General features: G+C 48.0%; 5 protein-coding genes across 10 annotated transcripts in view; 2 read left to right on the top strand and 3 right to left on the bottom strand.

Annotated features, from left to right (window-relative positions):
• The window catches only part of WIPI2 (WD repeat domain, phosphoinositide interacting 2), a 26,870-nt gene extending 13,629 nt beyond the window's left edge, over positions 1-13,241 (bottom strand). For 2 of the 5 annotated variants that reach the window (XM_033517835.1, XM_019008270.1), the window contains exons 1-3: positions 8,349-8,495; positions 4,334-4,416; positions 165-266 (exon numbers count right to left, since the gene is read on the bottom strand). In XM_033517835.1, the coding sequence (XP_033373726.1) occupies positions 165-266; positions 4,334-4,342 (111 nt within the window). In that variant the 5' untranslated portion in view covers positions 4,343-4,416; positions 8,349-8,495. Of the gene's footprint in view, positions 1-164; positions 267-4,333; positions 4,417-8,348; positions 8,496-13,011 lie in introns of those variants that run through there. The other 3 variants (XM_015643024.3, XM_015643025.3, XM_033517836.1) reach the window with 2 other exon arrangements.
• Positions 13,242-17,430: 4,189 nt separating this feature from the next.
• MMD2 (monocyte to macrophage differentiation associated 2) lies at positions 17,431-31,820 on the top strand. Its single transcript, XM_015643370.3, has 7 exons — positions 17,431-17,833; positions 29,225-29,306; positions 29,927-30,087; positions 30,173-30,247; positions 30,515-30,616; positions 30,905-30,974; positions 31,436-31,820. The coding sequence occupies exons 1-7, from the start codon at positions 17,787-17,789 to the stop codon at positions 31,637-31,639; spliced, it is 741 nt and encodes a 246-aa protein (XP_015498856.1). The 5' UTR covers positions 17,431-17,786; the 3' UTR covers positions 31,640-31,820.
• Positions 31,821-36,059: 4,239 nt separating this feature from the next.
• RADIL (Rap associating with DIL domain) lies at positions 36,060-60,726 on the top strand. 2 transcript variants are annotated; one of them, XM_015643244.1, is made up of 15 exons: positions 36,060-36,129; positions 42,965-43,523; positions 48,946-49,241; positions 50,269-50,922; positions 51,091-51,128; positions 52,126-52,286; positions 52,940-53,052; positions 53,876-54,113; positions 54,531-54,703; positions 54,984-55,134; positions 55,401-55,591; positions 56,415-56,802; positions 56,886-57,025; positions 57,753-57,892; positions 58,455-60,726. In XM_015643244.1, exons 2-15 carry the CDS (start codon positions 42,974-42,976, stop codon positions 58,558-58,560), a joined length of 3,339 nt encoding a protein of 1,112 aa, XP_015498730.1. In that variant the 5' UTR covers positions 36,060-36,129; positions 42,965-42,973; the 3' UTR covers positions 58,561-60,726. The 2 variants fall into 2 exon arrangements, with proteins under 2 accessions (XP_015498730.1, XP_033373682.1); XM_033517791.1 differs by lacking the exon at positions 36,060-36,129 and adding an exon at positions 39,800-39,979.
• Positions 60,727-60,947: 221 nt separating this feature from the next.
• AP5Z1 (adaptor related protein complex 5 subunit zeta 1) lies at positions 60,948-70,344 on the bottom strand. Its single transcript, XM_015643245.3, has 17 exons — positions 70,237-70,344; positions 69,891-70,028; positions 69,323-69,509; positions 68,219-68,360; positions 67,209-67,321; positions 66,564-66,732; positions 65,752-65,892; positions 65,352-65,389; positions 65,110-65,272; positions 64,696-64,874; positions 64,054-64,196; positions 63,162-63,311; positions 62,845-62,956; positions 62,351-62,448; positions 61,957-62,089; positions 61,613-61,827; positions 60,948-61,450 (listed from the first exon to the last, which is right to left on the bottom strand). Exons 1-17 carry the CDS (start codon positions 70,275-70,277, stop codon positions 61,186-61,188), a joined length of 2,427 nt encoding a protein of 808 aa, XP_015498731.1. The 5' UTR covers positions 70,278-70,344; the 3' UTR covers positions 60,948-61,185.
• Positions 70,345-71,934: 1,590 nt separating this feature from the next.
• On the bottom strand, positions 71,935-128,468 carry FOXK1 (forkhead box K1). The gene is made up of 9 exons (XM_015643197.3): positions 128,086-128,468; positions 101,310-101,507; positions 90,833-90,989; positions 89,427-89,573; positions 87,506-87,699; positions 86,201-86,367; positions 85,258-85,539; positions 82,897-83,121; positions 71,935-80,678 (listed from the first exon to the last, which is right to left on the bottom strand). Exons 1-9 carry the CDS (start codon positions 128,466-128,468, stop codon positions 80,458-80,460), a joined length of 1,974 nt encoding a protein of 657 aa, XP_015498683.1. The 3' UTR covers positions 71,935-80,457.
• Between the last annotated feature and the right edge of the window lie 13,438 nt (positions 128,469-141,906).

Below are 141,906 nucleotides of genomic sequence, written 5' to 3'. Positions count from 1 at the left end.
TGGGCTTTTTTTGTGCATGTGTTTGAGTTTTGTTTTTAAAGTTGTATTATGCTTGAAGTGGTTTCTGATGACCCAAACCCTTGGCATTTCCATTTACCTCTCCATGTTACAGTACAAGACTACTGCAGCCACCAATTAGCATTTCCACACATATCATCTTTTACCTGACAGGTCCTAAGTGCAATTTGTGCAGGAACCACTGATGCCCAGCATTCATGCAGAGCCATAAAACACCAGATTTGCCAAGTGTTTCTACTATGGGAGCACTGAAAGCAAAGGAGGAACACAAATCCCTGTGTGAGGAGACAGCAGGAGGGAGCAAAGTCCAGGATCCCTGGCAGAGAAGCACTTTCAGAGCATTTGATCACAGCATTGGACCATGCTGGCAGGAGGCCAAGTCCCACCACCAGTTATCCTGACATCTGTGCCTCCCTCTCCATCCCATAAAGCTCCTCTCCAAAACCCCAGGAACACAGTGGACACAGTTTTCAGGGCTGTGAGGAGCTAGAGAGAGTTTTACCATCCTCTGCAGCTCTTTCACAGCCACTGGCTACACCTGCCCTTCCATTACAGAACCCAATCAAGACAAGTGACTTGAGCACTTGGCCTTGATCCATCAGAACAAATTTTTCAGAAGTCAGCTTCTGGATTAGCTCAGTGCTTAACACATTCCAAACCATAAAACTGCCAGTAAAAAAAAAACCACCAACAAAAAAAACAACCCAAAAGAGCCTGTTTCTGAAGGCTTCTGTTTTGGCCAAGAGAAACATTAAGTAATTAATTTGCACTGTTCCCATCAGCAGTGACAGAAATTCCATGAAAAAATGTTCTGTTCAATATTCTCAGTATATGACACTGCCATCAGTGTGGGACACGTCTGCTTTCAAAGTACTTTTTCTGGGCAGTTATTTAAAGAAAATGAACAGAAAATATTTCATGTTCTACGTTTTTTTTGAGAGAAACAGCCTGCTTATGAAAAAGGAGCAGGTTTACACTCTGCATTTTCAGTACTCCATGCTACATAATTGACTTTTATCTACATCTTGTATTTAATATGGTACTTTTCCAGAGAAGACATAACAGCTCACAGAGGCTTTGAAAATTCAATTTTCTCATGCAACAGGGATAATGCATTTTAGTAATTACTTTGTTTTCAAGGAATTGTTCTCCATTTCTCCGATACTAAACAAAACACATGAAAAAGAAATACAAAAATCTGCTTCAATAAATGTATGCAGAGACTCTGAAACACAGAGGTCCGTGTTCCTTGAATCACAGCAGTTACATAAAAGACTCTCAAATATTTTACAGGATGGGTTATCAGCTTTCCATCTAAGCCTGGAGTCCTTCAAAATGATGACAACCTTTTACAAGAGTCAGAATAGCAGCACACAGAGACCCAAACCCCACAGTCTGCTCTGAGCTCCAGGGTGAGCACAGCTTCTTTCCCCATCCAGGGACAAATGTTCAGACACAGCTTTGGGATTTATCACCCTCCCAAGCTGGCAGGAGAACTGGTATTTCAGAAGAAGAACAGCAGCAGAGATTCATATGGAAAAAGTGCTGTCCTATGCTGCACTGATGGGAAGGGTGGGCAGCAGGGAAGGCACACAGGGAAGAGCACTATCAACAACTAAGCCACCAGACAGAAGAAAAAAATTTCAATAAGCAAAATGCCTCAAAGGTATTGATAATCCTTCAGTCTCACCATAAAAAGATTATAATACAGACAGTTACCTTTAGAAAAAGGCTTTGTGATGGGCATTTAATTAAATCCACTTTAAAAATACAGGATGCACCTCTGCTCCTTTGTCTTCCTTTAACAGGAAGAAGAGATAAAATCTCTTCACAGCTGCCAAGTAATTTATGCTTCCCAACAGCAACTATTCAAGAGGGTACCAAGCTATACTGCCCATCCTGCTGACCTGAATTAATATGTTTAGCAGCACTAAAGCCCCATAGCAATGCTGTTACTCAGGTTTTTGGTTTTTTTTCTATTAGTATTATCTCCTTTACACCACACAATTGAGCATTGCCAGAAACTCAGATTCAAAACAGAGTAAGAACAAAAAGAACTGCAAAACAAATTAAGTATCAGCAGCGAGGGGAGAACAAGCAAACACATAACAAGATTAGTTTCATAAACACAAGCATGTAGCATCACAGACAAGAGCTGGTTAGAACCAGCTAGATTATGATCAGCTGTGCCTTTATTCCATTTTTAATCCAAGAACATGAAGCATGTTAGAAGCATTTATTAAGCCTTAAAGCACCCTTGAATCTAATGCCTGTTTTTACAGTGGGATCAACTGCACAGGGAGTCAGGAGATTTGCAGTCAGAGGAGAAATCAGTGATTGGAGCAGCCAAATCTCCCATCTCTTTTTGTATTCCTCTCAAACACAAGACAGCTGAGGCATATTCTGCAGTTTAGTTTAAACACCTACACAAGAGTTGGCAGATCAATCTTCCAGAAGAGAAGGAGGGGTCCTTAGCAGGGCTCACTCAACACAAGAAGTCTTTAGACCCACTTAAATTAAATTGGGAAGTGGGAGGCACCGTATTTGAGAGGCCTCAAGACACCTTTCCTTGAGGAAAGGAGGTACCCAATGCACAGGAAGCCCTCCACCCTCATATCAAGTTTTAACAGGCATGGTTTGCAAGTCCAAGACTGAAAATTGGTTGATTCACACAAAGAAAATGAAGGCCTCTTGATATTTTGATCTGCTTTGAGTCAAGACTGCCTGGCTTCCACAGGCCAAGCCATCAGATTATTTTGTAGTGAGAGGACAAAGAGTAATGGGTTCAAATTCATAGAGGGGAAATTCAGTACATGGAAAAATTTTTCCCTGTGAGGGTGGGCAGGCCCTGGCACAGGCTGCTCAGAGAAGCTGTGGCTGCCCCATCCCTGGAAGTGTCCAAGGCCAGGTTGGACAGGGCTTGGAGCAACCTGGGATAGGGGAACTGGATGATCTTTAAGGTTGTTTCCAACACAAAACATTCTACTACATGTTACCTCATAATCTGTGCTCAGCTTTCACAGACTTAACACTCAGAAAAGTTAAAATGTCCAAGAGTTTAAGTCAATACAAGCATCCCAGAACAGTCTGAAGACAAGACTGGAATCAGCAGGTCAAAATTCCAATTCCAGCTGCTTTTATCAGGTTATTGCAAGATGTTGAACAAGGCACTTTATCCAATCTGTACTTTTTCTCTCAAGGACTACCCAGTGCAGCCGACCTCACAGGATATTTTTCAGTGTCTCGTGTAACAGGGAATCATCTCCACCATCTCCTGGGGTGATATGAGGCCAGATACTGTAAGTGCCTGACATACTGCAGAGGTCAGGTACATAAACTCCACAGCAGAAAATGGAATCCAAGCCACTTATTAACCAGTACAACCAGACCATGACTCAAATAGGAAGATGTAGCTACAACACTATTTAACCCAACCACAGGTGCCTAATTTGAACCTCACAATTACCTCTCTCCATTGACTGTGTACAGAAGCCAGCTGTCATCCCAGGTAATGGGTGATCTGAGTCACACCCCATTTCCAAATTTGACATGCCACAGGGTCAGGTCACTTTGGGAATGGAGTCTGAGGACAACTCTGTCATGGGATCCCACTATAAATGCTGACATCACAGCAATTGGTACCACCTGCTCACATGGAGTTTACAAGAAAGCAAGGATACTCATGCATAGCATTCATAGCTGACTTATTAGCATCTCAAAAAAGGGAAGTCTATGAACTGCTGGCAGAACAGGGGATACCACTTCTCCCACAGGCTTCCCTCCATTTCACCTCAGATCCTACTCAACTGTGATCATTATAGAAAAGTTATGGGAATCTGAGTTATTCATCCTTTTGGATGAGCAAGCCATCATGCTAAAGAATAATTTTCTAATAGAAAATATTAGGATTAAAAATATAATTAAGGCTTTGTTTTCTTATTTGATAAAGTTGTATTAGTGCTTCCATGCCCCAACAACCAGTATAAAGACCCAAAATACATTCTCTCACATGAGCAAATTATTATTTTATGCCCAGCTATGTAACCTGGCTGGACATAAAATTAGAAAAGCAGAGCTCTCATAGCTCATAGTACCAAATGTCATATCATACCAGCTAAATTTAAATACAGAACATTGTTTCATAGTTTTACCCTGCCTGCAATTACTGTTTTGTATTTATGTGATATTTACACTTCAGGTTCCTTTTATGTCAATATCAAACAACCTGTGAAAAAGTGAAACATTTCTTATTCTTCCCACATTAAGCCAACTGAGGAGACTAAAAAAAATAGGAAAAGAAAAAAAAAATACTCACTGCATTCATAGATCTGCTCTAATTTGTCCACAGAAGAAAGGGAGAAAAATTTGTAGCCTGATTTACTGCCAACTGCAAGGGATCTGCAAAAGAAACAAGCCAGTCAGGAACATGAACTCCATCAGCTGTGATTACCCTTGGACAGATTCTTACCCACTTCTAAATCTCCAGCTGGATTAGCTCAGTAAGGAAAGTGATAAAAAGTTTGTCCAAAAAAGCCATAACAGACACAGACAGCTACCTCAACTCTGATTAGACCAAACAGCTTCAGAATTACAGAATTTGGGTGTGGAATTCTGCTTCATGTTTATGAAATAAGAGCTCAGAGCCTAAAGTAAACCTACTGCCCAATTCTCACCGGTGATTTCTTCACACAGGCTAAAAGCTTTAGTGTGGAGGGAAGATGATGACTTGAATAATGTAACACAAACCAATTACATCATTGCCTCATCATTAGAGGTGACCTCCAAGACCTTTTAAACTGGGCCGTCTGGGGATTTTTGTTCTTTACAGTTGTAACCGTCCCCGAGCATCCCAAAAGAGTTTTCATATTAAAAAAAAAAAAGTAATTAAAGACTGCCAACTCTAATTTTCTCTGGCTTTGCATGATGATGTTCTAGCACCTCCATTGTTAGGTCTCAGCCTTACAAATACTCATACTGAATCTTTGATCAGAGGCACCCTCTAAAAAGTGCCAGTCACTGATATTAAACAGATTGAACAATAGCAGAACATTAAAAAAACTGACTAAAAATCCTTCTTTCCTCCATTACTCAATTTTCACACTTAGCTCACAGACCATTTAATTGCTTTTCCAGCCAGAGTCAAAGGCAGGTCTTAAATTTTAAGCTAGAAAAACCTTTAGCCTGTCTTGCAGGTCTTTACACATCAAGGCAGCGGACAATGGCTCATTTTTGTTTCCCCTCCCCATTTGGAGGACAAGTTCATGCAGCAGATAAAGAAAATTAACAGTAAAATTTTTACAGAAGTGCATTAGTATGCTTATAGTTCATATATTTCTTACTGCCAAGAGTCATGGAGGAAAATTCCAATAAAATACATTTCGATACCCTAAATTGTGGCAAATCATTCAACACAGGGCTGCAATCCAACCCTGCCAGTCAGCCTGCCAAAAACGCCTTTCTGAACTCAGCAGGATGATTCTCTACAGCTCAGATGCACTAACAATTAATGCTGCATTTGGAATACAATGAAGATTCCTAGATTTCATGTTCTTTCTGTATTTTCCACTCGTGGCTCCAAAGTGAGTCTTTTTTAAGTTTCAGCATACCCAGAAGATTAAAAATTCTTCCTCATATAGTTCACCTTCTAAAATTAAGCTATAAAATCAACTTCTGTAGGATGGTATGACCTTCTCTTCTACAAGAAAATACAACTGGCACAATCTGGTTAGGAAATTATGTTTGAGAAGGTTTAAACCTTCAAATTAAAATATGAACCATGCAAGCAAGAGATTCAATTCCACAGATTCAATAACCAAGATATTAAAAAAGCATATTAGGCTTAAAGATAGAGAAGCGATCATAAAACAAAATTTTGTTGTCGCTTCTCTAAGTCACCCTAGAAATACTGAATTTAATTTTCCTCCAGACAAAATCAGTATGTTCAGCAGTCTCCATTTGATTAACCACCAAAGATACTTCAGTGGTTTTGCACAACTACTTTTGTACAACTCAACAAAAACTCACGTTATGTGAAAAATACCCCGAAACACTAATTTGGTAAAACAAAGCAATGAGTCAGCTTCCCTTTTATCATCTACTGCTTTCCTCAAAAGAAAGTTTAACAAAGAATGACATCAAAACTGTCACTTTGCAAAGGTAAACAAGCACTCTGCAGAATTAAAAATAAATGGAGTCACAAGACTCCTTGCAATATAAACGATCCACAAAAGACCCAGGATGATTCCCTCACAGAGAATCCCACACAGCAGCTATTTGTATTACTAGGCAGAACTGATTCCTGAATTGTACTTACTGCTTTAAATTCAAAATACTGCTGAATCACTGTTTTACCTACAGCACCACTGAAAGCAGTAAGGAAGCCCATTTTTCTTGTCCTACAAGGATATCTCATTCAAACGAGCTGTAGACAATGGCAAACAAGAACTGTGTACATGATAAAAATCATCAGACTGAGTAGAACCCAAAATGCAGAAACACAGAATGGACCTCTCCATCCATGACAACTGCTTTTTGTTATTTATTTCAGGATAGAGGTGATGATGCTCTATGTTATTGTTTACATAGAGCAGTTCAAGTTTTTAAATCCATTTCAGTGTACAAGTGTAACTGGAAAATAACCCCTTTTTCTTCTGGAACAGCAGTCTTGCTTTTGGAGGGTTTTCTTTGTTGGTTTGGTAATGTACTCTTAAATTACTTCTTATGAAACTACTGGAAAAAGGCTTTTTATATGTAATAAGAACCCACTAGGCTGAATTATACCAGCATAATCACAGTGATTTAAATCTCCCATCTTCCCCTGCACTGATATTACACTTAAGCCCTTAAGACACCCCACAGCCATCTAAATGGCCAAATCCACAAAACAAGGACCTAGCCAAAATTACCTCACCTCTGAAAAAATGTGCAAGCATATGGGGAAGAAATATGATCAATAAGCCATTCAGCTCTTGCTCAGATAGACAGAGGCCAACAAGAAGCTGCTGTGGTTTATCAGAAACTCCTTTTACAGCATGTTATGCTTTATGATCACTGATTTTCAGAAGCTGATGAGAGACTGAAATTGAAAATAAAATTAATATTCTCTAAAACAGCCTTTTTTTCTTCTAACATTATGCTATACACATGTGGGTTTTTAGCTCTATTATGTGTGGCCTCTATTACACGCTTTAGACTGTAGACTCTGAGCTATTTCATCATTAAGGTTGTCTCCTCAGTACAAAATTATCAATATAGCCATGATTTATGGAACTGTGTTTATCCACTTTTTGCAGAGATAATGCTGCTGACTGATCCAAGACTGCATAAATCTTGATAGTACTTTCAAGAGTGACTACCATAAATAATTAAAACTATCCTCATCAAGCAAACAGTGCTGGGAGATTTCACACAGTCATTGGAAGATGCTGACTCTCGCTCTAAGTGCACTCCCCTAAAGTGGCAAATCAGCTGCTTTAATCTCTCTGGCTCTTTAGGAACAAGTTTTTTCAGCTGGGTTAGAATCCTAAGGTTTTCTTTTGTTTCTTTAATATACATATAGAAGGAAAAAAACCAGTTTTTCCCTTTCCATATCACAGAGGACCTTAACTACTAATCAGAAATATTCTACATTAATCAGAAAGTTTCTAACAAGGACAGCTCTCTCAAAGATTAAATCAATTGCAGCTGCAGCATAAACATGACTCTAAAAGTCATTACTACTTTAAATAACTGGTTAATTAAGCCTACTTTCATTATGATACAGTCTCATTATACTAATGTTCCATCTCATTTCAAAACCAATGTAAATTTCCACAGACAAAGCATTCTGGCTTATGATGAAGAGGGGGAAAATAATAATGATAATAATAATAATAACAACAATAATAATAAAAGAAAAATCAATGAAGACATAAAAATTTCTAAGGAATTACTAAGGAAATGTATCTTGCTTTATTTCCCCCTCCAAAATACCTGCTGCAACATCTCATGGACATCTCTTAATATCAAAGGTCATTATTTTGGAAAAGAGATACAGAACTTCATACATTCAATGTTTTTGTCAGCAACATTCTGACAACCCACAGGAGATTCTCATTATTCCTGCATTAAAAGAAAACCCACAAACATAAATCTGCTACAGCAAAAGGAGACCATGCCTACTCATCACTTAACATGTAGGCTGGGACAACAGAAGGTCCATAATCCAAGTAAATATCACTATTCTTGGGCCAAATCCCCATCCAAATGGTCACACAGTGGGGAATGGCTCCTCTGACCAGCCCCCCTCAGCTGCTGTGCCCTCTGCAACAACAGCAAGAAACACAACATACGGTTGTTTCTCTCAGCTATCCTCCCTGAGTGTAGGAGCTACGTGACCGCTCTGTCCTTCCTTTTTTTGGTCTGTGTTTAGCTTTAAGGTCTCCTTGGAATAGAGAGCTCTCCTGTCCTCAAGGATCACGGGTGAAGGACACCTGAACCTAGGAGAAACAAAGGCAGAGGAGTGAATGCTCAGCACCTAACCCTTGTTCCTCCCACCACAAGCAGTTTACTACAGAGATCCGAACATCACAGAGTAAGGGAATGAGAATATAACTTGTGGGACACAAAGCATGCCAGATGCATATAGAGACAGCAGCATTTGCTCACAATGTAGAATTAAATTGATTTATTTGGGAAATAAAGGGCAGAATTAAATTGGAAAGAAGAAATAAACAGCCTGATACCTATAACGTGTGACTCTACACATAAATGAAAACAGAGCCTGAAGAAATCCTTGCCAATAAGGCACACACCAGTGTTTTCCTTAGAAGTCCAAACACAAGGTTTCCTCTTCCCCTTTCATCAGGAGTCTGTTTTCAAAACTGCAGTGACTACTTTGTTTCCAAACGGTGTCACACAATTACTTATTTTAAAAAAAAGATGACTAAAACTTCTCTAGTCTGCCCACTGGTGTTATTTCACAAGCAGGCTGTTTGGTGGGGTTATATTTTGTGGGTGGGGGGAAGTGGGTGCATATTTGTAAATTGAATCCAAACACAGTTTGTAAGTACTTCCAAAGAACACTTGTGCAACAGTTTAAATATTGAAAATTTTACCTCTAATATAGATATATATAAGCTCTGGGATCTTGAAGTCATGCTTTGCTTAAAAGTCAAACTTCTAAACCATTTGCATTTCCCTTATGAGATTCAAGGCTTCTATGAGTTTGTGAGTTGTTTAATTTTTCATAAATGTATCTGTGCTCAGTTTTAGCAGTTCTCCCAGAAGTAACACAAACTCCACTTGGGTTTTTCTTCCCAAGTACCATTGTTAAAGATTTACAGCTGCAAAACCTACCTAGCACTGAGGCCACCCACAAGTTTCCACTGCCTGGTTTTGCTGGGACACCCGAATTCCGATCGGTTGCTCCACTTTGATCTGCAAGCTGGAGCTTCTGCCTCTCAATCAGGGAATGCCAGTCATGCCAAGTTGTGCAATGATTGATTCACTGGGGAAAAGGGCTAGGTCCAAAACAAGCACACTAACATCTTCTGAAAATACCCTTCTCTGTGTTTTTACTTAATGAAAACATTGTATCAAAGAGAAGCCACAAACCAACCGCTTCTGCTGCATTATAGGTGAAGTGTTTTCAGGCAGAGTTCCAGTCCCAGCCAGTAATTCAAAACTCTCATGTAAATAAAGCTTAGGGCAATGTGGGATAAACAGGCAAGACAACACTTGCAATAATGCAGATACTATTCCAAGAGACAATGTCACTACACACAGCATCCACGAATGAATATTAGCCAAGTCTGGGAAAACCAAGTGACTAAAAGCAGGATAGAGGATATCTGCTTCAGTCGCCAGGGATTGCAACAACTGGGAAAAGCAACTTTAATGATGACAACATTCTTCTACCAGCAATCCAATTTCCCAAGACTGAGAGCCACCATGAAGCTCATCTTCCTACAGCAGAGAGTAAATAATTACCAAATCTTCAAAAAACCAAAGAAAAGTTAGCTTGATACTTATTTTCAGCAGTAACAAGCCCCATCTTTTCCCAACACAAGGAGCTTATACTCTTGCAGGTAAGCAAGACAGTTAAGCCTGAGTGGAACTGGCACCTTGTTAGGGTGAAGGTAAAAGCTTTAAATGTAGTAATAACAATGAGCCCATGTCATTCATTTTCCAGTTTTGTCTGTCAGCAATTTTTCTAATTACTGAAGCACCTTAAAGCATGATGTGAGCTCTACTGACTGGGCAGACATAAACAAAGCTTCTCTTTCATATACTGCCTGAAAGAATATACATTTGTTTACCTTGCCTGTCTGGAGAAGGGCTCCAGTTACCTGTAAAAGTTGAAAACAGGTGAGCTTTCTGAGGGCCAGCATGGGAAAGTGTAAGTCATTCCTAATAAGTTCTTTTCTGCTCTTCTCACCTGGTAAACTGTGATCTCCTATATCTATAGAATAGTATACCATAAACCCAGAGAGCTGCTTTCTTGTTTCTCTGCTCAAACAAGAAACTAGGAGAGATCATGGGTGGGAAACAGAAAAAAAAATTAAATAAACTTCTGTTTAAAGAATGTACATAACCACTAAATTCTACTCAGTTTAGGAACTTGAATGCAACTTGGTTGTTTGGGCCACTTACCACATCAGACAAGTGTTTCACTGAGAAGCTGCACACAAAGGCATCTGCAAGACTGGTTTTATACTTACTACTTTGTTGGGGGAGTTTTATTTAAGACACTGTAAGAAGAGACTGTTCCACATCATCAACCACCTCATTTATCTCAAATTAAGTGGCCTTTTAAATTAATCTCAGGATTTTGAGATGAAAGTAAGAAAAGGAGCTTTTTTATATTTCTGTATTTTCTAAATCAGACACCTGAATTCACAAATATTCAAAAATTACTCAAAAGACCTAGTAAACCAAAACTTGGAATTGCAAAGGTTTATGGGCAAGGTCTGCCTCATATAAAAGGTATATCACTAAAATTCTCATCAGCTAATCTTAATGTGATTTATGCATCAATCATATTTAAAAAACCACATAATTTATTGACAAAATGTATATTAGAATACAAAAAACCAACTCCAAACCAGCTACCAAAGAACATTTTTTTTTGTTATTCACAAAAATGAAATGGGAAAAGTAGTGCAGTAGCACACCCAACTGAGGAATGAAATCATTAGCCAGGTGTCCCTTTTCTTTCCCTATAAACTCAAAGTTATAAAGGAATCACCTTTGCACTCCTTAAAGAAAGATTTCAAGGTGCACAAGCCAAAACCCACCTAGATAAGTTTATGTTGTATTTGGTTTCTTTTTATTTCTGTCTCGGTTTTGTTCTAAAGTCAACCTGCAACTCTTTCTCAAATTAAGTGGGGTTTTTTGGTCACAACTCAGTAATCTCTAGATACACAAAGGTCTCCACAAAGCTAAGGTGCAAAAGAAAATTCAGAGGTGCCACACTGGAGAACAGAGCTGAACTTCAAAAACTTATATAATGACCTTTATAAACTGCAGAAGAAAGAGGTGACAAATCCCCTAGTTATTATGACTTGTTTGGTTTTTTTTCCAGTAATATGTAAAAAATGAATGGTAGCTGGGCAAAACTTGGGCATGTTTAATATGGACAGAGAGAGTTCTATATGGCACCCACTGAAAAAACGTGAAAAGCAGTTGCAAAAGTCTCTGGCTTGAATCAATATATGGATAATAATTTACTTACAAATACACAGAGCACTACTGCTCCCTGCCACCATTTACCACAACTTATTTACCATCACATTCTCTTGTCTCAAACCTATCCAGCTCCAATTGCTCATCTCTTCACCCCCAACAAAACCTACAAGAGCAAACAGAGTCTCTCCTGCTGTGATGTAGCTGCTTGGCACTCACCAGAAATAACCTTCTCACCTTCACAACTCCCATATGCTACAGGACGTGCTGAGGACAGGCACAGATCTCCCTCGTGAGGGCAAGATATTGTTGCTTGCAAAAAGAACAAGTTGTTAAAAAAACAAACCCTCCACCACACACGTGGGCTACACTTTGTAATGCCAATCTGAGATCATTTCCTCTTACTCACTTCCTAAAGCAAAACTCCTTTCTCGAGTCCAAGTTCTTTCAGTTCTTACTCCTGAAAGATGGTTTCATCTCTCAGGATTTAAGACTGTCAAATCCTTCTTTAAATGATCCTCAGTGCTCCAATCTCAACTAATAGGGGGTTCCTAAATTAAAAATATTGCTTTATAATACCTCATATAAAAACTAATATGCACTAATTGATCTAAATATGCTGCAATGATTAAGTAATTTGCGAGACGTGCAGCTTGAACCATCCAAAGCCCAAGGAAGTAGAGTTTCAGGGATCAGGGAAAGGCCTCTTTTCAAAATCAAAACCAAAAGTAGCTTGGGCTCATAAAATACCTTCAAGCCAAAGTCTCAGTGCTTCAACATAGCAGGTCACAATAAAATAACTGTATGAAAAGACAGCTGTGAGGAACTTTTAAATGAAGTCTTCGCACGTCCTGGAAGACCTGGGGCTTCATGTCAGGCCCTCCCAGGGCTGAACACCAGCAAGGAGCAGCAGGAGCCCTCCTTCCGTCGCCTTCCCCAAGGAACAGCGAGCGATGCCTCCCAAGCCGGAGCAGCAGCTCCCGCAGGGCAGCGACCCGGGGCAGGGAGAGGGCACCATGCTGCCACAAGCCCACAGCTGCGAGTCCCCGCGGGAGGAGCGGCCTGGCTCCGCGGCTCCACCGTGAAGCCGGAGGGCAGAGGGAGGCCGTTCCCAGCCGTCCTCCCTGCGGGGTCCCCGGCCCCGCTCCAGCCCCGAGGCCCCGGGAAGGGGCGGCTCCAGCGGCGCTCCCCGCCATGGGAATGGGCGGCACCGGGGAGACCCCACCACGCCCCCCCCATCCCGCGGCCAGGCCTGCTCGGGACCCCCCCAAGCCGCTGCCCCCTCCCCGGCCCGGGCCCCCTCATCCCGCCCCCCTCAGCCCCCCTTACGTGTTGTCCTGGTTGAAGTTGGCGAAGAGCAGATGGCCGCTGCCGGCGTCACCGCTCTGCCCGGCCAAGTTCATGGCGGGATGGCCCTCGCCACCCCCGTCCGGCGGGGGGAGGACGAGGAAACACCTCCAGAAGGCTGCACCCCTCAGCCGCGGCCGCCCCGGTCCCGCCGCATCCCCGCCGGGCCCTTGTTTACACGGCGGGCGGCGGAGCGGCCCCCGCGCCTGCGCCCTCCGGCCCCTCCCGGCCGCCGTACAGCCACGGCGCCTGCGCACGCTCGGCGGCGCTGAGCGGGACGTGTTTGGAAGCTAAGCAGGCTCCGCCGCGGCCGGCGGTGGATGGGAGGCCCGGGGCGCAGCCGGGGATCCCCGGCTCGGGCGTGTCCCCGCTGTCCCCAGGCTGAGCGCGGCCACCACGGTCCTGTCACGGTGGCCCGGCGGTCACACCCCGCTGTTCCCGCCTCCCGTCCCCGTGCAGTTCCCCTTCGTGCCACGGGATGTCCCCGAGGCTCAGCAGATGAGCGTGCGGGGGCTCCGGACTTGGGAATAAAGAGAATAAAAAAGTTGGGGCTGTTCAGGCTGGAGAAGAGAAAATTGCGTGGAGAGCTCGGAGCAGCTGCAGTATCTGCAGGGGTTCTTGGTCAGGGTTTGAAGGAATAGGATAAGGAGTAATGGATTCACATTGGAGGGGGAAATAGATACAGAAGGAATTCTTCACTGTGGTGGTGGTGAGGCACTGGAACAGGTTGCAGATGTTCTCCCAAGCCTGGCAGTGTCCAAAGCCATTGAACATTCTGGTCTAGTGGATAACACAAATTGCAGGGGAAAAAAAACCAAAAAAAACAAAACCAAATCAAATAAAGAAAAATCGAAACAAAAACCCCCACCCACCTGGAACTGAAAAAGCGATTACTGGAAACAGGATCAAAATCAAGGGATTAGTACAGAAAAGGGTGTTATAAATGCATATCATATTACTGGCTTTTCGCAAGTATTATAATGAATATTATATGTATAAGATTAGAAAATTTAGCTGTAATAATATAGTCTTCTTTATTTCTGTTATTAATGAAACTTAGAAATAGTGGTATGTTAACATGTATGTTAAGCCATGACATAGCATTAAAACAAAAACTACTTTTGTTTGTGTAACCCAAAGACTGAAAAAACAGCTGGAGATCTTTTTATCTTTTGTAAACTATCTTATCCAGATGAAGACAGCAGTGACCAGAACTCTGTGGGGGGAGGAATTTATTGCATTTCTGGTATCAGGGAATGTAAATCTCGACGATGCCAAGAGGATTGATCTGTTGGGAAGGGGGCAAGAGAAAACTAAAGAGAAGAACACCAAAGATCCTAAGAAGAATGTATGAATATGTATGAGAATTTATGGATATGTAGTAGGGTTCTGTTTTTAAGGGACAATCCTTTGTAAGGTGTGCTCTCTTGGCTGAATGCAGAGACACCCGACCGTATCTGTATGCTTTATTTTTTTTTCCTAATTGTATTTTTATTAAACTTTAAAAATCTATAAAAATTACCTGAATCTCATTTTTCACAAGGGCAAATCTCGCAAATACGAGCCACCAGGCGTTGGGTTTGTGCCTCTGGGGCCAGCTGGCCCCATGAGTGATGCTCATGGAGCAGTGTGGAGTGATGGAGCCTCCCCCTCACCAGCCTGCGAGGCAAAAGGACCTCCAGCTGCTGGCACGGAGATCCCTCCAAATGCCTTAAACCCAAGTGGCCGTGCCTCAGCTCCCTGCTACCCTGTAACCACCCTGCCACGTCCACCAGAGCCAGTCCTGTCCCCCACACTGTGCCCCACAGTCACCTCTGCCTCCACTACACCTGCCGCCAGCACATCCATGTGTCCTGTAGCTCTTTCTACCCATCTAAAGCTTCTTTTCTCCTGGGGAGACTTTCCCTGCTGATGGCAGATTTTAGTCTCAAATTGTCTCTTTTTATACCTGTTGGCTCTGGCAGTTTCACGTGCAGGAAACTGAGATTTCCCTGTGGAAATGGGATGACAGCGTGTGCTGCCAGGAGAGCCCAACGCTGCCATCTCTGCAAAGGTGTGGATGCTCCCACTGTTCACTGCTGGCATCCCCTCCCTCAGGGACAATGCACAGAGGTGTCTGCAGCTGTGGGAATCCTGCAGAGAATCACAAAATATCCTGAGATGGAACACACACAAGGATCAGAGTCCTGGCCCTGCACAGAGACCCCAACAATCCCACCCTGTGCCTGAAAGCATTGCCCAAACGCTCCTGGAGCTTTGGCAGCCTTGGAGCTGTGTTCATTCCCTGGGGAATGGAACCTCTGTGTTCATTCCCTGGGGAGCCTGGGCAGTGCCTGACCACCCCCTGGAGGAAGAATTTTTTCCTAATATCCAAACGAAACTTCCTCAGACAGCTCCAGCTGTTCCCTCAGGTCCCGTCACTGATCAGCAGTGAGAATAGATCAGAATGAAGGAAGAAAACATCCCTGGGCTTCATGAGCCATTCCTCATCTAAAGGAAAACTCTGCAAACCCCCTCTGTTTCGGTGATGTTAAAAAAAACCTGACTGTATTCAGGGTACCCCAGAACACTGGAATTTCTCCTTAACACCCTCACAGTTTCTCAGACCTTTGCAAGGTGGGGAGTGCACCAGGGATGGGAGAGGAAAGAAAAATAAGGTGGGCTCCTGGGCAGAGTACATGAGGAGAGCTGCTGTGCAGGGAGGGGACACATCCCAGTGGGGTTCAGGTGGTGTGAGCGTGGACATCTCCACACCCCACCTTGGAGCAGCCCCTGGCTGCCTGTGCTTCTCTGTCTGCCAGGTTTGGAGGTGTTGCTGGGGCTGGAGCCATTCCCCAGCACGATGCTCCAGGCTTTGGTTGCCATAACAACTGGATTCAGGCTTCAAAAATAGTAACTTATTTTTCATTCAATTTGCCTTTTGCCCTCTGAGATGGATCTATTTTGGGATGGATGGATTGCTTCAGGTGTCCCTTGCCAGCACTCTTGGCTGTGGGCTGGGGGCTTTGGGGATGGGGGCTATTTTGTAAAATGTGGTTTGTCGTCCTTTCTTCTTCCTCTCCTCTTCAGGCCCAGAGAACAGGTACAGCAGGGCACAAGAATCATGACATAGGCTCTGACAGAGCCCATAGTCTGGGGAGGGAATATGAAATAAAATCTTCCCAGCTAAGTGGCAGAGCGTGGGAGAGGTTTTCAGAGATGATCTCACTCTGCATCTTAGCTTGGACCTGCCACTCTCAGCCAGGGCTTGGCTGTCCCAGATACCCTACTGAAGATGGGGTTTATTTTGTTGCCACCATCCTGGTCCCCATTGGTGTCTTCCATCCACAATGGGAATCGTGCAGGAAGGCTGAACCTGCTGCTGGCTCCTGGGGTGATTCTTGTGTGCCGTGGGGATACCCCACAGTGCAGCTGCACCTGCAGCATCCCCTGAGGGACTGAGCTGCTTTTTGGAAGGAGTTGGAAAGGGTGCCAGGATTAATTCATGCCTTGAATTCCTTCCTTTTTTGTCTGCTTTGACTTTTGGAAGATGTATGTGTGCTCGATTTCCCATGGAAACGGCTGTACGAGCACAACCCTTCCCGTCAAGATTTCCTCAGCTGTTCCACCTTCAGCATCACCATGGCTTCAGGGAGGAGAGGTGGTGTTGGGGTGAGCAAGACTCTGCTCCTCTGGTTGTTGCCCACCTCTCCTTTCTTGTCCCTTGGCTGCTGGCCTGAGGGTGCCTGCAGCCCCTGGCACAGCGAGGGCAAGGATGACGCCCATCTGCCCCCAGACAAGTCCCCACCATCTCTTGTGTCCCTTCTCTGAGCTGCCCAACCTCAGATGTACCTCGGGATGTCACCTCCTGTAGGAGCCTACCTGAGGGATGCACAGGAGGGAGAGGTGAAGGCTTTAGGGAGGAGATGGGCTGATTTTGGGGTCCTTAATCCTTGCCTTGCTGTTGTGCTGCTTTACCCCCCTCCTCCCGAGCCAAGAGGGATGATGGAGTTGTGCCCCCACCCAGTGGCACCACTCAGCGATGGGGCTGAGGCACAGCCACCCACCCCAGCTGGGGCCCCTGGAAAAGAATGGGGAAAAAAAAATCATTAAAACCAAATAAATATAAGCAAAGCCAAACAAACCAGCTCCTTGGGGATAGCGCTGCCCGGGGTGGGCAGGGATGCTCCGAGGACCCTCGGGGGGACCCTGTCGTGGGCAGTGGGGCCGTGGGGAGCAGGTGGGTATCGGGGGAAGCGGGCCGACTGCCGGCACTCGGCGCTCTCCCCCTCCCCGATGCTTTAATCACATTTTCAATTCAAATCTGCTGCTATTTGATCCCCCGGGGGTGGCAGCGGGGAGGGTGGGGGATATTTTTAGCTGTGCTTAAAGCTGCCGGGGGGCGGAGGGAGATCGCGCAGGTTGCTGTGGCCGGCAAGAGTTGGAAGGGATTCCCCCCGTACCCCCCTTTCTTTTTTTCCTCCTCTTCCTCCTCCTCCTCCTCCTCCTCGTTGCACATCTGAGGGCGGCAGCGGGGCTGGCTCCCCGCTCCCGGAGGTCGCCTTTGTTTTCCCCGTGTCGCTTCTCCCGAGCAGCCGAGGGGGCGGGAGGGGGCCGGGGCCGGGCTGGGCTGTGCCCGGCTGGGCTGGACCGCCTGCCCTTTCTCCTCCTCGCCCGCCGGAGCTCGCCGAGTTGGTGCCGCTCCCTCGGGCGGCGTTTTCCCCCCGCCCCGGGGCTGAGCAGCCGCCGCCCCCCGGGACCCCCATGGCACCGCCGCGATGTTCGTGTCCCGGCTCCTGGATTTCCAGAAGACGCGCTACGCCAGGTAAACCCGTCCGTGCGGCCGTCCCCGACCCCCGGACAGCCCCAAACCCTCCCCGGGCTCGGCTCCGCTGGGATGGAGCCCGAAAGGACCTTCGAAAGCTGCTGAGCGCCTCAAAGCACAGGGCAAGTGCGGGCTGGGCTTTCGGCTACCTGCTTTCCTGCATCCCTAAAGGATTCTCAGCATCCTTGGGAGCCTTCGCTGCTTCTCGCTGGGTCTAACTTCACTGCTGCTCTCCCGCTGCCGGGGGAGCAGGATCCTGCCTTCCCGAGGGAGCAGACCCTGGCGCTGGCTCCGAACCCTCCTTGGAGGGATCATTGTGCTCCGGGGTCCCGCTGCACCCAGGTGAAACCCCCTCGGGGTGGCTCTTCCAGCCCGGACCCGCAGGCTCAACAGGGTTCTCATGGGATGCACTGGTGCTGGATCCTTCTCTCCCCTCCATGAAATCCCCAGGGAGGTTTCCCAGCAGCAGCTAGGACTTGTTTTAACAGCTCAGGTGTAGCAGGAAACCTCACGGCGTTACCTGTGCAGGGGGAAACCTGAGGATTGCTGAGCACAGGTCAGAGGGCACTTGGCCACACGCGCTGCTGCGGGATCAGATGTGGCCTTTAGGAGGGAGCTGGCAGGTGACACGGGGACAGCATCTGCCGGCAGCCCTCTGTCCCCCGGGTGGCCGGGATGGGTCAGATGGCACCGGGTGCTGCACAGATGGGGACCAGGGAGCTGCTGGGGGTGCTCAGCTTTGCACCGAGGACACGCTCCCAGCTCCCTGGGACTGGGCTGGGGATGTTTTGCTGCCTGCGTAGGGTCCCACGGAGCTGGCACAGCTCCTGCGGGCATTGAGCTCTGTGCTGCCACTTCCAGACTCCCAGTGGTCCTGTTAGGGGCAGATAGCAGAGAAAAACTTGTGTGAAAAGAACTTGTGATAGTGTTTCTCGCCTGTTCCAGGCGGGATGATGTGTGAGAGGTGTTTGTCTGGGCTGGGTAAGGACAGGAGACCATCCTCCAATCCCCTCCAACCATCAGCTCCTTTCCTTCCAGCTGTCCCATGGGGAAAATCCATGCTTGCATCTCCAAAAACCTGCCTGAAAGGTGGCCACTTGCTCAAAGACCGTTTTGATGCTGTAGCTGCCTCCTGATAAGCTTTGCTTGGGGGAGAGGCAGGAGGCACCCAGCAGATCTGCACAACGTGCCTGGTACAAAACCTTGTGAAAAATGGAGAATTCAAGACTTTTCCCCCCACCTCTCAGCTGGCATGCAAAGGACAGAGCTGGGGGAAATGGAGCTGAGCAAAGCTCTGTACCCCCCAGAGCAGGAGGCAAACCATACCTTTACCCCATGGCAGGGGGGCAGAGGGTCTTTGGGAGCTGGGCAGCAGATCAGGGGCTGCTCCACTGACACCAGCCTCCCCCAGCAGAACCCATCTGCCAACCTGTTGCTTGATTTATCCTGGATCACCTCCAGCCTTGCTGTGGTCCTTTCTGGAGACAGCTTGTTAAATGGGATGAGGCACTACAGGGAGCCGTGCAGGGACGGTGCCCATGTGCAAGGCAGGGGCTGTGGGGCACGGGAAGGGGCAGATCCACAGGGAATCCTCCAGCTCTCACTGTGTGCCAGGGCTGGAAGGGGAGCAGCAGGAGATGGGTGCTCCCTTGGCTTTTTCACCCCAAGAAAGTCCCCAGCACGTGTTGCTAACCCAGGGCTTCCTGTATCATCGCAGAGATCCTCTTAGCCCAGTGCTCAAAAATAACAGTGGGATAATCCCCGTCACCCCCGCACTCCGTGCACACCAGCTCTGCTCTCCATGGAAATTCTCTGCTGGGGAATATCCCAAAAGAAACCCTAAAGCTGCTTCTTCCTTTGTGCCAGGGATGCTCTTTCAGCTGAGCTCTGAGGTGGGAATTGGGGCAAGCAGGAGCCAGGGGACTCATGGTGGCACGTGTCCTTCATGGCAGCAGAAGCATCTCAAATCCTGTGTTCAGTTTGCACTACAGGAAAGATGTTGGAGTGCTGGAGCAGGTCCAGAGAAGGATAATGGAGCACAAGTCTGTTAAGGGGAAGCTGAGGGAGCTTTGGAGGGCTCAGCTTGGAGAAAAGAAGGCTCAGGGGGGACCTTCTCACTGACCACAACTCCCTGACGGGAGGGTGAAGCAAGGTGGGGGTCAGGCTCTGCTCCCAGGGAGCAAGGGACAGGATAAGACAAAATGGGCTCAAGCTACACCAGCTTGAGTTTAGATTGGATATTAGGAAAGATTAAAACAGGCTGCCTAGGAAAGTGGCTGAATCACCATCCCTGGAAGTTTTCAAAACCCATGTGGATGTGGCACCTGGGGACGTGGTTTAGGGGTGAACATGGCAGTGCTGGGCTAATGGTCTGACTCCATCTTAGAGGTCTTGTCCAAACTTAACAATTCTGTGATTCCATCTTGCAACATCTTTCCAGAGAATGTGGCCTTGCTTATGGTGTTCCTTGAAAAAACAAAAAATATCAAAGTTTTCCTTGTGATGGAAAAGCCTGGAACAAGCTTAATTTTTTTTTTTCATGTCATTTTATCTAATTTTGAGTGAGGACCAAGAAGGGAGGAACTTGGCCGTTGATACATCCACCCAAAGGAATAAATAAAACAGTGTGGTGATGAAAGACCTGTTGTGTGAGAACAAAGTGATCAAAGAAAAGCAGTGATCAATGTGGGAACGTTCTGTGAACTGCCAGGAGAAAACTCAGGGCTGGAGGGTCACTAGGCTGTCTCCAAATCCCTCCTGGCTGGGTTTTGGAGGTGCAGAGGGGAAGGAAGCAAAGGGAGGAGCAGGGTGCAAGGCAGTGCCATTTGAGCACTAAATGGTTATAAATGAGAAACTCGGTGGTTTCTGCTCTGCTGTGGGGCCCAGGAGGCTCTGCCATCACTGACACCATGGAGAAATGGAGTTTCAAAGCACAGTTGCTGCAAGGCTTTCCCTGTCACTCACAACCTGCACCCTGACCAGCAAAATCCATCTCCTGCCCGACAGGCTGGGTTTAACCAGGACACCAGCACAGCACAAAATGTGAGCAGATGTGATTCCTCCTGCTTAATCCTGCACTCCCCCTCCACCCTTCCTCCCAACTCACCAAAACAGTGTTGGGTTCCTCCCAGACCAAGGGATCAGACCAAACTGCACCTTTATCACCAGGCTCATTGGTCAGGTTACACTGACCTGGTAACCAAACCCTCCTCACACCTCACCACCAGCTTTCACCCTGTTTTGGCCCAGTTTTAACTCAAACATGGTCTGGTCCTTCCTGCCCACGTAGCTGCCATGGGGCTGAGTATCTCCCTGTGGGGACACTGAATGCTTCCCAGACTTTGGGCATCCAGAGCTGTAATTGGAAGGAAACATGATTAATCAGGGAGCTGCTGTATCCGGCCAGCTTCAGCATCTCTGGAGCAGCAGTGGAGAGGGTTTTGCTGGGAGCTGCAGGGCACTGAATCATCCTCACAAACTGATAGCAGCTCCTTTGATTTGTTCATGTAAAAGGCTCCAAACCTTGCTGTGTTTGCTTGGCTTGCCCTGCATGGAGTAACACAAAGAAGAGCAGATGGGAAAATCCACATTAATGTCTCAGCCCAGGAGCAGGGGCCTCTGGGGGGATCTCTGTGGGTGCATGGTCCAGGTTTGTCCTCACCTCCCTGTGCCTGCAATGCAATCATTGCCACCTCCTCACCAGCATGAGGGGATGGAGGTCTGAACTGTACGCTTGCTTAAACCCAAATCTTCTGAATTTGGGGAAAGGCAGCTGGGAAGACCTTCCTTGTTTCTCCCTGCACCTGTAATTATTGAGCAAGGAGACATTCATCAACAATTCCAGCACCTCTGGCCAAGATAGGAAGAGGAGAACCAGCAGGAATAGGGAATGTTGGGGTGCTCAGACCCCAAACACAAGGAACCCACATTGGGGAGACCTGTTCCCCATCGCTTTGCCATGAAAACATGAGCAGCCCTCGCCTGCTCCCACACACTCCAAGATGCTTCCCAAGAGCTCTGCTTTCCCCACAGCCCACGTGGGATGAAGCAGTGAGAGGGGAAATGATTTCAGTGTTGATACCACAGCCTGAAGCTCCTCGAGGGGCAGAGGGGCCGCACATCTTGCAGGCACCAGCCCCATCAAGACCTTTCTGTCCCCAGCTGGGCAGACAGAACCCCCTGATGCAAAAGGCACTGCTCCAAGAGATGGGGAGGCCCCCAAAATACCTGGGAAAACCAGGATCAGCTGATGTTACCAACCAGTTCCATGCTGGTTGCTTTGTGGGGCCAGGTTGACTCAGATACCCTCTGAAAATGGCACCAGGAGTTACCCCATGTAGCTCAGGGTGCATAACTGGAGCCAGGCATCGAGGACAGGCTCAGGTGGGGGCCACCACACTGAAGATGTGCATAAATGGGCAAACCAAGCCCCATGCCCTGTGCTTTTGGGGGAAGGATGGTCTCTTGGCTGCCTGGGAAGCACATGATCTTTCCCCTCCTTCAGCTGGTGTTGGATATCAGCCTGATGTGATTCTTTGGCACAGTTTGCTGTGTCCAGCTTCACGAGGTAGCAGCCAACACATCCCATGGGAAATTCAAGCCACTCTCCAGCACGGCAGGTCAGTGGCTGTGAGAAATGGGGCTCTGCCAGGACTGCTCCTGGGCTCGCCTCCCTCCTCCTCCTCCTCCTCCCTTCCCACACCCCCAGCTCCCCAGCGAGACAAAGCCACGCGAACAAATACAACTCCCAAAGAAAGGAAGGGAAAAGAGCACAACTTATTCCAGTCCTTCCCTCCTGAGGGGTGCCTGGCTGCAGCTGCACGAGGAGTTTTGTTGAGTCCCCAGTGATGCTGCTGCCAGGGGATGGATGCTCAGGGCTGGGTCAGAGAAAGGCAGAAGAAACATGGCCAAACACAGATCAGGTCTCTCCAGGTGTGACAAACTCAACATTTTCATGCAGTGGGAGTCCAGGGCCTGCTGGGCTCTCTGTGATAACACTGCAACCTCTCATGATAACACGATACCACGGTCTTGTGTTCCTGGTGGATGAGTCAGATACCACTGAGTTGAGCCAAGCAATGCTGACCTTCAGGAGAATTTGGAGTCAACTCTGTGCTCCTGTTCGAGTTTACAGCCCAAGTTTGCTGCTGCTGAGCAAAGGATTTTATGCAGAAAGGGATCATCAGGTCAGGGCAAGGAGCTGCCTCCTCAATGTGCTGAGCAGCTCACTCACTGAGGCACAGCAGCGTTAGACACATCCCTACTCTCTGTTGTAAGTAATACTAATGGGAATCTTACTATCTGCATGCTTGGCTGGTGAAGTACATGATTTTCCTTCTGTGCCTTCGCTGTCCAGAGGCATTTGCTGAATAATTTACAGATATGATTTGTACTTGAGCCGCCTCTGGAATTTGGAAGCAGAATCCAAATGAAAGCCTGGCTGTGTCTCTCAGGCCATGCTGTGGGGAGATTTTATGAACCTGGGACACGGTCACCTGCCTGTGTATTTCACAGTGACAGCCAGGGTTAAAGGCTGGGGAAGCTCCAGCCCTCAAACCATCCAAATCTACTGCCAGCAGGCACAGGATCCAGTGGTCACGCTCACTCCTGCCCACCTTGGGCTGTTGCAGTTAAATAGGCAGAGCCAGCTCAGGATTTATCCCACTAACTCCTTGCTCAAGGCAAGGCAGCAAGGAACATGCACAATGACTTTCTGAACAAGAAATTAATGAATAATAGAGGGTTTGCAGTTCTGGAAACAGTCCTTCCAACATTCACAAAACACCTGGGACATCAGAGTCATTTTGTGACTAATCAGCTGTTGTTGGATGTCTCATGAGTACCAAATGAAACAAGAAGTCCCAGCTCAGAAAGTAATTTGGGAAACACTCACCAATCCCATCTGTTGTGAATAAACAAACAGCTCTGCTGTGGTTGCAGGGTCATGAATCGCCTTGGAAGAGTTAGAGATACCATCTACATAGAGAGCTGGGGGGAAGAAGAAATATCCCTGCCCACTGGGTGGGAATATGGACAATTAGCACCCTGTTGGGAATTACTGCTGAGTTTCCACCACCAGCCAAGCCCTGCTGGGTGTATATGGGCTCTTGTGGGTGCAGAAATGGTCAATGCCTGCATCCTGCATGGCTTGGAGCCTCCTGCGCTTGTCCCTGCTAGGCTGAGGAGCAAGAAAGGAATTGTGTATGCCCTTGGTGTGTCCAGGGGAAGAGCAGCATATTCCCTCCTGCACCCTCTGAGGCAGCAGGATGTGTCAGGGGGTTGCCTCCTCTGTCCCTTCTCAGGGGACATCAGTGCCTGTGGCTCAGAGCCAGGTACAACACGGACCTGGCTGAGCACACGGTCCCTGTCTGGGAGCATCTCTAAGTCAGCACTTGCTCATTGTTTCTCAGGGCATGCAGGCTGTGCAGGGCAGGGATGGTCTGCAGCCAGCCCAGGGTGCTCACACACGTCATGGTGCTGGGAATGAGCAAAACTGGGATGGGAGGAATGAGGTGATGGGTGACAATTTGATCTGCTGCCTGTTTTGAAACAGGGAAAGCAAGGTTTGCACCAGGGGGATCTGGGTGGGTTACTCCAGAAATCTGGTAATCTCCTAATTTACCCATGAGAAAGGTATGGAAATGTTGGCTTAGATAAAATACATTCCATTTCCTGCTCGCTGCCAGCTCCTTGGGCTAGGAAGTGTGACAAAAGAAAACACTGAGTTGTCCTGCCCCTCTCCCAGGGGATGGGCTGGAGTCACAAGAGGGGCTCATGGACAGGTCTGCCCCATCTCCCCTGGCCCAGGAGCCGACCCCCAAGCTTCCAGCGGGCACAGCTCAGCTTTGCCAGGCAGCAGCACCGTGGGGAGCGTGCAGGCACTGAGCAATGGGCATGGAAGGGAGGTTTCAGCTCCCAGTGGGTGCCACGCACGTGCAGCGTGGGTGGCTCTGCAGATGGCAGTGCCAGGCAGCCTCGGTGTTCCTGCCTCCCATGGCAAACGTTCCCACGTCAATGGGCAGGGAGGAAAAGCAGGATTTTGCGAAGCGCTCCTGGGCTGGATAAAGCAGTAAAGTCTGGGGGATGTCCTGGGCTCAAGGTGGGCCATGGGAGTTTCCTCGTGGTCTGAGCCCTGTGATGGTGTGCTGTACACAAAGAGCAGCCAGGCTCCACGCCAGCACACACCGCTCCCCAGGACCCAGCTAATTACAAACCACAGAGCAGCTCAGGGCATTGAAGCCTCTTACCAGGGATGCAGCTGGAGCGTGACCAGAGTCCGGATCAGAGGCAGAGCACTTGCCAAGCCCCAGCTTACGGGGATGCCACCACAGCAGCTCCCACGTGAGCACGAGCCCAGGACCAAGCCCTGACATCTGTGCTGGGTGTGCAGCCTGAGCTGTCAGAGCAAAGCCAGGCCATGCACTGAAGAGTCAGAGGCCAGTCTGCCCTGCAGGGACTCATCTGCTCCATCACTGACACCTCAGGCATCACAACACTTGTTCTACCAAGGGACAACCCCAGCAGGACTTATCACTCACCACTGCTGATCCAGAAAAGCCTCAAGCCTTCCTCTCTGACCACCATCTTCCTCTGTTGCTTTAGAAGCAGCTGTGACATCCAGTCACAAGAGGAAGGAGAAATCATCTCACCTTGCAGCCAGATCCCAGGAACTTCCCAGCAGGGAGCACAGCTTGGAAAAGCCCTTGTCCTTGGGCAGGAGGGTAGATGCATAACAAATCCATCTCCACAGGCTTTAGGCCAACTCCTGAGCAAGCCCAGCCCTTTTATAAGCCATTTTCAGGTGAAACCTGTTGAGGTGAGCTGCTCTGGGAAGGTTTGTATCACCTTGGATAACCTTGGACTTGCTGACTGCTCTTTTGTCCCCTTGGCACCCAGCCCACAGTGCACAGACACATGCACAGCCTGATTTATGGCAGGGCTGGGGAGGGCAGGTGTTGGGCCAGCTCTTTCCAAGGGCAGAAGCCCAGCTCACACCTCCCCATCCACATCTTAATGGTGATTTTACACCCTCCTCACATTATCCACCCACGGCTTGCCCAAAGGATGTCAAAATTGTTATCCTCACTTGGAGAGAGGGGAAAGGGGAGTGAGAGGGACATGAAGAGATATGGCAGAGGCCAACCAGGGAGTTGGGTCAAAAAGCAGGGCTGAACCCCATCTGTCCCAAATTGCAGCCTGGCTTGGGTCTCCTTCAGGGCCATTCCTCACGTGTGCAGGGACAGCTTTCCTGCAAGTGTCCTGTGGCTCTGCTTGGTGAGCATGGAGTGGCTGGTTCAGGTTCTCTTGGTGCCCTCAGGAGAGCTCAGATGGTCCCACGTGAGCTCTCCTGAGCAATAATCTAACTGTATCCCTTTCTTACCTTCTTCCCACCCCGGCAAAAGCAAGAGCCACACAGATCTGCATGATTTTTGAGGCTGGAATTTTGTTCTTGGATAGAAGTCTTTTAAAAACCCAGTAAAAACCCCTAAAGCTATATTACAAAAACCCCAACCCAATAGAGTGGGAGAAAGAGCAGGAGAAAGGAACAGGCCTGGGAAGCCAGCTCTGTATTTTGCCCTGGTGCCCAAGGACAAGGGGCTCTTTGTTTCCCTGGCCAGAGCCTGCTGTACTGGCCCTTTTCAGGCTCCCTCCCTGGGAAAGGGGCCAGGGGAAAGCAGGCACAAGCAGGGCAGGCAAAATCCCTGGGGCTGCTGTGAATAACCCCTGGTCAGACCCTCAGCAGCCTCCCCTCTTCATAGAGGCAGTTGTAGGGAGTCTGCCAGGAGCAGCACCGGGAGGAGAAGGTGCCCGGGAACCCTTTGGCTCCCTGCTTCCCACACCCCATCCCTGGAAATGAACATGCTCCTGTTCCTGCTGCTCAGCTCTCTGTGGGCTTCTCTGTGTCCCTTGGACTTTGCCATCCTGGAACACCTGCTGAACTGCACTGGAGCACCCAGGGGTGTGTAAACACCTGCTTGTGGCTGGCTGAAAGAATCACAAGTGCTCTTTCCAAGTGTATCCATCTGTCTGTCCAGGCTGGACAGTGCTTTCAGGCTGGGTTCTGCACACTGCTGTGGCAGCTGTCTGCAGGCTGGGGATGCTGCAGTGCCCTGCCCTACACCCACACCAGTGGGCACAGGGATGACACGAGCTGGTCCATAAAATCCCAGGAGGATAGGAGGGGAAATGGCCTCTGCACACCTGGGAAATAAGGTGCAGCCAGAGATTTATCCTGCTTTGCCAGGAGATGTGCAAACACCAGCTGATCCCATTTCTACAGAGCACAGAGGACCACAGAATTGTGCCAAATTAGCCCCAAAACACAATGCAGGTCCCAAAAGCGGGGTTCAGGTTTACCCAGCACGGTGCAGCCAGGTCCCACATCCGTGATGTTCCATTTCCCACCATCCACAGGATGATGCTTACTGGAAAGCAGGGCAGGAAAATAAGAGCAATCTCTCCACAGGTCAAAAAAATGTTCCTCCTCAAGGCTATTGTCCCTCTGAGAAAAGCAGGAGTTTGTGGTGTCTGGACTTCAGGAACATAAATGCTCGTCAACCTCATTACATGGGGATGGCTTGGGTGGCCCTTCCCAGCTTCTATTTGGATATTTGCACCCCAGGGACACCTTCCCAAAGGGTCTGGGTGCCCCCCAGCCCTGGGGAGGGGGCTGTGGGATTGGTTCTATGTTGCTGCTCTGAACAGCACCAGCCAGAGCAGAGGGGAGATGGAGCAGGCTTTGTTAAAATCAATAAATTCAAGGAAAAGGCCTTGAATGTGTTTCCTCAGCAACTGTGACGTCACGTGGACGTCTGGCCTCCCCTTCTTCCCCCCCTCCTTCTTATTATTACAAGGGAAAATAAAGGGAAGCAGACAGTGAAGGGGAGCTGGGGACAGTCTCCTGGCAACACTGGGGACAGCACCATCCTCCTGCCAGGGGGACATGGCTCCAGCACAGGCAGCCCTGCCAGGCCTCGTGGCTGCACTGGTGGCATGGGGAAGGCATCCCTGCTGTCCCTGGGGTGGAGGTGATAGTGTTCTGGGCACAACCATGTCCCCAGGGATGTCCAGCTTCTTCCCAGCCCTGCTGTGCCCAAATTTACCCTGTGTGAGTCCTTGGTGAGCAGAGCAGTGGGGGCTTGGGGCCTGCATTCCCCCTGTAAATTGCAGACATTTTTTGGTGATGAGGACGGTGAATGTCTCCCCACAGTGCCAGGGTCTGGCAGGAGGCATGGCAGGGCAGGGGACAGGGCCACTCTGTGGGCTGTCACTGACACCTGCTGGGTGCCCCTCGCCCTGTTGTGGCTGTACAATTCCCCCCACACCAAATCCTTGTCATTTGAGCTATTTAACCCACCCTGGCTCAGTTTTAACAGGCAACAGCTCAGGGAGTGGGGCCAAGCAGCTGGGAGGTGGCAGAGGAGTCCACACAGGCGTGGGTGGCTTGGGGACAGGGAGAGGGGACTTTTCCAGCCTTTCCAAGCATCCCAGATGGAGGCATCCCCCTGTGCCCAGCAGCAAGGTCTTGCCAGCCCCTGAGCCCCTTTGCTGGGCTCAACTCAGCTGTGAAACGCCGCAGATGGTGCTGGAGCTGGGGGCAAACAGGGTCACAAAGCAATTAGCCCAGGTCCTGCCGAGCAGCCCCGCTCAGCTCGGCTGTCCTGACCTGAGCCACAGCAGGAAAAGTCCTAAAAACCCTGATTCTCTGGACCAGGGCAGGGACCCCCTCCATTTCCCTGTTCCTCATTCTCTTTGCCAAGCCTCCAGTGCTGTCTCCTGCCAGAAGAGGGTGGTGAAGGAGGCTTTGCTCGGAGCTCTTGTCCTGGATGCACATTTAATTTGTTGTTACATACCCAGCAATGGAGTGACACTATTTTTTATCTCCGTGTGTTGGCCCAGCAGGGGAAATCAATACATTCCTGTGAATGCCAAAAGCAAGCTGATGTCTCCTAAGACTAAGAGAAACAGAAATAAAGATGCAGGCTCCCAAGGGAGGGCAGTAAGCTTTCCCTCACAGCAGTCTGTGTTGGGATGTGCAGCCCTGGGGATAGATGCAGGTGGTACCCAGAAACCAAAGGCACTGCAGGGATACCCTTGTTGCTGGGGCTCTTCCCACCTCTGCCCACAGCAACTGGTAGAGCTGGCTCCTGCCTTCTGCTCTCCCAGGAGCTGCTTCAGCCTGAGCCATGGCTGAGCAAGACCTGGGGACCTGGTACTTGGGGACAGCCAGATGGACACGCTGTGCTCTGGTGGCACTTCTGCGGGGCAGCTGGAGCAAACTGAGCCATGCTAGGGCTGCAGGTGGGGAGGGGGCCTGTGCAGACCCCTCCAGAAGGGTTTTGCTCCATCCCTGTCCCCTGAGTGTGTTTCTCTCCCCGCTTCTTGCTGCAGGTTCATGAATCACCGTGTCCCGTCCAACTGCAGGTACCAGCCCACGGAATACGAGCACGCAGCCAACTGTGCCACCCACGCTGTGAGTCCCTGCCCCTGTCCCTGGGTGAGGGAGGATGGTGCTCATCTCTCTGGGGATCCTCAGGAACCTCAAGGGACACCTAAAAACATCTGTGTTCAGCCCTGGAGCAGTCACTGGGAGTCTGAGGGCTGTGATGAGGCAGAGGTGCTCCTGGGGATTGGGATGTTCTCCCTCCTTCTGCCCTGGGAAGTTGATATGCACCTCTCTTGCTCTTACCCTCCGTGGCCCTGTGTCCCTGGGGAAGCTGGCTGAGGGCTTGGTGGGGCAGGTGTATTTTCAAAGCTCCCTGAAAATGGATTGTTTCACAGCAAGAACTGTGACAGCTGCCCATGGGGCTGCAGTGGGAGGGACCTCTCCCCCCATCAGGGTTTCTTTTGGGAGCTGACAGTTCCCACTCTGAGTCCAGGGAGATGACTCAGAGACAATCATCCTTCTTGTGCCTTCCTCCTCCTCCATACCTTCTGGACAAACTATTTTGGAGCTGCACCACGCAGGGAGGGACCCTGACTGTCCCTTACGGGTGGTAGCTTTGACCAGAAGCTAAAGAAACACCTAAAAGGAAAAGTGGAGGCTGTTCAATGGAAATGCAGAATCAAGAGTGAGTTTGCTTCCCCTTCCAGTTCTGGATTCTGCCCAGCATCCTTGGCAGCTCCATCCTCTACATCCTCTCTGATGACCAGTGGGAAACCATCTCAGCCTGGATCTATGGCTTTGGCTTGTCCAGCCTCTTCATTGTCTCCACCATCTTCCACACCATCTCCTGGAAGAAGAGGCATCTCAGGTATTGTCCTGGATTGCTCAGGGCTTGGGAAGGGGGAGAGGGTCCAGATGCCCCCAGTGCTGTGACCCATCTGTCCATCCTGCAGGACTGTGGAGCACTGTCTACACATGTTTGACAGGATGGTGATCTACTTCTTCATCGCCGCGTCCTACGCTCCCTGGTGAGTTGCTGGTGGCTGGGGGCCTTCACCTGGCCCCAATGAAGGGGAAAAATCATCCTGGCTCCAATAAATAGAGTTTCCCTCTCTGGCTTTGCTTCTTCTTGAGGCTGTACCTTACCTCTTTCCACAAAACCCTCACCTCCTGTAGATTCCAACCTCCTGAAGCTGAAGTTACAAGCTGGGAAGACCCTTTGGTGGGACAGCCATGGGGGTGAGGGAGTGAGCCCAGCCCAGGGTGCTGCCTCACCACAGCCCTGGCTCTTGCAGGTTGAACCTGAGGGAGTTGGGTCCCTGGGCCTCCCACATGCGCTGGATCATCTGGATCATGGCATCCATCGGGACCGTCTACGTTTTCTTCTTCCACGAGCGGTGAGTGCCTGCAGCCAGCCCCGAGCTGTGTGGGACCTGGGACACGGAGCAGGGATGTGCTGCCGTGAGTTCCTTCCTCCACGTGGTGGCACCAAATAAAAAGCCAAAGGCCCCAAACGTCTCCCAAAGTCCCAAGTGCCTGGTCCCAAGCCAGTCCACACATGAGGACATGGGACCTGCCGTGATGGCACTGCCACCCCTTCCCCTCTAGCACTGCTGTGGAAATAATGAGTGTGAAACTCAACCTCCCTGTGTCCCTGCTCCAAGCTGCCTCTCTGTCTGCTGCAGGTACAAGCTGGTGGAGCTAGTGTGCTATGTCATCATGGGCTTCTTCCCCGCCTTGGTCATCCTTTCCATGGTAAGCCAGTGCTGGGGAGCACTCGGGCTCAGCGTGAGGGACAAACCCCAGGAGGGATATGAAAACCCAGAACAGTTTGTCTCCAGGGGCTTGGTGCAGTCCCCAGGCTGTGTGAGGGGTAAAGCCATCCCTGGTACCCCGTGGCTCACCTTGGTTTTGCAGGTTCTTTGGGTGCCCAGCAGGCACCACCTGCATCTCTCCCAGATCTCCTGCCTGGGCCCCATTGTTTGGAAATTGTAGGATTACAGAATCATAGAAAGATCTGGTTCAAAAGGGACCTTAAAAATCATCTAGTTCCATTTCTCCTGGGCCTGCTGGGTCCCTCCTGACTTGCTGGAGAGGAGGAGGTAGCAGAAGGCAGAGAAATCCAGAGCTGCAGCTGGACAACCCTTCTGCTCTTAATGGGGTGGTGGGGAGAGGGCAGACGCCCCTTGGCCTCACTGAGCATTGCCTGCTCCCAGCCCAACAGGGACGGCCTCCTGGAGCTGGTGGCCGGTGGGTTCTTCTACTGCCTGGGCATGGTGTTCTTCAAAAGCGACGGCCGCATCCCGTTCGCCCACGCCATCTGGCACCTCTTCGTGGCCATCGGAGCTGGCATCCACTACTACGCCATCTGGAGGTACCTCTACCAGCCCGGAGCTCTGGACACCAAAACCTCCCGGTAGAAGCCTTAAAGACATTGTTGGTGCCACCTGGCACGTGGGGACACAGAGGGCAGCGGGGACACAGCCTGCACCGTGGGCTCGCCCCAAAGCACCCCCTCACCCCATGGACAGCAGCTGCTGGTGCCCTTCCCGCACAGACAGGAGAGCCCAGAGGTTGATTTTAAATGCTTTTCTTTTTTAACCTCGGGAACTGTTTATTTTTTTAGGCAAAGGTTTCAGAACACAGTGACTGACTGGGCTGTGGGTGATAGGGGAGTGACCACTCCCTGGGAGCTTCGCTCACTCACCCACTCTCGAGCGTCCCACAGGACTGGGAACCTTGGCCCCACATGCCCCTGGCTATGACACCCTGGGTTTGGCTACTGGAGTCCTTAGTTTGGGCCACTGAGGGCACTGGAGGAGTCAGGATGAGGGGAGAGACCCAGTGGTGGAGAGGGATGTGGTGACATCCCTGCACCACCCGGACTGGCTCCTAAATCATCCCAAGTCCTGTCAGCACTGCCAGCTCCGTCCCAAGTCCTTGAGGGGATGGTCCATACTCAGCAAGCCTTACAAGAGATTGAAACTTGAATCTCTTCCAGGGCATCCCAGTCCCTGAGCACTGGGAAACCCTTTCTCTAAGCCAATATTAAGTGCACAACTCACTACATCCCTGGGATCCCCCCATGGACATTTTCTCCCTGGTTTTCCTCTCCAGCCTCGGTGCCAGTGGCAGCCTGAAGCACAGCCCTGCTCCCAGGCCCTGCTGCACGTGTGCCTTCAGCAGGGAGCAGAGCTGGGATCTGGCTCCTGGCATCTCCCTGACTGGAGGTCAGCCCCTCCATTTCATCCCTTTCTCCTCGAGGGAGGGAAGTGAACCTCCTTGGACTGGGATCACGGGGCGAGCTGTCTTCCCTGCTCCCATTTTGCTGATGAACCTACTGCTCATCAGATTTAATTCCACTTTTGGAAAGATTTCTGGCATTTCCAGGATTGCTGCAGGGCAGGAATGCATCCACACGAAGCCTGGATGTGAGCTGGGACAGAGAGATCCTAGTGATGCTCAGTTTTAAAATGCCTAACCATGGCCACAGGCCAATGAGACGTGGAACATCCATCCAGCAGAATGGGAAAACCACACCTGATCCTGCCCCCCAAACACCCTGACAGAGCTGCTGGAGCCAAGGAGGGTGTGGTGTGTGCTGGGCTGTGCCTGCACCTTCCCCATCAGCCCCCAAAAGAATCAATCACCTCTTTTTGGCCTTTGATTAATCACAGCTTCTGGCTTGATGTGGCAAGTGAAGGAGATCTGCTGCCACCATCCCACATCTCCTGTTTCTCCAGCAGCATTCCAGGGAGCTGGGAAGAGCTTAGGGCCCCCCAGCCTGTGGCACCCCGGGACTGGCTCTCCAGGGCTGTGCCATTTTGCAGCAAATTACCAAAGAGGAAGCATCTGGATACTCACCCCCTCCTGATGTGCTGCCTGTGGTTGCCAGGATGGCAAAAATATCCGGAGGGTTTTCACTTCCATGGGCAGAAGGTTCCTATAAAAGGCTCTGGGAGCTGTACCCAGCACCCCAGCCTGACTTGAGGCTGCTGGGGGTCAGTGCCCAGGGCACCCCAAAGCAGCTTTTGGGCTGGGGCTGCCCTTGGGGTGATGGGTGGTCTTAGGGATGGGGGTGAACGAGCTGGTGTGAGCCCAGACTCTGCTGCTGCCTCTGCCCAGCCCTGGCCCTGCCACCTCCTGCAGATGGAGAGGTGGAGAAGGACAAGCTGTGAGTAACCAGCAGTTGATGGAGCATATCTGGGGTTGGAATAGCGGGATACAGAGGTCCCAGAATGGGAGATGCCGTATTTTCTGTCTGGCAAGTCATTACCCTTCTCTGTGCCTCAGTTTCCCCATCTGAAAAATGGGGGCAAAGACCCTGACCTACCTCACAGGGCTCGTGTGAGGACCCTGTGATGCACTTGGAGGGCAGTCAGAGCTTCACAAACACCTGCTTCAATTTTCACTGAGTCTGGGGGAGCAGGTTCCCAGAGCCACCGTGGGGCACGGTGACAACCTCGGCTTAGTGTGCCTGGCTCTCCTCCCTCTCTGTCACCAAATCCCACGGGGAGCCACCCTGGGGTCAGACCCTGCAAACAGCAGTCCCAGCCACAGGCAAATGTCCCCAGGCAGGAGCTGGGGATGCCCAGGGACCACCAACGTGTTTTGCCCATGGGCTTCATCCCAAGGGATTTATCTCAGAAACTGTTTTGCCATTGTGGTCTTTTGGCCCTAAATCTGTCCCAAGGGCTCCTGAGGCACAGGGAGGTTCCAGAAGGACCTTTCTGAGGTGGCTTCATCTCAGTCTCCCGCTGAAAATCCAGGGCAGGAGAGATGCCCAGGCAGGAATGGATGGTTGGGCTCTGTGGGGAACATCGCCACCCTGCCTTCAGCCCGGATTTGCAGAGTGAGCTTCTCTGTAACTGAGAGGCTCCCCCTCTTCTCTTGTTCCTAAATCCTCCCCTGGCAAAGCATGGGGGACACAGAGCAAGTTCTTGGATTGTCCTCTATTTTATACTAATTTTAAATGACTCATAACATTCAGGGTGTTTGTGGAGGAGGGCTCGAGGGATCTTTTTAGCATCTCATGTTTTCACCATCCATCCTTGTTCAAGCAGTATTTTATATTTAACACAGTATCGGGTCAAACACAAACAAATGTAAGGAAGATAATGCTAGTGGATATTATTTCGTGTGGAGTAGGATTGAAATAAAAACTCAAGATACCTCACTCTTGCCTGCTTGTTAAATCAAAATTAGTTCCCCTGCAGCATCTGGAAATAAACTCATTTTCTGTCTGACTCATCCCACATGGTTTTGCTCCCTGGTGAGGAGAGGAGCCACTCAACCAGCTGCAGGGTGCTGGGATGCTGAGCACTGACTCACCTTGATGCAGGGATGGCATTGCCGGCTGCTGAACAAACAAACAAACAAATAAATAAATCAGTGAGTTTGCTGACGGTGCCCCTGTGCCCAGAGGTGCTGGCTGAAAGACTCATCAGCATCTCATCACAGCAGCTTCAGCACAGAGCCTTCCACGCCTGCTCCAGCCCTGCCATTCCCTCTCCTCTGTGGCTGAGTCAGAAGTCGAGGTGTGGAGCCCCAGGGCGGGCACTGGGGGGGATGAAGGATGCCAGAGCCACGGAGGAGAAAATCTGTGGCAGACTGGGCAGAGGGTAAGCACAGCTCACTGCTGATCCCACAGAGGGGAAACCCACCCAGCAGCTCCCATCAGGCTCTCCCGTGGGCACTGGCTCCTCTCGGAGGGGGAGGATTTACCTCAGTGCTGGAGCTGCCTGCCCTGGCCTCTGCACATCCACTGTCTGCCCTCTGCCATAATTACACCGGGCTCAATTCCCCCAGGCTGCCACGCTCAGCGGCTTTCCCAGAAAGCCAGGAAGGGTTCCCTGCTTCCAGGGGCAGCTGAACTCACCCCAAAACCTGACCCACAACTTCCACCTCGCCCATCATTTCTTTGCTGCTGGCAATTGGGCTGGACTGGGAGGCCTCCTGACTTTGCTTTGGTGCTGTCATTCCCAGAGGGTGTCTGGGTGGTGGAATTGCTTTCCCACCCAGAGCACCCCTGGACAGGGAAACACCCCTTTACCAAAAGGAGACATTTTCACCAAGGAAAGCAGAGCATCAGTGACCATCTCAACTCGAGCAACTGCCCAGGGCAGTAACGATCCATCCCTTCATCTTTTCAGGCACCATTCTGTGTGCAGCCTCAGCAGTCTCCAGGTCAGCTCTGGAGCTGGTTTGATAAAACCTGTTTGGCCAAAGCCAGCCTGTGCAGCTGAGGTGCTGCTGCCTGCAGAGCCCTGCCTGGCTCGCTCCTGCCATTTTCATAGAATCCTAGAAAGGCTTGGGTTGAAAGGAACCTTAAAGCTCATCTTGTTCCAACCCCTGCCATGGGCAAGAACACCTTCCTCTAGACTGAGTTGATCAAAGCCACTTCCAACCTGGCCTGGAACACTTCCAGGGATGGGGCAGCCACAGCTACTCTGGGCAACCTGTGCAGAGTCCCTCTCCATCTTTCTTGGAGTCCGTTTAGCCACTGGAAGAGGCTCTAAGGTTTCCCTGGAGCCTTCTCTCTCCATCCTGATCACCTCCAGCTCTCCCAGCCTGGCTCCATAGGAGAGGTGCTCCAGCCCTTGGAGCATCTTCACAGCCTCACTCCAGCAGCTCCACATCCTGGCCTTTCCTACACCCCGACCCTTTCCCAATTCCTGACTTTTCCCAGTACCGACCCCTTTCTACATCCTGACCCTTCCCCATTCCCGTCCCTTCCCCGTTCCCGGCTCCCTCCGGTGGCAGCGGGCGGTGCCGGTGTTTTCCGCACGGGGGAGCCGCAGCCGCGGTCGCTCCGCCCCGGCGGGACGGGACCGGCCCGAGGTCCCCGCCAGCCCCGGCGGCTCCGGGCGCTGCCGCGCCGGGGTCGCGCCGAGCCTGCCCCGCTCCGACGGTGAGTACCGGGGCCGCGGGGGGAGAGGGAGGACCCTGCCCCAGGGACCCCCCTTTCCTGGGGGGCAGATCCCCGCCGCTGTGTCCCCGGACGCCCTCGCTGTGCCGGGCGGGAGCGTTTGTTTCTCGTCCCCTGGGAAGCGGAGGCGGGAGGAGCGCGGAGGTCGGGGCTTGTCCGGTTGCCGTGGGAGACCCGCGCTGCCCGCGGAGCCGCACCGGGCACGGCCGGCGGTGCCGGGACCCGCAGCGCCCGAGGGTCCCCGTCCCATGGCCGGGAGCCTTCCCCACGCTGCCTGTCCCCGGGGATCCGTGTCCCATCGCACATCCCTCGGGATCGTCCCCGTTCCATCCCCCTCGGGCTCCTTCTCCCCACTGAACTCTCCTTGGAATCCTCGTCCCAATTCCATACCCCTCAGGATCCGTCTCCCCACTGCACGCTCCTTGGGATCCCCCTCCCAGTCGCATGCCCCTTGGGCTTCTTCTGCCCATTGCACATTCCCTGGGATCCTTTTCCCCATTCCAGACCCCTTGGGATCCTTCTCCCCGTTGCGTGTCCCTTGGGATCCTTGTCCGCTTGCACAGCCCCTGGGATCCCGCTGCTATCCCTCCGTTTCACCTGTATCCAGCTGCCCGCCGCTGCGGTGGCATCCCAGGCCGTGCCAGGGAGCTGCTGAGGTGATCTGTGCCCCTGTGAAGCTGGAGCAGTTTCATGCTGAGCTGTAACTTCAGCAGAGAAAACTCAGGGGAGTTTGCTACTTTGCTTGGGAAGTGCTTATTTTCAGCTCTCTCCAGGACCAGTTAATTATCACTGGAAAAAAGAAAAAAATTATTGCTAAGATCTTATAATTAGGCAGCCTACGGAGACTGTGGAGCTCGGGAGGCAGCAGAAAGCAAATGCTTTTTGTGCAGTGTTTCTGGGGTGTGTGAATTGAGCTGCCCGGGAACAGGGCTGGCATTTGCGCTGGGGCATTGCCGGAGAGCTGGTGCACGTTGGCGGCTCCCTGCAAAATAATTACAGGGAAAAACAAAACCAAGAAAAGGAAACCTGCTGAAAGGACTCCCGTTGTCCTTGTGGAATCAGGTCCCAGGCTGTTACAGTGTTTGTGGAGCTGTAGATGCCTTTGGGACAAGCTGTTGGTGTTTGCGGGACCGGGGCTGCGGGGTCCAGGCTGCTGCGGGGTGCCTGCTGCTAATAATAACGTGCTAAGGAGTTTACCCACCCTGATCCGGCTAAAGACGGCACCGGGGCAGGCATGGACATCATCAGCCTCCGGTCTGCCCCTAGATTAGATGGATAAAACTCGCACAAGGAAAGGCTGGGCTCTGGAGCGGAGACTTGATCCTGACGGGAACAGAGTGGGGGGCTCCGCTCAGGGGTTTGGGTTTGCCGAGACGGGATCTGCAGAGGGGCAGGATTTGGAGCCCAGGGCAGGATTTGGAGCCGAGGAGCGCACGTCAAAGCCACCGCTGCCAGGGCGTTCTCATTTCCTTTGCTCTCCGAGCTCTAATTTGTTCCACATTGCAGCGCCGGAGCGGCCTCTCCCTCCACTTGCAGCATCCAAGCTGCGGTCACTGCCGTTAGTCCGAGGCTGCCACTCCAGCGGTTTCCATAAAAAAAAAATAAAAATAAAAGAAAGGCAGAAAAAAGAAAAAGAAGGGGGAGGAAAAAAAAAAAAGAAGAGAAATTTTTCAGAGATCTGAGGAAACAGCTTTTCTGGTTCCTGTTCTGGAGTGGTTATAGCTGAAATTTCACCACCCATCCATGTGCTGGGATGAGCCCCGGGGAAATTCCAGATGATTAAAAGGTGTTTTAATAGTGTTGTTGCTCTTCCCAAAAGGGAATAAGATGACCTGGTAGCTACAGGTTGATTGGCTTGATAGCATCCCCTCAGGGATAAGAGGGAGAAACCTGGCTCGGGCTTGAATTGATTAAAGACTTCAGCACCAGGAATAAATTCCTGCCATCCAACGTGGCTATATGGAAAATAACTCCTGGCAAGTAGAAATTATTTCAGTCTCCAACATGAGAGGTGACTCTCTGGCTGTAATACACTTCTGAGAAGCATTTGAGTTATGAGAGGTGATATTCTTGTAAAAATCTGCACTTTCCAGTATTAAAAAAGTCAATCCAGTCCGGTATTTAGAGCTGACATTGTACAGTGTCAAGAAAGCTGGTATTAAATAAACGTGATCCATTCTCAAGGCAGTTATCAGGGAGATTATCACTGCTGGGCACTGCTAGCTGGTAACATGGGCTTGGTGTTTTTATCACTAATCTGGAAGAAAGGAGATAGAAATGATTTCTGGAAAAACCTGGATCTGACCCAGAGCAGCTGAGTGTTAATGGTTTGTACAAATCTGGGTGGTAAGCTGAGAGAGTGAAAGGCATCCTAACTGGAGCAGAATGGAACATGGAAATCTTTTACACCCAAAAATAATAACTGTGGCTGTATGTGGTTTCCTGTCCCTAATCTGGATGGTGAATTTTCAGCTGGAGCTGCCTGCAGATGCTGGGAGAGGGAGCACAGGGGCTCACCAGGCAGCAGTTTGGGAGGTGGCTGCCTGTCTGTCCCCATTTCTGCACCAGAGAATTGAAAATTTTCAGGATAACATGAAATTTTCTCTGGGGAAAAAAAAAAATAGCAGTTATTTGCATTTCTGGTCAGAACTAAATTTGGGCTTATGGCAGCTCCTTCTCAGCAGAGGAGATGGGGAATCCCAGGGGAAGGGACCAAGGGGCTGCAGAAAGGGTCTTACAGCTGGAGAGGAGGGGGCCATCCAGTGAGTCCACTCATAAATCAAATCAAAAAGGAAAGAAGAGGGCTTGGCAAAAGCATCTAAATACTCTCGCAGAGAAAGAAATACACAGTAGCCAAAATCTCGTTAATTAAGCTGAGAAAAGATGGCAAGAATCAGTATCTGGCAGCTGAGGGCAGGCACGTTGGAAATAAGGCATAAATATTTTACCAGGAGGAGCGATTAATCATTGGAAGACACGTGGAGCAGCAGAGGTGGGGTCAGCACCTCTTTGCCTTTTGCATCACCACTCGCAGAGTTTCTGCCACAAGGCTGGGCCAGCAAGAGGGACTGGATCGAACCACACCAAGGAGGCCCTGATTAGGTGATTTAATTAGAGGATGATGCATTTATCTTTAATCATGGTGGAACCATGGAAAAGAGTAGTTCTTGTGCCCTGATGGCTCTTTCCCAGGAACACTTGGCAGGGGCTTCATTTACCTTTTCTCTTGGTGGTTGTATTCTCGCAGATCTGTGGTGGGAAGGTGAGGGGACAGTGCTTGGTGGCTCTTCTTGATGTCCAGCAAAACAGGCTGAGATTCAGGGAGACAAATCTCAGTGAGCACCCAGCATGCTGCTCACTGCTCCAGGGCTTGCTTGTCCACCTGTGGGTCAGAGCATCCCCAGCCTGGCATCCCTGGGGACACGTGTGCTTAGGAGAAAGAGATAAAGGCCACGGGGCTGTTGCTGGTTCCATCTCCTCCCCTTCTCCTTTCCTTTCTTTTCCTCCTGCTTCCTCTCCTTTCCTTTCCTTCCTCCTGCTGTTCCCTCCTGGTCTCCCACGCGATGGGGTAGGTGCTGTTGGTTATAGGGGTATAGATGTGGTTCAGTAGCCCATGTGCAAACACCAGGACCATGTTGCAGAACCTCTGAGCCTTCCAAACCCAGCACACTGCGAGCAGCCGATGTCTGTGAGCAGCCCAGGACTTCTCCTCCTCTTCCTCTCTCAGAAACGTGACAGACGCCTGCCCAGGATGATGCACAACGAAGGGCAAGGATTGTTTTGAGAAGGAGGATGAATGGAAGGGAAAAAGGCACGTGAGAAGGATGGCAAGGTAGGGAGAGGCTTTTCCTGAGTGCTGGGTGGGGGCACTGGGAAGGAGCTGCTCACACATTACGGGAGCAGGAACCTCAGGCCCGAAGGAAAGTCCCTGGTGGTTGCAGGGTCAGGGTGATGGAAGGACATGTGGTGGCCACGTGAGTACCAGGGGCATTTGTCACAGCTCTGCAGAGCTCAGACAGAGCTGGCTGTGGAAAATGCCTGGTTTTGGTGTGGTCAGGCACTGGCTGTGCAGAGGTGAAGGATTCCTGACAGACCTCGCTGGGAGGCAATCCCAGGCTTTAATTCATGTGTGGCTCTTAGAGAGACAATGCCCTGAACGCCGGAGAAAGGGACTCGTGGGAAAGTCGGGGTCATGCTCCATGGCTGCAGGCTCGTGTCCTTCCAGGGAGCTGTCCTGCAGGGAGAACGGGGCTCAGCTGGGCTGGGGATGCCCAGGAGAACGTGTCTCACTGGCCGGCTGGATGGTGTGATGCTCTTGCTGGCTTGTCCCCGGGCAGCTGGAGCATCCCCGCTCCCGCAGCAGGGCTCAGAGGGACTGCACGTACCAGAGATTTCCTCCTGATGGGAGATGCCGGTGCCCAGCGTGCCTGAGCGCACGGATGTGGGAGGAGCGCATTTCGTTATCACCTTATCCTGTCCATCAGAATCCTCAGGGGGATTAACACCGGCTGTGTTCAGCTGGCTCCAGGAGAAGGTTGTGAATTCTCAGGTCACCCAGGCTGGTGCCTGGTGAAATCACACGGGTGCTGCTCTAGATGCTGAAAATTGGGGTGACCAGGCTGGCACCTCCTCCTGATCCAGGCTTCTGATTTTTTCCCTGGGAAACGTCTTTCCCCTGAACTCTGTAGGAGCTGTGTTTGATAGAAAGAACAGAAAAATAGCTGAGCTATAAATAACACATTCAAAACCAGGCAGGGACCTGCAAGAAGCAAGGATGGTGTCTCTGTGATGTGGACTTGGAGGAATGATTTTGCCACCAGCAGATGGTAAAAGGTTTCCCTTTTGTGCTGGGGGTAGTTCAGGGTGGAGGAGATTAAATCGATGAAACCAGTGATTTGATGACAAAGTTTTGTCTTTTGCATCCTTGATGACAAGGTCCTGTGGGGACTCTGGGGCAGTTTTCCTTCTGATCAATGTTAATGAGGGCTGGCAGGGCCGTGCTGCAGCCTGGGGCAGCTGTTCCTGGGCACTGCCAGTGCCCTGACCTGCTCCCCAGGTCGGGGCTGCCGCGGCACTCCCAGGAGATGTCACACAGCAAACATCAAGGGATGTCCCCAGGGATGTCCCCAGCGGGAGCAGCAGTTCTGAGCTCAGCTGGAGAGGGAGGAGCAGCAGTGTGGGGGGAGCCAGAGCCCCAACCCCATCCCTGCCTCAGTTTCCCCACTTGCAAGGCAGGAGCAGGAGCAGGAGCTGCCTTACCTGAACCCAGCGAATTGGGGTGAAGTTCTGGGACAACATAAAACACAAGGTCCTCAGCCCTGCTGTCCTGTGCCAGGACTCCTGCCCTTCAGCACACCAGGAGTCAGTTTTGGAACCAGCAGGTTGGGAAGAAGAACAAACCCCATCATTTTCATGTTCCTGGTGGGGATGGGAAAGGGGAAAGGGGTGGCATTGCAGGATTACACAGCTTCCAGCCACATCATTAGCACCTGCTGCCTCAGTTTCCCCATCTGCAGCGTTCCATGGGCCTCTGGCTGCGGGATGGGGGGATGCACATGCTGCAGCCAGCCTCCACACATGGCTGGGAGGTGGTTTCTGGGTTAGAAGGTGACCTCTTCCATTAGCAGCAGGGACGCTCTTTTTTCCTGAATTAGATGGTGGTTTGGAAGCTTTCCAGGCCCGACATCATTCTGCCTGATAGCGCTGAGCTTGCTCGGAGGCGCGGCTGTGTCTGAGCCAGTCGGGGCTGCAGCTGTGGGAGGCTGCTGGCACCTCGTGTGTCCCCACAAGGAACACCCAGATCACCCCAACTGCTGCACCCGGGCAGTTGGAAACACGGAAATATCCCCAGCTCCGATAGCTGTGGATGGGACATCTTGGGGTTTCTCTGTGTATGCAGGGAGCACCTGCATGTTACAGATCCCGAGGTGAGGGAGATCCCAGTCCTGTCCTGATCAGGAATGCTCAGATTGTCTTTCCAGGGGGTGTGTTATCAGCACCTGTGGGTTATCAGCACCTGTGGGTTATCAGCACCATGCAAGCGTCAGGCACTGGTGCAACCAGGATGGGATTTCAAATCCATTGGCAGATGGTGACAGTGACATCAGGCAGGAGCGCTACCCACCTAAATCCAAAAGTAATTTGTGGCTCCCAGTCCATTCCAGGGGGTTGAGGAGCACTGGGAGCTGCCACACGGCCTTGGCCACATCTCCTCTGGTTGCTGCCCACTCGGGGCTGCCCTGGGCTAACGTGACAAGGGCAGCCTTGGCAGTGATGCCACCCTGGGCCTGAACATCCTCCACAAACAAGCAACAGCCATGAGATTTGCCGGAGTCAGGACATTTTTAGAAAGGCTAATTAAAGCCCATTTTCACCCCGTGCCTCTCACTGAGCAAAAGCATTTAGCAGTGACCTCAGAGTGAGTGAATTTGCACTTGAGCTTTCTGTTTCACCTCTAAAAAATGGGATTGCTCCGTAAACTCGTTAGTGAAAGTAACTCTGATGCCTTGGCTCCTCACCAGGATGGGCCCCGCCAAGTCCCGCTGGGCTCTGCTCTCCCCCCACTGCATTTTGCCTGAGTAAGAGGGACCTCTTGGTACACACAATGGAGAAATATGGGGCGTCTCCAAGCTGTGTTTTCAGGGGCAAATTGAGCTTTTCCACTGTTGTTTTGGGTTACACAAGGGAAAAGGCCCTCCCTTGATCTGTCACCTTGGAGGTGACAGTGGCTCCTCCGTGGCCACCAGCTCGCTCTCCCCTGCTGCACATCTGGCCTCCAGAGCGCTCACCCTTCCTCTCTGTGCTCTTCCCTGCCCAGCTGTGCTTCATGACGACCTCTCGCACCATGTTTTATGGCCCGTCCTCCACCATGGCTCCGCCGTCCAAGAACCGGCTGAAGCGCCAGAGCCGGCTCTTCTCCCAGGTCCTGTACCGCACCCTGAGCTACAAGGACCGCGGCTCGGCCTCCGCCTCCCCGGCCGCCGCCGAGGACGACCCGGCCGAGCTCTCCACCCAGCTCTCAGCCCCTGGCATCCTGAAAATCTTCGGGGGCAACATCTGTGCGGGCACCAACTACAAGAGCGTGCTGGTGACGGGCAGCTCTGGTGCGCGGGAGCTGGTGAAGGAGGCTCTGGAGCGCTACGGGCTGAGCCAGCTCAGCGCGGGGCAGTACGCGCTCTGCGATGTCATCGGCCGCTTCCAGGGCCCCGAGAAGCAGTGGCAGACAGAGGGGCTGAGGGTCCTGGGTGACCACGAGAAGCCGCTGCTCATCCAGGACCTCTGGAAGCCCAGGGAGGGCTTCTCGCGCCGGCTGGAGCTGCGCAGGAGGGCGGAGGTGGAGGAGATGGCGGCCAGAGATGTGGACACCACCACTGCAGGTCAGAGCTGGGTGTGGGGCAGGGAGAGGGGTTGGGATGCACCCCCAGACCGGGAGCTTTCACATGTGGTTTGGGTGCAAGGAGCGGTGCAAGTGGGAGAGTGGCCACATTTCCACATTTTAGCTGCAAGGCTCCTGGGTTGAGGCAGGACTCGGCACTCTCCTGCATCCTGGAACCTCAAATATTTACCCCAGCCAGTTTAGGGGTTAATAACAAACCCTGCCCATGGCTGGGGAGCAGTAGGCCAGAGCATCAATGCTTTCCTGCTCTTCCCATCAGTGAAGCAGAACCCCAGCTTCGTGCTTGGCAGAGCAGTGCCCTGCTCCCCTGCATCCCCATCTCCCTCTGGGTATCCCCCAGGCCTCACACCCCAGGCAAATCTGCAGGAGCAATTAAGGAAAATGAAAAGCTAATGAAGACAGAGCAATGTAGGGCAGGAGAGCCCCTGCAGCAGTGCCTGATGGAGGCCAGGGCTGGCAGGAGGAGATAAGGAATCATTAGGAACCAGCAGGTTAATAAGTGACCCCAGCACACAGTAATGAAGCTTTCCTCCTCCCACCCTCAGATAAAAGCTCTGTGAGGATGAGGGCAGAAAGGTTTAAAATCAGATTTTTACTTGTACAGTGTGCTTGCTGGATCAGACCTGCTGACAGAGAGGTCTGGACCAGGCTCCAGAGGTGTCAGCCACAGAGTTCTGCTGGGATGGGCCCTGAGTGTGCAGCAAAGGGCTGTTACTGTCAGAACTAAACTGATGGTGATGCAGGATTACTCTGTGTGCTTGGCAAAGAAGAGCCAATTTCTGCCCCACCAGCAGCAGGACAAATGGTCCAACCTGTCCCACACCAGGGGAGAGCTCCTCTCCCACCCACCCTAACAAAGGCTGGAAAGAACTCGAGCACACAGTGAGGGAATCCAACCACAGGCATTCCAGGGAAGAGCAGAGGCAGCTGGAGCCTGCCCAGCTGCAATTTTCAACTGGGATTTCATCTGGTACTTGAGGAGACAGGGCTACCTCCATCCTCACCATGTCCAGTCTGTGGCTGCTCAGGGAGGAAATGCCACAGGTGGACACAGAGGTGGCTCCTGCCAGAGCCTGGGCCAAGGAGGTGGATGCTCTGCTGATCTCTTCAGCTCTTTCTCCAGCCAGGATCAGAGAGATGTGAAGCACTTTGGGAGAGCAGCGACTCTAAAAACAGCTTCAGTTGAATAGAGGGAAGGGCAAGTGCCCAGTGTGGTGGTTGCAGCACACGGTGGGCAGCACCACGTGGCAGCTCCCTGCCAGAGCCCAAGGTCACATCCACTTGGCCTCAAATCCTCCCCCTCAGATGCAGAAAACAACTTTCCTCCCTGTGACCTGGATCCTGGGTGGGATGGGAACCGTGGGAGTGCAAGGCTCCCACACAGGCAGGGGGAGCAGCAGGGTCTGGGCTGCCCAGCACAGGTCAAACTGGCCTGGGACTGGCACCCTTCGGTCATTTCTGATGGAGGAGCAGTTCCTGGTAGGATCCTGTGCTCTGGATCTGGAGATAAGCCCGTTATGCTTTCGTTATCACTTCATTTGTTTCAGCACTCTTGGGTGGGGCTGTGGAAATTCCTCATTTTTTAACCTTTGGGCATTTTCCATAGCTGACCAAGCTCTTCCAAGACAGAAGCTACACCCAGTCAGGCTGTCTGCTCTGCAGACTACACAGCCATAGCTGCCTCACCTGGTAAAATCTCACTCCTGCAGCCCTTTCTTTTGGTGGCCCCAGGGGCTCTGTCACCAGTCTCACCCTGTGCTGGTGGCCCTGGGACCCCCCTTTCCTGCCTCATCTGCAGGCTGCCAGGAATGACTGTGAGTGATGCAGCCTGTGACTCAGCACCCCAAAAGACACAAAATTCCTGCTGTGGGGGGTATTGACTATGAGTGCCCTCCACCAGGGTCACCCTTGTCACCAGGCTCGGGCTGGTAGAGGTCCCCATGCTGAGCAGCAGCTGCCTGCCCAGGGTGGTGAGGCACTGGCGTGGAAAACACAACATCTGTGCAAAAATAAAGGGACTTTAGGCTTGCAGCTCCCTCAGAGAAAAGCAGAGGGGTGCTCAAATCATCCCCAGGGCAATACCTGCAGGCCCTTCCCCACACAGGGCATCTCTGGAGCTGGACTGAGATGGCTGGGACCACTGGAGTCATGCAGGTGCATCACTGGCTGGGGGAAAGGCTCCTCATCCATCCATGACCTGTCAGCAAATAGCTTAAGAGTTTTATCTGCTCAGTTACCCATTATCCTAATTAGTTTATTAGCTGCTTCCCAGTGGGGAGGACGGTGCTGGCTCCTCATTCCGCTAATTAGCAGCACAGGTAGAGCCCTTCTGTCCCTGCTACCCTCAGCCCTGCTCCTTTTGGGGAGCACAGAGGCAGCAGTTATGGAGGTGTAGGGAAAACACCCCCAAACTGTGGGGTGCTGGAGGGAGGTGCAGCACTTGGCATCTCAGTGGCATTCATTTTCCAAAACAGCCCATTTTGTACCAGGTCCCATCCTAAGTGGAGCTTTCCCAAGAGGCTGGAGGCAGAACTGCACATCACACAGCTCCAGAAACTTGGGATTTAAGCCTGTTATTCTCAAAGATGCTCTGGCAAGTGCCTTTGAGGATCTGGCTTTGATACACCTTAGCACAACTGCATGCAGAGAAGATTCCCTGCAGAGTCTGCTGAGCAATTACATTAGGAAGGACTAGCCTGGTCTTAGTCCCTCCTGGGTACCTTCAAAGCATTTCTTCTTTCCTGGGGCCCACTGAGTTATTTGTTGATTTATTTCTCAGCCAGGAAAAGCGAACCTCTTTCCTCAGCTGAAAAAGAGGCAGATCCCAGCCAAGATCCAAGGCACCACAACTAACAGCTTTCACCCTGGGTTGCAGGATGGGTTTAGAGGCAGAAGTTTGGTGGGGTCTGGTGGGTGCTGCCCACGGGGTACCCAGCTCTCCCCAAGGATGAGATCCAGCCCTGTGTTAGGATCTGATTTGTAAGAGATGCTCCCTCAACTGAGGTGCAAACGAGACAAATGCTGAAGTAAATAATACAGATTTTATTAGCAATCAGTGTGAGGCAGAGACAGAGAAAGAAAGAAAGAAAGAGAGGGAAAAGAGGGGGGACAGAGAGAGCACTCATGTTTTGAGCTGGTGATTTCTTGGGTTGGTGGTTTTGATTCTCCCCCTGCCAGAATTGCCTCTTACCCAGTCAGGGCTGATTCAGCACAGTTGCTGAATTGCTTCTATTAGTTTCTTCCTTATCTTGGGAGTTCTGCCAAATGTCCTTGTGGCCTGTAAATTCTGTATTCTTTGTGCCCACTATCACTGGTACATCCTTTTTCCCAAGCCTTGTTAACCTCCCCCTTGGCCTGAGATCATTGGAGCTTGTCTAGCCCTAAACTTTAACAAGGCCTAACACCCTGACAGTAGAACCCCCTTTTCTACAGTCCAAATCCTGGCTATCCAGGGAGGAATGTAATACTTGGGGATGCTCTTTAACTCCTTACATGCTGTTCCCATCCCAATCTCCATGTGGATTCAGCAGCTGCTGCCTCTGCCCTGGTCACGCTGCACTGGAGATGTTCAGACCAAGTTTTGGGTGGGGTTACCTGCACCTGCTTGGGAGGACAAAACAGTACCAAAGGATGAAAAAAACCTAACCCAGTTTTATGGAGGGACTTTGTTATGCTCAGGAAAAGAGCTGTGTTTATCTTTCCAGCTCAGCCCCGGGGATAGTGGGAGCCTGTGACGGGGGCTCTATCGGCAGGGAAAAAGCAGCTTTTTCCTACACAAAATAAATACAGAAGTTTCCTTTCCTCTCGATAAGGGGCTGGTGATGGCCTGTCTCTGCAGGCAGTGGGACCCCAGTCCTGGCCCTGCTCTGTCCCACGGAGCTCAGCAGAAGCTGCTCCCCAGGATCCGGCCCCACTGCTGCCTGCTCCCACAGGGATCTGCATTGTCCCAGCTGTCCTTCCTCCCTCTGGCCCATTTCCACACTGTGGCTTGGGGTCAGGGCTCCTGGGGGGAGCTGAGCTGTCCTGCAGACACGTTTGGGGTGGCCTTTGGCATCCCCAGCAGCGCGGCTTGGGTGGGCTCATGGTTCTCCCTGGATGTCCCATCCGTGCTGTGGCCGATTGCCTTTTTAAGAAGGACACGGGGCACGGGACTTTGGGGTGGCTTTGGCTGTGCCTTGCCCTAATCCCAAGGCATGTAAACAGCAGGGGCTATTTTCTCCCTGTCCCACCCCCTACCCATCCCCATCTCTTTGATTTTCCCAGCAAAGGAGCGCTCCATTTAAAACAAACAAACAAAAAATGTATTTCTGAACCGGCAGCCCATTCCTCACCAAATAAGGCAGATGATTTTTTCATTTTTTTTTGGGTCTGAGCTTGTGAGTGTCCCTTTAAGCAGCCCTGGGCACTGGGCTCTTTGCCGTCCCCAAATCCCTCCGGCTGTCCCCAAACCTCACTGTCCAAAGCCTCCTCCCCGGTCAGCCGAGCCAGGAGCGGGGCTCTGGCTCCGGTGCTGCACCGACAGCGCTGCACTGCTGCTCCTGCAAGCAAATCCTTTAGGTTTTCCCCCCTCTCTTCGTCCTCCCCGAATGCCAGGAGGCTCCCAGGACGCTGCCCAGCTGAGGTACGAGCATCGCCCCTCGGACACACAACTTCCCATTTCTCCTGCGGAGCTCAAGCCACGCTTGCAGCGCGGAGGGACCAGCGGGGACCCCCCGGCTCTGGGGGTGCCATGTGAGGGGCTGCTTTTGCAGCTCGGCGAGGCCTATTCATTCACTCCGGCTCCTGTTTGTCTCACGGAGAGACAGCTCTGCCCGATTTGATGCTTGGGAGAAGTTAATTACAGCCTGTTCCTGCTGCAGCCGGGCTCCACTGCAGCTCCCATGCCTGGCTGATGCTCCGGGGAATTAGGGGGGGGTCCCTGCGGTTCCCACTTGCTGCTGGCGACTGAGTGCCGAAGGGCTGAAAGCCGAATCCGGGCTTTTTCTTCTTCTTTTTTTTTTTTTTTTTTTAGCAAAGATTGAGTGAAATTTCTTTTTCGGAAGGATTTCCTCTCCCCCCAGCCCTGCAGTGTGGCCAGGGCAGATGGGGGATACTATGGACCGGCTGCTCTCCATTCAGTGAGGTTTGGGGGGCCAGGGAGGGCTGGGACATCCCCTTTTCTAGCGGTGGCATTAGGACACTAAACTCTCCGCGCCGGTGCCTTGGCGTCACCTTTCCGGGAGGGCAAAGGAGCAGGGACATCGAGGCAGGGTGGGTGCGCAGCGCCGGGAGGGCTCCGGCTGCTCCATCCCCGCTCGGAGCCGCAGCATCCCTCCGGCCGCGGGGTGCTGCGGCGGGGCGGGGGTGCTCCCGGGGGGGCTGCAGGGGCTGAACGCCGCTCTGTCTCCCCCCCATCCCCGCAGGCATCAACGCCCAAGCGCGGAAGCTGCAGCGGCACCGGGCGCGGGGGGCCCGGCGGGCGGCGGGGGCTGAGCGGCGCGGGCCCCCCCCGGCCCTGCGGCGCAGCCTCAGCGAGACCAGCCTGGGGACCCCGGCACGGCGGGCAGGGAGCGGGGCCGGGGCCGGGGCCCGGCTCCAGAGGCACTGCTCCACCCTGCCCGGCAGCCCGGCGGCGGCGCGGAGCGGCGGCAGCAGCATGCGGTACTCCCTCTACCAGTCCCCGCACCTCCTGCTCCTGCAGGGCTACAGCCAGCAGCATGTAAGCACCGCGCCGCCTCCTGCGCACCCCCCCGCTTCCCTCCCACCCCCCAAAGCCCCGGGGAGCGGGGCTGCTTGCATGGCCGGAGCTGCTGGGGTCGAGGGAGGTGGTGGTGGTGGTGGTGCGGATGAGCATCCTTTAGGAAACGGGCTTGGGACTTGCAGCAGTGTCCTCAAGTCTGTCCCCAGCCTGTCCCCAAGTACGGGGGACACGGAGGCAGGAGCCGTGACCCCCTGCGATGCCCCAGAGGGATGCGAGGTGATCCCCGAGCAGCATCCCTGCCCCGGCCCGAGGGAGCCCTGGTTCTGCGGGTGGTGGCTGAGCTGCCCCGTCCCCTGTCCAGCTGCTTCCTGATGGGATCAGGGGCTGCAAGGAGAACAGTGCGTCTGCTGGAGGCGCTTGGAGAACTGCAAAGGACAGGCTCGCCTTTTGCAGTTAATGGCTACTTTCTGCCCTTTGAGTATTCGGCTGTTCCAAGCTCCTTGGCAGGGTGACACCGGCACTGCGGGCATCCCGTTGGTGCTGCTGGGGAAACTGAGGCAGTTTCCTGGTGGTACCCTGGGCTGCAGGCAGGCTGCAGGGAAAGGCAGGGCCAGGGGTGGATGCTCTGACTGGGGTCCCACTATTCCCCCGGGCAGGGGGTGCAGGCATCGCTGCAGCCTGGGGGGAGAAGGTGGGAAGGAAAAGCAGCTGCGGAAGGGATGAGGAGATGTTGAAGGAGGGCTCCTTCTGCCCAAAGCAGCCCCATTTACTGCATGCCCAAAGTCCTTGTACCCGTTTATTGGTGTGCCCAAGGCAGGGATCCCATGCCCAAGGCTGCTGTCCTGCTTGGCAGCGAGGAGAATAAAAAAAAATAAATGTTTTTGCCAAAAGAAATGTTTTTGCCATGCAAAGGTGCATGGGGGACAGCTGGGGACAGCGAGGGGACAGCTGGGGACAGCGGGAGGCTGCAGCACTCACTGCATGGCAGGGAGGATGGTCCGTTCTCCCCCCTCCCCGGTTCATGCTGCGTCTCCTCGCTTGGCAGGACAGCCTGGTTTACCTCCTGAACCGCGAGCAGCACACGGTGGGCCAGAGGACGCAGGCGAGCAAGCCCAGCATCAGCCTGTCAGCCCCCGACATCCTGCCCCTGCACTGCACCATCAGGAAGCTCCGGCCTTCCCGGCATCGCTCCGAGGAGAAGCTGGTGCTGGAGCCCATCGCCGGCGCTGCCATCTCTGTCAACTTCTCGGAGGTGGCCCGGACGGTGGTGCTGCGGCACGGGGACCTGCTGTCCCTCGGCCTCTACTACCTGCTCCTCTACAAGGACCCCATGAAGGCGCAGCCGCTGCCGGCGCAGACCCTGCTGAGGCTGCGAGCCCTGCACCCCGAGGGTCCCCACGTGTGCGGGGCGTGTGGCAGCCTGCTGAAGGACAAGGAGGCTGCCAAGAAGAGGGGTCCCTCGCCCGCCGGTGGCCCCAGGACACCCCGCAGGAGGCTGCAGCTGGAGTTCGAGCCGGCGACCGAGGATGTGCTCCTGAGGCGCATCATGACCCTGATAGAGCCCGGGGGGGACGACCACAAGCTGACACCCGCCTTCCTGCTCTGCCTCTGCATCCAGCACTCGGCCACCAACTTTGAGCCAGGAGACTTCGGGCAGCTGCTGCTCAAAGCGGCCAAAATGATCCAGAGGACGGTGTGGGTCAGTCAGCGGTGGGATGGGGTGTTTGTGGGGTGGGGGTGTTGCTCAGCCCCTCCCTGGGGGATTCTCAGCCTGGGCTCTGGTGGCAGTGAGTGCTGATGGGGGTGATGCTCAGGCCACCCCATCCCGCTGGTTTTCACAATGATTTCCCCTTCTCTCCCTGCCCAGGAGCGGACGCGGGAGCTGGCTGAAAAGCAGTCTCAGCAGTAAGTGTGACCCTCCTTGTTCTGCCTCAAAACAGGGAGAATTCAACCTGGTTCTTCCTCCATGAGTGAGGGAAGTCCATGGCTGGTAAACCACACTCCCAGCCTGTCAGCAGCGATGCATGATGAGTTTTCCTGCTACATCCCACACATTCTGCTCTCTGGTCCTTTAACCACAATGCCTGCACAGAATGTCTGGGTTTGGAAAAGCTCAGGAGAGAACAGGACCTGCGGCAGCTCTGGGGTTTTCTCTGATCCAAGATCTGGCCAAGGCTTTGTGGCTTCATCACTGAGTGATAGAGTAGGAATGTCCCTTACGCGTGAGCCTGACCTTCCTCATGCTGGAAACCCCTCTCTGGAGCTGAGAGGGAGCTGGCACTGCATGTGTGCATCCAGGGGTGGTGGCACAGCATCCCAGTGCCATTCTGGGACAATCACAGTGGTACAAGGAGCTGTCTCCCCAGCCATTTCCAAAATGCCATCTATAAACCAGTATCTGCAGAAACTGTTGGTGCTTGCTGTGAGCTCTCCTTTAGGATAAACTTCATGGATGATTCCCAGGCCCTTCCTACAGCAAGAAAAAGCAGTTTAGCAGTTGAGAAATTTTCGCAGATGCTTTTTATTTTATTTTTGACCAGCCCAGGGCAGGTGAGCTGAGTTTAAGTGTCCAGAGCAAATACCTCTGGGGAAGGGCTGCTCTTCAGACACAAGTATTTGGCGCAGTTCATCTCTATTAGGGGAAGTCTGCCCCAAAAGTGGCGTCCCACAAAGGCCAGGTGGCCTTGGTGAGCCCAGTCCCCACAGGGTCCCCTCTGCCACCCCACAGAGCAGAAACCACAGAACTTTTCCTTGTAAAGGGTCCTTCTGTGGGGAGTGTTGCCTTGGGGGTGGGGGGATGTGAAAGCTCTCTGGCATTGCCCCAGGCTGGCTGTTTCCTCCCCAAAAGCCTGAGTGGGGATGCTGAGGAGCAGCAGGTGTAACACCTGCTGTGTCTCCCCAGCCAGGACCCTGCCACCCTGTCCCGCTTCACCATCACAGACCTTCTCCCAGACCTGCAACACATCGTCTTCTGGATGGCCAATGCCATTGAGATCCTCTACTTCGTCCAGCAGAAATCACCCACCTACATCCAGAGCATGGAGGAAGAGCTGGACATCAAAGGTAAGTCTGGATGCAGCATCCTGCCTGTTTTTCCAGCTGGAGCAAGTCTGCTCTGCTAATCCCCAGTCACAGGTGGTGGTCAGTGCCCTCGAGATGCTCCATTAACCCTCTGTAATCCTCATCAGCAGGGACATCTCTGTGCTGTGGGCTGGGGAAATCTGTGGGAGGAGCAGGCTCACATGCTGCCGTGGTGCTGCCTGGCTGCAGAGCCAGGTTGAGTTGTGTTCACACACAAGGATCCCCTGCCACCACAGCAGCTTGTGGTTAATGACCCAGGGGACTTTCTTCACCCTGGATTTGCAGGTAGCCCTGCAGAACTGCTCACTGGTGAGCCTGTGTTAATGCCAGCAAAAGGAAAAAAATAAAGAGAAAAAGGTGTTAAACCAGCCTAAGAAACTTTCTGGTGTATGCAAAAAGTTAAAATGTTCTTAGGCCAGGCAGGTGCTGGAAGGAAGGCCCGAGCTGCCAGCAGTGATGGGAGCTGTGGGGGATGGCAGGTGGGAGCTGCCCCGGGCCAGAGGAGCCTCTTTGCCCTGTCGAGGGATTCCGTGGGGATGATACAAACCTGGAAATCCTCATAACCCACACCCTGGGAGAGCTTGGGGGCCTTGCTGCTCCAGGATTGCTCCCTCATCCTCCTCTCCTCCCTGCAGGCTCCAAGGAGTCCCTGTTCTCCTCGACCATCACGGCCAGCGAGGAGGCGATGACGGTGCTGGAGGAGGTGATCATGTACACCTTCCAGCAGTGTGTCTACTACATCTCCAAGGTACAGGCCACACAGGGCCAGCACGAGCATCCCCAGGGCTGTGCAGGAGGGGTTTTTTTAAGCTTTTACTCCTTGGCAGTCTCACCACGCTGAGGTGTTTTCCTTCGGGCTGAAGTGCCCCGATTTTTGGTCGCAGCCCAGGAAAAGTATTGAATTACTGCGGCGCGTTTCCTTGTCTGCAGTGCAGCGGCTCGGGGGAGGTGTTTGGGGAGGGCTGCTTGGCTCGGGCCAGTGCAGTATAATGGTGTGATTCAGGGCGTGATGGAAAGGGGCCCCTGGCCCGCTGGACCGCGAGAGCCGGGCGGCAGCAGGAACAGAGCGGGCAGTGTGAGGCACAGAAAGGCTGCCCTGTGCAGGACAGCTCCCTGTCCATTGGCACATGGAGGCTGCTCCTGAACCTCTCCAGAGCTGCACCTTCCTGCCCTGCGGCCTCCCCTTCCCTCTGCCCTGGCAGAAGCGAGTGTGAGGCACCGCTCTCACATTTAAGCAATTCGGAAAATCATCCCCATCGATGCTCATTTCTCTTTCACCCTCGTGCCCAACTGATTGGTTGCTGCCCTGGCTCACATCAGATTTTAGCTGGCATCACACACCATCCCTTCCAGCTGCTAGCAGTGACCGACATATTAATTTTTATAACTTTTTAAAGTTTTGTACAACACCGGAGCCCATGGAGGCAGGGGGTGAATAGGAGCAGCTCCTTGCTGGAGCAGCACTGGCAAGATTTGCTCGTCTTGAGGAGCTGAAGGAAAGGCTTGGCTCGTGCAAAAACAGAGAAACCCAACAAAGTGAGTTTGCTGTGAGCTTGCTGCTCTCCCTGCAGTGTCTGTACGTGTCACTCCCTGCCCTGCTGGAGTGCAACCCCTTCCAGAGCGAGTGCCGGGAGAGCTGGAGGGGGACCCCGCCGCTGCCCGAGGAGCTCCGCAGGGTCGTGCTCATCTACCAGGCTGTGCTGGATCTGCTCCACCAGTACGAAGTGCACGCCGAGATCACCTCCCAGATGTTTGCCTACCTCTTCTTCTTCTCCAACACCCTGCTCTTCAACCAGCTCCTGGAAAAGGGTCAGTCCTCCTTGAACTGGGTAACACGTAGGGAACTGAGTTATGGGGACACCCTCCAGTCCTCCAGAGATGGGCAGATCTCAGCATTGTTACAGGGAGGCCAAGCACAGACTCAGCTGCTAGCTCCCCATTCCCAGGAGAGACTAAACCCCAAAAGGATCCAATCCCCATTCCACTGCCCCTTCTAGCCTGAGCAGAGGAGGCTAAGGGCAGTTAATAGGGGCAGCTCATTAATAAACTAGAGCAGCCTGAGGTGCTCATTAGCCCTCATTAACACAGCTTCCCTATTTTAAGTGCCAGGCAAGGTCCAGCCAGCACCAGGAATTACAGGCACGGGATGTTGGGGACATTAACCCGGGGCTGGGGGACTGGGGGGGCTGTTCCCTCATATGGCTGATGGATGCTTTGCCTCCTCAGGCTCCTCTCTTGGCTGCTACCACTGGTCTCAGGGGGTGAAGCTGCGGGCCAGCATGAGGCTGCTCCTGGAATGGCTGCGCAGTGCTGGCTTCGAGCAGCTCTCCCAGCAGTTCTTCGCCAAACTCGCCAGCGTGGCCAACCTGCTGGCCATGCCTGGCTCCCAGCTGGTGCAGGTGAGCGATGCCCAGCCCAGGGCTCGTGCCATTGGGATAGGCATGGTCAGGAGAGCTCCTGCTCAGTGTCTGTGGAGTCCCTACACTGATGTGTCCCTTCTGTGACCTGTCACCAGCTGCCCTTCCCCAGGGTCCCACTGGGCAGTACCCGGGAGAGGATGCTCTGGTTCTCTCCATCTTGCCTGACCTCTCCCTCCTGTGCCCCCTGCAAGTTCCTGCTCCTCAGAGGAAGCAGTTTCTCACCTCTGCCATTTGCCTCCTGCTCTGTCTCCTCACACAGATGACCTGGCCATCCCTGCGAGCCGAGTTCCCCGCTCTGAGCCCCGTGCAGCTGCACCGGGTGCTGAGCCAGTGCCAGGCAGTGATGGACATGGGCTGCATCTCAGCGTGGCAGCCCAGCGAGGAGGAGAGCCCGGCCACCTTCCAGCCCGGTGAGTCCTGCTCAGCCTGCTCCAGTCACACCCAAACAGGAAATTCCCTCACCCTTCCTGGGCAATTGGTAATAACCATACCCCGAAATTCAGATACTGCAAAGGATGCAAAGTGCATGAGGCTTTTTCTGCTGTCCCAAGTGAGGGATGCTGCTGGCTCAAGCTCACTGAATCCCTGATCCCAGTTGGGAGACTGGCTGAGAGCTGGGAGGCAGAAGTGGGGTGCAGCCCAAGCCAGTGCTAACCTGCATCCCTCTGCCTTTCAGATGAGATGCTGGAGTCCTTCGACAACCACCCACCCATCATCCTGCCCAGCGGGGGCTTCAAAGTGGACCTGGAGGTGGAGACGTTGGATGACAACATCTACAGACACCTCCTTTACATCCGCCACTTCCTCTGGAGCCTGCAGAGCAGGAGCCCCCACACCAGTGAGGGGTCAGCCTCAGCACTCCCAAAGGTAACCCGTGTCCCACGGGGGAGCTGTTCCTCTCCTGAGTGGGCAGGAGGGTCTCGGGTCCCTCTACAGACCTCTCCAAACCCCACAGCCAAGGGCTTGCTGCCCTCGCCTGCAGCCTGGAGCTGTGGCAGTGCCCTCATGGAGAGCTTCTGGAAGGATTAGTGCTGCTAATCCCCCAGCATGGGGAGCAAGGGAAGGTGAGCTGGAAGGACAGGCTCTTCCCAGCAATCTCGTTAGCAGGGAGGAAGGGGAGATGTCTGTGGGCAGAGCTCCCATTCTCCCTGTGTGTTCCCTGTCCTCCCTATGCTGCACCCTGCCTGTCCCCAGCAGCCAGGCTTGCACAAAAGCACTAATCAGCTAATGCCTGTAAAGCACAGGGAGGGTGATACGTGCTGTGGGTGCTGAGCTCAACTGCCATATGGAGGCTGTCCCTCCAGCAGGTCCCCTTCTCCTGTCCCATCCTGTCCCCATTCCCTGCAGCGCTCACAGGCACTGCTGCCTCTTTCTGTCACCCCGGGGCACATTGCCCAGCCCTTGTGGCACAGGAGGAGCTGCCCTACCCCAGTGTCCCCTTCCAGTGTGATCCCCCAGCAGGGACATGGGCAGGAGTCCTCTCCTTCCTGGCTGTAACATCCCCAGCACTGCCCTAGCCACCAAATGGGAGCTGGGAGCTATGCTGGGAAGCCAAGCCAAGCCTGGCAGTGTCTGAATTGCCGAGGCTTTGGATGGATTTGGCAGCCAGGAGAGCAGCAGGGTGGTGGGGTACAGGTAGGGAGTGAAAAGCGCACTCAGGGGGTTCCACAGCATTTTCCTCCTTCTTAAGAAAGAGGCATGCACGACGCCGGAGGTGCTGGAGGTGAGCGAGGGCCCGGTGGCCGCCCTGGGGAGCCCCATTGCCCAGGAAGATTATCGCTCCCTGGGTGGCTCTGCCGAGCAGGAGGGGAACCCCCAGCTCTGCCTGACCCCCAGCCCCTGCGAGCCCCCCACCAGCGAGCCCCAGCTCCAGGAGAAGCTCAAGCAGCTGCAGCTGGGCAGGAGCCCTGTCCCCAAGGCCGGCACGGCGCCCACAGACTCCTCGTGCCTGCTGACACCACCCACCACCCCCCTGAACTTCGACTCCGGGAGCCCGGGGTCCCCGCAGGGCACCGGCAAAGGGCCGCAGGACCCCCGGAGGAACGGGATGAACGGCACCAAGGGCAGCACCCCCGAAGGTACCGAGAGCTGGCGCTGCCCCGGGGGTGTGAGGCTGGGTTTGGGCCGTGCCAGGGCCGTAAGCCGCTCTCTCCGCTGCCAGGCTGCTCGCCGACCCCCTATGACTACCCCACGCCGGAGTCTTCCAGCCGCAGCTCTGCCACCGACGACTTCTGCTACGTCTTCGTGGTGGAGCTGGAGAGGGGACCCATCGGGCTGGGGATGGGGCTGATCGACGGCGTGGTGAGTTCTCAGCTGCTGCCCCTCACACAGCTGGAGTGGGACACGTGGGACGTGGTTTGTACCCCAAGAAAAGCCAGTCAAGAAGCTGATGGCATCTCACGGGAGCTAGGCTGCTTCTTCTGGGGACAAGAAGGCACAGAGGGATCTCTCAGTGGATCTCTACTCTTAGGTCACTGTGCTCTGCATGTAAAGTCCACAGCTGTCCTGCAGCTGGGAAGAGCAAACACGCTCAGCTCTCTTGTGGAAGGAGAATGACTCAGCCGAGGTCTTTCCTCCACCCTTCAGCGGTGGCAGGAGAAGCAGAGAAGAGCAGAGAGGCTTACAGGGTGTTAAAACAGCTCCTCCCTTGCATAAGGAGAAATCTGGCATTGTGGGGTGGATCATCTTTTTAAATGGTCAGTAGGAAACAGAGCATCACCGAGGCCTGGGACAGCGTGAGCAGAGCTCCCATCCCAACACGGCTGCAGGTTAACGATGCTTTCTTTACTCTTAATTAAATTGAACAAGAGCAGATTGCCCCCACATCTCCTGTGTATAAATTGATATAAAACTAAAGGATTTAGGTTTTCCTTCCTGTTACTGTTAGCACCATCCCTATCAAGGTCCCCCTTGCCACCAGGCTTGGTTGTGAGCCCTGGGGGAGTTACCCTGCCTGGGAAGCTCAGCCCTTTGGGTCACATAAATCTTTGTGTCCCTTTTTTCACTCGCTGCCTTCCCCTGCCAACAGCACACCCCTCTCTGCTCCCCGGGGATCTACATCCGCACCCTGATCGAGGACAGCCCCGCGGCTGCTGACGGCAGGCTCTCCATCGGGGACCGCATCCTGGCTGTCAACGGCACCAGCCTCATCGGGGCAGACTACCAGAGGTGAGTCTCACCTCTCCAGAGGGCCTGGGGTGGTACCAGCACTGCAGGAGTTAGTCAGGTCCAGGTTTCCGGCTGTTTTGCTGTGAGTTGCCAGCGCTGCAGTCCTGAGGATGCTGCGGTACCAGCAAGCTGCAGGGAGAGGAGTGACCTGCACAGGACACCAGAGAGGGGGCAAGGCTGTGGGTTTGGAAGAGATTATGGAGCAAGAACTGGGAAGGATATATGGGAAATAAATAGAGCTCCAGAGGTGCATTTCAGCAATGCAATGCTGCAGCCCCATCCCACCCCAGGTTTCCTCTCGAAGGTGTTGGGATGGGGCAACTCAGAGACAGAGTCCAGGTGCCCACAGCACAGAGCAGCTTTGGCCTTGTTTGCCTTTCTCCTGGCACCACTAACCTGGAGGCCAAGCCCTCCACAAAGCTACAGGCAGGAGAGAAACAGCCCCTGCTTGTAGCCCTGAGCAGGGTGATTGGCAAAGGGGGATGTTTTGTGAATGTCCATGGCTCAGCAGGCTCCTGAGGGAACCAGAACTCACCTCTGTCCCTGTTGCTGCTCCCTGCAGTGCCGTGGACCTCATCCGCTCCGGAGGGAAAAAGCTGCGGTTTCTGGTTGCCAAGTCGGACATTGAAATAGCCAAAAAAATCAGTTCCAGCTCCTCTTCCTCTTAGTCCTTGTGGTACAAGGATCCTTCTGCAGCAGCTTGTGGCTACAGCTCTGGTAAAGGCTGACCTCAGGGAGCCTGGAGTGCAAGAGGGAGGACCAGGACTCCAGAACAGCTCTCAATGTGCTTTTGGACACTTTGCCCCTGCACTGCAGCAGATGAAAGGACACGCAAGGATGGTGCACGCTTCTCCCACTGTACAGGCTGGGAGCATAATTCCTGATCCATTGCCCAGCCTCACCTGATACCCAGCACCATCCTTCTCAAGAGTTTTCCTGTTCCTTTGTCCCCTCTGGCAGGGGGAGGGAAGGGAATGCTCCCACCATGGGGACTTGTAGGCAGGCTCCTCTGTTCCTCTAGGCTGGCAGCCCTGTGTGATATTTTATGCTGGCATGCAGAAGGTTTGAAATACCTTTGGGTTTTGGAGAGAACACGTGGGGCAGGCCTGGGCTGCGCTGTGGCAGTGGCAACCTGAGGTGCTGGCACATCAGGCTGGAAAAGTGTGCCCAACTCTGGGGGTGGTGAAGGCAGCACAAGCACCCAGGAGTGGGATCCCACACAGGATGCATTGCCAGGAGTTAATTCCCCTGGTGCCATACACTAGCTCAGGTGCCTTTCTGCTGCTGGGCTAGAGCCCTGCTCCAGGATGGGAAGCAGCTACAGCAAAGGGCTGACACCACCAGCAGATCCTGTGAGAGCTCCCCACAGAGAAGGACTCCCTTGCTCTTGCTCCCCAGATTTATTGCCCGGCTCTGGCACCACAATCCCAGCTGAAGGCTGCCAGGACTGATGGCAGAATATTCCCACAGAGAATTGGTGCCACCAGGAACCAGAGTGACCCAGCAGCACTCGGCACTGCCACCAGCCCAGGCAGACAAACGACAGCTTGGCACCATGTCCTGCTCCTCCTGCTCCTCCTGCTCCAGCCCAGGCAAGGCCAGCCTGTTTCGTGCCCTGCTCGGAGCATCTCCCAGGAGTGTGCTGCTGAAATATCTGCAGGTGATGATGGACAGCAGAGACTCCCTTTGTGAGGACACTTGTGAATACCCCAGGAACCGCTCTGCTCCTGCTGCAGACCCCGGTATCAGCTCAGCCGAGGGCTCAGCTCCATCGTGTGGCTGCCCGGGGCCCCGCACAGCCGGCTCCTGCCCGCCGAGTCCTCCCTCTGCTTTTAGCACCATTAACGGGATAAACCCGACCTGATTTCCGCATATAGACAGATACTGAGACCTAGTTTATCTGAACCCTATTAAAACAGCCTGCAGCAAAGCCCTCCATCACACCCTGCCCGGTCCAGGCTCTGCCAGTGGATCAGATACTCACATGGCATCTCACAACAGTGCTCTGAGGATTGTGATGCTAAAACAGGGTTGGCTTTAATTACGGCTCGCTGCTGCAGTTTTGGTTCCTGTGCTCAGTCTTGCACGTCGCAGGAGGAGAGAGATGTCAAAACACTCCATGCAAGGGAAATGCTCCACTACTGGATTTCAACACAGCCTGGCCTGCTTTTCTAGGCAAGAAGGACCAGGCACCTTCTCTGAGACACGAGTGCCTTGCTGCTCTGCTGGGCCATGGGGTGCTGTCCCAGCACGGACTGGGAGCAGTGCATCCTCCTGCTGCTGACTCAGCTCTAACAGGCAGGTGAGCAAAGGCTCAGGGCTCCTGGTGATTCACTTCACTTTCAGTCAAGTAGGTATGCTGGCCTGTCATCCTCCACAGAACTTGAAATGGGCTTCCTAAAGCCCCTGGGCTAACTGCATGCACTCCTTACTCCCCTCTGCCCCGGAGCCAGGGCTTGGTGGGGAGGTGTGGTTTGCACTAGACAGTGCTGGGGCTGCATCCTGGCACGTTGCAGCGGTACCAGCGCAACCCACTGAGCACCCCCGGAGCTGGAAAACAGCCCCAGAGCTGTGTGCCGCTCACAGTGCAGTCAGGTATGGAAACAGACTGTAAATAAACCCTGCTATTTACTAGTGTGCATGAGGGCTGGCTTCTCCCAGGAGGAGCAGTGGGATGGATTGACTTCCCTGTGTTAATACTGTACAGCTGAGATGTGTATAAAGCTCTGGTGCAGATACTGAGCACAGCATGGCGCCTGTCGGACACGGTGGATGTTAAGAAATGCTCTGTGTCAACAATCAACTGGATCAATAAATCTCTCTAAGCCCTGCTCTGGCAGCTGTATCTTGGATCTCTCCATGTTCACTCCAGTGGTGAGGGCTCCCAGATGTGGTGGAGTCAGTCCTGCTTCCAGCTGACACAGGTCTTTGCCTGATCTCCTGCAAGGAGAGGCAAGAAAAGCAGCACGTGCAGGTGTAGTCAGAGCAAAGGGGAGGGGAGAAATACATCTCCCTCCAAAGGAACAGGGTGTGCTGGCACCATTCACTCTCCTGCAACATTTGCACAAATCCACCAGGATTTTCAATGTGTGCTCACCAGGAAGGGATAAGACAAGCTAAGGAGATAAAAAAGCAACAGGCACTAGGACACAGAAATACAAACAGCCTCAGCTCTCCTTATTCCTATTCTCTGTTTCATTCACAAACATTTGTTCCTCTTTTCCAGTTAAGATCAGGGCCTCAGCCTTGAGTGTCAGCAATGTCCAGTGATTTACTCCAGAAACCTCCTGCCCTCACCCTGGCATGGAGCCTGGAGCAGGCTCCAGGAGCTGGGTGACCATCCTCAGGGCCAAAGGGAGGGAGTCATTCACGTCCCTCTGAAACTGTGTGCTGGCCACAGGGGGGGTGAACACAAACTGAGCCACGCTGGGCATTTTCAGCAGGTTCATGAGCTCAGTTGCTCGAATGAGGATCTCCTCAAGGTCTTCCTCGCAGTAAACAGAGGTGACAGCAGGGCTCTGCACAAATGTCCTCATCTTGGACAGGAACATGGACACTCTGCAGGAGAGAAGGACAATGAATCCCACTCCTCCAAACTGTTCCCTTACACAGCTCACCTCTGTCATTTTTCAGCTGCCAGCCTCAATTATTAATTACCACCACCAAACCCACATTCGGACCCACGAGACCTGCACCTTTTAACCCTTTGCCAGTGCTCACCTGGGGATCAGGTCCTGGCTGCGGGCTGCCAGCTTGGTCAAGGTGGCCATGAGGACACTGATGGCACGGGGGGCACAGCTGGGGGTGCTGGCCTGTGGCCGGAGCTGGGTGATCTCAAAGAGCACAGCCTCGAGGGTCTCGAAGAAGCGCGTGATCTGCTCCACTGTGCAGCGCTTGTCGTAGGACACCGACAGGTACTCACCAACAGCCCACACCTGGGGCCAGGACACAGGGAAGCACAGGAAAAGGGAATGGAATGGTTTTTAGGGAATAGAAAATCAGGTTAGCTAATGCTAGGAGAGAGGAGGAGAGGGAAGGTGAGCAGCTGTGGCAGCCCTGCTCACCATGTGGGTGAAGATGGCCTCCTTGCTCTGGATGTTGCTGACAGCTCCGGAGAACTCCAGGATCTCTGTGGACAGCTCCACCACGAGCGCAGGGCGCAGCCTGCAGAGCATTGCCAGCTGGGAGCCCAGCACCCTGGAGCAGAGAGAAGGGCACAGCTCAGACCAGGCAAGGTGGTGATGCCCAAAGCCAGGAGGGGCTGGCAGCAGCCAGCCACTGGGACAGGGCTGTATCCTCAGGATGTTCCCAGCTGGGATGAAGGTGCAGCCCCCATTTTGCACCCTTCAAAGATATGTCACAGTGGGGACTGGGCCAAAACTGAAAAGGCTCCTGGGCTGCCCTGGGATGTCAGGAGGAAGGGCTGGGAGCTGGGCTGTGCCTCCTGTTTCATCTCACCTGTACACATCCTCTTTAAACGCTGGGATCTCATAGAGCTGGTCACTCCTCTGCAGCAGCAGCACCACCAGCTGGTTTATCAGAGACTCATCTGCAAACTGAAAGCCAGCCCTTGTTTCAGCAGTACCAGTGACATCCAGCAGTCAAACCCCAAAATAACCAGCCAGGTGAGAGCTGGCAGAGAAACTGCCTGATCTAGGAGGGGAGCAGTGCACAAAGCAGGTATCAGGCTCTCACTGTGCTCTCATCTCTCTCCTTTACAGCTGGCTGAGAGCACAGAGTGAACCTGACACTGCTCCACTGAGCTCTTCAGTTCCTCTGGATCAAGTGGCCAGCTCAGTGCTGGCTCATGCCAGTACAAATCCCACCCTCCCCTCATGCACCCCTCTCTTGGAGCTGCAGCATCTTCACAATTTTGCTTCTATGACTGCTCTTCACATAACAAGAGATCCCTGTGGCGTAACTGGGAACCAAACTTCCCCAGAAGGACCCACCTCTGCCACCACCCTGAAAAAGAGCTCCAGTAAGACAGGGACAGCCTCTGCACACTGCACCACCCTTGGGCTGCCAGCCAGGGATCCCAGCAGCTGCCGAAGTGGAACCAGACTGTGGGCAAAAGAAGAGTGACTGTTGAAGGTTTGTTCCCAGTTGCCCTTCCCTATTCCCCACAGGGCCTTTGAGTGCTGGCAAAGCTGACAGAGGGGAGAGAAATCCACCTCAGACCAGCTCAGAGCAGCTGTGCCTCTCCCAGTAATCCCAGTGCTGCCTCCCAGAGCTGCATGGCTGAACCACACTCCAGGCAGGCTCCTACCTCTCAGGGGCATCCTGGGGAGCAGACTTGGTGCGGAGGAGATACTGGAACATGCTCTTGTAGAGGGGATGGCGAAAGGCCTCCAGACACGTGGCTGGCTTCACAGCTGGGTCACCCCCAGCCTTCTCAGAGGCAGGAAGAGCAGCTGCCCTAGCAGGGAACACACAGAATGTGCTGCACTGTGAGAATGGGCCAGGGCAGAGCTGGGATCCTGAACACTGCTGTGGTTGAACACAAGTTGGTCTAATCTAGGCTCTCTGGAAGCCAGAGGGACAACCTGATGAGTTCAGGTTCCCCATATTCAGGCAATAGTTCCAGACTTGCTTCTGTGTCATGCCTGGAAAAGGGAAAAATGACACTCTGTATCCCTCAGTCACCCAAGCCCACCAAATTCTGCCTCTTTTCTAAGCACTTGAGAAAGAGCTGTAATGTCAGGAGGACAAGGTAGAGAAGAGGTAGAGCCAGTTCCAGTCCTACCCCATCTTCATGGAAACTCACAGCTCTAAGATCTCAGGAAGATAATTCTGTGTGCCTCCAGGAAAACAGAGCAAAAAATAGGGCTAAGAGCAGGAAAGGAAGACCAGGTATTTCACCTCTGTATTGAGGTGGTAGCTCATGGAAGCCTCAAACATGTGGCAATCATTTGGAGTTGGACAGGGAGAGGGGAATGGTAACAGAGACAGTCCAGTACTGAAATGTGAGAGCTGGTCACCTTCTCTTCCCATGTACAACACATTACTAGGAAAACTGGCTGACATCTGTGCAGCCTTGTGTTAACCTGACTGCAGTGATGCCTCTTGCTCTGTGACAGCTGAGGCTCAGAAGTGTGCACTGGGCTTTGGTCAGTGGTATGATGCTGATTAACAAGTGAAAGGAAGGGAAGGTGCATTACCTCTGCTGGATGTCCAGAGCTGCTGTCAAACAGGGCAGGTCAAGCAGCAAATGGAAGATCTCAATGGTTGTGCCTGGATCCAGCAGAAATGGGAGAAGGTCCACAAACTCAGAGATCAGAGGTGGGCTGTTCCATGCCAGGAACTGCAAGGAACAAGCACAAACTGCTGCACTATCCCTGCTGCTCCATCACACACCCAGACAACTCCACACTGTGACCAGATGGGATGGGGAAGGGAAAGTCACTTCTGCAGAGCAAAACCAGAACAGTCTGAGGGCTTGGTCAAAACCCATGAGCCTGTTAGAAGCTCAACACAGGCCTCTGGCAGCTGGTTCAGTGGCTGGCAAACTGCAACTCACTCAACTTTTCCAGAAACAAAGTGCTGTGTCCTGTGTTCACTGTGCTCCCCAGCCCTCTACAGTCCTGCCAACCCAGACTCTTCTCTCCTGGCAGTGCTAAACACACCCAGAACCCTCCACCCCTTCAAACTCACACTCATTTTGTAACAATCCTCCTCGCCTCTGCTCTCCCTAGCACTGCCATGGAGGCACATGGAGGGCTCTGGGGTGCAAAAAGGAAGTTCTAGGGCACAGAAGGGGATGTGAAGCAGGCTCTTCCCTCTGCTGCTCCAACACATTGTACCTTGAAGAGATTTGGGAAGCTCTGCCTGAATATGCTGGAGGAGTCTGTGAGGAGCTGGCTGTTGTCTTTGCAGAACTGGACAAATTCGAAGGCCAGTGATGGGTTGTGGAAGAGCTGAGCTGGGATATCAGTGAAGAGGTGTTTGTAGATGGCATCTGAGTCCACAGCTGCCAGTTTGCCTGGGAGGACACAGCACCTCGCTGAGCACAGCTCACCCAGCAGCCCTGCCAGGGCTCCAGGGGCTAAGAGACATATGGGTTATGTTCCTCTAAAGAGCAGGGGACTCTCCAGCACCTGGGTCTCTTAGGGTGGGATCATCCATACCAGAGCACAGGCAAGACTGCCAGGACAAAAGGCTGTGCTGGAAAAGGCATGACTGAATTGTGCAAGAGGGGGTGGGAGCTGAAGACTTACTGTGGTTCAGGAAGAACTGGGCAATGGGCAGCAGGGCCCTGGCATAAGTGGCATCCCCACAGATCCTGCTGTGCAGGATTTTCAGGAAGGAGACAGCACGGCACACGTAGGAGGAGTCCTGTTTGCAGATGATGTCCATGATTGTCACTGCCTCAATGAGACACTGCAGGAGAGCACAGAGTAAGACTGGAATGGGGGAAGCCACAACTCCCAGAGTTTGAGCCCCACCTCTGTGTGCTTACAGCTTTCTGCAGGTCTCCATCTTCTTTCTTCAGGGGTCCTGCAGGAGAAATGAGTCCAAGTTAAGCCTTGAGCTCACACAGGAATATGAGGCTGTCAGTTTGAGCACTAACCCTGGCTTCAGGGCAGGCAGGAACACACACTGATCCTACATCAGGCCAATGAGAAACAAGTTCCACATCCTCCCCTGTGGGAGGCAGAACACGACTGCTGCCTCCAAATCCTTCCCAACACCCCAGCTCAGGGCTGGCCAGTGACTTGCCCCAGCAGCAGGCCCTATTCCCTAGGAGCCAAACTGTGGTTTCCAGGGAGTGAGATCCCAGCCCAAACATGCAGCAAACCAGAAATATTTTGGAGAACACTCCCAAGAGGACTCCCAGGAGGGCTCATGGCAAGACTCACGCCGGTTGCTCTGCTCGATGAGGCGCTGGCAGTACTCGAAGGCTTTGTCCCGCAGACGCTCCCTGGGGGGAAGCAGCCGCCCAGCCGTGGCTGTAGTGGAGACCAGGGATGTCACACACCTGTCCACTCCTGCTTTGTCATCTACACAAGAAACATCACACGTGTCAGCTCGTCACTGGCAATGTCACCCACGCAGCAGCCCAGCAACAGAAAGGCAGCTGAGTGTCCCCAGGTGCAGAGTGAAGAACAGCTGAAGGAGAAGGGAGTGTTACTAGAACACTAAGGAGATGCTGTCTCCCACCACCCAGGCCTTCTTTCCTAGGAATCCATGGGGCTTTGTCTGAAAACAGGAGACTCATCCAACAAATAACTCCCCAAGGAGGGATCAATAAGTATCAGTCAGGAGGTTTAATGATATTCCTTCCCAAACTTTCCCTGCTCCTAGTCTAAGATCTCTGAACTCTTGCCCATATTCCTTTTACTTAGAATCACAGAATGAGAGGATGCTTTGGGCTGGAAGGGACTTAAAGCTCGTCCAGTTCCAAAGCTCTTTCTAGGGGCAGGGACACCTTCCGCTATCCCAGGTTGCTCCAAGCCTTGTCCAATCTGGTCTTGAGCACTTCCAGGGATCCTGGGGCAGCCACAGCTTCTCTGGGCACCCTAAGCCTGGGCCTCCCCACCCTGAAAGGGAATAATTTCTTCCTAATATCTCATCAGTTTGAAAGAGAGATTGCTGGGTTGCTGGTGCAGCCACCTCATATGACATCTGAGAGCACACAGCCCTCTTGGGGCTACAGACCTTCAATCCCTACCTGAATTAAGGGTGCTCAGCTCCTTGCCCCCATAGCACAGCAGCCAGTTTCTCAGCATGGAGAAGGTCTGCACGTTGAGCCACTGGTCCTGTGTGTAGTGCTGAGCCACTGAGAGCACTGTGAAGAAGTCTGTGGCAACAGCACCGTCCACCTCTGTGATAGGAGCAGGCTGAGAGAAAAGATGCAGCAGGTCAGAGCCCCAGGGAAAGGCTGAGAGGGCAGGGAAAACCCCACTGAGCCCACAGAGACAAGTAGCCCTTGTCTGGGGTTCTGAAGGAGGGCAGAGAGAGAAAAGGCAGCTGTGCTGGATCCTTCTCCCCAGCTGAAACATTCAACTTTGCTACTTTGACACTGGTCCCAGTACCTTTAACTCTGAAGCACACGGTCACTAAAATACTCTTCTCTAAAAACTACTTCAAGGATCAAAGCTCTCATTCTACAGCTGAACTCCTAAATCTAAGAGCTGTAAATCCCCCTACTTTGCTTTCCCATGTGTCTCAATCCCACAAAAATTGCTGAAGAACAGCAGCACTTCTAGGCTACTGTTTTCCAAAAGAAATTCCAAAAGAATTCTGGGAACCCAAACCAGCAAGTACCAGACTAACAAATGCCCTTGTGAGGTCACCATGGCAACTCAGCACTCACCTGTTTGGTTCTGGGACTGGAGAAGAAGCCTCCAGAGGGCTGAGCCATTCCTTGCTGAATGCTTGCATACCTCAGCCAGTCAGCCATTTTTTTACTGACAACATTGGTCTGCTCTGTACAAGGGAAGTGACAGGGTCATTGCTAGACTGGGCAAAGAAGCAGCCTCTGCAATATGTCCCTGATAACCCTCAACTGCTGGGCTTTTTCTCCAGCCTGGATCACTCTCTGATCCAGCAATCCATAAAGAAATTGGTACCCCAAGGTGGATGTCCATACTCCTCACACTACCTCAGTCAGGGAGTCAGTGCTGGAACCAAGGACTCTGCTATCAGATCACTCAAGAGATGCTTGTTCCTTTGTCTCCATTCACAGCTGCTATTAGGAGGAATGTGCAAAAACACTGTCACTTTATTCTGGCAGTGTGTGACTTCAGCTTTGCAGCCAAAGGCACAACTCCTTCGATAGGAACTCACAGAAGCTGGGACAGGTGATCCTTCCTGCTCTGCCAGCCCATGCACCCAGCCCAACATCCTCCCCAAAGCTTCTCCAGCACACAAACCTCACAGGAAACTCGCAGAAATTCACTCTTGCTCACAACTCCCCAGCATTTTAAGCCTGGGATGCTCTCCTAGGTTAACTCATCACACTACCCATGCAGTGCTCCCTCTCTGATGAAGAGCACCTCTAGCTGTTTCTGCTGCCCTCTTGACCTGATGCACAGCCACATCTCTGTTTCTCTCTCTCTGCTTGATGCTCTTCAGGATAGCTAGTTTCACACTCCTGCTGCATCTGGAGACCTCAGCTAGAGTACATGATCCTGTTATACAAATCCATGGCCAGGATTTGCAAGGCCCAGTCACAGTTCTGTGTGGTGGAACACATCCCACCCAGTAAGTTCCCTTTCCTCGTAGCACAGATGTCACTTTTGACAGCAGTTTCCAACTGAGAGCCTTCTGATCACTACCAAGATCACAGCCAGGTGGCAATCTCAGCCCTTCCTATAGATTTACCTTCTGTTAGAGATTCTGGTGAAAGGCTGATGACATTTGCCAGGACAGGAAGAAGGAACCGAGCACTCTGACCCTCGGGCAGTCTTCTTTCAAGGACTTTCACAACACGCTGCCCCACAGCTGCCATTTCACCCTTACTTTCCTGAAAAATAAAGCAGAGGTAAAGATTGATAATCTACCATTACTAGAGACCAATCTCCTCCATCAGGCATCAATACCAAAGTGAAACAAAAAAGGAACTCATAGCACAGGGGATTTTACCACATTTTACAGAGATTCTCTGCAATTTGAATTCACAGATCCCAAACTATAGGGCTGCTTATGTGTGTTTTTACATTGGGGAACTGCAGGGCAGTCTCAAGGCTGGATATGGGAGAGAGGAGCTTTGTGAGGCAGTTCATAAGTAATACATTGCTGGTTCCTGTTTCATTTCCTTCAGTTAAACAAACTCAGATGAATGTCACAAACACTGGAGCCATTTCTAAGCACACAGTGAAACTCAGAACGAGAAGCTGCACAAAAATATTTTAACTTCAATAGGTACAATTAAAGTAAAAGAAGGAGAGGAAAAAGAGTAGTTTCCAGCTTGTTCCCTAGGCAGTGCTCAAAAGTAGGAAGGTCCTCATGTTTGGTTCTCTCCATGGAGAATCTGGACCTTTGAAGTGTCATTTCCATTTACAGAGTTACATGTTTTATGGGTTCTGTGTATGTTTTTTATATGTGAACATGAAAGCCAATATCGTAAGAAGAATAAAAAGAATACGTAAAATCTTTTTCTTTCCTCCCCAGGTTCAAGCAGCCCTGATTTGAAATCTATTCCAGCAGCCAGCTCTGAAGGATTCTTTTTTGCTTCCAGGACCCCAGTTTCTAAACATTACAATTTTAAGCAATTTTGTTGTTAAGTGCTACACACAAAAATTTGCTACTTTTTTTTTCCTAAGCAAAGTAGAATAATGAGATCCCTTAAATGAAGATGGAAATGCCTCTGCTTTTTCTTACGTATTTCCAATTGATTTTCACTCTCCTTGAGCTCAGGAGCAGGGAACAATCAAAGAGCAAATCCATATTGACAAGGGAAGATCTCTGACTTGACAGGTCATTTACCTGAGCCAGAAGGACGGAGGATACCAGGCTCAAGAGCTTTGTATCTTGAATCTCATCACAGGAGAGGATAAGATCATTGCAAGGTGACATCTCTCTCAGGATGGCAGCACATAACACCTGGATCTGCTCAGGACTTTTGGGTAAGCACAGCACTGTCTGCAACAGCTCCACAAACTTGCCATCAAGCCTGCAAGAGTCCCAGTAAACATCACTGCAAGGCGAGAAAAGATCCAGATGTTTATTTCCTGCATATTTTGGGCTTTGGGATGATCCCCCTTGACAGGGACTAATGCCACACATCATCTTTATTTCTGAGTGCTGCTCCTCAGTGCACTTCGACAGAGGGCTCAGTGACACCAACACTTGTTTATTTTCCTGCAAAAGGAGATGGGCACCTTCTGCTTAGCAAGGGGGTGAAAGGCAAAGCAGGGCGTTGTGGTTAAACTGAACTCAGGATTTTCAAGGCAGCGTGTTATTTTAAAGGCCTAACCCACACCTTTCCTTTCTTTTCGGTTAGGAAGGTAACGCTCTGCTCCTCCGAACACCCGAGACACACAAGGGCACTCACTTGCGGGGGTACTTGGTGGCGGCCACGGTGAGGTGCAGCCTCTGCAGCCCATCCACGGCCTCGGGGCCCGGCTCGGGGCCCTGCAGCAGGGCGGACACACGGGCGGCGAATCTCCGCAGCTCCTCCTCCTGGATCTCCCTGCCGGGGGACCCGGGGCCGTCAGGAACCCGGGCCCCCATTCGGGAAGCTCGGGGCTGGAGGGTTGGTACACACCGCCCTCCCTCCCCTCCGCCCGGCTCCCCGCTCAGCCCCGGCAGCTCCGCTCCCTCCAGCATCCCCGCCCGGGCCCGCGGGGTCCGTGGCGCTGCCCCGTGTCCCCCCCGTGTCCCCCCGTTCCCCGGCGCACCTCGCCTGCCTGAGGAAGCTCTCGGCAGCCGCCGTGAACATCCCGGCCCCGCCGCCGGCCGGGCCCGTGCCGCGGTACGCGGCCAAAGCCGTCCCCCATGGCGGGCGGTACAGCCGCGCCCGCTCCGGGGGCTCGCGGCGGCTGCTGCAGGAAGGTTCCGCCCGGCGGGAAGGCTCCCAGAGCCGAGGGGTGACCAAAATCCTCGCTGGTGGCAGCCCACGGACTGCTCCAGGTGCTGCTGTCATCATTCCCCACCTCAGGAGCATGAGGACAAATCTGGCTGCGAGGCCACCCCGCCCTAGGCACTCAGACCTATGGAGAACATCATTACACAGCAGAGGTGAGGGCTGGGGCTTCTAAGGGTGTGATGGTAAAAGACGATTTATTTCCCGCAACCTGTTCATAAAACAGAGCTTTCCAAAACAGGTACGAGATGTTAAACCCAGCTGCTCCAGTCTTCAGCACTCCCAGAAGTTAAAGATCCACCAGGACCTTCTCTCCTGACTGCTAACACGGCTGAAGCTCTCAGCACCATGCTGAACCTGCAAGGAGATGCCAGGGGATGGAACCTGGCACTTTGCCCTTTGGTAATTCCCTGCTCTGTGCTCTCCTGGCATTAAAGTTCATTAATATCATGCCTGGGTAATCAGCCAGCAAAGCAGCAGCACAGGGGGAGCCAAAGATAGGATAATATTAAAAGATGTCCCCCCCAAAAAGGGCTCTGGATGAATATATTTGCTCACTGTGTACTATTATTAAATTTTTAATTAGTTTGTCAATTAAAAAAAATCCTCCCTGTAAAAACTGAAGGGAGACTACAAGAAAGATGGAGAGAAACTTTTTACAAGGACATGGAGTGACAAGGGGGAATGGTTTCAGACTCAGAGGGCAGGGTTAGATGGGATTTTGGAAAGAAATTCTTCCCCATGAGGATGGGGAGGCCCTGGCACAGGGTGCCCAGAGAAGCTGTGGCTGCCCCTGGATCCCTGGAAGTGTCCAAGGCCAGGCTGGAAGGGGCTTGGAGCAACCTGGGATAGTGGAAGGTGTCCCTGCCCATGGCAAGGATTGGAATGAGGTGATTTCTAATGTTCTTTCCAACCCAAACCATTCTGTGGTTCTAAAATTCTATGAATTACAGCTACTTTATGTCAGTTGAGGCCTTAGAAAATATTCCTATTTAATTCTGGAGCTAAGAATGTTAGTCAAAATAAACCCAGAACTTAAATTGTAGGCGCATTAGGAGGACAAAGGAGGAAAAGTCTAACTACAAGACAGATAAAGTACTGCTTTCTCTCCTCACAGGTTTAAATGAAAACAATAATTATAAATTAAAGGGGAACGCACTGGAATAGTTAAACCTTCAAAATAACAATGTTTCACTTCACGACAAAACAAAAGCTGGAGGAACAGTTTATAAGCCCCAGGGGAGGCATCACGGATCTCAAACACACAAGTCCATATGTTCACTCTGCTGTGAGTCAACAGCTGCCCAAATAACTGACAAGGGATCAAAAGTGGGGTGTCTGAACTATAAACAGTGCAAGGTGTGCAGACACACACTTCCTTCCTACATGGAAAAAAAAGGAAAAAATATTAAACACAGTCCCCTCACTGCTGCAGGAAACTCAGCTCCCCTGTGATGCCACACTGGAAGGATCCAAGTCTGTCACCCAAAAACAGCGAAGCAATTCCAGGGCGTTTTCTCTTTCATATATAATTTTATTTCTGGTTATAGAAACAAATGCTAAGAGGAGAAGCAACATTCCCCAACCACATACATCAAATTAAGGTAACAGAACAGTTAAAATAAATGAAAAAAAAAAAAAAAAAAAAAAAGTAGAAATTTAAACCTTTGTTATAGCTTTAAAATATTAACGTTCTCGATACATTAGAAATCACATTCAGATCTCAAATTACTTAAAAAATGTATGGCTCTATATTAAAAAAACAAACAAACAAAACCACTGTATCCCATTTGATGTGGAAACACAGGTCCTGCTCCTTGGATGCAGGATCCCACACACTGGTGGGAGCCACGGCTGCCTTGGACATCTCACAGGAGCAGCGCTGCAAACATGGCCAGAGAAAGAACATGAACTTCACATCCACTGCCCCACATGGAGCTTCCCCCCTTGGGATACACACCTGCTTTTTAAAAAGCACTGATAACGAAAACAAGTCACAAAAAAAAATAAAAATAAAATAAAACAACAACTTTTGATATCAGCTGTAAAAAAAAAAAAACAACCCCACAAACCTCAAAACATCTGGCTGGAGGTGTCTTGCACAGGCAACACCAGGAACTGAAATGCAAGCATGGCTTTAGTTTCCCCTTTCAATCACCTTCTTATTTTATAAAATAAGTGCCAAACCGAGGTGAAAGGGGTAAGGCTGGCCCAGATCTCTGTAGCAAACCCTTCTGTGAAGCCATTGAGGTATTTCAGGTTCTCCTCTCAGCCTTCCCCGGGGACTCGGTGGGAATGAGCATCTGCAGAACAGGGGGAGAGTTGGATTTTTCTAAATCTGTTTTTTACTAAGAGCCATTATTCAGAGTTGGATCTGAATTTCCAGCTTTACCATCCATTGCTCACACACAGCTTTTGATTTATCCCTAAACAGCTTTTATCAGTCCTTTGGATAACAGTCCTTTGGATAGCTACAGACTCTTAAAATGCTCTTTTTGGCTACGTGGAGGTTGGCTGGCAGGCTGGACAAGACCAGCCTCCCCAGCACAAACTGCATGTCCAGAACCCAACACAACATATGGTCTTGTAAGATTTTCATATTTTAAAGCCATTTTCTGTATCAATGTATTTGAATGAGTTTGGTTTTGCTTTTGTTGTTTTTTTTTTTTCTTTTTTTACATTCTGTTTTCTATTAAAGCAAAAAGATCTTACAAACAATACTCTGGTTCCCTCTACTTCAAGCCCATTTGAGGGAGAAAAAAAGGAGAGATTAAGCAAGTTCAGGTTTACAGTAATTCAATTGCTACAGAGCCAACTTAGCAGCCTGCCCACCTCCCAAGAGCAGCATATAAATCAGCAGAACATCAGGATGTTCTGCACCAGACTTTTAGCAGCAAGACAGTGAAACAGAAGGAATTCTCACTTTTTCTGCTCCATTTAAATCTCATTTTTCTTCAGCTACCAGACATTTCTCCTCACTGTTGCCTTTAGCTTTAAGGAAGGCTCTGCCTCAGACTGCTTTAAGTGAAACTGAGGTGGGGTAGAAGCAGGACAGAGATCCAGATCACAGCATAACTTGGCAGCAGACATGAGGCAACAACAAAATATTAGGGGAAGTCTGGGTTTCACAGGGGCTGTTTTCTGCTGGATGAGGAGGAAAGCTGCTTCCTTTCACTGCTCCTATTCTGGTCTCTTCCTATCACCAACCCTTGTCCTCCCTGAAGCCCCATCAGCAGCCAGTGATTGCTGAGGTGAAGCTTCCACTCAGATCCTCATAGAGAATTTCTGCTTCTGGAAGAGCAATTAGGATTAGTCAAATATCACCTGCTTTTATTCTAAAAAGATCCAAGTGGTTCAAAATACACCCTTCTGTGAGTTTAGTGATCCTTGTGGAATTAAACCACACCTGAACTTTGGCCAGTTAAGTAAAATTTACTCCCTGTGAATGGAAACATTAGAAGAACTCTTCTGTGCTTGTTTTTAAGGGGATATAGACACCATCACCCCACAAAGAGACAGAAGCATGATAAAAGGAAAATAATCTCACCACAGAGGAAAAGAAACTATTTCCTAGTGCCCCATTGTTAGCTTAGCCACCTGACAGGGAGGAATTCCTCAGCCTTACAGCATCCTCATGGACCACCCATAAATCTCTTCTGTTAGAAATAAGGTCCCATTACTTACAGAGCAGAATCTGTAAAGAACTCCCTGATACTGCATCTAGAGAGAACTGCAGACAAAAAGGGATTCCAGCTTTCACTAGTGCCATTTGGGGGTTTTCTTGCCAGAAAAGCAGCGTGGACTGGGGTTGCTGAAAGCAGGACAAAGCCAGAAGCAGGGATCCTACACAAGGAAGATGCAAGTACCAAGTTGCCTCTTCTGCTCTGCGAGAGGAATGAAAGCAATCACTGAAGTAAAGCTGCTTCCACTGGCTGCTCACATTCATTACAAAAATAGGTTAATCATTCTTTCAGAGTCAGTGCCTGGTACAGGAATTTACCAACACACTGTATAAAAGTCTGTGTAAGTACCATTTAAGAGAAAGAAATAGTCATGGACCATTTATATATCTACATTGACACACACGCTTACACACTCACACATTAATAAATATAGATTTCATGTTTACACAGATCTAATTTAATATTCTCTGAAAAAAAAAATATTTAAAGGGTTTCTTCCTTAGCTGCCACTCATGAATTGTCAATGTTTTTTTTTTTTTCTGTATTGAGAGCAAAGGGATAGATTTGGCACAACTACCCTCGTGCTCTGAAACTTAAAGTGACACATAAGGAGAGGACCAACCATACATTCTGAAAGGTTTTAATTCAGTGTTGGTAAATTGAAAAGGTATCAAAAGAATTTTCTGAACATATAAATACAAACGTCAAAAATTGATTCAAAATTTGGAATTTAAATATAGTGCTCCAAGAAAACCAAGTATTTTTCAAAATGTCTTGCTCAGGCCAAAGTAAAATGCTCCCTGGTGTATTATTGCCCCATGAAAGACACCCTAACAGAGAAAGCCCGCCCTCACAGCTATGAAATTCCCACTGCTGATTATGGCATGGGGATGTATCCACACCTGTATGCACAAACACGTGCACTGAGCTGCAAACAACCCACCCAGCAGAAAGAGATGCTGATCTAACAAATCACAGCTCAGAGATTCCCCAGCTATGTTTTCATCAGGTGCAGATCACCATGCAAGAAGGCATCGCCTCCCAACCCCATCAGCTCCAGCAATCCAGATGACCTTGTAGTGTAACAGTTTTCTGCAGCACAGCTGGCTCCACTGGAAGCTACACTTTCCAGCAGTAGTGTATGCTATAATAGCAGCAGCTAGGGCTTCATTTTTCACCCAGGACACGAAAAGTTCTACAACAGATTGTTTACTCATGTAACTGCAACCTAACACAAGAATCCTTGCCAGATGCAGACCTTCAAGCAAAGGAATTAAATTAGGAGTTGGATTAAAGGACTCTGGAGTTGACAGACAAATAGAGGGGGAAAACTGATGAGGAGCAGAAACAGGAGCTGCCCAAGAGACTGACTGGCAAGAGAAGACAGATCATTTACTGAAGGATGGCATTTACAAACTCGAAAAACGCAGTGTGCAACTAAGGAAAATTATGAAGCAAGTCCTGTTCCTTTAGAGGTTCATTCTTAATGCCCTAGTCCAATTTATTAGCAGCAGGACCTAAAAAACCTCAAAGATTTTGAAGCAGGTAGAAACTCAAGGCAAGTTCCACATTGGATTGAAACTATCACTTGATAAAATAAAGCACAGATATCTCTAAAAGTGATCAGGATCCTTCAGTGCTGCTTCCTGCTCAAAAAGACCCAAGCTAGGACTGTCCCTTGGAAGTGAGGGACAACATGGCTACATCTGCACAAATGAAATCCAGTTCACTCTGTGATTTGTTCCTTACTCTTTAAACTTGTCTTGCAGCAAGAGACCAAACAGGTAATGGGCAGTACTGGCAAAAGTGTAGCTATCAGGCCAAGGAAAATGATTCTCTTCCAACCCACTGAGCATTCCCCAGATCATGTCTGCAGCATTGCCTCTGTGTTTGGGCTCCCCAGTACAAGACTCACAGTGACCTCCTGCAGCAATTCCAGCTGATGGACAAGAACAGACCGAGACAACCTTACCCTGGTTCAGACTTAAGAGAAGGAAGCAAATTGGAAAAAGTCTTACTGGAATCTTCAGGTACCTATTTGCAACATGCAGAGGAGGCAGAGCTGGGTTCTCCTCAGAGGCAAGGAACAAATTCAGCTGCATGGGGAATTCTTCTTATGTTGCTGAGAAGTTTTTACCTCGTGTGTGGATTCTCTAAGGAAAGGTACAGAACTACAGCTAAGTGAAAACTTTGTCATCCAAGATGCCCAAACCCAGGTATAGCAGGGAAACACTTCTCCTTTCACCCTACATTTTGACATTCACCTACACACGAGCACACACCAGTGACACCAAATAAATACCCCCTTGCTAACACAGATGAAAAGCTCAACCACCAAGTGAACATCCCTAGCAGGCAGGGAGAAGTGCTCCACACCACACTGCATGAGAGCTCAGGTCAGATGCTCTCACTTGCTTAGACACAGGTCCCTAGCCTTCTGTGCTCCAAGTTTCATTCCATTGTGGGCATCTCCCTACTGAAACAGGAAAAAAAAAAGTGGAAATCAACTCTGAATGACAACCCTAAGTCAGTACACAAGACCAAACATGCAAAATCAAGTTTACTCCCCACAAAATCTGATGCTAGACCATGACATTGATGGCAGCACTGCAAGAGCTTGAGATGTTACTTTGTTCCTCTCACAAAGCCTTAACATGTCTCTGAAAACACTCTCCTGAATAAGCTCTGCCCAGCAGTAACATGTCTAGAACACTGCATGAAAATTAATACAAGGTAACCAAATTGACCTTTCTCAACCTGCTCTGGAGCTCCATGTATTCCACAGGTATTTTCATCCTTGAGTCCTCAGGTAGAGCTTAATGCAAGGTGCTGCTCCTGTCAGTGGATAAAAATGACTGGATATGCTACAGGGGACAGTGTTAATGGTATGGGGGAGGGAGGAGTATGGGAAGGAAAAAGAGTTGAAAAGAATATATGAGCTAATCATGAACTTCAATTTTGTGCTCAGCACTGTGCTGTGTTATCACTAAATCAGATTAAATTCATCTTTCTCTAAAAAGCTTTCAGTATCATAAGAGCCAAGGTCAAGACAAACATAGTGGAATTCTGGTGGAATGAAACAAAGAACAACTGCATTCAGCTCTTGCAAACTGGAGCAAAGAAAGTTGCTATAAACTAACTGTGATCGAAGTAAAATTAGTCAATGTCATTGCCTAAGGTGAAAAAAAAATCAATAGGAATTGGTGGAAAGTGAATTCACACATTAAGAACTTGGCTTTACAGTTTTTCCAGGTCTAAGTTATGGCAGTTTAAATATTCAATATGCCTTGACGTTCATTACATAGACAGCAGAAAATCCAGTGAAGCCTCCACCTTCACTTCCCCTCAAACTTTCTTTAATTAACATCATCAAGGATGAGATGTAACTTTTTAGACAATAAAAACAAGTCAGATTATCAATTTAAAATAATCCAAGTACTGTTTATAAACATTAAGGTAAACATTTTCTTTCTAGCTGAAGACTTAATTCTACCACTACATTGATTTTCTTGCCTCTGCAGTCTGGAGAATCAGGACTGGTATGAAAAAAGAACGGTGCTACCTTCCAGACTGAGCAGTGTTGAAAGAATTCATCTGGAGGCCTGAAACAAGATGTAAAATGGATGAGGACCACACTTTTCCACAGCTCTCAACACGATTTAGCAAGAACAGTTATTTTACCTGGTACCAGGCAATGTTTAGGCAAACCTACAAAAAAAAATCTGCGTGGCAGGACTGCTCCCTACAGGGATGCAGCAGACTGATAAAGCAAAAACCTCCTGACAGGATGAACTGACAAGTTCCAGACATCTCAGGCACAAAAGGTGACCAGAACAAAGATATTTTCTTATCCTTAACTCCCATTTGAACCAGCAGGCACTGTGAGCCACGAAAAGAAGAAAGTGTTACTCTGTTCTAAATACTCAGGAGGCAGATCTACCCATGCAACCTGAGGACAGAGCTTCAAGAGGTATCTATAAAGCAGCAGCTCTATGGTGGATGAAAACACTGTCACTTAGCTGGTATCTTTGGTGCTGGATTAGTTTACAGGAGGTCAGGGCTTAATTACTTAGACTCTTCAAGAGAAAAGCATCAGCGAATAAAAATCTACAGAATCTTGGCAGCTCCACATCCTGAACAGTTTTCTGTTGGTTTTTCATCTTGCTCTGACTCACCCAACATTCTGGAAACCCAAGGACTCTTGCTCTTCCGGAGTGCTCCCAAGCCTCGGCGCCGTTTCAGAGGCGTGCCTGTATCTAAACCAGCAGTCACCTCAAAGAAATGATTCACCACAGACAGACTGTGCTGCACTCTCACTTGTGCCTTCTGCCTTGAAGTTCATTTTATTGGCTCCTGGCTGTAAAAAGGCTACAGAAAACAGAGCTAATCCGTGTGCTTTTCTGCTGCACCACACCTTGCCTTCCTAGCGGGAGAAGGGACAGCTGGAGGCCAGCCTGCTTCAATTACTTTGTGGTCTCTAACAATCCTCCTTCACAAAACCATTTCAAAGCACTAAAATCCCATCTAATAACTTGTCACTAAGGGCACACACCTGAATCCTGAAAGCCCAGCTGAGATAAATGATCTGTCATGAATATTTTATGTGTCTCTCTCCGCAGAAGTAACCGCAAATCATGAGACCAAGAAATTCTTTCCTTCTTTCAGCAATATTTCTCACAAAACAATGGACTTGAGAATTAAACATGTCTGGGTTTTATTCAAGTGGTGGGACTTGGTTATTGAATAGGATTTGGCAAAGACAAAGGAAACCTAGAAGGGAACAAGTGATGCCAGCTGTTACCTTGTGGATTTCCTCTCCAGATTCCAGCAGGCACTGAAGGGCTGTGCCTTACCCCTAATCCCCATGGATATGCTGACAGTATCATTTACTGCACACTGGAGAAGGCTTTCTGCAATGTTTCTGCATTGGGTTTTGCCTCTCTGCCTTGTCAGACTGCACAGGACAGATGGGGGATGATCCACCAGAGGCACAGCCCACCCCTCCCAAGTCTCCCTTGCCATTTCCAAAGCTGTAACATTTGCTAAATTAAAAATTCTCTGCTGTGCTGCCAGAAGACATGTTAGCCAAGGGGACTGCAAAGGGTGTAAGGCCAAAGGGGTTTGCTGGAGGCCACAGGCAGGGGTGGATTTCTTTGCCAGTCTTAAGGTGTCACAAGCACCCAGTGTTGCACATTGGCTGAAGAGAGTCAAATCTGCCTTCCTCAAAAGACATCCTTGTACTATGTGAAGAGCCTGGAATACAGCTTGAGCAAAGGCCTCCTCCTGCTGGCCAACCCCAATGGTCCTCAAGGCAGGAGAGACTGCTTCAGTGCAGAGCATCAACCAATATTTTCTCAAGTTCACAAAGTCAGTGGCCATGCCTTCACTATAGTGCTAATTTGAGCAAAAGCTGGTGCTCCACACAAGCTGTGATCAATCAAATGCACACAGAACCTCCTGGAGACACCTTTCCCCACGTGATCCCCAGGCATCACGATACTTCGGCTGTTGTCCAGAGCAAGTGATGAATAATTGTAAGAAATTATTTGTAAAGATACAAACCCCTTTGTTTTTAACATCTTTACAGGAACCAAGTTAATACAGTTCCTCTGGCATCCTATTTATTCTCCCTTAGAGGGAATGGAGAGAAATTGCATCTGGAAATCCAGGTGGCTGAGCCCTGTAACTCTTCCTCCTGAATTCCCATATAAATAAACATTTATATTCAGAATTTTCTGTTTTAAAAAAACAGAATAATTTGCCTTTTTTTTTTTAAGCTTGGTACCATGTTTCTTTAATGTTGTTGTGAGATACTGCACCCATCTTTCAGCATTTGATTGCCTTAGGTGACCTTTTCAAAATGGTCCTATGGTTGAAAGCTCTCAGAAGTGTGGTATTAAGGCATAGAACGTGAGGAGTTTTCTTTCCAGGGAGCGGACTGTATTTGTATTACATTCCTTTAGGTTCTGAACTGCAAATTCCATCCCCTCAGAGCCAAAAGGGGAAAAGACAGTTAAAAATATCCCAGCAGTCATACAATCAGTTGTCTGTATTTTTCTGAATCTTAAAAAAAAAAAAAAAAAAAAAGAGAAAAAGGAAAAAAATATCCCGTAAGTAGAGACAGAACAGAGTTCCAGATATGGGTTCTTGGGAGGGATTTTTCCATTCTTTTTGGCACCTTGTGATTCTAACAGCTGTTGCCCTCCCATTGAAAAACCTGCCTTTAAAAAGAGCTCTTTATCAGCTGTGTTTTGAGCTGTTACAGTTGTGGTTGGTTTCCTGTGAAAGCTGCTTTAGGGCTCCTGCCATCCCATGCCCACCCTGCCATCACTCCAGCTCCTCCCACCGCTTCTTCATTCACTGGTTGCCTGTCCTTGTGGCACTGTGGATGTGATGACTCCAGTCTGGGCTGGCACTGCTCCACTGGGCTCTTCTATCCGTGCTCTTTTCACTTCAGGCTCACTGGAGGAGGCTGCTGCCGTCTCTTCGGTCCCTGGCTCGCAGACCCGGCTGACTACAACAGGAGTGGATGAGCTGGCCTGGGCTGCAAGGAGCTGCAGTGGATTTGTAAGAGCTGGGAAGGAGGATAAGAGAGAGAAGCAGAATTAGTGGGGTGAAGCAAAACAAGCCCTTGCTATTCCAAGAAAAGCAGGAAAACAAAATCCCACCGTCAAACGTGACAGCTGGCACACAGACAAGTGTTGTTTCCCAGTGCATTTGGAAAAGCCTGGCTTGCCTTGTCCTTCCCTTTCCCCTTCCACAACCTCAGCTTTTCAAGTTTACCAAACCAACAACAACTCCTCTCACAGGAGAAGTTCCTTCTTCCCATCCACTGCCAAGCAAGGCATTGCTAGCTAAGTATTTGTCCCCAGCAGGGGAGGATCAAGCTCTAGTTAAAATTACAGCACATCTCTCTGAGAGGTAGTTCTGATTGTAGGTGGCCAGAGAATTTCTCATGAACTCCACCATCCATGTGCTGGGCCTTTTATCTGGAGGTTTGGAGTCTCTCTTGAGCCCTGCTCACACAAGAAGAACAAACCAGGCTGTTGGGAAATAGAATGCAAATATTGAGTGTACTGACATCCCACTTGTAAAAGGGGCAGGAAAGAGCTTACCCTAGACAACCACATTATTCCCATCAGAACTGGGATCAGAACATAGGAATTTTTGGCTTCCAATCTTGTATTGCAGCACTGACACAAGGTCTTACCCTCCCATTAATAAAAGTGGTAAGAAAAAGGATGATTTAAGTAGCAATTCTCTGTAAAAATGTCTACAATTCCTAGTTCCAGACAGAGAATGTGCTTACACACTGACTTTGGCACACACCACTGCTTGGAAAACAAAACACATGCAGTTTTTGGACTCTGCATCAATCAGAGAGGAAGCCAAAGGGGACTCAGGAAACAGCACATCCTCTGCCCTCCAGACTCATTTGCAAAGGATGGAATGACTGAACATCAGTGCTGTGTTCACTGCTAAATGCATTAAAAAAAAGGAGCCCTAGGATAAATAAACAAAGCCAACAGAACAAAGGCCCTCAAAGCCCAGTAACTTCTACCAAGACATGAGAAGAAAGCTGTAGAGTATCAAGAGGATGAAGAGAAAAAAAATAGGGTAAAGATGAGGGCAGTCAGCAATTACAGATTAGTGACTTAGGGAACTTAAATCATGCAGTTGAAGAGAAGTTAACTTAGTACAGATGAGAATCAAGAGACTCATGCTTTATTTTGTGAACCAGAAAATTTACTGCCACTTACAAAAAAAACTCAGATGCAACTGGGATACTTCCCACTTTGATGAGAGTTATAAAGCTTGGTGAAATTAAAATATTTTAACATAAAAATGGTAAATAAAAAACTGTGTGATTCTATATTAGACAAATGCTACTACTGGTTAGTAGAAGCTTGACTTATCTGATTAATATCTTATAATAATTGCATAAAAATCTTATCACTATCGCTTTTTCATAGTTCCAATGAGATTCTTGCAATTCAAGTGCATGCCAGGTGATAACTGTGAAGAGTTATGACAGGAAATTCTGTAGAAACATTCCTGCCCTCATGAAAGGCATCCAAAGCCCAGCAGTGCCCTTCATTTCAAACTCCCAAAAGCACCAGCCTGAGGCAGCAGAACTGCTTGGCCTCTCAGTGAAAAAAGCTGTGAGAAACCTGGATATTCCCATTCCCAAATTAATAAAATCTGAGGTGCAGAGCAAGCAAGAGGAGGCTGCCAAGACATGGCTTGTGTGGAGTTTCAAAAAACCATGCTTGACAAATGACTAGAACACATCCTGTGTATACAAAAATCCTACATTCGTTCACCTGGTGAAATAGATCTTGTTTCTCTCAGGCTCTAAGACTGTAAGATGGGAAAGTATGTTATTTCTTATTACTCTACAGAGTCATGTTTCACAAGATCTAAAGACCACCATGGAAATTTCATTATTTGGCATGCTGCAAGCAAAGGCTGTTGGTCAAAACAAAAGAAATTAAAACAGGCTCTCCACAAGAATCACTGACACTTTCAACAAATAACCTCAAGTGGTAGAGAGCCTCAGTACTAATAACACAAAGGAAGGTCAGGGCTTTTCTGCAGAGAACAGAGCTTTTCCCCCAGGAAAGGGAGCAGAGGAAAGGAACCTCCCACGGACTGACAGCCCTAGAAGTGGAAGCATTGCAATACCTTTGAGATGGACACATGGAATAACTCGATACACAGAAAGCAAGAGGAGAAAACACTGGCAGCTTTACACCCTGGCTGCTGAGCTCGGGGAGCAGTGCCAGACCCACCGTAGGCGCTGCCGGCGATGCTGTTGGTGGGCACGGCGTGTTTGCCGTTCTGGGTGACCGCCCGCACCGGGAGCTGGTGCTGGCCCAGGGCCACCGGAGCTGCCTGCTGCAGGATGGTGACAGTCTGCCCAGGGACACCCTGGGCCATCTGACTGGCCACGGTCTGGATAACACGGCTGGCCGTGGGGATCGTGGCAAATGCGATCGTTGGCTTCTCGTCCATGCCTGCGGAAGAGACAAGGATCAGTCGCTGGCCTGGCTTAGAGGCAGGTTTTATTCTCATTTACACTCCAGCAGGAATACATACACCAGGATTGCAATATCTCAGCACCACAGAAGGTCAGGGATGAGTATTTGGAAAGACCAAAGTACTCTCTATTACACATTTACTCTATCAATATTAAGAACATTTTTCTTACCATATAAGCCACAAGAAAAAATAAAAAAAAAAATAAAAAAATCAAACCCATCAATTTGACCCTTTGCCCTAAAAAGGCAGCACCTCCCTTATTGGCACATCACAGCTGTGATATGGACAGCAAGCACTGCAAATCTCATAGCTTACTTTGCAATTTCAAACAAACTGGCCTGACTTTCAATACCACACAGCAGGAGAAGGCATTAAGATCTTAAACAATGCCTGGAGCCAAAAGTCCGCAGCAGCTTGCTGTCAGGCCTATATGGAGGTTAATTTACAAGGAGGTCTTCCTACAGTTGCCAAGTTTTTGCTGTGGAAGTATAGGAAAAAAACAGGATGGAGGAAAAATAAAAAATAGAAAAGGAGAGCAGAGTTCCTAGGCAGAGGTAACTGCTTGAGAGCACTAAACCACTTTTCTCACTTGCCAGGATAAGTAAGGGGTTAATTCAGCAGGTATGCAACAGATACAGGCATGCAGGAAAGGAGAGGAACCATTCTTCCAGGAGCTCTGTGGGTTTCAAAAGAGAGAGGGCAGGAAGCACAATCTCATTAGTCCTGCAGGAAAAAGAAGGCCTCTCTCACTTTTACATTTGCACACAAGAGTGGAGTTAGATGGGACTAAGCACTGAAACCTGCAGGCAAGCTGATGGGAATGGGGAGAGAAAAGGCAAGGAAAGCAAGGAGTTCAGGAAGGAGAATGCATCAAGCAAGGAAAGAAGAGACTACAAAAGGATATGAGTGGGATAAGTAGGGAAAGAACAAGTAATAGCAAGAACCAGTAAATGAAAGAAGGGAGCAGGTGACAGGCAGCTGCAACTGCTAGTGCTTCAGGAACATGTATGGGATCCAGACAGGAATTTCTACAGAATGCAAGTGAAACTCAAGCAAGATAACCAGTGCTGAACTAAAAATGCCAGTGGTCCTGCTGCTTCAAGAGGGGAAGCTCTTTGTCATTTTTTCCTTCCCTTAGAGAGAAGGACCACTGTCCCACCGCCCACATAAAAGCAGTCAGAGAAACCAGCCTTGCTGCTGGTACAACATATACTGACCTCGTGGCACTAAGACCTTCTGAAATGGGGAGCAGACAAGGTGTTGTCTAGATCACAGCAAGAGAATATTTAACTCACTAAATCCCCCAAGGCTGGAATTTCCAGCTTAGGGACAAAAAAAAGGCCTTTGTTCTAACTGGTTTTTGAAGATTGCTTTAATGGGGCACTGCCTGCATTTCCAAAAGCACATTCTTTCCTCTAGGAATCCAGGCCTGTAAAAAAGAAGGGCTCAATCATTTATTTACAAAGCCATCCTGAAGCAGATTTGCAGCCTTTCCCAGCCTCTCTCTTTTGGCTGGAAAATACACACACTTTCATAGCCAATATACAGGCATAATATTGGTATTTGGGATAATTAAAAAAAAAAATGGACAGACAGAACAAGGGGGAATGGCTTCAAACTGAAAGACCAGGTATAGATGAGATATTAGGAAGAACTTCTTTCCTGTGGAGGTGGTGAGGCCCTGGCACTGGTTGCCCAGAGCAGCTGTGGCTGACACATCCTTGAAGTGTCCAAGACCAGGCTGGATGGGGCTTGGAGCAACCTGGGATAGTGGAAGGTGTCCCTGCCTATGGCAGGGGGATTGGAATGAGATGATTTTCAAGGTACCCTCCAATTCAGATCATTCTATGGTAATAAGCAAATTTTAAGCACTGTATGTTTTCTCAGGCTCCAAAGTCTGTTAGTTTTGTTCCCCAGGAGACACGGGAACGCAGTTTTTCTGCTCCCTCGTGGAGACAAAAAATGGATGAGCTCTCATTTGGCTTAAGTTTTACCTGAAGAAACATCTTTTTTAATGGCTCAGTGCTTACTGAGTGAAAATATTCAACCACTCTCCTCTCCTAGCCTGCTCAAGACTTATTAGCAGAGTAGCAAGGGAGGTGAAACGCTACCTCGGTGGTCAGCAGCTAAGTCCAACACTGCTCCTGCAGCTTCATGAGCTCCTCCTGCTGTGCCCTGGTTTGTGAGGATGTATCCATTTGCAGAGTTTGCAGAGGAGGTCACCACTCGGACCATGGTAACTGTGGGAGCTTGCTGAACGACGTGGATTGCGTGGCACGAAGGCTGCTGAGAAGTCACTATGGATGCTGGCATGTAGGCCACTGGTTTGGCCACCAGGGTGGATGGTCGGGGAGGAACAGCCATAATCACTGGCTGGGCACTCACTGGAGATCCTGAACAGAAAAGAGAAGCACATGTAAACAGGAGAGGCAAAAAGACCTCCATTTATTTCATCTGTGCACTTCCAGTCTACTCAGTGCTTCAGCACTGGCAGGAATGGAGGCAGAAACAAACAAACAAAAAAAATCAAAGCTTCAAAAATACCACCTTGAAATTTCTCCCTCATGTACAAAAACCTTACTTGTCATCTTGTGTTCTGTGAATAAAACCATACTAAACATTAAGAAAACGTCCCAACCCAAGCTTTCCTTAATGAGCTCTACCTTCCAAACTCATGCTACACTCCAGGTCAGCACAGATGACAAGCAGGTATTTACCAGGCCCTGGCCACAGCACCAGAGCTTGGTTTAGCCAAGCTGATCTTATCCAGAGGCTGGTAAATGAGAGCCAGTGAGCTGTGTGCTACTCTGCTGTCAGATCTTTACAGCCACGCAGCTCAAGGTTGCATCAGCTGTCTCTACACATTCTGCCCCTCATTCAAAGTGGAGTAAGAAAAATGGGTTGAAGTTGTACTTGCACCATAGATCTCTAACAACAAAGTGGAAAGTGAGTCTTGGATCCTCCAAAAAGCACTTGGAGAAGCCTTCCTAGGGTGTCCTCAGCATGGCACATGGGGCAAGTGAACAGCCAGGCTCTGGAAGAAGAGCTACTCACCGGGTGCACTCTGGGAATACCGATACTCTGGAACTGAGGCTAACTTTGACCCAAAGTCGTGATCGTGTGGAATGGGTGAGCCCTCCCGTGACAGGCACTCTGGAGTCTGTAGGCCACTAGAGTGAGGGGACAGCAGGCCAGGGTGAGTAGGGGAGGCAGGAGCACTCCTGAAACACCAAAACATAGTGTTGAAAAGTGCAGATGCATTTTAACCACAAGACAGCAGCAGAGACCCAGAGTTATGTCCAGTACAGGATTCTCTAGGAAGGACAGCCTTTCCTCCACACCACCCACTGCAGTCCTGCTGGGAAGAGCTGAAAGGTACACAGGGACCCCACAAACACTCCAGCTCCAAATACTGTTGAGTTATTCCTTGCTGAAGGAAACTGGAGCCTTCAGAGAAGGGTGAACCTTTCATTGTTAGACCCACTGCTGACAGAGAGTCCCCAAATCTGAGCCACATGCTCAGATCAGTTTTATAACTTGAAGTCATTCTCAAAGAATCTATGTCAGACTTTGAGAGTGACAGGGAGGAGAAGAAAGATGCAAGTAGAGGCAAGAGTCTGGCCCTGCATATGCTTACAGAGCAGTTGCTTCCCCTTCTCCCCTGTTGCTTCCCTCTCCAACCCCTTGGTTCCCATCTCTGGTCCCAAATATGCGAGGAATTGTAGATTTCTTTAATGACAAACCAGAATAAAAAGCTGAAAAATTCTCCTCCTGTTTCCCCCACATTTTAACAGAGAAAATAGGAGGTGTGGGAGGAATGTTCCATGAAACTGCTCCAGCTAGTGCTGAATTCCAAGTCTTCTCCTCACAGCTACAGGGCTCAAAGAAGCTGTCACTGCACAAGGCAGTGGAGCTGACTGGAGCAGCCACACACAACTCCCATTGCTTCACTGCTGACAACCACCATCAACATGATCTTCCCTATAGGAGAGTGTTTTAAATACCACAGAAGTTATTCCCACTATGATCTAATCCACATCTAAACACAGCTTTCCTGAAATCAGAGATTGGCATCTGAAAACACTCACTCCAGTGATAACTGCTTTGAATTTCTTTGAAATGATGCCAAAACAGATATGTTATTTGATGCATTTTTGCAGTTTGAATCTGGATTTTTTTTTTTTTTTTTATTAAACACTTAAGAAGTCAGGATAATTTTCAGATTATGCTTCAGGACTAACTATATCACCTCTCAAACTATAAACAGAAGCAAAGTTTACTCACTGTACTTCAGGAGAAGTTTTAGTTTATTTTCTTTGAAATGAGTTTGGCAGAGAGATGAGAGAAAACTGAAGTTACCTGGAGGAGAGAGGCCCAAAAGGTGTTCGGAAGCAGGACACTCCTCTTTGCCTTCTTTTTCTAAATGCTTGTTCTACAAGTTTGGCTTCAGAGGCAGGGTCAATTCGCCAAAAGGAGCCCTTTCCAGGCTCTTCTTGGGAGCGTGGGACTTTAATAAAGTAACGGTTCAAGGAGAGGTTGTGCCGAATGGAATTCTGCAGGAAGCAGAGGAATGAGGTGATTATTTTGCCATGTAGAAGTATGTAACAAAGACAAATGGGTTGCACCACACAGCTTGGAAAAATAAATCCACGCTGCCAGAATCAGTGTTGAAGGTAGAAACAAGTCACTCAACTCACACGGCTCCAAAGTCACAGGGGAACAGCAGGAGAAAACCTGGGGGAAAGTGTCAGAGTTTCTCCTAACCAAGCTGAAAGATGGGTTTGCTTGGTGCTAACCATTACTTAAATACATCTGGAGCCAGTCAGAGCAGTGACTTCTCTGTGGAAAGCCATGAAAGCAGAGCTTTTGCTGAGGCAGGGGGAAATCACTGTAAACCACATCAGAACTCTCTCAAAAGACAGGCTTTATTCTCGGCAAGTGGAAAAAGTTGTCTGAGCCTGTGCTAACTGCTCACCTGCCAAACGATTACCAGGGTGCCCAAACATGCCCTAGAGGACACTGCATCTCACAGTAATCACAATGCAAGGCAGCCAACATGCCCTCAGCCAGCTCTGGGAGGAATCCATGAGCTCTGTGGCACTCTGTAGCTCTCTAGATGATGACAAGACTGTTTATCCTTTCCATTGCAACAGGCCACCTCTGACAGGGTGTAGCGCTGCCTTTTGGGGCTGGGGAAGGGCTCAGCAAGCCCCTGTGTGCACAAACTCATCCCTCTTCCACTTTCAAAACAAAAATAAAGCTTTTCTAGCAGGTTTAGACAATCTCTTCACTGGTGAAGCCTTACAATGCCACTGGAGGGGAGAGAAAAAGGCCACTTCACTCCCTACTGAAATGCAGCTCTCTGAAGCAGGATGCAGCAACTGGTTCACAAAGCACAACTCTGCAGAGCAGGTTAGGGCAGGAAGTGAATTCCACAATTAATTAGAACTGCAGGGAAAAGCCAAGGAGGCAGAAATACATTTATTCCAACTGCACTCAAAGTGCACCAAGCAGTTCTGCTCCTGCCAGTTGCACACAGTGAAATCAGCAGCTGCGAGAGCCTTTGCAGCTGTATTAGTGTATTACATTCAAATGCCAACACCCATGGCAGAGGTGTGATGCCAAGAAAAAGTCTGAAAGCAGGTGGAGTTGAGGCTCCTGACACTTTGGAAGCAGCCCTCAAGTGAACACTGAAGTTTGATTTAGCATGTGCTAACTGCATCCAAGCTCTCCTGTGAAGTTGCTCAGGTTTCCCTGAGTACCACAAGGAGTACATGGACTCCTAGTTTCCCAAGTTCCCACTCAAATTCAGAACTTGCAAACTGTGACTTAGGCAATGCAGTTGATACACTGGGAAAACAAAATATCTGTAATGATTTAAGGTGCTATAATTAAAAACTGGAGCCTCAGTTTTAGGTTGGATATCCTCTGCTTGGAGAAATCAGGCCAAAGATGAGGTGAAGGATTAAGCAAGTATCTGGCCAGAGGAGTGACAAGCAAGGATGTAGGGAAACCAAATACAAAATGAAAGACACAGGAATACAGCATTAAAAGAGGAACCAGAGAGACCAACAGTAACACACTACATTGCCCTACAAAGTATTCAAAAAACCCCAACTAATCACCCACAAATGAACTAGTCAGCTTGTGTTAAACAAATTCACTCTGGGAACAGTCAAAGCAGCTCTATTCCCAGTGCCCCAAATCTTTAATAAATGCATTTCAAAGCAGATAAGCCATGTCAAAGTAGTTTAAAAGCTTGTCAGTGTCAAGAACTCACCTGCCAGCCTTTGTCAGCAGTCCTGTAATACGGATAATGCTTGGTAATGTGGGCATAGATCCCACTTAGTGTTAATTGCCTGTCCTGTGCTGAAGATATAGCCTGCACAATTAGCTGAGCATAAGAATAGGGTGGCTTGGATTCATCCTAAGCAAGGAAAAAAAACCAAACAAAAATTTAGTCACTAACAAAGAATTCTTACACTGCAGTGTATCACAACACAAACTTAAAAAGCACATTGGGCTGTAATTTTCACTGATGCCAAGAGAGCAGCAGGGCAGAGAGAACATCAGCTCTCCCACTGCTGTTTTATGCTGCCACCACCCCATTTAGCACAAGCATTTGTGTGCAAACAGAGCTACAGGGCTGAGTCAGATGAAAGTACCTCCTTCCATCTCCCCACAAACACACACAAACCCCAATTTCAATCTGATTCCTTTCCCCACCAAATTTCCCACACATGCTTACACCAGCACAAGGAAAGGGGTCAATACAAGCAACTGGAATCAAGAACTAGAGTACAGGTACACTCATTGCTTTCTGTGTTCATGAATTAAAGCCCTCAGTTCTGCCCAGCTACAGCTCCACTCTGTTAGAAAGGTTTCAGGCAGTATGTTATCAGCCCTCCTCCCAGCAACAAGCCCAACATGAAACCTGATGCCACTCCTTCCCTTCTCCAGCAGGATTTGTTTCATTCTAGGAACTTTAATTTGCTTGCTAGATCTCGTATTTCCAACTCTTTGCATTACTTCATCAAGAACAACCCTTCTTGTCTCAAGGGAGAATTAAGTCTACCAAAAAAACCCATCTAGTAGTGTGCTCCTCCACCCAATCCCAAATCAGGTGGTTTTGGATATGGAGCTTTTAACTTTGATCTGAAGATCAGCTCACCAAAATTACATTTTATCATTCTAAGTTATTTTTAAATCTAAATTCCACTTGCTACTCTCCTCGTTTAACGCCTACTTGACAGGCCTTCATGTTTCTTTCAAAGTCTGACTACAGACTTCTCATGACAAGGATCTGGGTTTCTCCCCCTGCTTCTGCTTTCTCCAACTGTGTTTTGCAAAATACCATTAATTAAAGAACAAAATGAGATGTTGAATTTTATGTGCCTCCTCTTTATGGGATCTTGATTTATCAAATAAGCAAAACAATTATTCTTGCTTAAACACTTTAGTGAGTGATTTGAATACATTTTGGGCAGCTAAGCAAGCAGAGACTACCACAAAGCCAAGGACAATTTGAAGGAATGACCTCAAACCCCTGGAGGATACTGTACACAGCACCCTTATGACCAGGGTGTTCTTAAACCCCTTTTAACTCTAACCAGGACTAGCAATAAAGCCCCAGGTTTTAATAATCCTCCCAAGGAGCACTGCTGGGTAAATAATGCTTGTGTGAACCTTTGGGCTGTCCCCGCCAGATGCATCTGCCTGCTGCTCTGATGCTGCCTTTGCCGCATACTCTGCTGCCAGCTGCAGATCCGAGGTAATGTTGTGAACAAAACGATATCCTGAGGATCCAGCACCACGTGGACTGGCTGGGCAAGAGTTGGGAACACTGAAGAGGCAAAAAAAGAAAAAAAAGAAATATAGTTGTTACTTCATTTATTACCAAGGCATGCAGTTCTTACTCTCGAAGGTACAGTAAAGCTCTCTGGCCATGGAGAACCAGATGCAATGGCCTTACTTTTACCCCTGTGGCTTATCCAAAGCCCAGACAGACTGAGAAAAAAACCCACCAGAGATAAAACTGGAATTTCTACAAAATCCTGACACTCCCTGCCATATATACTTCCTGCAATCACAACAGAGCAGTGTTTCAAAGTATTAAATAACTCCTTTGTGTTTAGAGAAGCACTTAAAACTTCAAACAACACAGAGAGTATCAGGGATGAATATTTAAGTAAATGAATAGTTTGTTACTATGGAACAACACACCAATCTCCTTGAAACACAGATCATATTTAATCAATCCTTCTAACAGACAGTTCTACAGCATCAGAGCTAAAGAACCCAGAGCAGGGATCTGCCATGGAAGTCTCTAACATCAAATCTGAGCTTCACAAGACCATACCCTGACACCACACAGCTGGAGACAGGCGTTTCCTTGATTCACCCCACACTCATGCAGCCAGCAAAGGGGAGCTGCACTCACTGCCTACACACAGAGGTAGCCCAACATCAGTTTTGGCTGGAAAAGGCACACTCAGAGTGGCAGGGCCACCACAAGATGGCATTACAGGAACGGTGACTGAGCACTACAGGCTGTGAAAGGTGATAAAACGCTACAAACACATAAAAGGGGGCTAAAATTTGCAACAATCACTCAGGCACACAGAAATGAGTGCTACAAGATGAGAACTAATTAGAAAGGTTTGTCTAAGGATCACACGTCCTTGATTTGTAGGGTTGGAAGAATTAAAGAATGGTTTGGATTGGAAGAGACCTTAAAGATCACCTTGTTCCTACCCCCTGCTGTGGGCAGGGACATCTTCCACTGGACCAGGTTTTTCCAAGCCCCATCCAACCTGGCCTGGAAGGATGGGAAGAGAGGGATGAGTCTGGGAAGCTGAAATTCCCTTTTTCTGTCTCTCCCTTGTCCTGTGCTGTCCAGAATTGAGAGATTCAGTGCCAGAACAGCAGGATGCACAGCCAAATCCCAGGATTACAAATGTCTTCTAGGAGCAGAGAAACAGTAAACAAGAAAGCAAACCAATACACAGAAGATTTACATAGCAAAACAAGCAGTTCAAATTGTATGAAAAGATGCAAATTGAAGCTCACAGCTGGAACTAGAATTCAGTAAAACTGGCATAAACAATCCTCTTACTGGTGAAATGCCCAATAACTGACACACAAACTGACAAACAAATGCTGACACTCATCAGAGCACTGCACCAAATGCTGCATGAAAAAACACAGAACATTGGTCCCTTCCTCAAAAGGTGACTGTCTGGATAGCTTCCCCCACATGCACACAGGGATGGAGAGGAAGCAGTGAGACAACCCTTGTTTGCTCAGTGGGCAATACCTTGGGTGCAGAAGCAATTTGTCAGTGTAAGGAATGACCATTTCCTACCACAGTCCAGCCTGTAAACTGAGACGTGCTGCTACTCCTTGTGGTGTCTCTGCAAATGGCTGCAGTGCTGAGCTCAGCACAACCCAGACTGGTTTCTTTTAAAAGTGAATTACAGAATGGGGAGGGGGGGCTGGAGGGCAGAGGAAAGGCAGCACAAATATCCAGCCACAACAAACCCTTCCAACAGGGAACCCAAGCTCACCCCTGTCCCATATACCAGCTTTGTACAGCACCTGGTAACCCTTTCAGTGCCCACCAACAGTCCTGGGCATTCAGGAGCACAGCACAAGGTAAAGCTTTCAGCTGGTGCAAGATATAAAATGTGGATCAGCCTATACTTACAGATCTCCCTTTGCCAGCGATAAAGGCATTTCTTACCCAGCCTTTCAAAGAGCAGAGACCCATTTGTGCAGGAAAATGAATGAAAATTTGCTACTTCAAGCTTTGGAAGTGGGTAATACTAAACCACAGAAGACACTCTTGATGTCTTAGTATTCACATGAGGAGTTGGTGTGAATTTAATTATTCTGCTGTCATTTTTCAATAGCTTCTTCATATACACACTTCTTATAATGTGCAGATAATTACAGCTGAAAGCCATTTTCCTACATGAAACAATGACAAACCAAAAACACGGCGATTCTTTTTGTGTTTGGCACCCGAGCAATTATTGTAACACACGGGCTAGAAATGGAATAGGATGAAACAGAGTTTTCTGATTTTGTTATTTGTCTGCAGAAATACACAAACAGCAAACCACAGAGACAGAAGCCAAAACTCAGGACAAAGATATGGAAGAGAGAAAAGTTCTCCAATAAATCCATGCTCTGCAGAGCTGTATTTCTTGCTTTTTCTTTTCCTTTTTAATAAATACGTAAATAAAAATAGATAAAAGAATTTCTTCCTTTATTCTAGATCAGAGAAGCAAGCAGCTCAGTTTTTGTCTCTCCAGCTCTACCTTCTGAATTTTAAGAACGATCTCTTGCTTAAAAAAAACAAACAAACAAAAAATCAAAGGGAGAAACCATCCCTTGCAGGACTGTGATTCTCTGGAGTGTTGACAGAGCCCCTCCAAACTAAAGTGTTAATAACTTGTAGAAAAGCCAGCTGCCCCTTGGGACAGCCACAGGCCAAAGATTTGGAAGAGATATTATCTTTTATCAGAATGAAGCACTTTTGTCCAGGTAGATCTGCTTCCTTTCAGCCTGCATCAATGATCAAATCAAGAGATGTGGGGACAGAACAAACACCAGCATTTAGGCACTCCATGCACAGACAGGGCAACACATGCTGCTGAGTGTTCAAGCTCTCAGTCAATCATCACAGCTCTTCAGAGGGGAGGCAGAAAGAGCTGACTACTGGAAAAAACAAGGAGACACAATCTGTTCCCCTCCCAACATGGGACAGAAGGAGTGAAGAAACAGTTTTACTAAAAATACTCCTCGGAGGGTTAAGTTAAAATTAAACATTAGTGCAGTCAAAAGAAAACAAGCAAACACAATGCAGTGACATCAGTTTCCTGGAGTTCCTGGAATTCTCCTCACCACCCAAAGCCAGAGGCTGGCCAGGGATGCTTGCATGCACTCACACCCCCTTTAAAAATATTATGAAACAAAGAGTTTTCCCTACAAACACCTGTTTGTGCTATAAAATAAAAATCAACCGCAAGGACACTAATAATGATTTGTTGGATATTAACAGGGCATCAATGCTTGGCCATAACTTGATCCATGTTGATGCTGTAACCTTTCACTGAGAAAAGCACAGCTAGGTCTGCAATTTCATCCTGCTCTGACATCCTACCACACTGCTGTGACCATGCTCACTGTCCATGCTGGCAAACCTAGCTTACAATCAATCCAACCTAATTTGGGTTAAAACTGCTTGTTATGGAAGAGAACATTCTGGAGAGGAAGCAAGTGTTTTACACCACTGAAAGACACACAGAGCATGGAAGCAACCCAGCTGCAGTTACCCACAGTCTTAATCCCATAGTACCATGGTTAATGCCCCAAGTGCCAGAGATCTTTGATATCAACTGAGGATTCAGCATCTCAACTTGAAACAGTGACTGCAGGCAGCCACTGAGCCACAGTTCTCTAAATACCACGCTGGGAACTCAGCTTTAGAATCAGACTACAACCACGTGCTGAATCACACCAGACCTCTGCAGCATGTTTTCCATTTCAGACTTAACCCTTCTTTGGCAGGAAGGCCAGAAAGATGAGGGCTAAAGGCAGTGTCTGCAATACACTCACCCATGTAAGTGGAAGGATGCCTTTTAAACACGGGGCTTGAACGTTCTTTGTAACACCACGATTCACTTTCAACTCCTGCCAAGAGGAACCCGGCCTGTAAGTTCACAGCACTTGCTAGCAGCAATTAACTCTAAGCTGCTGGAGAGTGTGTACAACGTGCTGCACTGCTATTGGAATGTCTACAATCAGTTTGTTTAACCAAACAATCGGCCTGCAAAAACAGGGTGTACCACTGTGTGCATGGTGCATTCACACCAGGACACCGTGTGGTGCTTGTCTACTCTCATAAAAAAAAGAAATGAAAAAGGATAGAGCAGATCTAGAGAAGGTACTGACAGGGCTAAGTAGGATGATTAGAGATATAGAATGGGTTTTGTACAAGAAAAAATTGTTTAAGACAGAAGCTGAGGTGCAAAGTGACACAGCTATAAAAACAAGAGGAAGTGTTTAGCTCCAGGCCTCTTACACCAAAAGAGATGGTGAGCACAAAATGAAACTAAGCAGCATGTCCAAAACAAAAGAAAGTGCTTCTACTTCTGTGGCTACCCTGTGGAGTGACATGCTGTAAGACAGGGGTGGTGATAAAGTCTGTGTGAACGGAAAAGACCAGTACAGAAGTTCTTGGGGTGAGCCAGGGAAGTCACCAGGGGCTTTAGAAAAGAGGTAGTCAGGAAGTCCCTGCTTCAAGGCAGTCTCCTGTCCAAGAAAATGGAGGCAAACTACACCTAAGTCAGCATTACTCTGTTTTCTGTGTTCTTATATGATCCCCAAGATACCCATGTCTGAGGCAGAACACTGCTAGAGGGATCTGTTCCCTGGGCACACTGAGATTCTCATGTGAAGATTTCCACAGCCTCACAATACTAGGCAGGTTTTATGGACTAGGGGGTAATAAAAATAAAAATGAAGCAACAAGTGCTTACATTATTTATTTATGGTCATATTACAAGTCTGTGAACAATCTGGAAACCAAAACACTCCCAAATTCCAGTGCCAACTTCCCCAGAAGGAGAGGCAGTAGTAGAATGCAGGAAAGTTGCCTTATTACTCAATCAAGGGATCAAGCTATGAAGGATAAATTTAAACCAGACATAAGGAAAAAGTACCTATCCTCTCTATGACAAAGAGGAAAGATTACCTGGGATCCCATAAAAATTTGTTTACCTGACTTGGAATCTGCACTGCTGAAGAAGAACAAAACCATTGCTGGTTTAGGGTATGGTATTCACATGGTAGTGCCTTTGAAAAATTCCCACATGCACATTTGTGAAGCAGGTACAGAGACAGAGCAGGGATAAGAGTTACAGCCTTGGTAATGCTGCCAATATACAGATTCCAGTCTGACTGAGCATTTTTTAAGCCCCTGTTGGGCACCGAGGAAAAAAGAAAAATCACCATTTCTTAAAATCCTCCCCAGTCTCTTCCTCGAGTGCCAGCTGGAGGTGTGCTGCCCCAGGCACAAGGACTATGGTTAGAGAAACAGCACAAACCTCTGACTACCCCAGTACTCCACTTCATGAGCCAGCAAAAAGGGGCACAAAGATACAGGGACGCTTTTTATGTGCAATAAGCAAGAATCAGGTCAAAGTACAGCCCTTGGACTTGCGAAACAAGCCTTTCCACGATACACCAATCAGCAAGAATGGCTGAGAATCCTCCACTGCTCTCACCTTCCCCGGCCTAGCCCCAAAATCCTAACTCAAAGAAAGACAAGTTCTTGCACGTTGCACGTTTCAGACAGGTTTCAGAAGCAATCACAAGTGGTGAGACTGCCAAACCAAGCTGGATTTTGATGTGAAAGGAGAAATCTGAGAGCTGCCTGCTTAATGCTGAAGAAAACCAAAGCTGTCGAACAAGCCACAATTGAGAGAAAGTGAGCTATCCACGAAAGGTGAAATTGTTATTACTCTTCAGTGCTCCAGTAGTTCCCCTGGAAAGGAAGTGACTTCACTCTGACTGTGGATTCAGTGAACATTTTATACTCATTGGGGAAGAGGAAGTGCTCCTGTAGCTGGTGACATCTGCAAGCCTTCCTCCAGCACACGGCTTGGCACATCTCCTCTAGCACACAGTCCATTATCTGCAATAAACATGCATAGGAGCTCCCCAGCCCAGCACAGACTGTTGCTTCTCTTATGTGATGTATATGCATCATCCTCCTTGGCTTGTGGTTTGGAGACTCGGGTGATTAAAAATAATCACCTCTCTGTCCAACTGTGGGAGTTGCCTGAGCTGTGCATTCTGCCTGAGTGCAGGAAGTAATGTATAACTGAGACAATGCAAAAGAGCCTGCAAAAAACCTGCCTTGGAGCTCTTCAGCGGCGTTTCAGTTCAATGGCTCACAGTGCTCTGGGAAGAGGCAAAGCCTGAATGAAACAGAGCAGGGAATATTTATGCATCCTGCTCCAGTGAGTGAATGCATCCACTGAAGCCAGGCTTCATTCAGCCTCCCCCTATATACAACTTCAGAGTAAATGTGCAAATGCAGAGTAAATCCCAAGGGTTGTGAAACAGCAGTGCATGGCTATCCTAGAGCCTATAAAAAGCACCCCCCTTTTTCCCAGCCAAGTCTGGATCAAAGCTCAGCCAGCATTTGCAGGTCTGCTGGAACATGGCTCACACACACACTCTTGTCATGCTTTATGGAATAAGAGCTCAATACATAATTTATCTACTACACACGCTTGTGAAGTAGTAATTACACTACGCATGCATAAAAATCAGACAATGAATTTAAATGACCTGTTAAAGGCCACAAAACAAGTTGGTGGCTAAGTCAAGATAATTGCAGCTACCTCTGAGTAATCTGCTATCAGAGCATGCAATGTGTTACTGGACTAATTTCTCTTAGTGAAAAAAGTACCATATGAAACCAAGCAATTCAGCTCACAACTTCTGGTTTACTAATCAAGCTTATAGAACAAAAGAAGTTGATCTTTCATTATTCATACCATTAACTACATTTGTAAACTAGTTAACAACTCTTCTAATAAAAGCCAAACGTGGGCAGGCATATTAAGTACAAACAGTTAAAATACAAATTTGGGTTCACACACAAATATTTACCAGCTTAGCTGTTAACACTGAACCTCACTTTTCAAGCAGTGGCTCTCACAGGGCCCTAAGGACTCTTACTCCTACATGTCAGAAATTTTTTTACTGATAAAGACTATGTTTGTGAACTAGGAATCCATGCCTTTTCTGTGAAAAACCCAAACAAGTACAAGACAAAACATTCAAGCCCGAAGTTATTCTATTGCAGAGATAAGCCAAAAGTAGCACTTGTAAAATATGAATAATAATACCGACCTCCATAGTATGACATTTAGTATTTCTGTATTGCAGTGTGTGTGTATCTATAAATCTATCTAGTTATTTATCTCACTGAGAACACAACTGCTGTTTAGAATAGGGAAGCAAGTACAAAGAAAGAATTTAATTTTCAAATATTAAAACCACCCCAGCTCTGAGGGGCAAGGCTGCAGAGAGATGCTGTTTGGTAAACTGAGTTAAGTTACTGCTACAGGGCCATTAATAATGACTGGACTATAGTAAAAAAGAAACTAAACAGTATAAATCTGAACTCCAAATCAGCAAGACTTTGAGACCAGGAATTGAGCCCTGCATCACACCTTGTCTCTGTAGATCTGATAATAACCCAAGCACAAGCCACTCTGCACACTGGGTTGCAACAGAGTGTCACATACATGTAGATACTGTGCATTTATCACTAAATCAGGTAAAGGTGTTTGCCTATCACTAAATCAGGCAAAGCTAAGTGTTTGCACCGTAGGTAAGAAACTCTGCAGAACCACTGTCACTCAAAGAGGATTCTCCAAATCCAAGGTGCAGAAGCTTAAAGCCATGTACTGACAGTCAGTTCCTTAAATCCTGAAATTGTGACTCAGTTTTATCTCCCAAAAAGTAGAACTGAATTCAACCAAACCCCACATGATTTTCACAGAGCTTTTCAATGCCTTGAACCTACTGAGGAGTGATTTGGTGCTACTCTGCCCTTTCATGGGTTGTGTAAAATGGCAGGCTGCTTCTACTGAGTTCTTACAACCACAGTGGCCTTTTCCTTTCTGGAAGATGCAAGTCTGACTTTTTTGAAAAGGAGTTTTGAACTCAAAGCAGGAAGAAATAATCCATGCCTATTCCTAACCCTCACAGCATGCTGCCAACCAACATTTTCCCTTACATCTGTACAACAGCATTCAAAACACATCCACACACAGCCCCTCCTGGAGACAAAACACCTAGCTGAGAAAACAGTGAGCACATTTCTCCCCAGGAATAAGCAGGAATCTTGCTTTGCAAAGCTGCTGAGGGTGGCAGGTTTGGTTTTGTTTAACTAAAGCTCATTCCCTCTCTAGGCACTGCACTTTGCAGAGGGAAAATAAATAGGCTGGAAAAAACCCAGAAGCATGCAGGGGAGAACCTGCAGGGAAGCAAGCAGCAGTGTAAACAGGGAGGCAGAGCAGGGCTGGGGGTCAGGAGGGCAGGGCTGGATCTGGTGGGGGGAGTGCAGGTACAGCCCCTGCCCTACACCAGGGTGGAGGCAGGAAAAGGGGGCCAGGAGCCACTTTCCAAAAAGGAAATTTCACCCTGCCCAGGATTTCCAAACTGCAATAATTTTCCATGGGCCAATCAGGGAGGAGCAAGGCAAACGCACCAAATTAGGAAAGTAAATACTAGAAGGGGGAGAGGAAGGAGGAGGAGGAGAACACAGCAACCACCTCCCAAAGGCAGTAGTGGGAGAGGGGTCTGAGTTTCATGCTGAGCCCCAACAGCCCTCCCAGCTCTGCCTCTGGGAAGGAGGAGAGGACACTGTGCCAGCCTCAACCAGCACTGTGAAGCCACCAAGACAGCAAAGAACTGCCCTGGAAGTCAGATGGCCAGAATGCATAGCTACATGCTCCCAAAGGAGCATTCCCTTCTCAGGCAGAAACACCCAAATCACTTTCCCAAAGCCTGGCCCACAAGAGAGAGCTGCAAGATCCTGCTGGGGGAGAGGGGAAGGCTGGAGGGGCTGAGCAGGGATGTTTACAAACGTGTCAGCCCCTCCTCTGTAAGTGGAACTCGGAAATGAAAGGGCTTCGGCAAGCGAAACCTCAGATGTCTTTTGAGGTTTTCTGAAGCCTTGGCTGGATTAGCTTCTGCTCAAGACAAACGGATGCAATCATTAATCATCCTTAGTAAACACTGCATTAGGGGCTGAGCACAATTCAACACTACTATTTCCACTTTCTCCTTATGCAAAAGAAACATTCTCAGGGAATCAAATATCGGTTGCAGGCATATGCCAGAGTCAAAAGATACAGCCTCTGTTAGTAACACAAACCACACTGTGCTGCTTTGCACAAGATGACTGAATGGAAACTAACTACCATATGTCGGCAAAGGAACCATCCCCCTCCCCTCCCAGCAACAAGCTTCATCTAAAAAGAGAAGGTTAAATATAAACTAAAAGCAGTCCCTGAACAGAGGACTAAAACCACAGCTACCTCCAGCCCCCTCTTTCTAGAATATCTGCACTGCACATCTGCGCAGCTCTGTAAGACGGTCGGAAAAACCCAAACAATCCTCCAGATCATGCGAACCCAAACTGACTTCATTGTGACACTGAAGTCTCGGTCTCAGCCACGCAGATTTGAATACTACTCACTGAATTAGTGCTGTCAGAAGAGATTTGCATATTATACCTTTTTACAAATGTACAGACAGGAAAACAACCCAAAGGCTACTACTATTACCAGGCACACTCTTGCTATTTTGATGCTCACACGTTTTAAAATTCTAATATATCATTCTATACCATGAGTCTCCTTTACTTTATAAAACAAATTATACTTCAAGTAACAGATTTAACTTTAAAAGATTTCACTGAAATACTGTAACCTCAACTCTTTACTGAAAAGGAAGTAAAATATTCCATACAATAACTTGATGTTCAGCTTATTTCTACTGCACATCCACAGATCAGATCATTTACAAAACAGGATACTCGCCCAGATGTACATTTAGATTGCTACAGCCCCTCAGTACATGGTCAGCATCCTACCCCCATTTCCTTCCATTCCCAGGAAACTGCGTGCCAATGGCCACCCTTGTCCCTAACTTCAGATAACAGCAGCACCACCCAGCAACAACAGAATATTACTGAGATAAAAATAAAACAGGCAGTCTTAAGATAGAAAGTATATGCCTGCTTTCTTTTCTCCATGCATATAGGTAGCTCTCAATAAATATTTCTAATTCCACTGCCAAAGATAGACTCTATATGTAACTCTATAGTGTGAAACCAACACTCACGTTTACCCTTGAGCCCTCTGAGTTCTTAAACAAGCTCTTAAACAAAACCCTTGTGCTCTACTGCCAGCCACCATAGTGTATTTTAGCAGTCTTCCATTGTTTTGAACATCAGAGATTTAACCATCAGTTGTTTTTAATGGGGCATTTCTTGCACCAAGGATACCAAACAAAACAAGGGCTGACAGACTGATGCAGGAGAACACATTTTTGAGAATTAACATCTTACCTGATAGTGCCTGTGGGGGATGGGAGGGGACTGACCACGCTCCGGAGATCCGGCTCCGGGATGTGAATCTTCAGAGGTGAAATTTGAGGGTAAAGTGGCCGAAGGGGATGTGTTGAGGCTTCCTCTTTTACTTCCTCTTTATGGTATAAAGATGTGAACTGGATCTTTATAACTGTGCTAGGAAACCGGAAAGTACATCTGGAAGGGAAAGAAAGGGGAAAGTCAGTTTCACACATGATACTGAATGTATTTAAGAGGTTTTGTATGCAGTTGATGCATCATTAATTAAAGTCCACCATTCTCTACTGATCTTTCTGCCCAGTGTCTTGGGCAGAATTACTGATCACAGTAAATCATGGGTCATCTAGAGATGAGATGCAAGCTGAAGGTTTGGGTAAGTTCAGTGATTTCCTCAAGGCCATGTATTCAATCAGTGTCTAAGCAAGACGCACTCCTGTAACAACAAACTTTTGGGTTCCTTCTATGTATCAAGCACTAGGATCTATATTCAATTAGCTCATTGCCCACATCTCAGGAAGATTCAAGTCACTAAAAGTATCAAACCACAAGCAATAGGGAGCAAAACAGCCACGAAGTCCAGGCAGAGCCAACGAACAGCCTCCAGGTAAGACCAGAGAGTGCTATTTAAAGACTTGTCTCTACATACTGTATAATTGTTATCCATTTATATTTGTGCACATGATGTTAAAGGATCATCTAGCAGGTTTCAGATTAAAATGCATTCATTTAGAAGTGCCTCCCTTTAGGGTTACACCTAGCAGGTTTAGAACAGGGCCCCTGCAAGCCTGTGGGGCCTCATTTTTTCTCAAAGTAACACTTCTTTCCAGTTGTTATTTAGGAAAAAAAAAAATAACCACACAAGTGCAGCCTTCAGGAGACACTTGGAAATGCAAAAGGAATTAAGCACTGACATTTTCCATATTTGAACAGAAAGCTTTCTAATTTATAGTGTCTACAACGAGCACAAGGCTGTAAGAGCGAGTGTTCTGCAATTCTTCTTATTGCACTTTAATTAGACAATCATGTGCAATCAATACAAGCTTTCCAGGGATCATTTCACTGATACTAAGGTTAAAGCAGCAGGAAATATAAACCAGGTTTCACCGTGGGAAAGGCCACAGAGCACAATAATTGTGCTGGATTCCAGCATCTTGCCTATAGAAGGAAAGGAAGGGATTTGGTGTTGTTCTAGCACTAAATGCTGGTGTGGGCTAAGCAGAATTCTTGTAGCCAGTACATTATTGAATCCTTCCAGGTAACAGAACAAGGTGACAAGTAAGTCAATGTGTTTTTGTGACCACCTTATCTTAATGCTCCTATTGACAGAAATGCAGCTCTAAAACACGCTTGCTCTTGGTTCTTTGGCACAAGCTGGTTGTGCTGTAAGGTAATGCTCAAAATTATCATTCAGGCATGGGAAACTCATTCCCATCTCCCACCTCATCTCTCAAATGAGCTGGCTCAGCATTCAGTGGCTCACAATGGCTCTGCTAGTACAGCAGGAGTTTGCATTGCATTTCATTCACTTCAGAGGTCCTGCCACCTGCACTCATTAATGCATTAAATAAGAACATCATTGCTGGCAATGCAGCCTAATTGTGTTTATCTAACCCTTCTTAACAGGGTTCCCTGCAGACTCAACATGAAGGCACAGTTCAAAAAAGCAGTATTGGTGCCTTGCACTGTCTGCCAGCAGCAGGCATCAACCTCCTGAGATGAACCTGAAACAAGGATGTTGAGCCACTGCCCTGGATTTTAAGCTTTGTACTGCTACATGGATTTGCTTAAAAAGAAAAAGCTCAAAGTACATATATTTGCAATGAGCATCACATGGACCAAGGCTCAAAATCAGTGTGAGCAAAGCTTCATCATTTCTCAAGCCCTTATCAGAGAAAAGCTGAGTTGCCTGTCACAGAGCAATGAAATTCTCTGCTGTAACACCAACTGCTCAGCATTTTCCAACACCTGAGCCAAGGACAAGTCAGTCTCTGTTCAGCAGTGCTCAGTGCAATCCCAGGCAGTTCTGCAGCACTGCTGAGGCCAGGAGATCCCCCACAGCAGCGTTGTAACAGTAAGGAGCTCTAACCCATTGCTACTTATGTCTTCCTTTTCAGAAGGACCCAGTGATGCAAGATCCATAGCTCCTAAATTGCTCTGAGGTGATGGTAAAGTAACTCCTTAACTCCACTTACTGATGCTGCAGCAATATTAGATAAAAAGTGATACATGCACCCAAACCACTGTGAGAGGCTGTTCCATCAGCCTGTGAGTGTGGACAATCTTAAGAAAATCTGTTACTTTTCCAAAATCATGGCTCAAGCTGAAATGTGAAGACTAAACTAAGGCAGTAAACGTGCTGCAAAGGCCCATCCAGCACTGCTTTTCCTGCGAGCCTCCCCAGAGCCACCCGATCCAGCCATGTGATTTACCCGCAATCTCAGCCTGCAACCAGGGAGAGAAACAGAGCCCGGGCTGACTACACAAGCAAACAATTTGTTGGCTGCTGTGATTTTGTTTTTGCAGACAGGCTTCTCAGTTCACTGAAGCAGAACCCAGGATGTACAACCAGCTTTCATGGATTATGGTAACTAACATGAACATGGCCATTTTGTAAGGAACTAGTCCCAGGAAAAGCGGGGAGTGGATATATGCAAGAGTGCTCACAGCTTTAGAAAGTCCTGCAGCCTGCTCTGTGCTTCAGTACTGACATGGCCTGCAAAGCCAAGCTTGAGGTAATGTAGCCAAAGTTATGCTTTTCCTTGTCTTGGGTTGCAGTGCAAGATGTAACCAAAAGTATGTATTCCATTACCATCTGTTAAAAACAGGCAGTGTTCTTCATCTCTTCCAGGAGCCACCCTCCCTCCAGGGGGATATCTGCTGTTAATGAGCCATTGAGTCTCACTGCAGGACTGATAAAATTACAACATCTCAGGGGGAGGAGCCAAGCATTCCTACCTGGATATAATCTGAGACTGGGAACACTGCAGGCAGCCTTTCTCCACTGGATTCCCACAGCAAGACCAGACCCATCTACACCACTACTGGACCTTCAGAGGAAAACTACTGATCCTTCTACAGGGTCACTGCTCCAACAGAACCCCATCTGTCACCCCAGGAGGACAGCAGCCACCATTTAATCAAACTTCTACCAGCTCCCTGACCAGCAGGGTGTCAGGTTCTATTCTGACTCTGTCAGTGGGGTGTTTTTGTACAGCAGCATTTTTATTTTAATTTTCCTAGTAAAAATCTGTTATTCCTATTCCCATATCTTTGCCTGAGAACCCCTTGATTTCAAGATTATAATAATTCGGAAGCAGGGGAGTTTTCTCATTTTTCCATTTCAAGGGAGGTTCCTGCCTTCCTTAGCAAACACCTGTCTTTTCAAACCAAGACACTGATGTAAAAACCTGCAACCCAAGAAATGGAAATACAATGCAAAGCAGATTGTAAATTCCTGCGGAACTCCTCCCTTCCCTCAGGGGCGAGAAGGTGCCTGAGATTAAGGTTATTGTTTCAGTCTGTCACAACCACCACAGCAATGCAAACAGGGGCACCAGCACAACCCAAACCACTGCTTCAAATCAACACAGCCTAATGCTGGGGACCCCTGTCAGTGAGAAATAGGAAAAAATATGATTTTGGAAGCCTCTCATCACAGGAAGCTCACTTTTCATTACATTAAACCTGAATGCAGTTTTAATAAACTTTTCTCTTGTTCCCTTAATTACCCTCTTTGCAACCAAGAGGATAAACTTATCACGTAGTCTTAGTTAGGAATGAAGCACATTAGTGCAGGACTTAAACCTTTGAGAATTGCACTTCTACAGAAGATAAGCAGGACAAGACAGATAACTCAAGCAGAACTGAGCATGCATTCCTTAAGATAACTGTATATATTTCAGGTTATTTAAACTGAGTTATACTATTTGATCCATGTTGCATGATTCCTATCAAAGATGCAGTAACAATTTTTACTCGTGCTTAATATTTTCATTATGAGAAAAAGATCAAATCTGAAAGCACAGATTAGCCTAAACATAAAAAGCATAATGAAGTTAATTAATATTTCCAAGGGTGCCCAAGAGGCAATTCTTTCAAGCACCTCTGAAACTTCCAGCTGATCAGATGGATGAATTAATGGTCTGCAAAATCTTTGGTCTTGTCAGCAGCCAGAAGAGCCTGCCTCAGTTACAGATCTGCTGAATTTACTCAATAACCTGCTACAAACAGGTAGGGGCTGCAATCAATCCCTGGCCATAGAAGTCATATGGACTGAAATCACATTTATGGTATGGCACATACATCAGTTCCTTGTGGGAAAGGATTACAATTTCTCTAGGATGCCTTGCAAGGCAGTGAGAATAGAAAGCTTTTTTTTTCTTAGTGTTAAAACTCAAAACACACAGCCTCCACAAGCTACACAGATACAGTTCTTGCCTTCTTAGACTACAGGCAGGAGAGAGTCATAGAAAATGGATTGCTGGCTCTGAGTGCACAGAATCCATAGCAAGTGGCTGAATGCATGCTATATATACATGGGAGACTAAGGGGAAGAGGAGTGCACATTCCATGCATGGTTACAGTCACATAAAAGATGTTGCTAGAATTTTGTTTGCTTGTTTTACACAAGACAGATTTTTCCCAAAGTTTCCTGGGTGAGCTCCTCCCACTGACAGCACAGCTCCCATGCTATTAGGCATCCTTCATGTGGTGAACCAGTGACAGTGACCACAAGCATTTCATCTACATAAAGTCTGAAAATAAAGTGCTAGGAAACACTAGACTTTACATAAACAGTCACCCTACAGCAGACTTCAGGAAAGATGGTTAGGGAACAAAACCCAACAAAATGACTGCACACCCTGCATGGCTCTATAAAAAGCAGACATTTTCCTCCTCCTCTGAGCACCTTTCACTCACAGATGCAAAGGGAACGGAGATGCATTTGCCAAAACATAGTAGCAGGTTCAATAGAAGCCACTACAGTCACTGACTTCTTTGTTAAAGCACCCTGAGTGCTGTTAACACCAAACGACTTCTGCTAAGATCTGCTGCATGATAGCAAGAAAAGGCTATTTAAAGATTTTAAAAGGACTCAGGAAACTGTGCTGGATTTATGCTTTTACATTTATACTGAGGAAAAGCACAGTGACAAAAGAAGACAAATCGTGAGAAAGCCAAGGTGAAACATATATATAAAATATACATATAACATGCATATATAAAACTTGAAATGATATTTCTATATATTATATTATATGTATAAAAACATAATGTAGTATGTTATGCTATATATAAACATCATTCCAGTTCATCATGCAAAAGAAATAACCAGAAAAGTAAGCTGGAACTACTACACATGTAATCAGCAAGTTGGTACCATCTTTGTCTACTTTATCTCGCCATAAGTTATGAAATCCTGTTATTCCTGAATGTTGGGGGCATAACTGCACCAGTAGCATCTGTGATACAGTGCTGAGATGCAGGTTGAGCGAGAAACACTGTAGGAGGTGCTCTGTTAAAAGTATCACTTTTTACAATTTGAATCAGACAGTACCAGAGACCCCAGGTTTCATTCAAAAACCTGCTTAAGCATGATTGTCTCCCTTCGGTGCAACAGCCTCTTTTCTTCTTAACCATGCAGTTACTGTAAGCACCTGTGTCCATCACAAGTATCTCAAGCCTTCCCTCCATCACTCTGACTTTCCATCAGCATAGGACCAGCAGAACCAGGGCAGGGATTGTCCCACTGTGAGGTGAGGCCACACCTCAAATGCTGTGTCCAGCTCTGGGCCCCTCAATCCAGGAAGGACATTGAGGGGCTGCAGTGTGTCCAGAGAAGGGAACGGAGCTGGGAAGGGTCAGGAGCACAATGTCCATGAGGAGCAGCTAAGGGAGCTGGGAAAGGGGCTCAGCTTGGAGAAAAAGGGGCTCAGGGGGAACCTTCTGGCTCTGCACAACTCCCTGACAGGAGGGGACAGCTGGGGGGGTTCAGGCTCTGCTCCCAAGTAACAAACAGGACAAGTAGAAATGGCCTTAAGCTGTGCCAAGGGAGGTTTAAATTGAACACTGGGAACCATTTCTTCACCTAAAGGGTTGTCCAACACTGGAACAGGCTGCCCAAGGCAGTGGTAGAATCGCTGTCCCTGGAGGGATTTGAAAGACCTGTGGATGTGGCACTTGGGAACGCTGGGTTCAGTGGTGCTGTTGGCAGTGCTGGGAGAATGGCTGCCCTCAATGATCTTAAAGGTCCTTTCCAGCCTAAACAATTCTGTGATTCTGTGATATGTGGGGACATGCCAACTCTTGAGAATGAGGCAGTTATCTCTACAATCAGTAAATACCTTGGATTCAGCAAAAGTGGCCAGCCAGAGCTCTAATCACAGCATGTCCTGATAATACAGAACTATGCCATTACTGGCTACAGTTTGACCAAGAATGCCCACAAAAACCCTTGCAAAAGAGAAAAAAATCTCAAACAACCCCCATGAAACAGCTGTTTCTCTGTTCCCTGTAATTTCTCTGAAAATCATTTTTGTGCCAATTACACATAGCTCACCCCAAAGAATACAGTACTATTTCCATGCACGAAATTCCAAAATCATGTTGAGTTTCTCAGTACAAGTGAGAATTTGCTGTCAGTCATCTCTGTCAGCCTATTACCCTTATCAGCTATTTCAAGATACCTGACATAATTCTGCTGGAGGGCAAGATGGATACTTGTCATCCTTTCAGTGAATTTGTACCATAAACACCAAGATTTCAGGCTGCAATCAATGTGCAGGTGCTGTACAGAGCAGCCATTACAGAAAAGTTCCCAGTTACCTCCTGTAACCCATTTTCTTCATCTTCTGTAACCAGTAAAGCAAAGCACCACAAGCCTGCATCTATGAAAATCCTAAATCCACTCCCTATTCACAAAACTCTTTGAAGCAGTGTGAAAGGATGTGCCTTGGACAACATAAAAGACTCACTGGGAAAGTTTAAGCACTACGCACCAAAAATGAAACTAAATTTGGTTAGAAAAAGATAAACAGTTTACTTCACTTAACTAAACATATATCTAAGCCCTGGAGGTCTGCCCACAGAGAGATAAGCAAATTGAGACAAGAACAACTACCTGAGATTCTAATTTCTTCTAAAACAAGGCTCTGAGAATTGCTGTGACCTCTGCAACAGCTGAGCTGGGAGTATTTATTGCCCAAGACTTGTTGCTTTGTGATGCTGCACTCTGCCCAGGGACAGCAGTGCTTTTCAGAACTTCAGCTTTTCTTTAGCACAAAGCCTCACTGCATCACCCAGTACAAAACAAAACACTTCAACTGCAAAATATTTAGAAGCATGTCTTCCATTTCAGTAACTAAAATAACCAAATCAACGTTCTCTACCTTCATAAAAATAAACTCGACCCTTACATCCCAATGGGAATAATCAACAAAAGCACTTTGCTCAAAATGATTATGTTGCTGGAACTAAGCTGTCTGAAGCAGCAAAATGGGCAAAAGCACAAGTACAAAAAACCACCTTTCAATCACAAGTGAATTAAAATGAATATTAGTCTGAATGATTGTCATAAAACCATACAACAAACTCTGAAAGCTGTCTGAGCTGTCACCGGAGATTAGATCCCGTTCACCCCTCCTTTGCAATAAAATAATAACAATAATAATAAAATTATCCAACATTTCCTGTTCCACTCCCTACCCTACAATTTTTTCCCCCTAAACAACACTTAGTAAGCAATACCAATAAGAAACCAGTTATATCATCCACTTGGGTAGTGCTATCTCCATTCCAAACACAAAAGTTAATTGTACTGAGGCTACAGAGAGGTCTGGAGGAAAGATAAAGGAATAAAATGTATCTGTTAAGTCTAAATACACATCACAAAATAAGCATATGACTATCACCATGGTAATTTAAGAGTCACTATAAAGCTTTTCCTTACACATCTCTATAAGCTACAGGACACAGGCAGTGTAACTGGCACAGTTTTAGGAGTGTTTGGTTCATTTTGGAGATTACTGCAGTCTAAAAGTAAAGAGTTTTCTGTATTTGCTATTTCCCTTTCAACTGTTCTATTGCTCTCAGCAGTTTTAGGACAGAAATCCTACTGAAGACTTACCCATAAAGTCCTTTATCAAACACACAGAGAAATACCTCATGCCTGGTAAAATCATTTGTTGTATACATGAAGAGATAAGCAAAGGGTCTGCAAGTAAATGGTGACGTCCAGAATCCACATTTGCTCTTCCTGTAATGAATCAACTCATTCTGAAGAAAAGCAAGACATGCACTTGGCCAAACAGCAGCAGGCCAAGAAAATAAACTGCAGAGCTGCCTGCAAAAACGCCTCTGGTATTATCCACTATTGTTCAGTGAGAGGAAAAGCTAGAAAAATCACTGTTACTCTTTGTAATATAACTGACAGAAAACTAGATTTAAAATGTACTGAGATCATCTGCAAATAAAGGAGTACAGTGATCTCCCCCACTGCTCCAATGATAAAGCAACCCACTGTAATGTTTGGTCATAATTATTCTGTAAGTCACCACATGAGTTTAGATCTGGAGGACTGGCTCCTAACCTCAGAGTTACCCTAAGCTCACAAATCACTTGCCTTGCATGCTTTGTAGCACACTCACTGTATTTAATATATGCTGTCATGCTTAACACTGCAGATACACAAAGGAGTTCATCTGTCAGCCAAGACTGAACCAGAACTGCCTGTGTGCATATGTGAGTGAGCTCATGTTTGAAATAATTAGTTCAATTCAGAACACAGTGGTCTTACTTCTACTTCATGAATTTAAATTTTTTTCTGTTGGGAACTTCTTCCAGAAAAAGTTACAGCAACTATTTCTACTACCACATTCTACCAGATGCACAAATAGCTGAACATCACTTTTCTGGGGTCCCTGGAATTACCCATGCATTAGGTACTGCTCCTGCACTAGAAATAACATAAATTCAGTTTTAGCAAAGGCAAACTCACACTGAAGTCATCAGGAATTCCTCATACCCGATCCAGTCAAATTATTATTGACTACCCTGTAATTCCAGATTACTGGAAGGATTTTCTGTCCTTTCCCTGAAATACATCTGAGTTAGCTGGAAATCCTCATCTTTCTTAGACTTGCTGGGATGAGTAATGGGAAACTGGGTAAAATTCTGTCTCACGTGGATGGCTCACTAGTTTCATCTGCCTTAAAAATAATCTCCCCAAAGAGATATCAATTGTGTCACTAAATCTCATGTAGATTTATTTTAACACAATCTAAATCTGATTCTGTTCTGTAAGAGGCATTTCTTTCACTCTAAAACCATTCCTTCTCTTCTGCCATTTCCTCTAAGTATCTCCCTCATGCCAACAGAACCACCCAAGCCTCTGCACAGCAAGGCAAACCAGGTAGCTGGAATAATTATTCATCTCCTTTTTTGTTGGGAATAAATTGCCAGGCAGATCAGATCCCTTAGCTTGCCTTCCAGATGGCATCACCAACACAGAGATGGTGGAGGGGAAAAACAGCAAGCAGAGAAAGGAGAGAAGAAGGTAACAGCAAAAGTGTTGCAGATTTTTAATAGACTACAAAAAAGACAGAGCATGTAACCACAGACTCAGATTTAAGCATCACATGATCCAAAGACTGCATTCTCCTTTCAGAAAACAAACTGCAATTCATTCATTTTGAGAAAAGCTCTGGTCTTTTTCAGGCAAATCACATCAGCCACATGCTGATACTCTCGGGCTGGAAATTTTCAAGACTTCCTGAATCACAGAAGTCACCATTTTTTTTAATATTCAGCCTAATTATTTCAAACCCCAAGTCACTCAGCTCTGTACAAGAGGACAAAACAAAGACCAAAAATGTTTTCTGCATTCCAACAGGAGCTTCCTGTGGCCGTGTACCCATGGCAATCCTCCCATGGCAACTGGCAGGGTTGGTCTGCAGGAGCGGGTTTGTGTTTATCTCAGATGGGATACACAGGCTCTACACACTGCAAAATCAATGCTTTTTAGTACCTTTGTGCTTCCTGAGCTTATTCACTGAATGGCCTTGAGAAAGCAAGTGCAGTAAGATGGCTGAACAAGGACAATGCTTCAGGAAAATTCAAAATTGCCATTTCTTGGTCACAGACAAGACCTTTTCTTTATGCTCCTTGTTACTGTTTAGCTGGAATTGTATGCACGATAAAGGACATTTTCCCTTAATGAGAAGGCACCCAGGTTACACTGGGATTTGCCTAACACTGCAGATCACCAAGCTTAAAACAAGGTTTCCAACACAGGCAGACAAAATTTCAGATGGGCAAAGAGCGTGTGCAGGCAAGTGTATCTACTTAAAACAAATACTACCAGCAGCATCAGGCAAAACCACAACATATGAATAGTTACGTCTCTTAAAAGCACCAAGTAAATTAGCTGTAATGAATGTTTCTATTGAGCACAGTTGCACAGGGCTTCCCTCTATGCCATTTCATCAAGGTTCAAACAAATTGAGAAACACTTCCACATACAGGCAGATTTTCAAGCAGGAATTTTAGCAAACTCTTTTTGAAGCCAGCAATGTTCACAGCAAAGTTTGGCTAAACTTCTGGGATTCTTCTCCCTGCCAGCAGCAGGCACACACAGATGTACACAGAAAATATTTGTGATCCTTCAGTCCTTGCAGACATCCCCTCTCACAGCACTGAGAACAGCAAGCTCTCAGCCACTGCCCATCCCAGGAAAAGGCAGCGAGTGAAATTCAGCCAAATAGGTGGTGAGGGGGAAGGAGTATAAACACCCCCAGGCTGATAAGAAAGACTAAAAAGGAAAAGAGATCCCAGAAGTCCAACCCAAAGAACTACAAAATGCTGGCTTGGTTCATATATTATCTTCTTTAAAAGCAAACAGAAGTGAGCATTTTGGTTTTAGTCTCCAACAAATGGATGCTAAAAGTAAAACCTTCAGGAGGGTTTGCACTATAGATATCATGCTGTGAAACTTCAACAGTCATTTTATTCTACACATCTTCCCCACAATTTCTTATCTTTCTTAGCAATCTTTTTAATTGCTGTCAGAGAGCAAATGGATAAATTGATTCAATTTTTCATTCAAGTGAGAACATTGAAGGCTGTTTCACACTGGAGAATTAGCAGTGAAGAGCTGAATTTTTGTACATATGTCTTTATTTTACATTCCTTACATCTCTTTATTAATGTTCTGATTTCACTCTTTGAAAATTATTTGAGACATCAAGCGCAGTTTCACTTTCAGATTCTCCCCTTTGAGTAAAACAGCACAGAAAAGGGAAAAAAGAGCAAACCAGGTAAGATATTATAGGTGCTGCTTTTTCAGTGTAATGAAACACTGCAACAAGGTCAGGGAATAAATTCATGGAGTATCAAAATAGCAGCTCACAGAAGAACAGGGGAGAAACTGCCAAAACTGCTGAGAAGGGTGTTTCAATCTGCTAATGGAGAGCCAGCAGGAATAGCAGGAGGCTCCCTCTGAAGTTGCCACCCTGCCTGGAGAATTAACATTATTGACAGGTGTTCTCCAGATTCTACTATCCCCAGCTTGGCAGGACACATCTTACAATAATCCTGGTCAGTCCAATGCCAAAAAAAACCCTATCAGGAGCTGCTCCAATGTTCTCCAGAGAGTCCTCAAAGTGCAAATGGTCAGGAATGTGCATTTTCAAAAATGACCTTTCTGAAAATTTTTCAGCAGCAATTGTAAGCCAGCTCTGTCTGTTCATTCACCTTACTGCCTGCAAAAAAAGCTGAAGGATATTCTCAAAATACCAGCACCATCACCAGTTATCTACAAACTCAATCCACACCAAACTAGGGATTAATTCACTTATCTATTTAAAACATAAAAAGCCTGGACTACTAAAACTATTGTTAAAACTGATCCAGAAAAATCTTGACAATTATTTCTAGACAAATGATAAGCATGATGATGCCTTGATATAATCAAAAGGCTATAATTAATAGGCTTTTGTAATAAACACCATTAAGATGAAGGGTCTCTGTTGAAGCCCACCACAAAAGTCACCTCTTAAATACTCGTGACAACACAACATGGCTGTTAGTGGGTGCCCATCCAGCGGGCAGAGACAAACAAAGAGGTGGTGCTGTAATTGTACCTCCCTCAGCTTCACATTTCAAAACATTGGAGTCAGCTTCAAAATATGCCATTCATTCCAAACCAGGAGCGCTGGGCACAGGGCTGCCTATCAGAAGACAAATTCCTGCTCCCTTCCCGAGTGCTCCTATTCCTTTGCACACCAGCACGCTGCAGGTCAGCAGCACACAGGGCAGATTTCATGGAGTACAGCCAGTGAAGATCTAACTCCAGTCTGCCAAGGTGCTAAATGTAGGAGCCTTAGAAGGTCTTGCCTACACCCACAAAAATCAGATGTGATTTTACATCAATATAAATTAATCTGCATCAATGACATCTACCTTTTGATCAATACTGGGTAGTGGTTTTGCTTGATTTTTTTATTAAAGGCTCCCCAGGGTGAATTCTGGCCCCACTTCCACCACAGCATTACAGAAGCTGCTCTGTTCTGCTGTCTAGTCCTTACTATAAACAACTTCATGTCTCTGAGCACAGTTGAGTTACAGTGAACTTTTTTCTGTGTGTCATATGGCAAACCACATCTTCACCCAGCACCACACTGCCAGACAATTCCACTCTCTCATTTATTCTGCCTTTCAGCTTTCCAGTGCTGAAAAGCCCTGCAGTTGCACTCCCAGGGGTGTTAACAGACCTGCAGAGAACATTTAGTAAAATGTCCTAAAAGGCTAAAATTAACCATAAAGCCGCTGTTTATTATGAAGCTTGGGAACAGGGAGCTGTTTTATGTGTCAGAACGAGTGGCCTGACATCAAAACCCTGATATGAAAGTTTGCCACCAAAGAAGTGGGGTGGCACAAAGAGCAGACGAGGCTTTTATTTAAATGAAGTTGGCTGCCAGCACCAGAAAGTTTCACTATCAGCACTGCAGATGCCTGATACCATCTGTAACACACAGCAAGCCTATTATGTTATTTTGTTGTGTGTGTGGTTGTATACATAAAAATAAGGAGAGTTAAGAGACTCTATATAACACACAACAGCCTGTGTACCACGGCTGCTCTAATCAGGTATTCCAGCCTGTGGAGGTCTAGATCCAATCTTAATCATTTCTCCACCAGCCAAGAAATATTTGATCTTCAGAGAAAATGTAAACTACGTGCAACACGTGTGTGTATCTCACTTGTATCATCAAATCTTTTAAGTGCAAAAATCCCTTTCCATGTTAGGCTAATTAGTCTGTTAATTTTTTAGTACACTGTCAATATTCTGGTTTAATTCTTTTCTTAAACTTGAAAATTATCAGTATCTGTGACTTGCAAATAAATAACCAAAACTTAACATGTGACATATAGACTCTCCAAAATCTAAATAGTTATCTGATTTGTACATAGCTAAGAGGGGCCAGGAAACAAACTGTTTTAGTTCCAGAGAAGGCTTTTTTAAATGAACTCAAGTCTTTTTAACTCCCATATGTCTGTATTTTGATTTATTTTTCTAAATAATGCTCACTTTCCAATCTTCCATTTTGGACTTCCTTACATTCCTTATAACAGCGCTATTTTTCAAGATATCTTTTTAAAGATCACAGCTTAAAACTCCTGTCGGTCACAACCCCTTTAGCATGTTTCAAATCCTGATTTCTCTCCGTGGAGATCAGCAAGCCTCTACCACCAAGAGGAAAATAAAATCCCCTCCTTAAGAACCATGGGATGTCTCCAGAAGGCCAAGCTGAAGAGAAAGGAGTGCATCACCTACACAAAGTGCCTTGCTTGAGCTTTTACTGTGTCTCACAAAGGGAAAAGGCTGTGCTGCCAGGGATCAGTCCCCTGCCAGTGTTTTTGGACAGCAGCCCCTGGGACACACCACGGCCACTGCACAGACACGTGGATGTCAATAACATCACTATCAGCTGCAAGTAGACACAGATGACCAGTCAGCCACTCCCTCCTCCCAGCCTCCTTTGTGTCAATAAATCTTAACCTAGCTGTTTGAGCAATGTTTAATCATAAACAGTTGGGAACATGCTCCAGAATATAAACAAAGGTGAGTAGGAGAAAAATGGAGTGCAGAACTGAGAATCACTCACCACTTGCTGCTGAGCCAGGTAACAGAGAGCAGGGAAACAAAGAACTGCTGGGGAACAGCACACAAACACCTGGTGTTCATTTAGAGCAATGACCATGCAACAACATAAAAGTATCCAGAATTGCAGCCACGGAAGGATTTCAAGGACTAAATGCATTAACATTCTTGGTTCTCATAAAAACAAACAAAAAAGAAAAATTAAATTGCTTAGAACACCCACTCAGATGCATGGAAATAAACTACCCTCATTGATCTCATCCCACTGCCATTTACAACAGTCATCTTGATTCCCTTCTGTGTTGCTAATCAAGCTAAAATTAACTCCTCTCCTGCTTACCACACATGCTAGAGCCACAAAAATCAACACAGGGGGATTCAAATCAACAGGAAGCAGGATGAATTGTTTCTCTCTACAAGTGCAGCCCACCTTGCTCATGTGGCAAATGTATATTTGGGATTTACAGGATCTCTCCAGGGATTTTAACCACATTTATCATGGGGTTGTGTAGCTGTTAAGGCTGGGTGACAGAATAAGCAGCTGTACACTTCAAACACTTCTGAACAACTTCTAGTCGTTACTGGCTTCTATGAACCTCTGTAGAACAAGCTACAAGAAAGTGGGGATTTCAGTCCTGTTCAGCCCGTGTCCATCTTGGAATAATCAACATTACACTTGTCACTCCTGCCCTGACTGAGAGCTAAGACGTGTCTTAAGGCAGCATCTCCACAAAGCCCTGGAGGACTCTTCATTCCCAGAAATTTGGGGCTTATTCAGAGGACACAGAGCTTCATTTATGTGGTTGTCACTCTACCAATACTGGTAAAAAAAATAAATATCATATCCAAGTGTTCAGTTCTAAAGCAGCTCTTCGTTTTAGATCCCAGTGTGATGTTTTAAAGGAAAAATACTACACCAAACCAAAATCCCAACCTTACTAGATAACAGCCATTAACAAAGCTGAAGTACAGATCAAATTGGCAGAACTATGGAGTGGAACAGAAGTTTCAAAGAGAAAAGTACTCTGTGAAAATAAATATACTTCAAGTGTATGCCTGACAGCAGCCAAGGTTTTATGGTATTGGAAAAATACAGAACAGTGATAAACAAGGTTAGTCCATCCACCCCCATGGTAACTTGCTGTCCTGTTAATTCAAGTGCACAATGAAAGGCAGCTCTTATGAAACAATGCAGGATGACATTTAATTCTGTGTTCTGCTCTGGCCACCTCATCCTGCATTGATCCTTCCTCAGACACCAAATTCTACACTGTAAGGCTGAAATGGCAGACACTGCATGGTCTTGGGTCAGGAGCACAGCTCAGCCTGGTTCTGCTCAGCCCTTGCAAGGGCTCAGAGGTCTGACATCTCTCACCTTCCAGTAGGATTTCTCATTTCCCACTTTCCCCAGTCCTAATGGAGCACTGCCAAACCACAGTTCCCAATCCCAATGACAACATGTAGCCCCTGGCTGCTTCGAGACTCCTGGACTGTGGCTAGCATTGCTTTTCAGAGATGTCACAGAAACACTCAACACCAGCTCTGGAATATACACACACATTTACCCATTTTCTGATGCTGTGCACCAGAAAAAGCTGCCTAGCCCCCATTCACACTCAATTTTTCCCTGCTCCAAGATAAACCTTAAGATAAGAGCCTAAGTCTGGCTTCCATTCTACCACAGCAGAGACCACAAGAAGTGACTCAGCCTCTACCACTACCTCTCATTCCTTCCCTGCTTCTGTGAAATTCAAGAGCCCTTCTGAGAGGCTTTCCAAGCCTCAGCTGGTCCCATTGATCTTGGTTAAAATGAAAAAGGTCAATATTAACTATTTTCCTTCTTTGCTCATCTTGGCAGAAACACTCAACTATGTTTCCCCCTCAGTCATAAACCACAATTAACACCTACCTCATTGCCAAAAAAAAAAAAAAGCCCCACCTTCACCCACGCTCAAGAGGAACTTCCCTAGACCAGCTTCTACACACAGTTCTGTTTTCAATAAGAAATTAAACAGCACACCAAGAATTAAATGTGGACTGACAGTATGGAACTAACTGCAAGGCCACAGTTGGCCTCTACAAGAAGCACTGGTTATTAATTTCCATACCTCACTCAATACCAAGAATTTTAAAACTTTGCTTAACTGCCATGGAGCTTTCAGCTGCCTGCAGATCCTACCTCTTTCACCACACAAGTCTGGCCACTGCTGCCACAGGCAAGCAGCAACTTCAATTCTACCCCATTTTCATCCCATTTCCTCGAGAGGACTCTTCCTTACAAGTATCCACACTCTTGGGAAATTTTTGTAGCCTGGAGAATAAGGGGAAACTAACAGTTTTTAAATAGCAGTTCATAAAATCTCCTAATAACCTTTTCAGAGAGAGGCACTTGTTTCAGCATCTTTGCTGGATACACTAGAGCAGTTTGATTCTCATGTAAAATCTCATTTACAATGCCATCAACTTTCTTCTAATGGGCCATTCATCATGGCAGGGTTTGCTTTCAAGTAGCCAGCCCAATACCTTGAAAGGTCTCACACAAGTCATTTAGCAGACTCACCCTTCCAAAGCCAGGGAACTACCTATAAACACATTAGGAAAGGCTGTGCAAAACAAAATCACCTCAGTGAAGCTCAGGAAAAATATCCTAATTTCCACATATATATGCCAGAAAAAGCCTGTGTGTGGGATGGTACTAACCTTTGAATTCAATCAGACTCTCTAAGAGGTCTCTAACATGCAGAGCATGGCTATGATGTATTTTCCTTTGAGGCTGGTTCAGCTCATTTAGAAAGTGATTTGGAAAAGCTAATGTACTATTTATGTACATTATAAAAACTACCCATATGGAGTTAAAACTTTGCAAAATGTTCACATAAGTCCGCTCCACTCCCTCTGAAGACATTTCACAATCCATTCAATACCCAGTAGAGGAAGCCAGGATTACAGTTTTAAAACAGCTCTGAGGGTAGTTTCGATGTTTTAAAAGCTGACAACTTCTAGACTGAGAGCCAAATAAACATTTGGAGCAACAGAGAGCCTCTTACACCAGTGTCTACAAAGTGACATCCACCTGCATCCTTCCAAATACTGATTTAAAATAAAGGTTAAAAGAGTATTCCAGGCACAACCTTCCCTCTTACTAAAAAAGAGAATATTTTTACTATGATTCAGATGATGATGATGAACTGAATTGGCTCGTGAAAGACCACCTAGCAGGACGTGGTTAAGATTGCAAACAATAAAAAACAATCACAAGGTATCTAAGGTTTTTAAATCCTGCCAGCATATACAACTGTGCTGAGGGGTTTAATCCTTGAAAAGAGTTTAACCAACTGTAGTGACAATGACTCTTGATAAACACAGCACATGTGGAAGTTGTCACCCCAGTGGTTTCATTATTTTTAAATTAGGAAAATTTTAGAGAGTTATCTTGTCATATTACTGGCATAGTTTAATGTGCACTTTCCTTTGTTTCAGGAGAATATACAGAATTAGGGAAACATTTTACTTTAATGGATGTACCTTACCTAGAAGATTTATATGAATTTCAGGGTTTGCAGTATCAGCTTTTTGCAGAACAGAATTCTGCTATAAGTTTGTTTGGGTTTTTTTAATAGGAATGCTCATTCTTGCAATGGAGAACAAAGCAGGAAGAATTTGAGAAGAAACTAATCTCTTGGAGAAGAGGATGCATCCACTTGGTGACAAGAGACCTCAGATTCAGAATCAATATCCACCAAAACAAACTTGTTTCCCAACTTCATCCTGTGGCTGTTTGCAGCAATTTTTACACAATTGTAAACAGATGATGTGCAAGTCTAAACTACTCGATTTTGCCTATTTTCAACAGCCAGCCTGCATATGCCTTGTTTATCCAAACACACAGCAAAAAAAATGATAGCAATTCTTATATTGAACCACTGGCAATCAGGAATTTTCTCCTAAGAATTCCTACGCCTGAAGGAAACTTCACTGCTTGCCTTAATATTCCATAAAGACATTAGCAGCAAAGCTTGTGCCAGCCTTTGACTTCCTTTGCAGGTCTTCCCAGGACTAAAAGAGTTTCATTATCTTGTCTCATTAGAGGGTGTCTGAGGGAGCCATGGGAAAAGAAGAGCTATAGTAATTACCCAGCTGAATGGACAGGGCAGAAGGAGGCAAAGCCACCCAATTGCCAGGCTTGTTGACAGCCAACACCCCTTTACTCCTGGTGGGCAGGCAGCCACCAGCACCACGTTACGCCAGCCATGAGACAATTGAAAAAAAGCAACGAGATCAATAAATAAATAGCAGTTGGCACACCTCCCACACCAAGAGCCTACCCTTACTAGCTCGGGCTACGCCTCAAACTGAATATGAAAAGCAAAATCATTTTTGGTCTACCCATCAGGTAGAAACAAAATTTGCTTTCTGTGTCTAGTCCTTTTCTCCTCCCACGCAATCAGGATTCCGAGTGTGTAAGAGTCCAGAGTTCTTATGCCCTCGAGAGAGGAAAGGCCTGAAGTTGCTCAAGAACAATTCCTTTAGCAAGTGCACAAACTGGCTCTGCAGGGAGTCCAGTCCTACTTAGACAAACTGTTGGTAGCTTCTGTATGTGGCCTAAAGGGAGATAGAAGATTAAAACAGTTTGTGTGGGAAGATTTCCCAAGGCTCTCCTTGAAGTGGCACGAAGCAGAAAAAAGGGGTACAGCTCCAAGGTTGTATTTCAGAGAGAAAGGGAGGGACAGCCTTTTCCACAGTGCTTAGCACACCTCTGCAAGGCTTTTTGTCTCCTCATTCTGTCCTAAAAGATGGAGTGGATTGTACTTGCACGTGAAAACAGGCTCTTATTCTAGAAGATTCTTGGAGCAGGATAATAAGTGGCAACAATGTGCTTAAAGTTTCCTTCCACTTCTCCTCCTATCCTAATTACACAGCATATATTAACAAAACCAGACAAAGACTGTCCATCTTTGCTCCTTCAGCTAAGGCAGAGCTCCTAATTAACTTCAACATTATTTCTCCCCAACTGTCAAGATGTCCTCAAAGAACATGAAAATTACATATCTGGTACATTTAAAGGAGGGAGGAAAACCACCAAAGTAAATTGCACATGCACAACAAACCAACCCAAGAAATTAAACTCGCTTTTAAGTTACTAAAAATAGACAGGATGGGAGGGAAGGGACTATCAATCAAACCTTAGAGTTGCTGAATATTCAAAGAACAGACTTGTAATAGACTGCTCTCTCAAGATTGCTTGAAATTTTTATGATAAAAAATGCACATGAAAAAAGGAGCAGAAGGATAACGAAGAGCAAAATTCACATGACAGAAGTGGATAGAGAGTATTAATTAGGCCATTAAGGTACTTAAATGTTTTACTGTCCAATAAAATATGTACTTCATAAAAATTAAGTGCCACGCAGAAGGAAGGCACACATTCATTTACTGAGCTGTTCTGAAGAAACCAAAGATGTGAATTACTAGCAAAAAACATTTGTGCATTTGTGAACAAGAGTGAATAGACATTAGTAAAATTGTATTTGTACTATGAAAACAAAGAATTTACAACTGGATAGAAATTTTCACTCACATTTACTTAAGGGAGAAATTCATCTGCTCTATAAGCATCTCATCAATCTGCTTTTATGGGGAGTCTGCAGTCAACTGAAATAGGGAGACTTATAAATACTTGAAAAAAACAGTTCAGTGATTAATACTGAATTATTGACTGAAGTCAATGCATTAAGACCAGACAATAATTTGTACTCACAATTAGTCGATTAACCATGTCTGGAAGTACATCAAGATGTCTTTTCATAGCCCACATTCAAGAGACAGAAAAAAATGCTTCAGCTTTTTCGTCTTGCAACTTTGTCAAAGAAAAAAAAAAATCATTGCAAAAATGACACCCAGACCTTCAGCTCCACATTTTCCCTGGTTTCAGTCTTGCAATCAGTTACATCAGGGCCCATCCAGACATTACAGATGCATAAAACAACAGTTTAACTGAAGTTTACCTGTCAGAAAACACTGCAGAAGTGTTTCTTAGAAGAAATTCTAAGGCATTTGCTGCAAAGCATATGCAACTGTGAGAGAACAAAGACCTTCACCACCCAATACACTGTGGGCAAAGCTTTATAGCACATTTCACTGCCATACTTTCTTTTCTTTATAGTGGATATCCCAGTCATGAGCCTGGAACCTCAGGAAAACTCCTGAATGTACAGGGACTGAACCAAAATAATAAAACAAAGCTGGTGTTGGGCATGGTTACATGTAAGAGAAGCTTCTGTGCTCTGGACAGCTATTAAGGAAAAGGAAAGAAAAGGGAAGGAAAGAATCTGTACTAAACGCAAATGAGAAGTTTTCTCCCTTTTCATTAACATCACCAGCTCAAAAGCACATGATTTTTCTTTTTTTAACCACAGTTCCACTTGGATTGGAAAGGAAAGCTGTCTCATCCATGTTTAACCATCAGTGAGGTGAAGTTTTTGCTCTGTGAAGCATTTCTGGTTACGGAGCCCCTTGGCTCTGACGGCAGAACACCCAGACACCGCTCAGACACTGAGCTAGAAGGAATTCAGAGTAAATCACCACATGCCAGAGGAGCTGATATGGAGCTGAGTGCTAGCAGAGACCCCCCAGAATAGGAAAGCCAGCTGGAGGGAACTCTGAGTGGTTTAACAAGCACCTCACCAGTCTGTGTCCCCTTTGTCACCTCATGCTGTCAACAGAGCAGCCCCATAACCCTCGCTGGCCCCGCGCTCTGCCATCGCTGCACCAGCTCCTCTCGAGAACAGACACAAATTACCACACCTGGGCCAGCAATAAGCCTTTATTTGCACGGCATAAGTGGCAAATTTGAGTTCCCTGTTCTCTACCAACATCCTGTTGCCACATCTACTCCTCCAGGAAACTGCAACACCGAGCGAGAGAATTTGGCGTCCCGCAGAACGGCTCAGACGCCAAATGGCCAGCGGAGCAGTTACTGGGAGCTTGCTTACAAAGACAACAGGCACATTAATCTGCTTGTCATTTATGCTTTCAGTTATTCAGTGCAAGGCTGCTTATCATGTTTACTGAAGAGGAAGGGTACAGAACAAAGCAAAAAGCATTATTTTGATTTGTTACCAGGACAGATGCTCGACAGTGAGGACGCTCACACAGCTGGCACCAAAGTAACAAGGACATGAATTACTACATATTTCATCATTTTTATTCCCCATTTTCAGAAAAGCAAAAACTTTCACATTCATTCATCCTCTAGATTTATATGAAAACATGAGAGTACCCACAGGAAGGAATCCACAGTCACCTAAGGATACGTGCCAAGATTAAGAGTTTGCTAGCACAAAGAAGTTACACCAGCACAACTTGAATCCACATTTATGACTTTATAGCTGAGACACAAAACTCTACAAGACAAGTGTGGCATGTTCTCATTAGATTAATCTTTTCACAATCAACACATCAGCTAAGCTGAACCAAGCTTGGTTTAAAAGGATCCATAAGGACATATACTGAGTTTTGCATAACCTTAGTTTATATTCACAACCTGGCTTACAGCACAGCTATTTTTGAATCAACAAATTGAGCAGCAGTTTCACATGAGAGAAACTTTTCCTTAAATGTTTAATATAACTCATGACAAATTGAGCTGCTTAGCCAAAAATTACTACTTGACATAAATTCCATAATTAAAATCAGGTAATCCTTTATCACATCTTGCTGTGCAACAAAAAAACCTGTTCTCAGACAGCCTTTGAAATTAAGTAAGAGCATGAAAAATACAAGATGAAGCACTAAGAAAGCAAATCTTTAAAGGGTTTCTAGCAGGAATAAAAATCACCATCCACAAGCTGTAGCACAGCAAACAACGTATTTCAAACAAAGAACAACAACAAAAAAAAAATAGTTGCAAATGCAGATAATGCAATATTTAAGAAGCAAAACTACCTGAGGAGTTACTAGAGACAACATACATATGCAGCATTTCAGAAACAACTAGTTCTGCAGTCGTGGTTATGTGGTCAAAGCATTTCCTTAGTTTGTGTACACAGGGTGTGCAGCTGCCCCCAGATGTAAGGACACCCTCCCTCGTACCCACCGTGATGGCATCACTCCAACCACGAGAATGGAGCTTGACTGCTTGGTGAGGTCACCAAAACACTGCAGTGCATTGTGCACATCTCTGTTTTTCTAGAAGATAGCATTTTTTTTTAAACTTGAATTAGTACCTGGAGTTTCTGGCTATCAGACTGTATAGCCACATCCCTTAGAAACTGGATCTAATTCTGCATTTTCTGATTGCTAAATCCCAGTTGCTGAGACACCCCCCACTACCCAAACACCAAAGGGAACTTGTGTACTCACAATATGGAAAGATTAATGCACGTGTAAAATTCTGCAGGATCAGCACCTTGGTGTGTGGTCAGAGTATTGGACTATTTATTTTTGTCAAGTTTATTGAGTACCTAGAAAAATTCCATTATAAATAAAGCAGCATGCTCTTAATAAAACTTGACATGCATGCTAAGTTTTCAATTTATAAAGGTGCTTATATACATTTTTTTTTTATTTTAACTCTATGTTTTAATTTGATTTCATGCATCCATATATTCACTTCCCTTGTATTTATTCTCAAGCTAAAAAAGCTCCTCCATTTATTTCCTAAATGCTAAAAGAACTACAGGTTTAAAAACTTGTTTTTATGCTTAGAAACCTCATACTGAAAGAACCCATTTACACTGAAAAACACCAACTTCAGGCTCCATTAATTATGCTACTGCAAAAATTCTAAATGGTCACAGAAGCAATAAGCAAATATCCCATGAAACATTCCCAGACAAGCATCATTTTCCAATCTATTGAGCTTACAGTTCAAAAAGCTCAAGTGCTATTATCAGGCTATGCTCAAGCAACATTTGCAGGTTTAGTCAATAGAACTTTTGTGTTTAGGAGCATCTGAAGACCTGACTCACAGCTACTTAAAATTCAGGTTAGCAAGTTTAACTTTCAACTGTTACAGTTCCTTCTGTTCTGGGGAACATAATAAATAAATAACTAAACAAATGCTTATTTTAGTTACTGGAGGTGCATAACTTGCTATTGCAAATTATTTTTAAAACCGAGTCAATTTTGAAGACAATAAAGAAAAAGTTAATAATTCATCATTAAGGTGATCCTGTAAACATCTGATTACACCATAAATTTGAAGAAATTACTGTCTTCAAGAGGAAAAAATACTCCAGTTAATGGTTCCTGCTCTTCCACTTTTGCTGGTATCAAGAGTTTTTAAAATCTCGTGCGTATTCTCCTGGTAGTTTTGACTTCCTCTCTCTCGTATAGAAAAATACCCAGATATTTATCTACAGATTTCCAGCTTCTACCAGCACAGCTAAAAAAACACCACAAGCTATAAAAACAGTTTCTAGCAAATCCTTAATTTGATTTGAAGCACTTATTTTTGATGTAAGTACTTCCATCATTTCATCTTGATTTATATTTGTAATGTCTGCTGTAGTGTAGCACTTATTAATTAAACTGATTAAGGATCTTCAGCTGTACCATAGGTCCTCCACTCTTCCACCCACTTTGTTCCTAACTGTCATTAACCTCTAGGAAATGTCCTCTTTGTTGGTTATTACTGTTTAATTATACTGTATAGTTATGTCATCACATCTGTGAAATACAACCTCCCATAACAACACAGCTGTGGAATATGATACTCCTGCCCAGCAGTAAAATCCTGGTTACAGCACAGAATCCACACACACCACGTTGATGGAGGAAGTGATACAAAGCTTTTCAAAAGCCCTTGATTTTGAGTAGGGCTGTTGAGACAGGAGGTAAGTACAGCCTTCAAGAGAGGTCTCAAACTCCCCCTCTTTTCTCCCATCCCTCCTGACAAGATCCTCTGTACATTTCAGGAATTACTTCTAAACTTAGCAAAGAGAAGTTCTATACAGAAACAGTGAAGTGAGAAGGAACCTCAGGAAACAGAATTTATGAGCTCATCATCTATTTTTTAACGAATAGTATGAACTACAACTGAAAGACACTTTTTCCTGGAACCCTCTGCTCCATTCATGATCTCATGATGCACAAGCATTTCCTTTTGTAATGTATTTGCTTGTAATGTAAAAGCAGCAGTGACTGCAGAGGTCCAAAGAAAACAGCACTTTGCCCATTTCTGCCATCCTTTACAGGTGTGGAGGGAAAAGGGAGGACAACCACTCAAACAACTGGTTTTAGAATATTACCAGCAAGAGCTCCCCACATCACAAGGACCTCCCTCTAAAAACACTGCATGGAAGGATCACTAATTCCTGAAACTTAACATAAACTGTACATTCTGCTGGTACACGGAAAAGGTGTGGCTTTACCAAACACAGCAGGAGTGTTACCATAATATGCAGAAAACATTGTGTATGTGTACTACAACCTGTCCTCACTTTGTCCTCCTTCTGACAACATTAGCTGGCAGTAAGCACACAGGCTTCTCTACAGGAAAGAAATGGCACTTTATGTTTACTGGGGAGAGATTTGTGTGTGTGTGTGTGTGTGTGTAGAGGGTGACTGGGAGACAATTGTCTGATTTTTCAAGAGTGGAGATAAAGAGATAACAGCAGACAGTTTCAAGCCTCAATCAAGACTGTGTACACCAAGCTTCAACAAGATTTTCTTTTTCCTGGTCTGGGTTACAAACCCTTGACTGGCCAGCAAGGAGTTGTTTACCTGACAGAAGCAAGGGGGCAAATTCCTTTAGATTGATGCAAAACATTTTCCTACTCTGGAAGTCAGAAAGGGAGGAGCACCAAGTTTATTTATGTAGCTCAAACAGCAGCCAAACTACGAGGATGCCTTATTGTGTAGAGTTCATAAGTGTACATTAAACTCCTCCCTTTAAAGAAATGCAGAAGGAAAGTTGCCATTCCCGCTCCAAGGAGCAAAGGGGAGAGAAATAAGCAATGAAGGTGCTGTTTGACATAGTTTTCTGTCACAATGCTTATGATTAACCAAGTGAAGAAACAGAATGACAGGGAGGAGAGAGCTTGCACAGACACCAGAGCCAGAGGGAATGACAACAGAAGTGCCCAGGGCTTTAGGTGGTCTTGTTTTACAAAGCCAGATTAATTAACCAGACACTAAAGGACATCTCTTTTAGAAAATGAACACGTTAGAAACCAAAATGCCTAAGAGAGAGCGCAGCTAGGGAGCTATAACGAAATTACTAAGTACAAAATGAAGCAGCCTGCAGAGGAAATGAGTAATTAAAAAACCCTCCCCTGAGCAACAGGCTGGTGAGAGAGGGATAACTCCAGGACCCTGGTGCTGGAGGTAAACAGTACCAAAGCCAAAACGTGACAGATGAAAACAGATGTTTTATACAAACAACAACCCCCCAACCTCCTGCCTTTACAGCACACTCAGAGATGGCATTAGGCACAGTCAGTCTGGAACAACCTGAGGAGATGCACCCAGGAATTACATCACCCACCAATATCATTCTGCTGCCCTGGGGTGAAGCACTGCAGTCAATGGACAGTACTCAGCAACTATAAACAATGTTTTCAGAGGAAGAAATAGGTTAACATCAGCCTCCTTCCTCCTTCTGCAAGAGAATTTAACAGAGCACCTGGTAGCACAGTAAACCCTTCTGCACTCCTCTCCCCTTCCTTAAGGAAGCAAAGATGTTTTGGGCACCTGCTGTCCTGGTGAGCAGCATCACCTCCAGCCTGGCCTGTCTCCTTTTCTGCTGCTCCAGAGACACCAGGAACAACACCTAACTTGCCAACCCTTAAGTAAGCAATTCTGGCAAAGTGGTTTCCAACTTTTTCCGCTAGATCTTTTCCAAGGAAGACAAACCTTGGGCGTAGCAAGTTTCTGCCCACTGAAAATCCTTCCTTCTTCTGTGTCTTTTTGAAACCCTTAAGAGCCACCAGTTGAACGTGAGTCTATCTGCAGGCAAGCACGGAGGATGATGACCATGGGGGACATCCTGTAGCCAGAGGCTCACACTTTTCCCCAGACATGGTTCTCTCAAAAGGAGTAGCCCCAGTCCCAATGAACACCATCCCCTTTCTCAGCCATGGACCGCAGCAAGGCTGGAAGGTGAGGACATGCCATGTTGATGCTGAGGACTTTCTCAGGCAGATGTCCCTCACCACCACCTCAGGCCCTGCACCAGGTGAGTGTTCCTCACCCACTGTGACCAACTTCACTGTCCCCTAAGGCTCTCTGTGAGCAGGGGGATCCCTCATCGCTATCTCAAGCCCCCCACCTTCTTCAGAGGCAGATCGTCACCATCATCTCAGACCCCTGGTGGGCAGGGAGACCCTTGACCCCTATTTCTTCCATCAGCTGTGGCCCCCCCACCATCACCACAGGCCCTTCTCCTGGCAGACACACATCCCCTGCATGGGACACGGGCAGCTCATCGTCTGCTCCGTGGGGCTGGGGACCCCTCACCGTCCCCTCCTGGAAGGAGCCCCCGCTCCGCCCAGCCCCACGTCCCCTCCCGGGACAGAGGGTCCCTCTCCGCCCCTGGGGCCGCTCCTGCCCTGCGGAACGAGCCCGGCCCCGCCGCCCCCGGCCCCCGGCACTCACTGCGGCGGGAGCTGCAGGGCCGGGCCGCCGCGGCGCTGGAAGGCGCCGTCCACGAAGACGCCGTTCTTGCCGAGGCAGCGCAGGTAGAAGTGCGGCTCCTGGAAGCTGAGCTGCAGGTGCCGCCGCGAGATGAAGCTGGAGTGCCCCATGTTGACGTCCACGGAGCCCTGCGAGGAGTTGCGGCCTATGGTGACGGCCGGCTGCCGCATGAGGAACTCGAACTCGCGGCCCTGCAGCCGCGCCAGCACCGGCCCGGTGCAGGCGGCGGGCGGCGCGGCCGGGGGCGGCGGCCCGGGAGGGGGCGCGGCGGCGGGGCTGCAGGGCGCCGAGCGCAGCGCCAGCAGAGCCCGCGCCCCGCTACTGTCCTCCCCGACTTCGGCCATGTTCCCCGGCAGCGAGCGAGCCAGCGTGCCGGCCTCCGGGGCGGGGCCGGCGGGGCGGGGATGGCGGGGACGCGGGGCGGGGCGGGAGCCGCGCCGGCCGCCGCCTCCCCCGGCAGCTCCGCCGGGCGCGGCCGCCCCGCCGCGGTGCGGGGCGCTGGGCGGGGGCGGCAACGGCGGCCGCGCGGCGCCGCCTGCGGGCCAGGGCGGGCAGCGCAGCGCGGGCAGGTGTGAGGGAGCGGCCCCGGCCCGGCGGCTCCCGGCGGTTAAACCGCTCTGTGCCCCCCACAAACACCCCCCGAGCCGCGGGCTGCCCCCGCCGCACATCGGCCGGCTCTGGGCTTTCTGTGGGTATGGGGCAGGTCCGTGCCACGGCACGGTTCTGGTCACTGACATGGGCTCGCTTCAGCGGCCTTTTGCTGCATCGCCATGGAATCATAGAATGGTTCGGGTTGGAAGGGACTTTAAAGATCGCTCAGTTCCTGCCCCTGCCATGGCAGGGACACCTTCCACTGTCCCAGATTTCTCCAAGCCCCGTCCAGCCTGGCCTCCGACCCTTCCAGGGATCCAGGGGCAGCCTGTGCCAGGGCCTCCCCACCCTCACAGGGAAGAGTTCCTTCCCAATATTTCACATAAATTTCCACTCTTTCAATTTGTACCCATTACTCCTTGTCCTATCACTGCAGTTCCTAACAAAGAGTCTCTCCAAATCAGCTCATCAACAGCTCCCTGTGCTGGAGAGATGCCCCAAGCCCAAACCAACCTGCTCCTGGCATTTTGTGGGGCAGGGACACATACATCCCCTGGCTGGGGTCTGGACTCTGACATGAACTGGGTTTGGTGGCCTTTTGCTGCCTCTCTATGGAATCAGAGAATTTTGGCTTGGAAGAGACATTAAAACATCTGGTTCCATACTCCTGCCATGGGTAAGGACACTTTCCACCAGACCAGGTTGCTTGTAGCCCCATCCAACCTGGCCTTAAACACTTCCTTAATAACCCTGGACTGCTTGCCAAGGCTTGCTGAAGGAGAGATTCATCCCACATACACAAAGGTGTGAGGTTTAAAACACCTTAATGCACTTTTATAGAGGTTATATATATATATATAAATATATAGACTCATATATGAATGCATATAATCATATAGTGTTTTTATATAGCTTTATACTCATACAGATTTTCATTATAAGGGACTGTGTAGGTTGTTTAGCTTGCATTACAGCATTTCTTCAAATTACTTTTTTTATATTTCTGTATGATTATGTATTGTATCTCTATCTATATTTATATTAATGATAAAGGTCATGTTCTGTGCTGCAACAGCATATATTTGGCTCATGTATAGTCTGTACTATATGTACATATCCATATATACATATATTCAGATTAAACATAAAATGTTTCTGTATAGGTGAGCAGGTGATACTTTGCAGAATCCTGAATAGTTAAGTAGTCAGAAAATAAAATGAATTTGAGAAACTTGGGAGAGGGAGCAGCTATAGTTTTGTATTGCTTCGGCTTGTGTGGGGAATGTGTCAGCTCGTAGCAAAGCTGTTCAACAGCTTCAAGGAGATGGGGGAAAAAAAATCCCATAACTGGTCAAAAGTGCAGAGCAAATTTCAGCGATGAAAACTGTAATTAAACGAGCTGGAATCAGTCCAGGACCGCAAGGTTAACATCCCTCTTCCTGGAACATCTTCCCTGAGATGTCTAATGACTGCTGAGCAGTCGGGACCTGCGTTAGACATCTCACCCGAGACACCATCTTCCGTGAGTGCTCTTTGCCTCTGCAGTTCAATGCCAACCGAGAGGAAGAGAGAAAAGCACCGTCTAAAAAACACCAATCCCACTTCCCCCACACCAGTGTCAGCTCTGCAGCAAGACTCAGCCAAGCTGGGCACTGCAAAAGGTTGCAGGAGAGGGGGGAAAAGCATCCATGAAGGGGACATGGGGAGGAGGGAGGTGGTCTGAGCTGAGGTCTGAGCTCTCTGCCTGAGCTCCTCTCCTGCCCCAAACTGCTCAGCATCAGCAAATGCTTGTGGCCAGAAGACAAAATGTGGCCATCAGGTAGAGCCAGGGCCACACACTACCTGACAAGAGCTGGCTCAGGCTTTTACTCCATCCACCCCTGGAAGAGTGTGCTGTTACCTGAGCTTAAAAATGGACCCAGGCTGGTAGGCAGGTGAATGGCAGCAAGCAGGGTGAGACCTTATATCAGAGCAGCCTGACCTGCCAAAAAGAAAAAAAAAAAAAATTAGAAAGAGAAAGCAGTTCCAGAGATTTTAATTAATGTCTACAGCTTTTCTAGAATCCCAGATTTGACCAGGAGGACCCTGAAAGGACCAGGAATAGGGTGAGGCTGTTACCAGACGTTGTCAGTAACTGTTTCTAGGGCTGCCTGGGAAAACACTTTGAGGGCAGGCTGGGTCAGGGCAGGAGCCAACCTGGTTCCAAACACAGGGAAGCCCTGTGTGGCCCTCTGATGTGGGGCCAAGAGATGTGTCACTGCAGGACTGTGCACTGGAGTGGAGTTACTGCTCCCACATCCGATGGGTTACAGATTTCTGCAGCTCCAGTTAGGGAATAACCCGAGGGCTGACACGTGAGGCTGCCTGTGAAGATCCTTGCCCTGCTCAAAGGCTCCCCAACTGCTCAAGGCAGAGCTGGTGCAGCATTTCTGCTCCAGGGCTGTGGAACTGGTGATGTCAGTGGCCATGCCCACATGTGTCATGGTCATCTGCAGCCACTGGGACACTCCAGCCACACCAATTGATGAGATTTTTTTCTAACAAGTACTTTCCTTTCTACTTGGAAATTTCTTCTGAGTGGCATTTGCTGCTTAAGCCAGCACCACTGCCGAGATAAATCCCAGCTTCATGCACAATGTGATCAAGTGGTGAACAGAAACAGGATTCCTCTGAGCTGCCTGGTGGGCTGTGCTTAGCACCGTGTCTCAGCAGCCCGTCTGCCTGCGGCATCCTTTCCCTGAGCTTCTAACAGAGGGCTCTGCTCGCAGCCTCCAACGCTCTGCTCAGCTCTAATCTGCCCTGCAACAGCATCAAACCGAGGGCCCTTCAGCCACAGCAACGCCTTGTGCTCCTCCAGTCAGCTAATCCTGCTTAAAGTCAAGCTGGCTGCCCTGCTGTAAATGCCTGATGTAAACGCACTCAAGATTGTTTGGATGAAGTTTATCTCGTCCTGCATGGCTGGACTTTATAGTTGTTCATTTTCCTCGGCGGCGTTTTAGATGGATGTGTCAGCAGATGTGGCCAAACTTCTTAATTCCCTGAATTGCCTACCAAAATATTTGGGTGGCCAGGAGATGCCAGCCAGGTTTCAAGAGCTGTAGGGAGATCAGCACAGCTCTTGTGCCACCTGAGATGGGGTTGTGAGAATGGCACCTTGGCTATCCCTGGTCATCCAAACTGTCCTGCTCCAGCCAGAAATGTGCTCAGGCACTACCATGGTGTGACACCAGCACAAGCACATGCAGAAATAATCCCTCCTGGCACGTTGTAGAGTCACCTTGAGCCATTTTGAGATGCTACCCTGCCTCACCTCTCTGTGCAACAGGACAACTTGAACTGGGAGGATAAATCAAACATTCAAACAAAGCAGCTGTGAGAGCAGAAAATAGCTGGGATGGAGTAAGGGTTACTCAGAGAGTGGTGTGAAACCCAACTGTCCTTTGTCAAATATTTGTTTGGCTGTGTGTCATCGCTGACTGTCTCAATACAGCAAGAATCTGTTTCATGCTATCAGTTGTGGGCAAATGAATGTAATGGGTTGTTATGGTCACCCAGATACCACTGCATTAGGCAAACACAAATCTTGCAAAAACAGTGATAAAAGGGCATGTTTCTGCTTTTATCTGCTGGATGGCGTCTGCTTAAAAACTCTGAGTTGCTAGAAGTGAAATGCTGCATTTCTATAGCATTTCATATGGCTGTTGCTCACTGTTCTGATGCGTGAGACTCAATACATATTTATCAAGCTCCAATTCAGCAAGGAATCTGCCCAGCTTCAGCACTGCAGGAAATCTGTTCTACCCCCAGACCAAAGCATCATTGAAAAGCAGCTTTGACAGAAAGGAATGATGAGAGCTGCACACTGGGCGTGAGCCACTTGATGTATTTACCCAGCAGCCAGACAACACATTGATGCTCACAATGAAAGGCAGCCTAATGTGCACAGCCCTGACCTGGGAAGGAGGAGGAGAAGAGTGAAGGAAAGCAATTACTCTGAGGAAAAGAGTCTGCTGTCTCTGTGCCAGCCCAGTCCAGCATTTCTCCTGAGCACGGTGCCAATCTAATGGGGTTAATGGCGATAAGGCTTCCTCTGATGTAGGTGTGCATCATTAGCAAGCGAGCAGAGACTTCAGCACCTGCATCACACAAACACTTTGATAAAATACAAAAGAAGAGGGCACTGTTCCCTCAGATTCCAGCCCATCTCTCCACAGCAATTTTTCCCTTCCCTCAGCCATCAAGTAGGTTTTAAATGCTGTTGTGGTTTTTGTCCAAACGGATTTAAAGCAGTGTAAGTGATGAGCAATATGCCCCGGATCTGTGGAGCTACTTTCCCCAGCACACCTGTGCTCGGGAGCAGCCTCACTTCTCTCTCCATCTGGGTGGGTTTTAATTGTGCTTTGTGTCTCAGGGAAATCACTGTGATGTGACACAGGAACAAAAAGGGGTGTGCTTATACACATCTGGTAGGATTTTCTTAACCAACTTCTGCAGGAAGTTAAATAAAATTAATTGGTTTGAAATATATTCAGGCACATTACGGTATCTGACACACACTTGCATGGTGTCTAACTCAACCTCTCTTGGGATTTCTACCTGTTTTTTCAATTCTGTTGCAGCAGCTGTGCTTTTAACTCAATCCTTATGTCTCTCAGTGATGACCCCTGTGCCTGGTCTGAGACAACCACATAAATGTCCCTGCCTGCCCAAACAGCATCCGTGGCATGGCTCTCTGGGAGGAGCATGTAAGGCTGGCAGTGGAATTGAGGATGTGAGCTGGCATTGAGGGTTTGGGGAGGACAGCCACACCCTAATCCCATCTGTGACACCCATAAATACCTTCCTTCGGTCAGAACAACTTTACAGATCTTTCACTGTGGCTCTGAGCCAGGTTTTAATCCAAATGGGCTGATAAGAAAGGGTTGGCCTGTGGAGGAGGTGATCAACTGATAGAAGAATTCTTTCTTCTTCAGAAGCTTGAAGAAAACCACATCAATGAGTCAGAAATATGGAGGGAGCACTCACACTCCTGAAAGCACACAAAGGATACAAACCCTCCATTTTCTCCCCTAACCCCAATAGGTTGCTAAGCTGAAGGGAGCAGGATCAGAGAGAAAAAGGCAGGCAAACATCGTGACCTATAGCGAGGGGACACTGTTTAAACCCTTCTCGTCAGGGCTGCCTCCTGTGAGGTGCTGCGTGCCCTGTGCTGGGTGCTGAGCAGCAGCCCTGGTGCCTGCAGAGATACAGCTAAATGAGATGCTGTGTCTGTTAGCTCCCTCCCAAGAGCAGCACAGCCTGCAGAGACTGTGCCTTCTATAGTAATGAAATTTTTTCATTTTTAAATCAGCTGTGATCCTGTTTACTGTAAACTCCAGCATGCTCGAAATGTTTCTATCACAGTTTATTTAGGCTTCAGAGAGATTTTTTTTGAATCACACTTATCAAGAATATATTTTCACAGCACGCTCTCTGAAATACAGTAAGGACCTAGGAACATCTGATGCCCAGACTCTGCCATTCCCTAAGATATTATATGATCTGCTCATTCCCTGTGAAGAAATGCTGTCATTTTCATAGAATCCAAGCCAGTGCCTGTCTGATGCATGACACCTCACTTTGGAAGGCCTTGAACAAGACAATTTGTTGTCAAGATACTTTTACAAAAGCAATACCATTTCATGGGTTGTAGTTAAAATAATTCATACATTTTACACTGTTCTGTGTGCTTTGGGCTTTAAACCTGCTTAGCTAACTTAACTTTCATTTTGGCTTGAAACTTGGACCTGGGTAAAATGCACAACACAAGCCAGGTCTGAATTATTTGCTTTAGTTCTTTCTGAATGATCTCATTTTGTCACTATCCAAAGATGTGAACAGAGGCAAAAAAAGCCACCACATACTTTTCAACAGCTGAAAACAACTGAACTAGTAAGTATAAAATCTGATACAAAACACAAAGCATTTCAGCCCAAAAGGAATATGGCTTTGGACTTTTATGAGCCACTGCAGCATATAGTGCCTGTCACTGCTGAAAACAAGCTCCATGCATTTTCTAGAGGGTTGGAAGCAGCTAATCTTAAATATCTTGCTTTACAACCTGCCTGAGAAGCAAGAGGAGACAGAAAAGCTACAAAATTTGCCCTGTATTTTTATAAAAGGCACAGGATGTGCATGTTTACTGTCCCAAATCCTATATCATGTTCCACACCTATGATGATGTATCTATCGTGAGGTGCAGCCAGTGCAACGTGCTGCCAAAACCACAGTGGGCATGCCTGATCCCAGCATCCTTCCCCTGTTTTCACAGGCATAAACCACACAGGGAAGGTCAGGGCAGCCTGGAATCAGTTCCAAAGCCAGCATATTGTGTGTGTAAATGGCCTCTTTACCACTTCACCTCTATGCCATGACCCAGCAGCCCAGACTCTGCATCATCCCAGCCTTTGGAAATGGCTGCGTGCAGGTGCTTCTTCAATGAATTCCCCCCACCAAAATAAACAGCCTCTCTTTCTCTTTTAATCAGCTATCACCTATTAACCTGCTTGATACCAAAAATTTCCCTTCCAAAGGGACCTAAAGAAACCCCACCAAGCCACGCCAGGAAAATAAGGAAAATGTCTGGATCCAGCCTTTCTCACTCTGTCCAAGGCTCCCTGCCTGGAGCATCCCAGGGATGCATGTACACTGTGAACACTCTTTTGGATGGACTGGAAGGAAGGAATAATGATGTGGTGCTCATGTGGCACTGTTTTTCCTCAAGTAAGAGACAGAGGGGAGGAGTCCAGTGCCCAGACATGGACACAACCAAGGTGTCCAGGGATCCATGTGGGAACAGCCTGGACTTCAGCCTCTGTGTAGCATCCTAGCAGAGGAAAGTTGAGTTGCTGTGATCTATTCTTAGCTTTGGCTGTGCACACGGGTTATCCTTGAAGCAGGGACTAGCAAAGGCACTTGTAAACCATAATTGCTTTCAGTGGGACCTGAGCATCTTTTGGGATCACGGGAGCCTCTCAGCAGGGAGCAGATGCTGCAGGAGGGGCTCTCCTAAAATATCCTGCAGTTCTGCAGACACCTCTAAAGCATTGAGCAAACCCAACTTCTGCTTATAGTTCCAGCACTAATGATGGTTCCCAGTAAAATTCTGGATGAAGTGTGAAACTCTACTTTTCCCACTCTGTGCTCCCCTTTTCTGGTTGGTTGCATTCATTAGGTGTATTAGTTAAGGACATTTGGTGTAAATGCTGGGAAACCCTGGTTTTACAACCATCAGGCACTCACTTTCAGGACCCACTTTCTCCTTTAGAAAAACATCTGCTATAAACAGTTTTATTCACATTCCTAATAATACCCTACTCTATTAAAAATGAAAGGATTTTAAAAATCTTACTTATCCTCCAGCTTGGCCAGTGAAAAGAATCAATGAGATGTGTGTCACTCCAGTTTGGAGCACTTTTCACTCACCAGTTCCCTCATGCTGATGAACTTGCTTTACAGGAAGGAGAGGTCATGTTTACCTGCTTAAAAACTCCACCTGTGCACCCTGGAAATTGAAAAAAATTAAAACCTCTCTCAAAAGAAAAAATAAAAAAGAGAGAGAGAGACAAATAGGAAAGCATGAAAACATGTCTATTGATTTTCTTCTTATAGATACATGTTTTACAGAAATGAAACTGTTGCTGAATTTGACTGATGACATTTTTCATCAACAAGATAATAATCATGTGAGAACTTAATGGTTGAATCTAATTCAATTTATGTTAACAGGAGATCACTATTATGGAGTAACCTTTGATGAGATTAAGGATGTTATTTTCCTTTTTCAAGGTAGGATTTAAAACCCCTAACCATTAAAAGTAATTTACAGAAAGTTTAGGTTATGGGCAAAGTTTGCATTAGCCAAGCTAAAAGATAAAAATAGGAACTTTGTAGCCTTCAGAAATGTTGACTTCAACATTGACTGTAACCCCAAGGGCTCATTATGCTGGGTTATGTGTTCACTTTGGGCTAGAAAGGGAGAAACCAAGAGAATGTGATTTGAAACAGGTTTATGGATTTTTGTACCTTTACTTTCTGTAAAGCTCAGGGTGGAAACTGGGTGGATGCCAGTGGGTTCTCCAAGGCATCCTGGAGCCCCTGGTCCCTTCAGCCCCTTTCATTCCCAGCATCACTCACCCTGGGGCACAATCCCTGGTTACAGAGGCACCCAAGATTAGGACCACTGCTGCTTGTACGGAATCCTTTCTGCCCCACTCACCCAGAAGTTGTTTTCCCTCATCATTTCTCCCATTAGAGGTTTGCTCAGAAGCCTGCAGCAGGCACACTGGCTGCCAGCCTCCATTCCCTTTGGGATGTGCCTGGTTGGAGCCTGGGCACAGCCAGAGATGCCCATTTGTGCTGCCCATGGCACAGGGACCACCCCTGGCAGCACTGGCTCCCATGCCAGACCTTCCTGCTAAATGCCCAGCATGATAATTCAGGATTTTATTTTTCCTCCACCTTGCATCCTGGCTGTAATAAATTGGAGTGATACTGTCTCAGGCTTTCTCTGCGCTTCTCCTGGAGCTTCTAAAATTCAGCATTAGCAAAATGTGCCTCTGGAATAAGGTCTCATAAAATATTGTTAGGATTGCTAGGCAACCCGGAGGCACGCTGGTAGCTGAAAGGAGCCTTAAGTGGGCGTAGCGAGCCTGTGCTGGAGTCTCAGATGAAAAAGAGAGGGTATTCTTTGTGTCTCCATGCTGGCAACACTTTGCCTTTGATTTTCTTTTGGAAAGAGGTTGAGATACGCTGCTTCCAAATGCACAGAGGTACATATCTGTGTAATTGTTGCTGTGCCGGCCTCTAACCTCAGATTAATCAGCTGGATGAGAAATGCACCTATCCAGGGCTTTTCAATAGCAATAAAAGTAAAATGAAGTTTTTATGGCCATGAAAATACCCATATTCCAGCTGCTTGCATCTTCCAAGGGCTCATTTTGTGAGAAAGAGAGGCCATGCTCAATAAGAACTTGTTTTATGAGGCCACTGAGGCGTTACCTCAACCCCTGCACACGCTGCAGTGGTGCTTAATGCAAACCGACTCTGGAAGGAAGGGAAACAAATAAGCACACAATTTATTGGCAGGGTCTAGCACGAGTAATCGGCTATTTGCAGATACACACGCAGGAATTAAAGGAAAATTGAACTGGGCTGGCAAGAACTTTGGGAGGAATTACTGTAGATGTAAATAGCTGGGGGTTACTGCTTATTTTGTTAGCTAAGAGGCTAAAGGGAGTTTCTGGTTTAGCCCTTCCTGCCTTTACCTCGAGAGCAGGAGGTGCTGCTCCCAGAATCTGTATCTCATCTCTCCAGGAACACTTTGGCTTGCCCTAAGACCTTTAGCCAAGCAGGCTCCAGTCCATCCTTGGGCAAGTCTTCTTTGCTTCCACCCCAAGCCAAACCTCCAGCAGGCAGCACCACGCTGCACTTTCCTTAGAGAAAACCCTGGAAAAACACACACACACAGACTTTGCCAGCAAACACAGCACCCAGGTGCTGAAGCTGTCCTTGTGTCTGGCTTTTTGCTCCTTCCACCCAGCATTGCCAAAGGCAGATCCTGATGGCAGGTCCTGCAGGAGGTGGATGTGGCTCTGCTGAGAACAGCTGTCTGTGCCAGAGGCCAGCCTTCCAGCCACACTGAGAGTGCAATTTGTTTCCCAGGGCTTGGTTTAGCACATCATTTTCTGTTAAAACAGCCAGTGGCCAAACTGACTAACACATTGCCTTGGGTTGCAGTGCAAGATGTAACCAAAAGTATGTATTCCATTACCATCTGTTAAAAACAGGCAGTGTTCTTCATCTCTTCCAGGAGCCACCCTCCCTCCAGGGGGATATCTGCTGTTAATGAGCCATTGAGTCTCACTGCAGGACTGATAAAATTACAACATCTCAGGGGGAGGAGCCAGTCATTCCTACCTGGATATAATCTGAGACTGGGAACACTGCAGGCAGCCTTTCTCCACTGGATTCCCAGAGCAAGACCAGACCCATCTACACCACTACTGGACCTTCAGAGGAAAACTACTGATCCTTCTACAGGGTCACTGCTCCAACAGAACCCCATCTGTCACCCCAGGAGGACAGCAGCCTCAAACTTCAATCAAACTGCTACCAGCTCCCTGACCAGCAGGGTGTCAGGTTCTATTCTGACTCTGTCAGTGGGGTGTTTTTGTACAGCAGCATTTTTATTTTAATTTTCCTAGTAAAGATCTGTTATTCCTATTCCCATATCTTTGCCTGAGAACCCCTTGATTTCAAGATTATAATAATTTGGGGGTTGGGATTTACATTTTTCCACTTCAAGGGAGGTTCCTGCCTTCCTTAGCAGACACCAGTCATTTCAAACCAAGACACACATCCATCTGCTCAGTCTGTCCAGCTCCTCCACAGAAGGACTGCTCCCACCAAATCCTTTCCAGAGGTTACAAACGGCTCCCCCTCCATCTCCAGTGCTCTTGGGTGACTGAAATCCCTCATTCAGACACTCACAAACATCACAAACACTCACAAACAAAGGAAAGCGCTCCTTTTCTCCTGTGCTGACACAGGGCATTGTCTGCTCCCTTACTGGTGCAACACATTTCATCAGCACAAATAGAGGCACTGAAAATTAGTGGTGACAACAGGAGATGATGATTTTTACTCATCCTTTGTGAATGAAACCATTCCTCAAGCATCCAACACACCTAGATATTTCAATACAACACAGAAGGTAGATATGCATTTCCCAAGACTATAAATAAATCTTCCCATGAGGCTGTTTTTGGGATAAGGCATCATGGACATATTTTAAAGATGTGCAGATGTGTGGCTTGGGGATGTGCTTCAGTGGTGAGCCTGGCAGTGCTGGATTAATGATTGAACTTAATGATCCTAAAGGTCTTTTTCAACCTTCATAATTCTACAGTTCTATGACCCTTTCTGTTGGAAGCTTGATCTTGGAAAACAGAGAACTGATGGGAACAAACCTCAGATTTCCACAGTATTACAAGGTTTCTTAGATAACTACAGGTGGTATAGATATAAATACCCCCTTTATTTCTCACATCCCTTTCTAGCCAGATTTAGGTCAGGAAAGAAGTCTGTGAGGTGTTTATTCATTCCTGGCAGTGAACTGGGTGATTTTTCTGCTCTGTTAACATTACAGGTCTCATGATACATATTTCAGTACCAATTGGCCCAGGCCAGAGCTCTTGGCACTGCCACACTCTGCCCCTCCAGCCACAGGATGCTGGTGAAGTCACGAGGAGCACAGTGGGATTTCTCCTGTGATCTCTTTTTCCTTCCCCAGTTTCACAGGTCAGTTTCGGAGGCACATGAAATTGGGCCAGTTTCTTAGTTTCTTTCTCTTAGTTTTCTCAGCGAAGCTCCCTCTTCACAATGAGCCAGAGATGGGCTGCTCCTCAACATTATTCTAGCAGTTATTTTAACAAAAAAGGTGGCAGCTGGAAATGTAAGAGGGATGGGAGCCAGGCACCTTAAGAAATTATAATTGCAGACTTGGAGCAGTGCTAAGAGTTAACAGAGAGATGTTTAATCCAATTCTCAGCTTCTATTTTAGGATCCTTTTAACTTTCAAAAAAAAAAAAAAAAAAAAAAAAAAAGGAAGAGGGGAGGGGAAGAAAAAAAATAATCTCCATCACAGTGCAATTTCTCAAGCTTGTTCACAGCCCAAAGGTGAATTTTTGTTCAAGGAGTCTGAAGAAAATCCATTCAGCTGTTTCAGAGGTTTCAGAGCATGAAAGCAACATCTGGTTAAAAATCAAAAATAAAGAGAAATTCCCTTTGCTTATCAGAGTGAAAATGTGTTTTTGTTTCACACCTCTGATTTGGTGTAGCTTGAGCTGTCCCCAGGAGAAAGGTGGCCATTTTTGCATTGATTTGAAGGGGATGAAATTGTGTTGCAAGCCCCACAAAAAATCATAATCCAGCCAGACAGGAGGGCAGGTGATGCTCACACCTCCACTCCCATCCAGTCCAAAACAACACGGACCATGGCCCCTAAATTGCCGATTTAATTCACGAAGGTCTCCCGCAGCCTGCTGCCTCCTTTGGGTTATTTTTTTTTTGGGTCGTGGTGTGATTTTTGGAGCGTGGTTTGCTGTGCTCTGCGCTGCGCTATAGATGGCACTGCAGGATGGAAATTGCAGCCTCTTTGCTCTGGAATAACAACCCTGGGCTGTGCTGGCTCCTGCAGCTTGTCCCGGCGGAGGAAACCAGCTCAGACCGCTAATTTCTGCAGCTCTGCCTGCTAATTTCACCCCGTTTTTCACCTGGTTATTAATAACAACACAAACATGACCCCCAGAATAGAGAGCAGGCGTGACAAGGAAGCTCTCTGTAAATTAAAAAACCACATGAATGCTCAAAATCCACTGGCAAATTTAGCCATCCTGTTGCAGCACAGGAATATTTTGCATTTCAAAGGAGGCAAGCAGTTGATTTCTCTGTACATCACATCTATGATAAAACTCTGCCTGTACTGAAGTTCTGCTGCTGTAAATGAAAGCACGAACTCTCTCATCGTCCCATCAGTATTTATAAGGACTCTAAAATCTACCCAAATCTAACCATGTGCAACAAATATTTCTGCTCTCTTTGTAGAGTTCCCTGGAGTTCTGGGACTAAAAGTAAAAAAAGAAGCAAAATCCCACTCAGGTCTGCAGTAAGAGACGCAGTGCTGGCAGGAATAGGGACGCTACGGAAGAGATCAGGGTGGGAAGTGAGGAATATCATAAGCAATTACAGCAAAATGCTTTTGGAAAATCCCTCCAGGTACCCAGGTGCATCTGTCAATGCTTAAACACCTTCAGAAATCTGGCCACCAGCCTGGTGCTCCAGATGTTAAAAAAACCTCCAGCAATCAGAGAAGAGTAAAAGGTGTAAGAAAGACAAATTCCTTTTGCCATTGGCAAAATGAAAGGAAAACACAACTATTTTAAGGATTTGTGTGGAGGAAACTGCAGACAATAAATACCAGAAGCTGTTCTTTTCTTTCTTTGGAAAATGATGCTGGAGGAGTTTAGGCACCTGCAGAACTTCGTTGTTTCATTCCAATGAAATATCCAAGAGCTCCCATCCAGCAGTGCCATCCCAGGACTGCGTGGATGAACCCCTGTAACTCTCTCTGACAAGGAGCTGTGCAGCACT

The sequence above is a fragment of the Parus major genome, chromosome 14 (assembly GCF_001522545.3).
Source record: "Parus major isolate Abel chromosome 14, Parus_major1.1, whole genome shotgun sequence".
Classification (NCBI taxonomy): Eukaryota; Metazoa; Chordata; class Aves; order Passeriformes; family Paridae; genus Parus; species Parus major.
Note: the sequence above shows the minus strand (reverse complement) of the source record. Positions and strands in the feature narration are given on the sequence as shown.

Coding starts and splice junctions, on each gene's coding strand:
- MMD2 (XM_015643370.3), top strand. CDS start 17,787: ATGTTCGTGTCCCGGCTCCTGGATTTCCAGAAGACGCGCTACGCCAG. Junction 17,834..29,224: donor CAGAAGACGCGCTACGCCAG/GTAAACCCGTCC, acceptor TTCTTGCTGCAG/GTTCATGAATCACCGTGTCC. Junction 29,307..29,926: donor CCAACTGTGCCACCCACGCT/GTGAGTCCCTGC, acceptor TTCCCCTTCCAG/TTCTGGATTCTGCCCAGCAT.
- RADIL (XM_033517791.1), top strand. CDS start 39,944: ATGGAAGGGAAAAAGGCACGTGAGAAGGATGGCAAG. Junction 51,129..52,125: donor GCTGAAAAGCAGTCTCAGCA/GTAAGTGTGACC, acceptor GTGTCTCCCCAG/CCAGGACCCTGCCACCCTGT. Junction 57,026..57,752: donor TGGGGCTGATCGACGGCGTG/GTGAGTTCTCAG, acceptor CCCTGCCAACAG/CACACCCCTCTCTGCTCCCC.
- AP5Z1 (XM_015643245.3), bottom strand. CDS start 70,277: ATGTTCACGGCGGCTGCCGAGAGCTTCCTCAGGCAGGCGAG. Junction 62,449..62,844: donor TTTTCAGGGTGGTGGCAGAG/GTGGGTCCTTCT, acceptor GCTGGCTTTCAG/TTTGCAGATGAGTCTCTGAT. Junction 62,090..62,350: donor TTTAAAGAGGATGTGTACAG/GTGAGATGAAAC, acceptor TCTCTGCTCCAG/GGTGCTGGGCTCCCAGCTGG.
- FOXK1 (XM_015643197.3), bottom strand. CDS start 128,468: ATGGCCGAAGTCGGGGAGGACAGTAGCGGGGCGCGGGCTCTGCTGGCG. Junction 90,990..101,309: donor TCCCCCACAGGCACTATCAG/GTAAGATGTTAA, acceptor TTGCCTCTTCAG/TGTTCCCAACTCTTGCCCAG. Junction 89,574..90,832: donor CTGGCGGGGACAGCCCAAAG/GTTCACACAAGC, acceptor TTCCTTGCTTAG/GATGAATCCAAGCCACCCTA.